The sequence below is a fragment of the Rhyacophila brunnea genome, unplaced genomic scaffold (assembly GCF_057557595.1).
Source record: "Rhyacophila brunnea isolate RB1 unplaced genomic scaffold, BYU_Rbru_1.0 scaffold_16, whole genome shotgun sequence".
NCBI lineage: Eukaryota > Metazoa > Arthropoda > Insecta > Trichoptera > Rhyacophilidae > Rhyacophila > Rhyacophila brunnea.
In genome coordinates this window covers 16,890,922-17,004,082 of record NW_028232816.1, presented here as the reverse complement: position 1 = coordinate 17,004,082, position 113,161 = coordinate 16,890,922, and the positions used below count along the sequence as shown (strand labels likewise).

The following is a 113,161-nucleotide window of genomic DNA, read 5'->3' as shown; positions in this document are numbered from 1 at the left end:
GAGTTTTCTCGCTCTATGAGGCCATGATCGACAGGCCACACACTCTTATTTCTTGAGTTATCTCGTCCGACTTTAAACTCAAATTACTAGCCACTGTCAATTGATTTGCATAATCTAAAAAATTAAACACTGACACTTCAGTTCGAATAGTTATGAAATACTTAGCCACAAATTATCGGTATTACAGCCATTATAATAAAGCTTCGCTCTACATTCAACGTGCGTCATTAAAACTTGCAGCCTATCAGATACTGCCATACATAGTAATATTGTGAGGCATAAAAAATTATATGCTTTTGGTGGGTTTTAGCAATAATAATTATTGATCATTATGTGAAATGACACATAGAATATCTACATACCTGTATTTTGTTAGATTTTCACCTTACCATAATATTATGTGAACTTATTGGTTTTTGGAATTAATTATATCTGAACTTAGTTGCTAGTCTTTTCACATTGCTTATTCATTTTCAGTAAGTTTCACACTTACTCTGAGATTATTTGTCTTGGAGACTAAAATAGGTATTTTATAGAATCATCGATCAGTGATTCCCAAAAATACGATATGCTAGTAGTACTCATTTTGAGACATGGAATTTTACCGGCATACCCAACATCCTACATTAAATTTGATGATGAATATCTTATTTTTTTATGCTATGAGCAGCCTGTTAAAAAGGCTCTTCTCATAGTTAGATTCAAGACCTTTTTACATTTCCTAACGTGCCAATCAAAAAATCTTTTAGATTCAGTTTAGATGCAAGGGATTTATTTTAGGATTACAATAAATACACAATATCATTTGTTTCCAATTAATTTTCTTATTTTCAAAATTATATTATTGGCGACAAAATTATTAAGTGTAAAATACATAAAGGCAAAATTTAAGTACAAATCCAATAATTATAGTTAAGTTGGTAATGATGCAAATCACTGATAAATCAAATATGTGTGGTACGCATATCACAATTTGAGAAGTACCATGTAAAATTGCAAATCGTCCTCCTTAAAAAAAATACCTCCTATGTGGTTTGAGTCATATTCTGAGACAATCGAAAAAAATTGTTTTAAAAAATAGTCATTTTCACCACATAGGATTAATTCTATGTTGTACCGTGTTGAATACGTTGAATGCCATGTTCACATAAGTTTATTAATTTTATACTGACCTATTGCGGCGGACACTCACATAGGATTAATTGGATGCTCTCACATCTTTCTACAAGTGATATAATAATACAGATGGTAAGGAAAAAAAATGCGCATCATGTGGTATGTATCAATAACTCATTTTCGTGAAAATCACCTCATAGAAGGTATTTAATATACAAGGACGAAATAACAGTATGTATGTACTATGGCTGTAAATATGGCTGATGGAGAGCAGTTTGAAACAGTTTCTTCAGAAGTAAAGGTAATGGCTAACTATTATTTAAGTAAGTATTTAAATTTATACAAAAATTATTGAAATAGGGGATGACTTCGAAAACTTTGCTGTACCAACACGAAATAAAAACATTTTCTTGACGAGTGAAGACTGACAGCAGTATAAAATATAGGGGGGGAATATTTTCTTAATAAAAACAACAGCAGTATACGGAATAATATTTATTTCCCCTACACTCGGACATAAGAAGTAGACGAGAACAGATTTATTTGAAGAATTTCAAAATACAGAATGTATAAAAAATTTCAAAGAAATCAGATGATATTCAAATACCAAATTACAATATCATTACATTGGAGGTAATATAGTATGACAAATTGATACACAATATATAGTAGGTCTTGAAATTGTACATAGGTAGATATTATTCTTTTATGCAGGTTATATAATTAACTTTTGCAGATATTGCCAGAATATTAAGATGGCAGCCATAAACAATTTCCCATGTTTCAATTCCAATCTGAAAATTTACAAAACATTACTCGGGTAGGAAGATCCAACCACACTAAATACTTTCCATAAACACCATCAGCGAGGCTATTCTAACGTATCACGTAATACCCAAAAAGTGATGAACTTTATGTACATATTCAGGCGGTTAATTATCACAAGAAGTTAACTGTCAAAAAGTGCTACCTTATAACTCCTCTTTCTCTTGGCTGTGTTAACATTTAGAGGGAGATAGAATATGTCAATTACATATTGAAAATTGAGATACTAGAATGGTATTTTGAAAAATAATCTATGTTACGGGTCACGGGCCGCCGCCTCAATTTATACTTCCCGCGAGCTGTCAAATACTGAGTGGCGAGTAACATTTTATTTAATACATACTGTAATGATTGACATAACTTTTTTTTTTTTTTTTTTTTTTTTTTTTTTCCCGAGATTCGAGTGGAAAAACCATAGATACGCCTGCACGAGCATACCCGAATTTGACCGAGCGTTACAAATAAGAGACATATTTCACATGACAGGCGAACCAACTTAAATTTTCGCCATATTAGGAATTACCAATTATGATAGATGATTGCCTTATTTGTGGAATTGCTTCTGTGTTAATTTGAACCAATAAATGGAAAAGTGTTAACAGTTAAGAATAGCTCTGCAGGTGTTTTAATACTAAATAGGTCTTACATGAAGATAAAACGGTAAGTAACAGGTTTTTGTCTTACAGTTCCCTGAATAAAGGCAATAGGCAATTTATGTTTTTATCGCAAAAATACACAATAAGTGAAATAAAATGACATCTTATGGTTTTATGTAATCTGTCATGATAAAGTTTCCTTTTTCTCCCGTGAAATTTAAACAAAAGAGGCAGTCAATCAAAATCTTTGTGCCCATTTTGGCAGTTGTAGAAATAATAATTAAAATTTTTACTCATTTATTATTTAAATTTACATACCATGTACGTTGGGGAAATATTGTATCATTAACTATTAAGGTTTTCATGATGATACTAATGACCATAATTTCTGCATCTACTATATTGAATATCATTTGTCATTTTTACATTGATTTCTCAATAAATTTTTGAAATCTGACTGAATGTATTTTTTCTTTGAAGAAAAAATTAATAAACATACACCGGTTGATATTCGAGACTATGGCACCGTAATATTAGTATATCTTTAAAATTTAACAAGGTTAAAATCTAGCCATACATACTCATTCTAACATCAATATTGAAATTCATCTGTCTTCTGGTAATGAGTCCCAACACCCTCTATGTAATTAATAATCAATCAAAACACTCATTTTTAATTTACATAGGAACATCTAAGTCTTCTCAATAATAATAATTATTATTTAAATACATCCTATTTTCATAAATATTTCTCGAAACATTCACACGTAAGGTCCCCTTCCGCTACAACGGCTAGACGCATTCACAGATGGCCGAATATCATTGGATGTCGGTGAATATTTGGACATGGATATGCAGAGGTGTCACATGTTGATAAATCCACTAAGTCCAGTCACTTTTCTTTTTATTGTACTGAAGATTGCAAGACACGTCCGCATAGCCGACTGAAATATTCAGTTGGAATGCCATCTCCTGTATTTGCGTCTAGCTGTCGTAATGGGCAGTGGCTAAAACTTAACTATAAAATATGTATATTCACATAGGTAATAAAACCATTTTCAGTCAAAAAAAACATAAATCGAGTCGAATTTATTCCACGCATCCATTGGCAGTGAGTAGTCATACGCAATGAATCATTTTTATTTTCTTAATAGGTACAATAAACCTAACTAAATAAACAACATCCAATCGAAATTAGACATTAAATCAAAGATTTCTTAGACATTACAAATTAATAACTGGTTTAATGCAGTAGAGGGGTATCAGTATCGCACGCACATTGTAATTGTGTAGGTAAAGACCGTGTTTGTTCACTATAACAATATTATCCTGTGTTAACATGGTACATTAACACAGCCATATTTACACAGCAATGCAAAAATGTCGTGTCACTGCTATAACATACATTACATACTAATGTGCAAATGATGACAATTATCATAAATAGAATTACAATAATTTCAACATTTAATAATATTCTAAACAATATTACGTATAAGACTAAATTTGTACGAAATACATAATAATTATTGCGATATATAGATATTTTAACTAGAACCGGATTATAAACTAGGGTGTTTTCTTCAAAAAAAAAAATGCCAAATTATAAAGACAACTGATACTTTAGAAAAAACAAAACAAAGCCAATTCTTCTTTTAATAGTGGCCATAAAGAGGATAAAGCGCAAACCAAATTGAGGTGCATGACGCGGATTAATACGCGACGTCACAGTAAGCTGCCGCTACGGGAAAAAAGTGTGTAGTGTCATTTTCCTTGGTGTTTAAAATGTTATCAGACTGATACTCCCATCCATCCCGTAGCACATTTTGAACCTTTAAACTAACATTATCAGTTACCGAAATCACCAGAACAACAATGAGGTCACCTCACGTTGAACTGCACTGCATCGACACCTGCATGACTCCACGAATGTTTTTATCATCTTCTACATGCCTACACTTTTCGAGTGTCATGTCAAAATTAGGTTTTTTTGTTTTTAGCGGTTGGCACTAAGAATTTTCTATAAGAATGTTGTCTATTATCTATGGTCTGCAGGTAGGGTTCTGTTCAAAATATTATCTATGGATGTCATGTCAGAAGTCATTTTAACGTACGCACATGTAGAAACTGTTAAAATTAATTGAAATTAGCATGAATAATTAATAATAATTCAAATTACTAATACATTATGGTTGGCACTCTTCATCAGTGTCATTCTTCAGTGAATGTACGGAGATGGTACTCGTTCAAAATATTCTACAAAATGACGAAATCATAGACTAAATTTGTCACCATGACGGCGTAATAGTAGGTGACGTGCACCTCAATTTGATTTGTGCTTCAGAGTCAGAAACACCCATTCCCATGCACATATTATCAAAATACACAATAAAACTAATTTATGACAAAATTTAATAATCGTGCTGCACAGAATGATGTAAACCATGTTAAGTGACATGAAGTAAATTTTGAGATATTGACATTTCATCACTGTATTTTAAATACCTTCTATGTGGTCTGAGCTGAGTGTGGTCAGAATATGTTCTGAGTTAAAAAAAATAATCGTAAATTATATTATGGTTCTACATTTTTTGTAGGTCCTAATTATAAATTAAAATTGGATAATCATATTTTTTTATAATACATTTATTGTTTAATGGAAAAATCGTAGCTTTTTCCATGTTTTTATCAGATAGGATTAATTCTATATGCACCATGTTGAATACATTGAATCATGTGTAATCATGCCGTGTTCACATAAGATTATTTTAATACTGATCTATTGCGGCGGACACTCAAATAGGATTAATTACGGTGCATGATTTTGGATGCTTTTACATGGTATTAATTTAACCTTTTTACGCTGCGAATTTTATTGCAAAAATAAAAAAATAAAATCAATTTACTTTTCAAGTGGCAAAAACGAATTCTGTTTCAATTCTGAGTATGTGACGACATTCCCAATATATGCCATTGTGTTGTTCAACATATTTGTATATTTAAAATAATTGATTTACCCCCCCGTTTCCCGTTTAAAGCGGGATGTCCAAAGATGTCATTTTTGTATCAGCGGTGTTCCGTTCACGGAAAATTTTGCATCTTAAGACGTCATTGGCAGCCATCCGGTTAATATCGATTTTATTTAGTGATTTGATTTTTTATTTGATCTTTACACAAGTGATAATATCACCATCAATATGTTATAATACAGAAAAAAATGCGCATCACATGATATATACCACATAGGAGCGACGATTTGAAGATATAAAATCACTTCACATTATTTACTTGAAATATGTCAAAAATATACTTCTAAACTAAACTAAAATCTTCACTATATTTTGATGAGTTGACATCACTATTTTCATAAGAATAATTCCAGAATAATAAAACTGTTATCACTGTCAGAAGATTCTACAGAATTTTTAGAGTTTTCCACAAGTTCTTCCGTTAATTGTGAGACTGACATACATGTTAACTGTAGACATTTCTCGATCATGAAACGATTGACAGATACCATACGTTATGCATTCTAAAAATGCATGTTGGCACAGTGTTACCACAACAAAAAATATACTCAATTAAACATCGGATAAAATGGTAACATATTAACCTTTTGGTTGCCATAAAAAATGGCAGTAGATACCTTTTACGCCGAATATAATTTTCAAAAAAAAATTGTTTCATTTAATTAGGTACATTAAAAATAAATCTAAATTAACTCACCAATTATTATTTGTTGGATGCGAAAAACAGTTTTTCTTGAAAAAATGGATTTAGGATAGATTTAGATAATAACCGGCTGTGTCTTATTTTAAAATTAATTACTAATGAGATATATGATATATCTCATCTCCAGCAGTGATTCGGCATGGTTTACACTTGAGCAACTCGATTGTGGAAAGTTGTGTAATAATAACAACCCTTTTAAAAAAAATGTAAAAATGCATCCACAATATTGAAGTGCAAATTTAATACACTCCCTTAGAAGTGGATGTGGAAAAAATAAATTTAAGGTTTCCATGTACAGCACGTAATCAGGCTATTTTTTTGGTAAAAGCTATCACAAATGAAAATGTACCTATTGAAAGATTATCAATTAACTCACGAGATACTACATTTTATCTCTTCTGAATTCTTAAACATTATTTTTCATTAAATATATAATAACATTATGAATGATTACAATGAGAAAGGTATGGCATCTTAATGACATAATGGTAACATATCGGTCAAAAGATTCCAAATTATTACATATTATTTTACATTTTAATTTCTACTACACAGGTAATGCTCGACTGACCACGACTTACAATGGTAATAACTAAGAAAACAACAGTAAACATTGCAATTTTTTTTCCTACATTTTGATCGAAGTAATAAACTTTTATTAGAATATTTGCAAGATTTTATCCGAGTTTGAAATTCAACCTATGACTAGAATTTAGAAACAATCATTTTAAAATCGAGGACTATCTGTAGGTATATTCAATGATAAAAGACATTGCGTAATAAAATATAATGGCACTTATTAGGTATTTAACCGGTTCTATGCCTTCAGCGAGTTTTCTCACTCTATGAGGCAGTGATCGACAGGCCGCGCATACAAATTTTGTGAGTTATCTTGTCCGACTTTAAACTCAAATTGCTAGCCATTGTCGATTGATTTGCAAAATCTAAAAAATTAAACACAGTGACATCTGTTTGAATAGTTATGAAATACGAAGCCACAAATTATCGGTATTACACCGATTTTAGTAAGAGCTTCGCTCTATATTCAACGTGTGTCGTTAAAAACCTGCGGCCTCTCAGACACTGTCGGTAATATCACGAGGCATAGAAAAGGTTAACATATCAATGACAAAAAAAAAAAATATAATACAAGAATTCAGCATAATCTATGAACACATTGATGAATTGTACATATGCATAAAATGGGCTACATAACTAACAATACATAGTATTTATTGTAATAATTTTCTACTGCATTCTTTTTTGTAATTTTTCCAGCAACAAATCACAATAAGCCCAGTTATAAATTTTAAACAATTTAAATATTACCAACATTATTGTTGGCAGATAAGTAAAATCAGGGAAGTGGCACACAGTGTCATAGAATACCCTTTATGAATGAAGTTAACAAGCAAATACTTATGGAATCCAAATGGAAAATGTAGGTAAGTACACAACTATTTACCAAAATGGCGGAATACGGAGGTTACCAACTTTGAAACTAACAGCCTCACATTTTGTTTGATTGCACACTCTGGTCATGGAATTATTTTAATTGAATTTATGACCACATAATTTAAATCAGCGGATCCCAACATTCACGAAGAACAATTTAGAAACCATTCAAAGAAAACTCTCAATGATGAATGTAATATAGCACAAAATGAATGTATGAAAGATGAGAAAATACTACAGTTAGGAATGAATATTAAATATATTTGGATGCTAGACTTAAAAACATAATTAAATAAGTAAACGCTGAAAACAGCTAATCATATTATTTTTAATACTATTTTAAATTTATTTATGATTCGCCTCGAGGGTTGACTAAGATATTTTTTTTTCACTTGGATATTCCGAAATAAATAAGGCATTACGCGTAAAAATGCATTATTGCATTGTGCAATAATTTAAGTGAGCTATCATCATAATACAGTTTTCATTTTAAATGACTAGATGGACATATTTAGAAAAACTTTCCCAAGATTCAATCCAAAATAACTCTCCAGTATATTACGCTAAACATAATTATGTTCATAATGACAAACAATAAATGAGAATCATACACGTCCGACGACACGTTCAAGCCCAAACCTGAAAAATTAAAACAAACGTTGATTGTTATGAATATAAACAGAATAAAACACAATATTATGTAGTAGGTACTTATACCCCATTTACACATGCATGGATTTACAGTAACTTGGACAGTACGTATTATCGCGGCCATAACAAGAAAATGTACGCGTAAAGATGTATTATCCTGCAGTTGCAAGATTGTATGCATGAATCAAAAAAGTTCGGAAGCTTCTGAATTTTCTTGCGACAGTTGTGAGTTTTTCGATCGGCGCCTGCGCAGTAGAACGATAGTGGCAAACATGCCAGCAAAAAAACGAACTACACTGCAGAGAGACTCTTTTTGAAGTTAATCGATTTTTACAACCTGTCAAATAATACCATTAAATGACAACATCGCGTCTCTTGAACTTTACTCTTGAAGAATGAGATTCGAGAGACAGTCAGTACTTTTACGTGTAAACAATTATTGTCACAATAGTTTAAAATACACACTATTGCAGCCAGTAAATCCATGCAGGTTTACAGGCGTTATTACAGGTACCAGACTTAATATCTCGATCACCGAAATCCCATAAAATATTGTTTTATTTATTTTATCCTCTTTAAATAGATGTGTAGAATGAATTCAATCTCAATGTTAAATTAGGTAGTTGGTTAAATGGTTAAACTAGTTATTTATAGGGACTGAAGGTAACAGTACCCAGTAAAAATTAAATTATTAAAATAAATATTAAAAGATATATTATCAACACTTTCTTCTAACTATACGACACATTTATTGTATTACAAATAAATTAATATACTGTAGAAATTGATTAAATTTAATATTTTGTCAATGTATAATTAATACGGTATCAATTTTATTATTTGATAATATATATTTTAGTATTTTGTTCACGTATCCCTATTATTTTTATGTCAACCCCATCTTTATTGACACCTATAAGACAACCTGTGCCCCACGAATACAGTCCAGCGCCAGCGGTGGTCATTTAAAAGATATATCACAATTTATCATAATCATCATTAGCCTGTATCAATTCGCTGCTGAATGAAGACCTCCCCAAGCTCATTATATTTATCTTGGTCCTAAGAATTACCCTGCTATATTGAACGATCAGCATTTGCAAACTGGCTCCACTAGTAATTATTATATAAATACAGGACAACCTAAATCGAGATAGTGGGACAGTGTTAAAAAATGGGATATGTTTCGTAAATATGTGAAACCTGGCCACGTTAACTGCATAATATTATGTTTTATTTTATTAAACACAGATTTGACAGTTAACACCATTAAAGTAATTATCATAGAAAAACATAATTTTACCTTAAAAACCTTAAAAAAAAACCAATAAAAAAAAAGTTGGTCTGAGTGGGACTGTTTCCAATCGATCCGTCTATAATTCAAGCAAATTATTTGTTATAACCACGTTTTAACTGAGGTACTTAAAAACAGTAGGTAGGTAAAGTAATAATTACAAACAGGTTATAAGTGCAAACAGATCTTTGAAAATATACAATTTTGATCCTCAGAAACAAACAAATTAGAAAAATTCTACAAAAAATTTGGACTCAACCTCACATCTTTTATTATCTAAGTGAGTGCTCTTATTCTTTAAGCAACGGATTCGTCTATGACTCATGCAAATTAATCAACAACTAGATTATTTGAGGGTTCAAGTGTGTACGAGGTGTGTAAGAAATTTTCTGGATCATAATTTGCCATGACTTTTTTTATATATTATTATACTTACTCTTAGAGTGTAATCCCAGCTACCGGTGGAGAGAGCAGTACCATCCGGAGAAACCTGGAGGCAGGATACTCGATTCTCATGTCCATACAGAAGACAAACTCGTGCACATTTCAAAGTGTCCCACACGTTAACCGTGTAATCATTGTAACCAGCAAACAGCAATCTCCCTAAAAAAACAATATAATGATCAAATCGTCCTCAAACTGGGATTCAAAATTGTCGACAATTGGTTCACCCTCTCTAACAACCCCTCTCCGCTTAGTGCTGGAAAAGATCGATGGAAAATACATCATTCTGCCAGTTGACGTATAAAAATGCAGCATAATGCTGAAAGCTTTTTCTGTTTAGCCATTGCAGGCATCTGCCATTAAGAATGTTAATATATTGTGTGCTCACAGATGTCACCGATGTGTATATGATTTTAAATTATAATAATCAATTAAATTGTTTGATTGATTGTACACCTACATTAATGGAAAATATATTTTAAAACAATGCGAAATAATAGACCGCTTACCGCTGACGGAGAAATCAACAGAATTAACACCGAAGATGATACTTTCTTTGCTATACACCGCCACTTCTTTGTCAGCCCTCAGATCAAAGAGACGACACTGAAATCATAAATATTGTGTTTATAAAAAATGTCCACTGTGGAGCAAAAATTAGCATATGTACTTGACTCCTGATTGGTGTGTAGCAATATGTTTAATCTGGTCCAGAGAATGGAGTGAATGGATGCAACCAATCCTCGTAAAATTAGATCTGATACGATATTTCCTGTAGAGGTCCATAGATACTGTTTTTTATACACATAATCAATGAAATGTTTGTAAGAATACATTTTCTTTTTGACGTGCTATCAAACAAAATATGTTAGTGATCAAATCGACACCTCCTACGTATAAGGCCGGAACTGCAAAATGGTACTTTTCAGTAGTACGATTTTAATAAATTTTAATGACACAACAATGTTAATTTTTAATGCTGAAATCGTAAGTATTTAGTTGATTGATATTATATTACATATATTGATTGAATTTTTGTTTTTTTTTTTTCGATTATCATTGTTGCATTATGGCATTATGTGTCTGACGTGGAAACTACGTTGGCACATATGAAATGTATTACAATAAAAATCGAAAAGAGTTTGTATGCCTTTTTACATCATACCTATCATATCCAGAAGCTTGGACTTTATAACTTTGACAACAAAATAAATGCTGTCAGTGAATGTGAGCGTCGTTTCGTTTCTTAACCCCCCCAAGATGTACTATATATTTAAGCATAGGCCTACCTCCACTCCGAAGGCTATTGCCGATTTTTTTCAATACCACAAAAAGGAAAATGCATGTCTTTAACTGCACCTCTAATTTTATTATCACCGGCCGCCACTGCCTACAAGTACATCTCTACCTTTCCCTGGACAATGATTCATGACATTTCTTATTGTGGAAAATGCGGATAAAGTAATTATCCTGCGTGCTATACTAACTATCAATGATAATATTACGCAAGCATCCATGTAACTTTTACTATTTTGCAAGTGAGATAAGATAACAGTGATAAAATTAGTTTTCCATTTTAATCACAAAATGTGATGAAAACTCACCGTGCTATCATCAGATCCAGTGGCGACTGCATCTCCGCTCGGGTGGAATTTGACGCTGTTCACATCCGACTGATGACCTTCAAACGATTGGACAACTTGACCGGTCCGCATGTCCCAAATCAAAACCATTTTGTCGCAACTCTAAGCACAAATAAAATTTTCACTACATAAGATAAGCTTTCCACTACATAATATTATTGGGATAAATAACAGAATTTCCATATCCAGAAATATATGTAACAATTGAAATTAAAGGATGATCGTACCCCAGACACAAATGTGTTTCCTGTTTCCGACGGTGCGAGATCTAAAGCCATAACATCAGCCCCGTGAGCGTGAAAACTTTGGAGCAATTGACCCGATTCCACATCCCATAAAGCACAGGTTGAATCTCCACTGCCTGTTAAAATCTGAAATACCATAATTTAAATAATCATTAATCTCTCTCTTCATCAGCATGCGTCTTGCTTCTCTATTTCTGAAGACACTTATTGAATCAGTTCATAGTTCAATTAATGAGGAGCGTAAGTGCTATCCTATAGTTTTGAGAAGAGCACATAGAAAAGTTTTGATGATGGTATTTTTTTACATATATATTATACAGGTAACACTCGTTCATCGCGTACCCGGTGAGCGGGAATTCAGTATATCAAGGTTGATTTTTAACATAAAAAAATTCCCACACTTATTTTGACATGTGCCACGTGCCATAAATCATCACCCACATACGATCAGATTATTCAACAGTTCTCGAGTTATCTTACATAATGAGTGGAAAACTATAGTGCGAAAACATCTTCTTGGCTACATGTTAAAACTGTGTACTAACATGCTCCGCCCATTTTTAACCGCACTTCCATTATAAACTAACAAGCTCCTCCCATTAAGTAAACAACAGCGCCTATAAGCGTAGCCAAGAAGATGTTTTCGCACAGTACGTATGTACATTCTTTTTAGCAATTAGAAACCAAATGAATGCTATTTCTTAGGTTTATTCCAAAGTTGTATTGCGTTTATTTCATGTACCTATAGCGTTTATTTTGTTTAGTTTATATCAAGCTTTCATATTTTAAATTGTTATGTATTTCAAATCAGCCATTCATCATGAAATTAAACTTATCGCAACCGTGTTCAAAACATATACTCCGCAATCAATTGGGTTACCTATATGTGTGTGTTTAGATTTTGAGCACTTTGTCAGATCGACTTGATTTTTGATCGACTCATCGGACATTGCAATTAAGAAATCAATTTTACAAACACTGTCTTATCTCAGTATAAAAAGTATGAAATGATATTATGTCAAATGTTAGCATATGGTGCCCTCACTCAGCGGATAACTTATACTGGAGGATCTATTACTGCAGACATGAAATATATTATTATTTGAGAATATGGGAACATAGATCAAGTTTATTTACCTGCTGGTCAGAATTGGGGAATGTACAACACGACATGTAGCTGGTGTGCGTACCGACTGTCCGTTTCTTCGCTGAAACATCTTCCTCTAATGATAATGGATACACGGTCACTTTGTTATCTAGACCCCTGGAAATACACCAAAGGATTTCATTACGGAATATTTGTATCATAAAATATCATCAGAATATGAGTAAGTATAACCATATCGTCGTTGAAACTAGAAAATTGTGTAACTCCGTTTTAATCGAAAATTGACTTTGAATGCCATCTAGTGGCCGTTGATAATATCTATCCATCTTGCAAATTTTGTAATTCCAGAAAAATTGTAACATTGTTAAATCATGGATGATTTAGCTCGAAAACCATATATTTGTATAGGAAACCATTATGTTTTTTGTCTCTCCTGTAAAGTAGTGTTTTTGGAGTTACACAATTTTCTAGTTTCAATGACGATATGGCGGTATAAAAAAAAAAGTAAAACATTTTGTTCAAAAAGAAAAACACATTAGAAAACGAAATCACAAAACTAGTCATATAACAAGTCACAGTCGAAGTGACGCATCAATCCACACAATAGCATCTAATTTGGCCCGGTGTATGGGTGAAACTCCTCCGAGTAAAACATACATGTTTATTCTGTTCATTTCATAGAACTACCAGTTAGATGAAAATAAAGCTAAAAAAGCTAAGCACTCTTCATCTAATATAGTGGCAAGATGCCTGTCTCTTGCCTGCCTTTGGAATGTACTTTTTTGATACAGAGCAAGGATCCAATTGATTGATATACCACAGTGGCGAAGACTACATACCAGGCGATTATTTGAAGCCTACCTTCTTAAGAAAAAAAATTTTTAATTGCATATTGACTTATTTATGTAATCACTTGATTATATATTCTATAAAATAATTTATTTTGCCAACGAGAGATGCCGTATGTGTAGGAATGTATTACACAGATAATAACAAAACAATCCGCAAAGGTTTTAAAAAATATACCACAGCGCGCCATCTGTCTTGACGTAAATAAAGGTCAGATTATCTTTCGAATAATTCTCAATTTTTTTCATATGGACTTTACGTTGCGTGAACTAAGGTAAGTTCCAATCACAGAGCCTAAAACTAAATAATTAACAATTGGACAATTTAAAAAATAATTGCTATGGTGTTTAATCGAATATTAATAAATATAGACTGTTTTTAAAAATAAAAAGAACTTTTATCTAATGATTTTTGATGTGTAGGTATGAATGTTTTGAGAAAATACATACTTAATTTAAACTGATCGCTTAATTTTATGTCGTCAGTGAGTTTTTGAAGTTTCATTAAATTAGTGTGTCGTTGTGTGTGTACCTATTCATTAGTAGTAATATCGTATTTCTCGTAAGTATACCTGACAAGTGTGATCTTTTTATCAGATCTCCACAGCCTACCTCTTTCCAAAAGTCACCCTTCGCCACTGATATACCATCATATCAACTACAGGCGGACCTCGACTTACGAACGTTCGACTTTCGCACAATTCGCTATTTCGCACATTTCAAAAAAAATCGTTTTTTTAAAACGTCGCGCTGGCCGTGGGGTTAAGAGGTTAAGATATCCCCTTCTCGCTCGCTCACAGGCAAGTGCATTTCTTGCGTCACTTGCATCCTGCTCGCACCCGTCACTTTGCTTGTGAGCTAGCTAGGATAGGTTTAGTCTTGCGCAGGAGCGCGTGCGGGCGTGTGATGTTGTGCGTTTTGCTAATTTTCTTCATTTGAAATATTTCACCCTAAAAATTTATAAACATGAGTGAGAAACGGAAAAACTGCAGTGTTGATACGAACAAAAAGAAATCAAGGACTTATAAAATTCACATGACGTTCTGATTGCGGTGAATCTTTTGCTTCAATCGGACGTTCGTATGATACAAACAGGTCTACTACGATATGTTCAATTTTGAAAAATAAAAATAAAATTAAGGAATACGTTCAAAATTGTGGTATTATCTTTAAAGGTTGTTTCCAAAGGACACGGCATAGATATGGATGAAATGGAAAAATATTTGTCATCATGGATCGACGACCAACATCAAAAAGATGTCCCTCTGAATAATTCAATTATTCAAGCGAAGGCTCTTAGTTTCTACAAAGATTGGAAGGCCAGAAAAAGAGAATTCTAACACGATTTTTCAAGCAAGTAACGGTTGGTTTATATTAAATTCGCTGGAAAATCGGCTGATGCGGATAAAGAATTTATTTCCTCATTATCCAAAATTATTGAAGATGGAGAATATTCCTCTAGCCAAATATTTAATGTAGATGACACAGGTTTATTTTGGAAAAAAAATGCCTAGTCGTACATTCTTATCTAAGGAAGAATCAGTTGCCCCTGGGCATAAACCTTCTAAAAACCGATTGACATTGCTTCTTGGTGGAAACTTGGCTGGTGATTTAAAATTGATGCCAATGTTAATTTATCAACCAGAAAATCCCCGAGCATTGAAAGGGAAGGATAAAGAATTGCTTCCAGTAATCAAATAAAAAAGCCTGGGTTTACTGCGTTAATATTAAAAGATTGGTTCACTTTACATTTCGTGCCAGCAGTTAAGCAATATTGTAAAGTTAATGATTTACCATTTAAAATATTTTATTTAAAATAAGAAAAAGGAGAGTGGCAAAGAGTTAACTATTGATAACTTTTTAAGGGAAACACCCGCAAACCCCACTTAAACATGTCTCTTAAACATCTTATATTTACTTGATAAATAAATATTTCAAAATACCCACAATTTAATTTTTTTTTACTTCCCTCTACTTTCGAACATTCAACATTCGCGCACCTTTTCAGGAACCAATTATGTGCGAAAGTCGAGGTCCTCCTGTATTACAATTGCATACTTCCGTCAGTAGGATGTAGGAAAGTCAATTAATCATTATTTCTTCAGAATGCACTGAGAAACCGCTGCAGTCTCTCCAGTACAATAATGATAGCATACGAGGCAGACTAACAATAATAAAATCATTACAAACCCGCAAGCCACAAGGTTCCCTGACGGTGCGTAGGCGCACGCCATGACCCATGTTGTCGGCATTGTAACTGCATGCTCCTTATTTGTAGTGAAGGCATCCCAAATGATCATTTTTCCATCCTGCACAAAAATCGTTGAGGAATTTTACCATAGTACAGCCGTTAGTTACTATTTTACCATACCAAGTACATTTGACATGACGAATTGGTAAACTTTTTAGGAAAGATATTTTTGCCATTATGATGCCCTATCCTTTCTCATCATGCAAATCAATATTTAATGTTCATATAAAATAATTATCACCACAAAAGTATTATTTTAAACCTTTGTTCTAAAATTTTGTAAAAATTTTGGCTTCATAAGATATCCATTGATATTGCACTGTTTCGAATTATGTATTGTTTTGTCATTATTTTAACCACATAGATTTAATGTTCACTAAAGACTTTTTAGTAAAATATATTTGTGGAATATTTCCCTAAGCATTTTCATGAGCCCAGTGACAGTGACAATCGCAACCTCTCGAAACATCAAATTTGTCAAAAAAAGTGAAACGTCATTGCGCAAAGATGCCATCAGACGCGAAACAGCGATTATTATGTAGATATTGAACGCAGAAATCTTCTGAAGTGGTCTCTCCTCGTATAATCAATCTCTTGGACAAAGTAAATATTGTTGCACTCGTCATTTTGTAGGAGATACGGCGACCGGTGAGTTTGACTTGATGTTTGAATTAAAATGGCTGATTTGTAGCGGTTTGCGCATGCATAACTGCAACACGAACGACGAGCGACATAGGGCGCATGAAATTTGTTACTAGCGACACCAGATGTTTTTTTCAACCTAAAATATTGCATTCCAGTAGTGTACGGAGCTCCATTTTGTAACGTGTGTTTTGTGAATTACAACTATGTCACATCGACCTAATCAACATGTTGCAGAGGAGACGAGTTTAGATTTGAGAGCCGGTTAAGAGTTTGCATCTAACACGGTAATTTTGAAGAAATTGCAACAATTCTCCATGTAGGTACTATTATCTTAGTGACCATTCTCTGTCAACCAATACATGCTAACATAATGAATAGAGAAATATTAGTTTATATTTCTATGCAGTATTTTAACATTAACGGGTAATGTGGAATAGTGTTAGGCCATGTCCTTCACAGTATCGGTAAATGTGACACTGAGCAATAAGTGTTTACCTGTGATGAAGAAACTATGTGCCGCTTATCGGGTGACCAATCAGAGCACAGAACTTTTGCTTGGTGACCTTTAAGAACTCGTCTTGGTTTAATATTCATATAATTAATTATTTCCAATCGCTCTGCGACAGTTGCCACTGAAAGGAAACATATGAATTAATACATGTAACTTTCCTTCAGCTTTCTTTCAATCACCGCAAAATGGAATCATATAATTCTAATTGATTTAAATTTTGCATTCCGGTAATTACCTTTCGGTATCTTCAGGCACGACGCCACACTCACTAACGGCAAATTTACAACTGATACATATTGCATTACAGCAAAAAACTAATAACCGAGAAGAATTGAAGGGACTACAGGGAGGCCTTCATCCAACAGCGTATCAATATAGTGTAATTCTTACATGTGACATCGTTGAGTTTGAGTCTCTCATCTTCCAGTTTTAATTTAAGTGTTTCAGCCTCCTTTAACAGAGACTCCACCGTGTCTCCAGGACTATTTACAATAACTGCTGTGTCAGCAGCCATTTTCATCTGACACACTTATCCAAATCAGAAAGATACTGAAAAATAGAGAGAAAAACTTAATAAACATATAAGCCATACAAGATGCATAAAACCTACTTCCGCACCATGATACACTTCTCGGATGCAATGCAATACCAGATATACGCAAAACAATAGCCACCAATGTAGAACACAGCACTCAAATGTGTGAAGAAAAACTACCATTGTATGGACAAACATCCTCGCATATCTGGGCAGTCTTCATTCAATGCACAATCACAATAATCGACTCCCATGCGTCAGTGGCTGTTTTTTTTAGGAGGTAACAAAATTTAAACTGCTCTTTCCTTATTGTTAGACACATTGTTAAAGTCAGATATTCAGATATGAGTTCACTTCTGAATGGCCGGCCATTCATCAATTGACACCGTTGAGAAGCAAATGTGATTCTGAAGGGAAAATTAATTGTCAGCTCAGGAGATAGAAAAATGACTATTCACCAAAGAAAATATTCCTAGGAAAACCCAGTAATATATTTGTTGCGCTGCACAAAAACTTTTATACAAAGGGGGCCGTAAAACTAAAATATTTGAAAACTACTGCCCTATGTGGATCGTCCACACATGGAAATGCAGTCTATTTAGCAAAAAAAGTACAACATAAATTGTCGTTGTGACTTCAAAACCAACTTGTCTATAAAACTTTACAGGAGAGGCAATGAATATCACAGATTTTAATGACATTAATGGACATATTATTTTGTTAAAACAATTCCAGAATATCTTTGATCGTGATCCATGATTATTTTCCTTAGTATATTAATTTTCAAAAATGTTGTGTTGTTTAATTTTTATATGCATAACCTAATTTAAGAAAAGATTACACGTAACCGATTTAATATTCCGTTTACATGTGCATGGATTTACTGCTGACAGTACGTATTATCGCAGCCATAACAAAAAAATGCAAGTGTAAACACGTATTATCGTGCAAATTGGAAGATTGGTTCATAAAAAGGTTCTTCATAAAAATGAGAATGGGAAGACAGTCAGCACTTTTACGTGTAAACAGTTATTATAGCGATAATTTAAAATACACACTACTGGTGCAAGTAAATCCATGCACGTGTCGAGGCACTATAAAGGCGCAACGAAAAATGGGCGCACGGACATGCTAGGACTGCAGCCGAAATATAGACCAAACACTATTTTAATTCACAATTTACAAAAGGCTAAGCTACAAGTCACCCTCGTTTATTGTGACATCGGCGAGTGCAAATTTATTATATCACAATCGATTTTCAATATAAAAAATATTGCCCCACTCTTGTTTTGACATGTGCCACGTGCCAGAAATTATCACAAAGAGAGGAATCAATTGACTACAAACAAAAGTAAGCAGATGAGTCACAGACAAACCAAGCAGAGTAAAATAGAATATTATTTTTTCAGTTTATTGCAAAATTATATTACTTTTATTCTATGTATGACGTTAATTTTGTTATTTAGTTCATTAATGAAGTATTTTCATACATTTTTTTAAATCCCCATTGCGAAATTTCATTTATCGCCATCATGTCCAAACCGTATTCCTCCTATCGACCTAGGATTAATTACCCATATACCATGAAGCAATTCACTCGCAAGGGGACTCACCGGTCCTAATTTCGAGGTTTGTCTTTAAAATGGCTAGGTTCCAATAAACAGATTGCTGAGCGATCTGCCAATGACAGAGCCATAACAGTGAAGAAGCATTGGTTTCCAAATATCGAGAGGAACTAAATATTCCAAATACCAACAATAAACAACACTTGATAGTGCTCTTTGATAGACTTAAACCAGTAGGTACCGTGATTTAATCAAATATTTCATATGTGGAAATACAAACTGAAATGTATTTTTGTTCTTAAAAATCACCAAAATGATAAATTTATTAATAATAAGCCTTGTACTGTAATGTATTAACTGTATATAATTATTGTAATGTATATGTGTATTTACTCATACTGAACGTACGTGGTTGATATTGATAATTATTTACTTTTGTTGATATTTTTAATAAAAGGGGAAAATGTTGAAATGATGAAGGTTCTATTGATATTAAATGGATTAAATTAAATGGAACACAGAATCGCACCTACAAAAATATTAAACATATAGTATTATACGATACATTAGAATATTATCGATAATATAATTATCAATTTAAACGTATTTTTACCGTGAAAATTGTTGAAGTGTATTGTAAAATCAAAACATTCAATCAATACTTGAAATTCTATCTGTCAGTCAGGTCAATAGACAACTACCGGAGCAGTGTTGCCAAGTCAAAATTTTTAATTTCAGTAGAATGTGTAAAAAAAATTCAGTAGATTCGACAAAATATCAGTAGATTTCTGTTTTAGGAAAAAAATTTCGCCGCGGGCCGCAGGTTCCCAGATTTTCATAGTCGGCTTGTTTTTTTTAGGAAAATTATTTCGTCGCGGGCCGCAGGTTCCCAGATTTTCATAGTTGGCTTGTTTTTTTTAGGAAAAATATTTCGCCGCGGGCCGCAGGTTCCGTATTTTTCATGGTCGGCTCGTTTTTTTAGGAGAAAAATTTCGAAGTTCCCAAATTTTCAAAGATGGCTAATTTTTTTCCCGGCTGGTGGGAATTTTGTGAAATCGACAAATATCAGTAGATTTCAGAAAATATCAGTAGATTCAGTATATTGCCAAAAATATCAGTAGATCTACTGAAATTTCAGTAGACATGGCAACGCTGTACCGGAGTTACAAGGAGAAGAAGTTGCCTATACAATTAATATGATTATATTTTAATAACCTCCCAAAATGTAATGTTAACGTCCACGGTAGTATAATTATTTAGTGTCCTATCAAAATAAAAAATTAAATAAGACCGCAGTGAAAATATTTTAACGCAATTTCTCATTTAGGTATATTAATTAGTCTTTTTTAATGTTCATCGTGAGACGACTGCAAAAAAAAATTTTTCGTGTCTCGGGACTATTTTTCCATGAAGGCGACGAGATTAGTTCTATAATATGACAAAGGATTTTATTTTAGTAAATTCACTTTAATTTGCATGTTTCTTATCAATTAAATAGGTAATTATTATCATTTATTTGAAATCAATGATAAAGGTCAGTATGGGTAGGTAGGTATAATACCTACCAAAAATTCCATTGATTTTATAATGTTCAAGTGTTTAATCAATGTCCTGAATTTAATATGAGTTATAAACAGTTGTGTGGTTTTGCCTACCTAAACAATAATAAATTTTGTGCAATTAATGTGCAAATGTTGTACGTATATTATAGCGTAACTGCCACGTGAACAGCTGCTTCCGACAGAACAGCCAATCGTTTGCCACTTTCAAAAGTCGCGTATAGATTTGACGTTTGTTCTTTTGGGGTTTCCTCTAGTACTGCATTCGGTTGATTCGGCAATATCAAATTACTCCTAAATAATGTCAGGACAGTGGGAAGTTGTCGCGAGAACCAAGAAGGAAAAACCAGTTCCAAATGGAAAAACTAAGCCTGTCGAAGAAGAAAAGAAAAAGTTTCTTGAAAACAGCCCGAAGCCGCCGGGCAAAAAAGGTATCGTTCGTATTAAAAATATTTTGTAATCATTATCTTTTATACAGCTTGCATTACCGGTGATGTATATTTTGTATTATTGTTTAGGGCCAATCGATGTCGCTCCTAATTTTTACATGAATTTGGATAAAGACGATGATTCCAAAAATAAAGAAACGCAAGCCAAAAAGGCTGCTCAAAAAAAACTTGTGCAAAATAAGAAACCTGTCGAAAAAAAACCCAGCGAAGTAGTGAAAATAAAGAAACCTCATACCTTGGAACAAGCGTTAGCTTCGGTAAGTTTATAATAAAAATCATTTCACACCTAATAAATAGTCACTGACTCTCATATATTTTTTGTAAATAGTTTATGCCGACAACGGTGAAACATAATATACCTAATATTATTTCTTTCAACTTTTTTGTGACTAGGTATGCTGCACAAAATAATACCTACGTTTACATAGGTAACACATCTATGGAAGTATAATTTAATTATTAATACCTATCTATATTTTTAGTGCATAATACAAATGACACTATTTTTGTTGATCCATCATCGACTTCAATATGTTTTCAAAATTGGAACTGAGCAGAAATCCGTGTGCATCAAATTTTTTTCAAAATTTTGAAAATGTAAAATTATATATTTGATGTATTGTGATTGAATTATTAATACAGTCTTTGTGTTTTGTTTTTCTTAATTTAGATTGATTCTGATGAAGTGTGGGCGATCTACAAATCGAATACAAACACCGGAAACGTGTCATGCTTATTAGACATGGCGCGATTCATCAACACTAAAATTACTGTGGACCAAAACGACGAGGTGTACACAGAACTACCCTTAGATTATCCTCTATCCATTGTGCCTTCCAACCTCAAAGATGTGATTGAAAAGGCAATAAAAGAGCATCATCGTAACAATATCAACCTATTTCTAGAATTATGTTTATCCTCCATTGCTAATAATATGAATAAAGGTAAAGAATCTGTCAATTTACTTACTTACTGTACATTACATTGAGTCTTTCATGGAGGTTACTTATTCTGTGAATTGTTCCCAGGCATGCCCGCAACTGGCTACAAGGTGATGTCGCAGTTGATTGCGAATTTGGATGAAAATTATGCCATTCAATGCATACCCAAAGTGGCAAATCTCATGAAGTCGTACCAGAACAGACCCAACATTGGACTGTCTTTGCTTTGGGCAATCGGTCAGGGAGGATTCAAAAACATCAATGCTGGAATCAAAAGTATGTAAACAAATAAATGATGTACCTACATAGAAAACACCTTGGGTAATACTTACCAGAAAAAATCTCTTTTGAAAAAAAAATACGACACTGGTATTGCGCCAATATGCTTTAACTAATTAATCTACGGGCATCCTACTGTTATGCAGATTGGTAAGTGGTATCTGCGGTGTTTTAAAGTTCTGTATGTTCAACGTTTATAAAATGCTACATTCTCAAATCTTGTGAATTATTCGTTGAGTAAAAGAAATGGTTTATTAAATGATAATCATTTTATATAAGTGGTGATTTGACTTATGTGATGATTACATTGCAGGTCGGTACATGCATTTGTTCAAGGCGTTCAGTGCTATTACTGCATTAGTAAAATCACATGATTAAATAATTAAAAAAAAAATAATATCTTATAATAACTCCATCTAGGAGTAGAGGTTGTCATTGATATTTCTCAAGAAATCATGCGAATAAATGATTTTTATTTCTTGAGAAATTGTAATAACCCGAACACATTACCATCACGTCACGTACTGTCATGCTAAGATAGAGATAGAAACGTTGAGATAGAGACATTGAATCACTATCGGTAGATATATTCAAAATGATGTCCCTTGTACGAATGTACAAAAGATAATCTCTTGAATTTTCATGAATCTTGAGAAATCATTTAGTTGATGCCGAATTCTCGATAAATGAAATCTTCATTTGAGACTTTCACGGTTGTTTTTTGTCATAATAGATTATCGGGTTTCCACTGCGTGTACTTCTTCCTTCTTTCCTCGACGTATCTCTGGTCGTAACGATTGACACATTACTCTGAGCAACATTTGCCTTAGCTAATCGGATTCCCTTTTGGCATTCTTAGAGCAGCGGTTGCATTCACACACCTACACCTTCATCATAATATATCTTTTAAAATCGATTATCATATTTTCAGCCATTCTGTTGTTGTTTATATATCATATTAATATCAGCCGCTCAGACCAAGGTCGCTGTAGACAGAAACATAGTTTAGAGAAAATACTCTTATAGAAAGTGTAAGGTAATATAAACAATCCAAATTTTGCCATGTTTGCTCCCCAGTTGGTCACATTCAATTTTTACCCTCATTTAGTACATTTTTTCTAAATCCATCGGCATATTTCACTCGAAAGTACTTTTCCTGCTGATGGTAACTTGTATCTGAATCTATAATGATATTCTAAAGCTCAAATTACATTGGCAGATTGCGTCTGGCCCGATCGTCTGCCACGACTGTCAAACTCTATTCTCTATGGTTTTCAAGGATCGTGAGCGATCGGGACAAAAGTGGAAAATTTTCTATTATTCCATCGTGCAATACATTCATTAGCAAGCGAAGATTGCCGAAAGCGTACGAAAATAGCCGAATACGCACCCGCTCGCGAGCCACGCAAACGGTCGTCAAACACTACGAGATGGCGAAATCTCAAAAAAATGTAAGGACTAGCGCTGAGGACACGGTCCTCGTCGAATTAATACACGCCAGTTGAAATATAGCCAAACTCGCTACAATTGGTCTTAATCGACTGGCTTGGAGATTCAAGCTCGCCCAGTTATTCATAATGTAAATATTAACAAGTATACAAAACTTTCTATAAATGTCAAACGGCCGCGCAAATTTGAACAGATGCTTGCTAGGTTTGACAGCTCAGTTTTTTTGACGTAAAATTGCGCGGGAATACGTTCAGTGTAGCCACCAATCTAAGAAATATCTAGTGTCCGGTCAACCTATATTTTTAATAATAGCAACACTATGTTTATTTTTAAACCAATCAAAAGCAAGGACCAACGCGATTGAATCGTTGCATGTAATTGCAAATAGTGTTAAAACGTTGGCCACGACGGTTGTTGGATCAGGTTGGGTCTGCGCGTCTGCCAATGTAATTAAGCCTTATGGAACATGACAATAATAATTTAAGTTTTTTCTTGTTCACACCGAAGACAATTATTATAAAATTTCTGTCGATTGTCTATATCTATAATAAGGAATATACTGTTTCATTTGTAGTTTGGCGAGAAGCTTTGGTACCAATGATGGACATGAGACATTACGTGAAATACATCATCACCTACTTAATAAATTTGCTCAAACACCACATATCTAGTGACGGCAAGAAGACAGTTTTACGCAAAGCAGAGTTTTTGGACATCTTTGATTTCATTCACTCCAAAAAGAAAGGAGTTCTCAAAGATTTGGAAGTTATTTTAAATAACCAATCCCCAGTTTTGAGAGTAAGTGATTTATAAATTTCTATAAAATAATTTTACCCATTATCATTCAAATTATTAAATCCAATAGTTCAAAAAGATAGATACCACAAGTTTTTCTCGATATTATGTTTATTGAAAAGACACTGAGTTATTTGAGCTTACACCATTTGATGTTTCGGAACCGTCGCAGGATACATGAGGGGTTTACATACAAAAATGGCAGTTTTTCAGAAACTAAACCTATAAGACAGAAATAAAACACTTCAATGGACATGCCAACATTTAAAAAAAATAGAAAGCTCCCGTTTTTGTTTCTAGTTCCTTCACATGATAAAGGGATTGATTTAATATTGCAAATAACATCACTACAAACACTAAATAATTTATTGAATTTCGACATTGTAAAAACATTGATATGCCATGTTGTCTAAAATGATTGTTTGCTTTCTCTTCTCCAAAAACAGAAACTGTATTTCGAAAAAACTGAATCGTGGAAAGACTTTGATTTCGTGGACCAGCTTTTGGAGAGATTCCCGAACACGTACGCCGAAAAGAAACAGCAGTACGACCCCAAGACCAAAGAACTCCTCAACTGCTTCATGGAGGCGCTGAGAAAGAAAGAATCCTCTTACAAAGTGTGGACCGATATCCACGGGAAATATTTGAAGCAAACTTCACACGTACTTGTATTTATAGGTTAGTTCGCACACTTACAACATACATACAGTAAAACCTCGTTACTAAGAACATGGTAAATTCGAAATTCGCCGTAAATAGAAATTTTCGCAATAAAAAACTGCCCTTGAACATTATTTTCATATAAAACCATACCTTTAATCCGAATTTCGTACTACGATTTCAGAGTCCTGGCATATAAAAATATTCAATAAATCGTAATAAAGTACACTATTTCATGAGCCAGTCATTGAAAATTGTGACAGACTTTTTTTTAAATAAAATTGCTTATTTTATGAAGGTAATAAAAATAATGCTGATATTTTATGACCCATTAACATAGTGGACAACTGCACTCCTCTCAAAGGAAAAACAATAACTCACATGTTTCAGGGCTGTAGGTATTTAATTGCTTATTGGATTTTCACATAGTTTTACTAGTGAACCAATTGTGTTGCCAAATTGGAAAAATAAAAAATATTTCGTATTTTTTTATAAGTCTAGCTATCTAGCTCAACACATGGTGGTAAATACATAACTACCTACATTACTTAGTAACTTCAATTAAGGTGATGTCTCTAGGTAAAGTTGTTATCGAAAAATAGCTAGAAAAGTTTATTAATCGGTAAATATATATTCAAAAGTAATGAGAAAAATAAAATAAAAAATTAAGATGTATCGTGGAGTTCTATATACCAAAAATACGTGTCAAATTCGGTACATTTCTATCGGGTGGTAAGAATGAATGACATAAGATTTATTATCAAAATTACGATAAAAATGTACGTAAATCTATTACCTAGGGAAACGCTAAACGTTAATTGGAATTTATTATATCCTTATATATTTTTTTTCAATTTTAAAAAACATCGATTTAGAGGTTAGAAAGCATGCAATTAAAATCGAAACATCTCGGTTCAGACTTAATTTATCGCAAAAAACGCTTAGCGTTTCTATTAAAAATATTATTTAATAATTTTTAGGCTAGTTATTTAAATTTAATCTTGTATTTTTGTATATTAACGAATCGATTGTAAATAAAATGAATATTTGACAAGACTTTATCGACATATGCTGCTAACGCGGAAATAAATCGAACTATTTTTGAAACAGTACTTGCATAGATAAAAAATACATACACACACACATACATTGAAAATAAAGGTTCGCCAGGTACGAAGACAAAAACTGTGTTAATTCTGCTGTCAATAATTTTTGTTTGCGATATTGGAGCATATGTCAATGGACTACATATATCAACCTCCACTTTCTGAAATAGTGTTGTGTAATTATTTCAGATATTTATTACTGTTTTGACGTACCTACCTTTTATAAAGCGATTTTAAAATAAATATAGTTTCATAATAATATAAAGAAAGCATACGAGCGAAAATGCCTAAGATACTTCTGACACACATCAAATTTAATCATTGTCTAGTAACTGTACAATTTATCCATATTTATGTTAAGTGTTTAAAATGTTATAAGTAAAAAAAAATCGTCTATTCACGTGGTAGTCGCGAAAATTATGAACAATATACAATGTTAAAAATAATAAGAATTGTTAAAATTTCTAGTCACAATATTATTCAAAGACAAATTAACCCGATCAAAACAGCCTCGACAAACTTCCACTTCACTAACTTTTGTTCTATATGTTTATCCTGGATACAGCGGCAAACACATTTTGAAAATAGCCGATATACTGGATTATTTGTTGGCCTTAAAATTATTATCTACGTGCCTATATAACTGTATGCCGTCCTGTCAAAAAGTGGAGGTTGATAATTTAGTATGTAGAAAATAGAAGTTATTATTATTCTCCATAAAATATAGGGTAAACAATTCAGTGAATGAACACATAAGAGGTGAATTTGAAAATAAATTAAATTAAAAACGATTAAATGAACTAATAAAATTATAACAATAGGTAGGTACAATAAATTGTGTATAACCGTGGTATTACTAATTTTATGCCGTGATGCTTTGATAGTTGAACTTTTCATAATATTTGGATCACTATTTAGTTGCTCATTTGTCTGCTACATCATAAAGTCGTAAATATTGTTTTTTTATGAAGCAATCATAAATACAAAAAATTAAGATCTACTTTTCAATCATAGTAGATACCTAGGAATATGGTATAGGTGTTGATAATTTTTAATTATTTATTCGAGATCTTCAGGGAATTACAAAAGTCCACACCTAGAAACCACTGGGCCAATAAGGTTTCTTTTTATATCTCCAAATCCATTTCACTTACACATTTATAGGTAAAATAAATAAAACTATCTTTTATTTTATCTTGCACTGTTCTTTAAAATCGACATTAGATTTTTTCAAAGAAATAACGTTCTGTCTTTTTCTTAGAATATTATGTAATCAGTGGTGCACTTACTTCAAATTCTAAATTTTTTTCTTACGTTTTACAATTTTTTTTTTAATTTGTCACTTATTTTGTCCTTGGGTTTGCTTATCAAGATTTGTTCGCATGTTTATTTACATTTTTTCTTACCTCCAACTTCTTTTTTATTCAATTCGTTGCGTGTCTTACTTTATTCTTATCTCAGATATAGTTAGTTAGTTAATACAAATCGTCCACTCTGTGGAGGCCCATATGAACCCATTAGGATCGGACATGGTTGAAACGAAATGAATTGGGATGTCTATATAATATCGACATTGTCATAATTATAACTACAGTCGAACTCGGTTATTACAATCTCGGACATAGCGAGATCTCGGATTTAATGAGGAAACAGTCGTTGACATTTGGTATATGATTTTCTCCGTACATTTTTATTCACTGTTATAACGAGATACTTATCGGATATACCGAGCTAAAATACTGGTAATGTGTTGATCGTTTAAAGACATTTCGACCCTAAGCAATAAAATCCGATCGGACAGGATGCCGCCGGGGACAGATTACGTTTATGACACTAGTTAAGTGTCTAATTGTTGTTTTCGCCGACAATAAAAATACCTATTCTCTGATATAACGAGTACCGCTTATAACGAGCACATTCAGCCGGTCCAACCTTCCTAGTAATAACCAAGTACAACTGTATATTCCTTATTTTGTTTAATAATAATTCGAATGGCATTTGTTTTGCTATTCATTTCATATCATTCTTTTATTCCACCTCTAGTAGAAATTCGATGTAATTGTCAATTGTACAAGATTAAACTCAATCTTATAAACATTTGTACTTAAATGTTCATTTACTACTATAAATGAATTTTACTGTAGAAAAATATTTATATTAATTCGTATTGACAACGTAAAAAAATCTGGTTCATTGACTGGACAGGATACCCTTGTATTGCCACTGTAAAAAAAACTACGGTAAACAAAATGTAAAAATCATAAACACTTTAAATCAAATCAAATAGAATTGTAAATATTTTATGGGGAAAATATTAATTGTAAATATTTTTACATAGGTAAGTAAATATATAATAAATTTAAATGCATTTTTATCAAGCTTATGATTTTTAATATGTGGCGACACACAATATTTTATTTTATATTTTATTGCCATCTGGTTGCGATCGACGAAAGTTTTTAGTAACACATTTTTAGAAATTCATGGTAGATGCCTGTAGATGCCTTTAGATGGCGTTGAAGTCACATTTGATCGTAAATTGAGGCAAAGAATTCGCCTTAATGGATTAATGATGCATGGTATTTGCACAGATTTTAATTTGAAAGAATTGTATCGGAAATTTGGTAGAAACATCTATGATCGTAAATGAAATTAATGAATATCAAATTAAAAAATTTCCCCCCATACATTTCATATTCATATTTTCGGTCCCGTGGAATTCATATTACTATTCATGTTACTTGAAGGGCTCGCAGGAATAAATATTGTCAACTGTCATTTTATTTAGTTAAAATTGAGTTGAGTATGCCATCTATGAGAATCACCTCAAAATTCAGCCGATAACTGTGTTTTCGGACTATGGAATCTTTTTTTAATATATCGATAAATATTTTAAGATGAAATTGTGTCAACCATAAATTGGCGGCAGGTGACACGGAGGCAACCAAATTTGGAGTTATGCAGAAGACTCAAATTTGATTTACATATTTGAATAAGCTTTAGAATATAAGGGTTGACATTTTATCGTTTTATCCTGGGCCCACCATTTATTAGCAGATATTACAGCGTGCTACCCTATAACTTTATTGGTCATACATAATTCGGAAACACCTCTGAAACACACTTATTAGAAAAATAGGTAGAACGCAGGTGACTTAATTGGTAAGCACATTGGACGGAATCCGATGGATGCAGGTCGGCGCCATATTTTTGTTCAAGATTATGTATCTGCGGTGTCTTCAAATTAAATATATTCAATAAAGAATATTGCATTCTCAAATATTGTAAATTATTCATTGAATAATAGAAAACATTTATTTAATTTTATTGATTGGGTAATTGTTCTTTCATTACATGGACATTCAATTTCAGAAAATAACTGGAAGTCACTGAACGCTACTTTGAATAAACGTCACCTGAAGACAACTGTTTCCCACTTCAAAAGCGCATATCAAGATCAATTGAGTTCGAAGAACAAGGAAGAAGGGGTACAAGGAGCGTTACGTACTTCTCAGGTAATTTTTACAGTTTTAAATATCTTTAGCTTTATGAAAACGAGTCCTGCAATCTTGCCGAGCAAAACATATAAATGGAGATTTTTTTTTGCCATGTAAAAAGTGAGTGATGATTTATGAATAACAAATACACACAGAGTTATAATCACTGTTATTTATGGCACTTTATGGCACTACAACAACACAAGATCTCATCGACGTAACGTCGAAAACATTTATTATGTAGAATTTACAATCGCATAAATTTAACTTTGACATCGATTTCCTAAACTTATTCACTGGTACACTTGTATTCATTCCATCAACAGCACCTCAATTTATCATTTGTTGTAAATTATAGTCTTTAAATGCATATAATTATTATCGAAAATGGTCATTGTCGCAACACAAAGCATTTTATGTAACGTAAGTGGCGTACGGTGGTGACTTCTAAGATAAGGTATGCTTTTCAAAATAGATGGGTTAATGAAACCGCTGATAATCCAAGAATTACTTATTAAATATATCTTTTACTTGAATCTGCTATCTGTATACCAGTGGCGAAAATAGTGCACATTAAACTTTGTCAGTCATATGTACAGTGGCGCACCCAGGGGGTGGGCCAAGGGGCCCTGGCACCCCCCAAACATGAAAATTATCAGAATGATTTTAAACATTGAAATTTAAAGCCAATAAACTATACCTTGGGGCCTAAAAACACGGCAAAAAATGATTTGTAATTCTCCAGCACCCCTTTTAGAAAAATTTCTTAGATTTTAATTTCTAACACAACACTAATCTCAGGTTTTTTAAAAACCCAATCCTTAATGGAACTGTCAAAAAATTCTCGGTGTTTACCCGAATTCCGGAGTGGTGTAGGTCATGGCTGGGGAGGGCTGACAAGCCTCTAGCCTGGGGGCCGGGGCTGTGGGGGGCCCGGCGTGTCGGGTTGACGAGATAAGTGAGATAAACACACACCATAAATTAGCTCCATTATACTTCACGGTCATGAACATTTTCAATTACTTATATAATTGTGCAATATATTTTTTGACTATTATGTGTCGATACTCGACAGCTTCATTATTAAAGTAGATGTATTAAAAATCGCCAATAATTCACTGTATAAGTACCCTTAATTTGAACTAAAACACAATTTGAAAAACGTTAATGTAGTGTTTCACACTGCCTTTAATCTTAGCGGTAGGTAGGGGGGCCGCCAATCCTAGTCTGAGGGCCCGTTTCAGGATGTGGGGACCATGGTGTAGGTAATAGACAAAAGACCGATAAACGAGGAGAAGAAAAAGAGCCTATGAGACTAATTTACATTCTCTTCCTTGGGCCCCCCCCAATATTAAATCCTGGGTGCGCCACTGCATATGTATATGTTTTCATTGTAATAAGACTACAATTTTCAGATGGTGTTGGTGAGTTTTTAAAATTCAATGAAACTCTGCGAAAACCAAGCCATAATAAATAATAGTCAAAAAATACCCATATATTATATTTTATTATATAATATCTATTTTATATCTAGGATATTTTATAGATAGAATAATATTTCTTATTATAGTTTGGGTTAGGCAGGGCTTAATGGATTTAAAAAAAATAAACCAACAATATTTGTGTAATATGACGTACATATTCTTAATCCAACGAAAACAAATAAGTATAATTGAAAAAGTGTGCACAACTTTGTCATATCGCCCAAAATGTACCAAAACTATTATGGATTGGTTTAGGTAGGGCTTAATAGATTTTTAAAAACTAACCAACAACATCTGTAAATTGTAGTCTTAGTTCAATAAAAACAAATTCGTATGACTAACAATGTGCACTATTTATGGCGGATCTTAACAGCCTACCTCCACCCTTTGCTACTGATATATACATAACTACTTATGATGAATCTTATGTGTAGAATTGATATTTTATAAAATAATATTAGATACCTATGTGCTTATTATTTAACAAGGCTTAGTTAATTTCGAGAGAGAGAGAGTCGTTTACGTTGATAGCTGTTTCGGACTATAAACCCATTTTCGGAATGGTGTAGTCGACCATGTAAACGCCAGTTCAATTAATGATAATATTATACACAGGTGAAATAAATTTCAAAACAGAATCAATTACTGATTTCCTGTTGGACTAAATAATCATGTGCGCAACAATACGAGCGGCCAAGCAATATCATTATTTGAACATAAATCTTCTCGAAAAGTCACAATCTTTTAACGTATGTAATATTAAAATCAAATTTTTTAAATTATCACTAAACCAATTATATCTTTTACTACCAAATAGCAAATTTAACACCACACCACACACTGGGCTACTAGTATTTCATGGGGTCCGGTGCCTAAAGTTGGTAAGTCAACATTTTAGGTATTTTGAGTCAATGATCAATATTATGTGTATTCAGTTAACTATGTCTGAAAAATAATTGGACGTGATCCGACGATGGGAAGGTATTTTTTTAAATAGTGATATTATTGAAAAAAGAGAGCCATTCCTTTATGTAGAGTCTTTGTGACTCTGTCCATAAAATATGAAGCATTCGCCGCCTACACCACATTTCGAAGGCATCAATTCGCTGACTGTCATTACGGTAGTGGTAGATTCCTACAGGCCTAATGCCGGGTCCACATTGGCAACATGTCGCCGGCAACCTCGTTAAATTTTACGATAAGTATGATAATTATCGTAAAATTTCTTAAGCAATTATGATAATTATCGTAAAATTTAACAAGGTTGCCTGCGACATGTTGCCAGTGTGGACCCAGCATAACGGACCTACGCGACGGAACATGTGATATCTGACGAAGACCAATGCAACATGTTTTTGAAGTGCTGTTATATTATATTGATCACATCATATTAAATCGTTTGTACATATTTTTTTCTTTAGATTATCTATGACCACAGAACAGATTAATAAATAGAATTCCAATAGGCTATATTCCAATACACTACATTTTGACGCAGGTTTTTGAATGTGCGAGTGTCATAAAAATGAACCACGCATTATAAGCCCTGTCCACATATGGGATTTTTTCCGTTCGTCTCACGAATTCATCACAGTGCATGCGTCGTCTACGCATTCCGAGCCTCAAATCGGTTTCAAAATGGCCGTTATTTGTGATGAAAGTACTAGCGCAGGAAGATCCGACCCCTTTGGATTTCTGTTCAACACTTCAGCAACTTCGTATTTTTTCAGGAAGGTTCGGGTAGTTCGTGGAGTTATTAGTTTATGGTTCACAATATTTATTTTAGTCTATAGTAATAGTCAATCAGATTGGATAGTTTCATTATTATTTACGAATTGCGTAGTGAGATTATACAAATATCCCATTGGATTATACAAATAAATTATGCATACGCAGTTTTGACCAAAAAGTAGTATGACATTGCAGTACTAGGCGTAAAAAACAAAATTAAAAGTTTGCTGTCATATTTTTCCAATTAATCAGTATTTATTTTGAGAGATGACGTTTATTAATTCATATAAGAACACGGAATATTTATCATTCGTTAATGCAAAATAGAGTAGGTATACTATTACGCTTTATAACTTTGCACTCCAGTTCTAGGATAAAAATGATATAATGTACATATTCTAAAAATACTTTTTTTTAGATATATTATCTATTTATTTAATTATTATCTTATGCGAGGTAATTAGGTAAGTAGTGTAGTATAAAGTGCAAAGTTTATAAAACGTATACTCTACATTTACATGTATTATCTATGATTTGACCATAGATTAGACCTGACAAAGTGAATGGTTTGATGAACAGATGTAGACAACCAAATGAATGCCTCTCCTTGACGCATGCACAAAACTTCTCGGTGTAAAACCAGAATTTAAAAGTTGAAGTGAAAGTGTGTGTTGCAACCTTCAATATACTCATATTTATTGAGTGTTAATGCATAAACCGAGAGCAGCTGTTGGTATTCGACGTATGACGTATTCTAGACATTTGTTTAAGTTTATCCTGTATTCTTCCACACTCGAGATCGGTTGCTTCTCCACACCCGTTAGGTATTTCGGTTCCCATTATTTCTGAGTTCCCTGTGTATGACATAATATGTATTGTGATCTTAAATTTACTGGCCCAATTAAACGATGTAAATAATTAATCTTAGTTCCTTGAGATTTGGCCCAAATAAATGTCTACCCCAATTAACCGGTGGCCCAATTAATCGGAATCGGCTGTACATCAGAAGTATACATAATATTAGAAAAAATCTTTTAAAAAAATATGCCGCCGTACAGGACTTCAGGAATCAGATTTCAGCCAATGTGCTTTACCAATTTAGCCACCTTACAATTAACTAATAGTCATGTAACTGAAGCGCTTCACAAATTTTGCTAATGCTGGTAACTGGCTTTTGTGGATTAAATCAAGGTACCAATAATAATTACTTACCTTGATTACTAGCCAGGATCAAGATTTCTACAAATTTTAGTCCTGACATACTTACACTTGATAATAATTTAATAAACTATTTTTGTTATTCCACAAAATATTATTCAAGTGAGTCAATATAATGTTACATTCTCATAACTATATTATTATTATTAAGGGCGGACGTGCTCAGCGTGAGTCAACATGGAGCTTTTTTTCTATTTTCAAAGAATGATCCTGGACATACCTTAAACGTTGTAGATAATCTATTTATATAATTTTTAAGCCTTATTATCCTTTATATTTATTTTAAACATTTGATGACTGCATAAAGTATTTTTATTACATAAAATAGTATTCTTTTAAACCTCTCGCTCTAATGTTTTAGAATATAGTCATATTTCAGTACATAGCTGTGCAGTGGTGTTACGATTTTTTACATTTATTAATTTTGAAACGGATTTATAAAACCATCAGTATAATTTATATCGACATTATTATAGTGTAATATTTACGATAAAAAATTATATTGATAATCTCTGTGATCCCAAATTTGACAAGAATTAGGCATTTTATTATTCAAAAAATGGGCAAGATTAACACATTTGAAGATAATTCTAAAGATACTAATTATAAGCTATGTCTTTGAACATTATATCCTATGAATAATGATTGCTTTATAATAATTATTGACCTAAGAATAAGGTAGTGTTTTTTTGAAATATGCCATTTCTTTTGGCATTCCTCAGTGGTTAAGCTACAACATACGGCCGTAGCCATAAATTGACAAACTACAATTGAAGTAGGGAGTAAAATGATGTTAACGCGCGTGTTTGAACATGTACTTAACCGAATTTTTTTTTTTTTTTTAAACGGTAGGTACCTTATTCTTAGGTCAATAATTATTATAAAGCAATCATTATTCGTAGGATGTTTATCACACTTGAATGGTCAAAGACATAGCTTATAATGAGTGTCTTTAGAATTATCTTCAAATGTGTTAATCTTGTCCATTTTTTGAATAATAAAATGCCTAATTCTTGTCATATTTGGGATCACAGAGATTATCAATATAATTTTTTATCGTAAATATTACACTATAATAATGTCGATATAAATTATACTGATGGTTTTATAAATCCGTTTCAAAATTAATAAATGTAAAAAATCGTAACACCGCTGCACATTTATGTACTGAAATATGACTATATTCTAAAACATTAGAGCGAGAGGTTTAAAAGAATAATATTTTATGTAATAAAAATACTTAACGCAGTCATCAAATGTTTAAAATAAATATAAAGGATAATAAGGCTTCAAAATTATATAAATAGATTATCTACAACGTTTAAGGTATGTCCAGGATCATGCTTTGAAAATAGAACAAAAGTTCCATTTTGACCTACGCTGAGCATGTCCCCCCTTAAATAATGCGTTTTTTTACCTGCCCATAATTTTTTGCCAGACCCAGGACCCACGACATTACAGGCCGATATGTTACCGCTCAACCGTCATCTGTCTAGACGTGTGCATGCCTATGAATAAATGCTTTAATATTTTTTTTCTGAAACATTAGTTATGTACTGTAGTATTGTTTATTAGCCCTACTATCTTGTGCGAGTCGGCAGGCCACCTGTTGCTTAGGAGCGACATATTGAAGAAGGAATACGAATAAAACTAATGTGAATTACGTAGAGAAAATAAAATTTTAAAGCACTAATAATCTGTGATGGCTAGTGGTGATGTATATATCAGCATTTTAAAGATTTTCTATGCACGTTTCCATTCAAGATAGCAATGAAGAAACAATAAAAGTGAATGAATGAAGGGTTCTGCCGTTCAACAAAAGTTTGGGAATCACTAATAATTAGATAAGCAAGGTATGGCAGTCAATCCATCTCTATTAGATTCTGCTCTACTTAATGGGTTATTAGTAATCCTTATATTATCGTCGTCATCTTATTGCTTTCGTGAAGCATTTTTATCAACTCGAAATGCTTTATCTCGTCAAATATCTTTTCGTAATCAATTAAGCACCCATATTATTATACTTCTTTTCGTTGGTCTCGACTTTTCTATACAAGTTTATTGCAAGCAGTGCTTCTCAAGCAATATTGGAACCATATTGTGCATTAGGGATAGCCAACTTTTTTGGTGTTGTGATCGACATTCGCATAAAAAATTTATTCACGAGCAACCTGCCAAATCCGGTTAATAAATGAGCAAACATCGCATTAATCTCATCATTCATTCGTTCTCACTGGTAGGTAGGTCTGTGTATTTTTATTATTTTTTATAGCGTCGAGGCGCCAATATGTTTAATTTTACGATTCTGAGATATCCAAGTAGTTAGTATGTAAATTAGCATACATCACAATGATATGATTTTTCACCAGTACGTGTTATGAGAAAATTACAAATTTGTCATGTAATATGTTTTCAATGTATAGATACCACCGGCGAAGGGTGGAGGTAGGCTCTTAAAATCCAACAAAAATAATATACATTAAACTTTATCAGTCATACATATTTGTTTTCATTAAACTAAGAATACAATATGCAGATAGTATTAGTTAGTTTATAAAAGTAATTAAACCCTACGTAAACCAAGCCATTGTTAAATAATAGTCAAAAAATGGTTGTCTATCTATAAAATATCTAAAACTATGCCATGGCCATAGTTCTAGATATTTTATAGATATAAGAATATTTGGTACTGTTCGGTTATCAGGAATACAGCGGAAAACACATTTTGAAAATAGCCGATAAACTGGATTATTTGTTAGGTTAACCTAACCAAACCTAATCCAACCTAAACTAACCCAAACTAACAAATAATCCAGTATATCGGGTATTTCCAAAGTGTGTTTTCCGCTGTATTCCTGATAACCGAACAGTACCGAATATTTTTTATCTCTTATGGTTCGGTTTATGTCATGACAAAAAATCAGATCTTTCTTCCTACTTTAGTGATGAAAAATGGATATGTTTTGCTTCATATTTGGCGAATTAGTAAATGAATTGAATCTTTTTCTTCAGGGAAAAGATATCAACATTTTAATTTTGAATATCAAACTTCAAGCTTTCTAAAAAAAAATTCCTCATGGTCAAAAGGTATTAATCAAGGATGCACTAACACAGTGTTTCCCACGGTGGGGCGTACGCCCCACCGGTGGGGCATGACGCCTCAGAGGTGGGGCACCACGTTTCAGAGGTGAGACACGTCGGCATTTCACATATAAAGGGGAACACTCATCGGTCATACAAAAAAATGCCTGAGATGTACAAAATTGAAATAAACGCAAATTGTACTTAAAATAGAATGAAACCCATTACAATTTCAATAATTATCTAAAAACACAAACTGTGCAGGAGTTTAATTGTATTGTGGTATTTTGTAAGTTTTTTTTTTTTTGCATTTTTAATGCATACATTTTTGCATACTGGCCAGTGTTGCCAACCGTACTATAATTATAGTATTTGTACTATAATTTTGGTCCGCGTACTATGTACGATATAAAATAGGTATAGTACGCCCAAAATACTATAATTTTGAAAATCGTACTATAATTTTATATAAAAGTACTATAATTCTGCATTTGCCATTTCGCAATCAAGTGGTCTTCGAAAATTTGGAAATCTGCGGCCCGCGGCGAAATATTTTTCCCAAAAAAAACAAGCCGACCACGAAAAATCGGGAACCTGCGGCCCGCGACGAAATTTTTTTCCTAAAAACAACAAGCCGACTATGAAAAATCGGGAACCTGCGGCCCGCGACGAAATATTTTTCCTAAAAAAAAACAAGCCGACCATGAAAATTTGGGAACGTGCGGCCCGCGACGAAATATTTTTCCTAAAAAAAACAAGCCGACTATGAAAAATCGGGAAAATTTTCATTTTCAACAGATGACAACGCGTACTATATTTTATCTCCAAATACTATAATTTTGGAGGCTCTGTACTATAATTCCTCTTTCAAAATATGGCAACACTGATACTGGCAATACTGACGTTTGACAGCTACTTCTTAATATTATGGCTACAGGTTTGGCCAAGGCCCTGTATTATTTTAGCAAAATGAGTGAACAACCAAAATCAAAATTTACTCATTAAAAAACGAAATCGATTGGATATAACTAATAGAGGGGACCTAAGACTGAAATTAACTAAGTTATATCCGGACATAAAATTTCTTTGTAGCAATCGTAACTGAATTTCTATGAATTAGGCGTCAAGATATGTGTGTGTGTTTGTTTGTCATTTGTGTTTTATTATGGTTTTAATTTTTATTTTATTCTACTTAATTAAATTTTCAATTTGTGTTTTGAAATAATTTCAGTTATAATATAATATGTATTAGAATAGGTTTTATTTAATTTCATTAGGGGTTCATATGTTTACAAACATATTACAATATGATTTGAAAATTTACCTGCTGTTTTATTAAAAAAAGATGCCGGTGGGGCATTTGACTTTTGAAAAGGCTACGGTGGGGCATGGCATGAAGAAGGCTGGGAAACACTGCACTAACATGTTTTCATGCTTGAATGAGAGTGTCTTACCACCAATGAAATATCACTATCGACTTCAATTAAAAGTGTTATACTTGATCACATTGGCGAATCACAAGGATTTTTCAACATATTGTCGCTTATGAAACAACACCGCGGAAGTCGATTAATTAAAATTTTCAGGGGCAAACAAAAACCGTCTCAAAAAATTGAAAATTGATATCTTTTAACTTATTTTTTTTGTGTTTAGTTAAAAAAAAACATTTTTTGCCTTGGTTTTACACTCACGGTGCGATGTGTTATTGTTGTGCCAAATATTTTTAAAAACAGTCTTCGTTGTGTTTTTCGTTCACCCACTACTCGATAAACAGTTAGTGTACGGCCTGAGTGGACAGCGTTCGGCGGGGCGTTGAGTGGCATGCGCAACTCAAACGTATAACCATGTGTGAAAATGTTTGTAGAGAATGTCTTTTTTTGATTATTCGTTTTTACAGTTATACGTTTGAGTTGTGCACGCCGCTCACCGCCCCGCCGAACGCAATAATCTGTTTATTTAATTATAGAAACAAATTAGATAGTATAGTATTATAAATCAGCTGAATTTTACCTATTTTTCTTAAATAAATAAACAACTTGTTAAATTTAAAAGTTAAATGACTCACCTAATCTAAAAACAAGACTTACCTATTTCTTACCGGTTGATCAGAGTATCTATGGGCAATGTGTACTACAAAATAGAATACACATTATACAATTAATAATCAATATTCCATATTGTATGTTTACATAATAGTATTTATTTATTCACTGACCTTTGGTGATATGTAGGGTACATACTTTGAAACCTAAATTATTGTGGAGAATACATTTTATATGATAAAAGATGTTTACATATTTTTATTTGTCATCTGTACAAAAGGTTATCTGTTAGTTTTATCAATGACATTGAGTAGGTACATCATTGTTGCAGTTCACAGGTGTTGGTAAAGTTATTAAATAAATATTGTTTTAACAAAATACTATTGATTGTATAGATTTAATGTCTTGATAATGATTTTACACAAGTCTTGGTGCATCTCACTATTCATGCAGTACAGGTTTCATGACATGATGTTTTGTTTAAAATTTGAGATACAGTGGAACCACGATTTTATGTGCCCGGTATTTACGTGTAATTTCTTCACTCCTGTTTTATTTTATAATATTTTAGTGCATTTACTAAATTCTTAGTTTTACAATTTTATTTCCCGCAATTTACATCTGAAATACATATTTAAAATTCAGTTTAAATAAAAAAATGAATTCATTTTAACATATTCAATTATGACAATTATGACGCATAAACGCATTTTTTTTACAAATAGTGTGGTTAAATAGGGTGCTGACGCATATGCGAATTCCTTTTTTATAGACACGGTTACAGTGTACAAGACCAAATTTACACAATTATAGGGCGATCTTTTACTTTTTTTACCATAGCCTGGGTGGGCACATGGTGTTTTTTTGCCATTTTCCATTTTGGATAAAATGTTAGCTCTTGCTCATTTAAAAACAATGATGTATTATTATATTCGGTTAGTCATGATTAGTCAAAAATCTGTGACTTGACAAAGATTTAAAAATCGGCTGGTTTTGCTATCGTTCATGCGTTCATATATAAAAACAATCGTAACTACCCAATTATTGATGAGCCAATTAATTAATTGTTCATGCTCGCTTAGCGTTACGGTCACTTGTTGCTGACATTTTTCGTTCTTATTGTTTACATCGTTTTTACGATTTGTTTCTACTTAGTACTTTAAAAATTACACTCTCCGAAAATCAACATTTTAAACATAATCAGTTTCATTTTTTTTTTACCTAATTATGTGAATTGGTTTAAAAACAGTTTTCTTAATAATGAAATAGAAAGAGTTAAAAAGATATTGAAAGACTAGATGAACTATGAAGGAGTTTATTTACAGAAATATTTTAATGGGATTGTGGATTGTGGAGGATTGGTATGGCCTCTTAATCTTCATTGACGTCACCTATGTTTTACCTTGTTTATGTCAAATGTATATAAATTAGTATTTTACACCTTGGTACAATATAATATTATTGTCTTGTCTCTGGTTAGATCGGCTTGCTTTTTAGAATTTGGAGAAAATAGAGTGAAATCTTGCATAATCATTTTGGTCCAAAATATCCATTTTCATTCCTAATTAATGCGTTGATAAAGGTTAGATCCTCAAGTGTCGAGAAAACTGAATTTTTACCATGACAGTTATATTCCAATTATTCTAACATAATTAATATACGCACTCTTCAAACTTGCCCGAACTGTGTCCTCCCAGCATCCTACTGTATATTTGACTGCTTCAAATAATGATTTTCTCAAATATCTACATATTGCACATCATACAATCTATTGTTTTACATTAAAAACTCTACAAAAATCATTCTTATCTTCAAGTAAGTAAATAAAATAAATTTCATCAAAAATCAAATACTTATCTTTCTTAAATTGTTTTTTTTTCCTATTTTGACCATTGAAATACCAGCAAATTAATATAATACTAGCTGAGCCAGCTGGCTCTCGTATAATAAATTTGACAATAATTATTTATTCAGATTGCAAGGTAGGGAAAAAATTGTGCAATATATTGCTACACCTTTTATATTTGTCCGTGAATGGCAACACTGGAAACGCCAGTTATCTACTTTTTACGAGGGGTGCGCGGTGGTGTTGGGAATTTCGCGTCGGTTTTGTGTTTCAAGTATTTGATGTGATAAAACTCTTCAATACGCCCCGCAGATAAACGTATGTCTATTATAAAAAAATATAAGATTTAACCTGAATTACAATGAACATAAAATGGTGAAATGTATTCCATTATCCACCTCTATTTCATATTTGTTTAGGCTCCCGAAAAATATTTGGAATAAGTAATGATGTGTCATGTTTGAATGAAAAAAGGTGTTTAGAAAGTTATGTGAACTCGTTTGAGATATCCCGTTTCTTAATGAAGACGATACAGGCAGCGGTCGTTAGAGAACATCTTCGATCCATTTTGCCGATACTGTGCAAATAATTGTTTTTTTGTCATACCTACTACATTGCTCTGTCAAATCGCTAGGTATTTGAATGCATCGTAATCGCCGCTCATTAAATCTTACTCCTTAATTTATGTGCCGCATTCGAGTGAATATTAAGATCTAAATCAGAATTTTAAACATAACCGTTAATAATTTGGAAGTGGACCGAGAATACAGGTGCTACCGGAATGTCAGTTGCTACGTCCGTACTCGCAGTAGTGAATCGTAAATTATATCCAACAATACGAATAAAAATGCGCACAATTGCAATGTAGAACATGAAATTAGATTTGACGAAAGACAGATTAATATATTTCGTGTTATCGGTCACAGTTCAATTGTAAGCTATTATTCACTTACTGAAGCTTCTCTAGGCAATTAACCATCTACCTACTTGCTTATTTATTCAATAAAAAATAAATTGCATAGATACGATGTACATTTTTTATGAACCTGTATGATAAGTGATGTTTCTAACTAATCCTTAACCGGTGATATTGTAATAGTAAATTATAATAAATAATAAAACCAACGAATCTGATCAATACAATATTATACGAATTTTATATCAACACAATAAATAGCACATTGATTATTAAATTCTATCCTATACATTTTTTTTTAAATACCTATCTATTGTGTCGTTTAAACTATATCTAGTGTCAACCAGTAGGTTTATGAAAACTTAAAAATAATATAGGTAGGTAGTTTCATTTGTTTTTAAATCCCACCATTTTTTTATAGGTATGAAAGCATAAGAAAACGGTATGAAATTATTATCTTTGCTCAAAATTGTATGTGTATAGTTATTATTCTCTCTGAGACTGACAATGAATAGAAGTAAAAGTTTGTTTTCCCCAAAAATATAATTATGTGGTAATTGTGCATGAGCATGAGCTTTTATAATTTTTTTTTACAAAAACAGTTTATTCCATGTAGACAATTATAATAAATACCTTTTTCTGTCGGCGCATAGGCTTTTCGATCCAATAATTGTTAATTTAAAATTTTCATACATTTTGATGCATCATTATCACAAACTAAGATTATATTAGGTAATATTAGGTTGGGGTAGGTTAGGTTTGGTCTAAAAAGAAAGTTATAAAATCTCATGACGGCATCTGCGGCAGATTTATCAATTACGTTTTATTGAAAATAACCAAAATTTACAATATTTTTTCTTGCATAATAAATTGTCCCAGATTGTGCATTATAGTCAAATCTTTATAGCATGTCATTGGCGAATCGAATGTTCTAGGTACCTGCTTCGTGATGAGAAAATCTATAACTAATGAAAAACCTATATTTTTTTTGTCCACCGTGGAGGGAAAGCGACAATGATATTCGTGTTCACGAAGTGACTAGCTAAGCTGTGTGGACTATAACTACTCTCTAGCAAATTATGTATTATAGCGGCTCTCGTGGTGCAGTGGGTAAGGCGCTGGCCTTCCACCCGAGAGTTCTGGGTTCAATTCCCGGTCATGACAAAAACATTTATGTGTTTTTCTCAAAGCCTGGGTGTTTGTGATTGTTCAAAATTACTAACAACCACCTTGTACGAAAAAGCAAGGACATGGTTACTAATAATTCAAAAAAAAAAAAAAAAATTATGTATTATAAATGCCATCTGTTTGTAAAATCGTCAACTTAAATCGAAGCAGTTCGATGGTGCTTTGAAAGAAGTTTGAATCAAGACCTGGTCAATATGTATTTTAAGACATGAAAGCTTGTCTCAGTTTCCAACAATTTGATGAATGAGTAAATGAGCTTCCAACATTTTTTTGTAATAAATAAATGAAAATTTGTAATCATTTCTCAAGCGGTTATTGAATTTTTCTCAAGTCGAAATACAAAACATATCCTCCAATAGTCTCTAATGCCTCTCTCACGAATGGTTAATATTTTCTACATGTATGAACTTTCTTTCTTTCCACAGAATATTCTTAACAAAATGGCTGGTTCAAGAGTGTTCCCGTGGATTGTCGGTTGCTTTGTTCTACTTCCGTTGATCGGAGGATTATTAGTGGTATACGATGTCCAAACATCGGGGACATTTGAAAGTGAGTGAAACCATGCTGAAATCATTATTAACTTTATGTAACACGACTATGACTATTCAATTCCAGATTAAATTATAAATAAAACATTTTTTGATGTCTCACTCACTGTATTTCTACAAAATATTATTATGAATTGTATTTTTTAAATAATTAAGTGCTTGTTTATTAATCTCGTCATGTTTTTCACAGAAAGCAACACGGGTAGATTCCTGAAGGATGTGGGAGCCTTAGAGAGTTGCCAAATGGCGTGGTCGCGCAGCCTGTCCGCGTCAGCCCGAGGGTACAAATGGGCTGAGAAGAATACCCCACATTATTTCTCCGCTGTAGCCGATTTCAGTAAACCTTATGTGGAGCTGACGCGTGACATGGCACTGGTGGTGGGCAACCAGGCCGCCCAGATTTACGGTAATGTTAAAGAATACGCCGTAGAGAAGGGACCGGTGGTCTACTCGACGATAGACTACTACGTGCCGGGTTTGTTGACCACCGTGGAGGGATACTCCGTGACAGCCTGGAAGGCCGTGAAAGAGCTATCCTGTCACTACTACAATGTCACCTTGACATATCTCAAGACAAAAGTATTCATGTGAGTATATTGTTTTGTATCACTATATATCTGCAATTTTCGGTCAATCAATCATAAGTCAAAATAAAATTGATACTTTTAGTTAGAAGGCTTTGAATCTTTCATTTCTGCCTGTCTATTATTCCAATAGTTTAGATGAAAAATAAAACTTTATTAAACCGTACCATTTTTGCACGTAACATAAGTTTACCAAAGATCACAGACACTGTCTAGCTCAGGTCAGTACACTTTCCAATCGATTGGTCCTGGATTTAAATATCTAACGGTCCCCTTGACAATGGTCCAATTCAGACAAATGTTGGCACCCTTTGATGCATGTTAAAATACCGACACTATCAATAGATGGCAAACATTAATGTCGCCCTCTTCACAATGGTGAAAGCCACGTGAACATTTGTCTGACTCGGGCCATTGTGAAGAGCCAACATAACATCTAGAGTACCGGCTAAGAGACAATCCTCATAGGAAGGTCTTTTAAAACATTCGCACCGGTATAAATATGCCTAAAGGACACGCAGTGGCGGGGCTGATTCGCGTGAAACTGATAAGAATTGTAAATCATCATAACTTTTACTCTACTTAGCGGGAAATATTTGTAGAAAATTGGCTCAAATCCTCAATCTAATCAAACAGAGCTTCGTCTTGTGAATAAGGTTATAAATACGGCCATTCTAAATAAATTTAAATGCGAAAATATCCAAGAAGCCGCTGAAACAACTGTTTCTACTCCATCAATTGTTTAAACTGATGATGTAATGATTTTTCTAGCGATTTATTATGTCTCCATTGCAAAATGAGTGGCTATAATTTTTTTTAATGAAAATAATTTAAATAACTCACCCTGGCGGTTGGCATATGTAGTGCGTTACACTATATAGTTTTTTCAAAACATAATTCAAGTTTCCGTCTCAAGTCAAAAAAAACGAAACACAATATTATTTATACACTAAACAAAATGTCTTTTATTAAGTCAGCTAATGCATTGTACATGGTCAATTGGGGACAGACATCCCCCCCTACGTCACTGCTACTATCAGAATCACTGACTTCATTATATCTGTCTTCATAAATTTTATCTATAAACGTACCGTCATCCATATTGAAGGTTTGATTTTTAAAAAGAATAGAATAAATATCTGACCGACCGACCGACAATCATGCGAAAGTAAGTTTCGATGTTCTCGTAATGGTGTTTTCTTCTTTTAATAATAATACTATTATTAATTAAACTATGGCCCACAAATCGAGTCAGGTAATCCCGAATTAAGTATTCTTAAGGGAATACCCAAAGTATTCTTCGATGAATGTCAAATAGTCCAAAATTAATTATTAACTTTCATAGTTGTATTTTATTGATTTCAATTATTAAATTCCAAATGTTTGGGAGTCCTGATTGATTCACCCGGCTTGATTGCTGGATTACAACATACCATTGTGACAGGTTTTATCATTCGTGTTTGCGATACGCCATAAAATATCACATTATTTAAATGGCTTTAATTCATAATTGCAGACATGTCCACCCATAAAAATGAGTACATCATTAACGCATGGCTTGTGAACAATAATTATTGTTAAAACAGTAAAATTAAAATAAAAAAAAACATTCAGAGTTATGACCGATTAATGTCTACTATATCGAATGACGCGGAAAACGCATTGCCCGCCGCAACACAAAAAAACCGACAACGTGGATTCCATGTTCCCTGGAGCCATTGGGTTAAGATACTTCCCTCTTCTACAACTCAATATATTATAATGTTATATTTATTTAGTCGTTTAAAGAAATAGGTATTTGATTTTACCTTGGTTTAGTAATACAATTACTGACCACATAAATATGTATGAATCAACTGCTACTATTATGCATGTTGATATGGACCTTGTTTTTGCTTCTTTTTTTTTATTATTTGACATGGTTTTTATGAAACCTCTTGAATATTTCATAACCGAACAAACGTTTCGAAAGGGGTGCTGTGTTACTGTTATTCACGGAAATATAATACCCAAATATTCATTGTCTCGCTCTATTCATTAGACACAGAAAGTGATCACGAAATACTGCAATTTCTTGCGTTTCATTATGGCGTACTATGAATGGAAATGCTGAAGTTGGCGACTGATAAAAATAATTAATACATATTGTGTGAATTAAAAATCAATAAAATTGTGCTCACGTAAGTTAATACACTTGTTTGTAACTATGTTAATGGATATTTTTCCAATAATTTTAAATAAATATTATTCAACGTTCTTCCATGAACGTGTTGTATCATTTATTCCAATGTCTGAAGTTCACCTTATAACATAATCACTTGTACTGTTATCTCTGCAGTTACCAATTTGTATGATAATATACGAGGGTGGGTCAATAATTCCTTAGAAAAAAGCATTAAAACAGGTTTTATTTTTGTATTTTTTTTTTATTTCTCAACATAATTTCCTTGGAGCTCAATACACTTGGTTAGACGTTTCTCAATTTTTTTTAAACCGTCAGAAAAATAAGTTTTCGGAAGGTCCTCAAAATAAGCATTTGTCCGATCGATGACTTCTTCATTTGAAAAAAAACGTTGTCCACTTAGCCATTTTTTTAAGTTTGGGAAAAGGAAAAAGTCACTGGGGGCTAAATCTGGCGAATACGGTGGGTGGTCGACCAATTCGAACTTCAATTCTTCAATTTTAGCCATTGATCGTAAACATATGTGAACACGGGCATTGTCCTGATGAAAGAGGATTTTTTTCCTGTTTAAATGAGGCCGTTTTTCTTCAATTTTGTTTTTTAGCTGGTCCAATAAAGATGCATAATAATCCCCTGTTATTGTTTTTCCTTTTTCCAAATAGTCAACGAAAATAATTTCACGTGCATCCCAAAATACAGCAGCCATAACCTTACCAGCTGATTTTACGGTTTTCGCCTTCTTTGGACATGGTTTGCCTTCGCAATCCACTGCTTTGACTGTTCTTTCGTCTCGGGAGTATAGTGGTGTATCCATGTTTCATCTACAGTCACAAAGCGACGAAAAAATTCATCCGGATTGCGTTGCATGAGCGACAACAGGGCTTTAGAGGCCACCACCCTACTGCGTTTATTGTCGATTGTGAGCAAACGCGGCACCCATCTTGCAGAAATATTTTTCATGCCCAATTTGTCATGTAAAATAGAAATGACGCTACCTTTTGAGATCCCTGTAACCTCAATTATCTCACTCAACTTTAATCTTCGGTCACTTAACACCATATCGTGGATTTTATTGATCATTTCTGGTGTAGTTACCTCTACAGGACGTCCTGAGCGTGGTTCATCCTTTGTTGATGTACGACCACGTTTAAATTCATTTAACCAGTTATAAATAGTTGCAAGTGAAGGAGCAGATATGCCGTGAACTAAATCCAACTCATTTTTTATTTCCTTTGCTGTTAACCCTTTTATATTAAAATGTTTAATAACAACTCTAAACTCAATTTTCTCCATTTTCCATTTTTCCATTTTCCACAAGCAAATTTTTTTTTTAAATGTACGAGAAACACACAACAACCCGACCAATCTGATTGAAACTTCGCAGCATACTGAATCGGTAGTGCCGCTGCATGAAAACAAACCGCTTGCAGTACTAGTCGCGCCACCTGTCGGCTTTTCTAAGGACTTATTGACCCACCCTCGTAATAATTACTTATTAATGATACTTTATCTGAACTGCATTCTACTATGACAAGTATTTTTAACTTAATGGGTTACAAATAATGCCACCTTATGACAGTGCTTGCCAACCTTTTCCGCACATTGAAGAATACTTCTGTACATTATATTTTTTACCATAGAAACATATCAAAATTGTTGTCGACAGACATGTTTTTTTTTTGTTTTATGTCCGATCCTAGTAAGATCATATGAGATATGGGCCTCGCATAGTGGAGGTTTTGTTTTTACAAGAAATGGATGTTAGCCACTTGCTCTAGCTATTAGGTCCATACTCTGACTCATACACAAATTGAAAAAACAATATGTGTACTCGCCAGATCTGGGATTCGAACCCACTACGTTTTACTACTAGAGATAAAAGAAAAAAAATATAATTTAAATTTGGCAGATATATTTTATTTGATTGCCATCACAAAGTTAAATATCGGGTAATCAATTATTTCTGTAATATTCTTTCAATTGTTTAATTCAAGAGACCACATTGATGCTACTCGTAATAAATTCCTGGCCAAGACATTTTACTAGAACACTAGAGGTGGAAAATAACGCTAAAATGTAATGTAATATCAATGTCGATGTCGGGCTAAATGCAACAACTGACGTTTATAGACATTTGAATTTTACTGAACAGAAACAATGTCCTGCGGCACTCTTTCCTTGTCAGTTGCAGCACATGCGGAAAGCTCCGCCCTGTAGCACCGTCTTTTGTACTCATTGCTAAATCTATGAATAATTAATTGAAATTAATGAATGGTGGTAATTATTAATATAAATGAATCCAAAACAATAATATCATAATTCAGACAATTCTTTTAATCGCTCCACTCTGATGTGATACAATGTCATGCTCCAAGTAAAACTTGATTCAAAATGCCAATATTCAAAAATATACTGTTTATTTACTTTCTGAGATGATGCAAGGCAAATATTTTACTACTTTGCTACTAACACGGGCAGCGCGAAAGCATCTGCTTTTTGTGTATATTGAGAATTGCCATGCTATCCCTTGAGGATTTTTTTGACTTATAAGCAATGTTCCCTGTAAGGTGTGCGCGTACATTAATTATTGTTGATCTGTTGAAAAAATGCTAATTTTGTATGTTAATTACAAAATCAATAAATACTTTAAAAATATAAGTTTTAAAGAAAAATTGTATGTGTGATGCGTTGATGATCCGCACACACAATGAAAAATTAGAGGGAACGTTGCTATAAGTACCAGTACAGTAAAACCTCGTTAATACAAATTCCATGGGACCGAAAATCGAAAAAAAATTCGAATTACAAATTATGAAATTTATGGGGGAAAAATATAAAAATTTTGAAAAAAAAAATTTTTTTTGATTTTCATTAATTTTGTTTCTGAAAATAGATGTGCCTACCAAATTGGGGTCATAAAATGTCAGGATTATTTTTGTTACTATCATAAAATAAGTAATTTTTGATGTTTTAAGGAAAGTCTGTCACAATTTTCAATGACTGGCCCATGAAATAGTGTACTTTATTACGATTTATTGAATATTTTTATATGCCAGGGACTCTGAAATCATTTCGAATTACGAAATTCGAATTAAAGGTATGGTTTTATATGAAAATAATATTCAAGGGACTTTTTTTTTGGAAAAATTTCAAATTACGGCGAATTTCGAATTATCAGTGTCTTACTAAGGAGGTTTTACTGTATTAGGATTCTGACTAATGTATGATTTTTGTTTCCAGTGACAATTGGGCTCCTGAGATAATTCACGCCAAGACGCTGCAAGCTTTGAATACGACACAGATCTACGCCGCCGAATATTACAACTGGTTCCATAAACAAGTTGATGATTATTCAAAAATTCAGTGAATCGAGAATTGTTACAATTTAAGGACATGACATTTTGTGTTGGGTCGAATATCAAAGACATTCCTTCATTTTCCAGTTTACTTTTATTCCTTTATGTGTCTTACGTCTTATGCATTTGAGCAAGTAAAAGTTTTCAAACTCTGAAAATCGTGTGATAATATTAAAACGGATGCTGCGTTGAAACATTGCCGGATTAGATTGCACGCCCTGCCCTGCCAGAACGGGAAGTCTTTAACTTTATTTATTTCATTCCTTCTGTAAATTAACATTAAGTTTTATTTAAGATTTTTGAAAATAGCTGAGACTTTATCTCATAAAATTTATTTTTGAAAAAATCTCAAGTTTATTGTGTCTATTGACAATTATTTTTGAATCACCTATTTTTATATTTTGATAAAGTTTACATGTATAAAATAAATATTTCTATTATTTTGGGAATGTGTTGATTTCTCCAAGGACTGTCTTATATTTCTTTTGTTATTTGTTGTAAATCAGAATAAAAGATGAAATCAATTTTACTCACTTGTTTTATTCAATAATCAAATACATAAATCTCAGTACTATAGCTAATATCATTTATCATTAAAAAATAGCTTATTTGTATTATCCAGTATTGTTTTGCTGAGGTCGGTCGGATCTTCATTTCTTATCGCTGCCAAAACTTCGATTACTTGTCTGAAACAATAAGATTGCACATTAGTTTGACATATTCAAATTTAGTAGAGAACGACAACTAGGGATGCTATATTGTAAGAAAAGATATCTGTACCAAGCGTCAGTATCAAATGATTCTTGCCCGCAAAACTTTTTTTTCCAAAAAATAAAATCTTGACAAATTATCTACACTTTTTAGAGATCCTTACCAACTATAACTTGAGGTGCTAGTATCGTAATGTGAGTATTGCGTATACATTAAATCTGTGAAACTACTGGTTATTTTATGTCTATTTTTTTGCCAGACTCTCGATTCGTACATGACATTATAAGCCGACACGTTGCTCGGCCATCGTGGGGTCGTACACCGAATGAATTATGAAAACCCAGCGAAAGTAGCGATGATATCCAAGCAACACCAAAGAAATTAACTTGACAATACTTACATTATATTGACTGGTTCATTTCTCCCTTTGACCATGCTGTCCTTGGTAAACTTTTCCTTTTTCACTGAAGGAAATTTAGTTTGGATATATTTAGCTCCGGCATGTGTCGGTCTTATTTCACACCATGGACAATCGGTCTCGATCAATAACTTTTCCGCAGGAATCTTAGCTGCAACTTCTAGATTGGCTTCAGTTTTAAGAGAGCTAAATTTGTTGGAATATACAAAGGAGATAGTAAAAAATACATATTGAAATTGGAACAAAATACTGTACCAACACAAAATTATAACATAATTGTATTTCTCCCTGTAGTAATATAGGAAGATGGGATTTATGGAGGAAAAATACACCTTTAATTCCAAAGTAGTGATTTCGGGCTACAGATAAGACAGTATTCAGAAACAGATTAAAATAAAAATCATCAAACCACATGCAAAACTATAAAATACAAATATGTGGTTAAACACAATAATAGTGAGCAATTCATTTATAAAAAGCTTATGGGTATTTATCATACAAAGAATATTGTCGGTGTGGTAAATCACTCGATTACGAATACATATTATATCAACATTAAAATAATAAATACCATAGCCATGTGGGTAATTTACGTAATGTCATCTCATTTAAATGAAAAATTCACATGAATATAACACTCGCAGGGTAACATGAAGAAAAAGATTAAAGTTAATTACTTTTAAAAATACTGGGGGATACGTTTTGGACTCGCAATAAGCAAAATTTCACAATCAACAATTAAAAACAAAAAATGAAAACACTATAAATAAAATAAATGTCACATTAATGAAATATACTGAAAAAACATCATTCATTTTCTTTCCGCATTGCAAAAAAATATTCTGGTTTTAACCTGCTTGCATTTCGGCATTATATTATTACACTAATATTATTATATGGAACGAGCGAGAAAAATCAAACACACGTGATTCCACTCATGACAATTACTGGCATGTGGGAAAAAAATATAAAAAATCGATCGTGATATACCCAACGAATTCGCACTCGCCGGGATCGCAATGAACAAGAGTTACTTGTACCCAAATATGGTTCAAATGACAATAAAAAAATTCATAAATTTATGTTGTCTTATTATGACTAGAAAGGTAAACGACATTGATACCAACCATCCATTTATTCCAATGTGAAAACCCATGTCAATAACTTTGTGCATATTTTCTTCGGAGCCATCAAAAGAATGAACCACTCCTCTGTATTGTGTTTGGCGCTGTGAAACTATATGAAAGAAATCATCCCAAGCCGCACGGCAGTGCAAGAACAAGGGTAAATTCTGTTCTTCACATAATTCCAATTGAACATCAAAAAATCTGAAATGAAAATATAATAAAAATGTTTTTGAACTGCTATTCTTTAATGATCTGTGCCGGGAGGTTTTGTGAGGCTGCGAATTTTTTAGCGAAAATAAAATCTTGTTAATTTTTTTTTTTAATATATTGAAAGTTTATCTTTATAGACTTACCAATCATATGCAAAATGTCTCATTTGGACCAGTATTCTTCCGAAAAAAACACAAGTTTAACTAACGCCTAAGATTGGCATTTTGTCTTCAAAGACAGGCGAATAAGTTCGCATTTTGTGTATGGCCGGCCGTATCTGCGAACATATTCGCTTTGGCATAGAATCGGAACTAAAAAATAAATCAAGAATGGCGACACCTGGGTAGCAAGTAACATAGGTCATACACACAATCTTGACACGACTAACATATTCATAAAACTCATGCAACCTTATGTTACGCACACGGCGTTGATGACAAACTGTTGGTTGGAAAATGCATCTGTTGATAAATATAAGAAATATTGAAACAACTGGGATTGGTATGTAATATTTCCGCTTATTTCTTATTTTCTCAAGTGACAGTAAAAAAACTGCTATTTCTTTGTCTGTTGTATAATGACAGTTATCTGGCTTGGATAGTTAGACAGCTGATTTTTTAATGTTTCGACTATATCGATTCGTGATATTAAACTGTTAAAAAATGTTAGCCGGCTCGCACATCTAAACTCGTCCATCTGCAACATGTCGAATACGTCGGTATGACGTCATCGTTATTCTCAATACACACGTTGCCAAATGGAGCTCCGCAAATTGGTGGAATGGGACTTTTTAGTTTGAAAAAAACATCTAGTGCTGCTAGCAACCAATCGCATGCGTTTCGGGCTGCGAGTCGAAGCCCCCAGTACACATACGCACACGCTACGAATTGGTCATTCCTAAACCGTGTCGCCGCATCTTTTAAATATCCACGCGCGCGCGACTGTCACTACGCGCCTATGTACGCGGTCTTCATATTATGCAACATTAGTGCGACGTTCCTAGAAGGTTTGATTAATGGCTGTGCGGCAGACAAGGCGAGTTTCGATGTGCGAGCTGGCTTAGATATTTTTGGGTGAATCTATATGAACATTTTTATACTGAATCTCAATTGAAACTTATGATCAAGCATAACTGATGCACATTTATCATACAAGCAGTTTAAAAAATCTCACCAACTAAATTTACTTCTCACATTGGTAAAAAAATGAAGGATTAGAAAATATTGCATTCGTCTGTAAATTGAATCTTTATAATAAAAATTAAAAGGTTCAATTAACATGCTACAAGTGGTGAGTCGACCAAATAAGTAAGATAAAAAACACATCACGAATTTTCTCTAATAATAAAAATGCACCGCTATTTTACTGGATTAGTGGTGGTTACATTTTAAAATATGTGGTTGTACGATGCAATTTTGTAATGGTGTGTCATTACTCGATAACTCCGTAATTCAAGTGGATGTAAGTATTAAAAATACACTAAATACCCTTAATTTTACGTGAACACCATTTGAAAAACGCTACTGTAGAGCGTCACACTACCTTTAACCTTGGTGATAGGTATGGGGTCCCACAAAGATCCTAGCCTTGGGGCCCGCTTCAGGATGTGGGGGCCATGGATGTAACTATTAAAAAATAACATTCTTTAACACATGTTTCACATTCTGGATCCAAACACATTGAAAAACATGTGAATTTTGCCTTTTGATTTTGATTCGAACCCAAGACCCACAACTTATAAGCTGACACATTACCGCTCGGCCATCGCAGATGCTTTCATTGTGATACGCAATCAAAATATAAATATATATATAATATTGCATATAAATTTTTAACATTTTCTTGGGTGAACATAGACACCATGATAATATGTGTAACGAACAAGCGTCACAGCTGACTCGAACAACGAAAATAAGACTTCCACCAACCTTTTCGTCTACGATTGATGCTTGATCCACTAGTAAGTCAACGATTTAATTGATTATCACTCACTTTTTTTGTGTTTCCACACTGCAAAACTTCAATCTATCGTAATCTAATCCACACTCCCCTAGAGCGACAATTTTACTGCCGCCTTTTTTAACAAACTCTTTGAGTTTAGATAAATATTCTTCTGGATTTTTTTCAAATTCGTTGCATCTTGTTGGATGGCAGCCAACAGTTGTGTACAATCTTTCTGCAAATTAAGAAAATACGACACTTAATAAATTAGACCACTATGACTGTATTATGATAGTCAGCAATGATAGCTTCACTTTGGGGGCTCAAGGCGTTGGTACCTGGTGATAATTAAATGAAAATGACGAAAGAAAACAAACATTTTGTTTCATTAACATAAGTGGTTTCTTTTAAGTAGAGAGTAATTAAATAAAATGCAGGTAGAATGGTGACAAATTCCTGTGGCAGTACAGGCGACTCATTAGTTGTTGGTATTGTTACTTTCAAATGACACTAACACAATTGCAAAATGATTTCATTATGGCCGCAATTGCAGAAGAATATGTCCTACTGATACACCCCTGTTACAGGCGGGCTTCTCCCGGTGTAAAATAATCATTTAGTAGTCATAAGTCGAAACGTAACCCTGACCTGTAGAAACGGCTTCATAAAACATCCAATCTGATTCCTTCCTCAATTTTTTTTTTATTCATAAGTAAAGGCCTTCGTCCGGTGTGTGAAAATCATATACTGGGCGGAGGTGTAATTAAGATAAATTTAATTTGATTTTAAAAGTATAAATGATGATGGATGAAAGAGATAATTTTAAGACTAAATATAATGTATAAAATATAAGTATTTAAATCTAATAAATTTTGCCGGCAACGTTAAAATCTCCGCGCGCCTGCGCCGAGGTGGTCCTCGTGATTCGTCAAATCAAAAGGATCACGCGATAAAATTTGGCCAATCACGAGAGTCCTTTTTGCTGGTCGGCGTGGGTACGGGGAATTTAAAAAGAAGAAAAAAAAGTTAGTAAGCGTCCCTTTTCCAATATGTACGGACCTGCGACTATAATTGTAAAAACCCAGATATAAATTTGTGAAACTAAAAATAAAAAAAAAATATAAGACAAGACCACGTTACGAACACAAAAGAACTTGTTTTATTTCCACTCCATTTGTTTAACTTTTTTTGTGAATCCGGGGTTCGATCAACGCTTGAGCTAGCCGCTGGAACCCCGAACATCTCACTACCTACTTACCCGAATTCATTTTATATTTTGTTGATTTATAAAAAATAGTAAATCAATTTTATTATATAATATTTTTTAGTATTTCATTGACTCATTCATCCCTATTATATTTGTGTCAATCCCATCTCTTTTGAGACCGATAGGATATGACTTGCACCCCACCGATACAATCAACGGTCAGCGACGGTGATTTCGCCGGCTATTCCAATCTCATATGAATCTGCAGCATTAATGTTTGAATGTAGGTATATGTGAATTCAAGCTTAAAAGCTTCATGTAAATTAAATTGATGTCAAGATGGCTACTTTTCAATAAATCACCATTAGGCCGCCATAGATGTACAGTTTTAGTAACAGGTTGAACATGCCAGTTAATACGTAATGGCGGCCATACAGTTATCTTCGGTAGATAATCTGTTGCGCCCATAGACGGACAGTTTTCGACCTGCCAGATGTCTGCCAGGTTCAAACTGCCAGCGACCCCCCACTCCTGTATTTTTGTAAAACTGTTGGAATTTCGACTCACCGAAAGTTCTCGGGTGACATTAGATGTTGGTAACGTTAAGTAGAATATACCGCGCGATACAGCTGTGGCTGGTGTTGCTTGTTATAAAATACAAATTCATTTATTATTAACAATGTAATAATATTATGTACGCGGAGATCGCAAATATTATATTTTATTTATTTTTACGAGGGTAAAACAAAGTTATAGTTATTTCTTCTTTTGACCATGTCCGATCCTAATAGGATCATATGGGCCTCCACAGAGTGGAGGTTTGTATTGACAGATTTTTTTTTTAAGAGAAATGGATGTCAGCCACTTGCTCAACCTAGTAGGTCCATACTCTGACTCATACACAAATTGAAAAACAATATGTGTACTTGCCAGACCCAGGATTCGAACCTGGGACCCTCGACTCTATAGGCCGGCATTTAAGCCACTCGGCCATCGTGGGTGTAAGTAAGTTAAGTTAAGTGTAAGTTAGTTATGTAAACATATTATTTTATACAATATAATATAAATGGTAAAATTTTAGAGAGCATGATAAATAAAGTTATTGTGAAAATATAGACTAATAACTCAGTATTCAAATTTTATTTATTGTATGTAGTGAATATTACAAATTATTAATTTAAGAGGTTCACAACATAAATTAATATACGAGGGTGGGTAATGTCATTGTCCAGGATCTATCCGATGCTGGGTGAAAGAAAAATAGTCATAAGCAACAAAATTATTTTTAATAAATTCATATTATATTAACTGTTATAGTATTATAGTTACTATGAGGGTGGGTCAATAATTCCTTAGAAAAAAGCATTAAAACAGTTTTTATTTTTGTATTTTTTTTTTATTTCTCAACATAATCTCCTTGGAGCTCAATACACTTGGTTAGACGTTTCTCAATTTTTTTTAAACCGTCAGAAAAATAAGTTTTCGGAAGGTCCTCAAAATAAGCATTTGTCCGATCGATGACTTCTTCATTTGAAAAAAAACGTTGTCCACTTAGCCATTTTTTTAAGTTTGGGAAAAGGAAAAAGTCACTGGGGGATCTGGCGAATACGGTGGGTGGTCGACCAATTCGAACTTGGGCATTGTCCTGATGAAAGAGGATTTTTTTCCTGTTTAAATGAGGCCGTTTTTCTTCAATTTCGTTTTTTAGCTGGTCCAATAAAGATGCATAATAATCCCCCATTATTGTTTTTCCTTTTTCCAAATAGTCAACGAAAATAATTTCACGTGCATCCCAAAATACAGTAGCCATAACCTTACCAGCTGATTTTACGGTTTTCGCCTTCTTTGGACATGGTTTGTCTTCGCAATCCACTGCTTTGACTGTTCTTTCATCTCGGGAGTATAGTGGTGTATCCATGTTTCATCTACAGTCACAAAGCGACGAAAAAATTCATCCGGATTGCGTTGCATGAGCGACAACAGGGCTTTAGAGGCCACCACCCTATTGCGTTTATTGTCGACTGTGAGCAAACGCGGCACCCATCTTGCAGAAATATTTTTCATGCCCAATTTGTCATGTAAAATAGAAATGACGCTACCTTTTGAGATCCCTGTAACCTCAATTATCTCACTCAACTTTAATCTTCGGTCACTTAATACCATATCGTGGATTTTATTGATCATTTCTGGTGTAGTCACCTCTACAGGACGTCCTGAGCGTGGTTCATCCTTTGTTGATGTACGACCACGTTTAAATTCATTTAACCAGTTACAAATAGTTGCAAGTGAAGGAGCAGATATGCCGTGAACTAAATCCAACTCATTTTTTATTTCCTTTGCTGTTAACCCTTTTATATTAAAATGTTTAATAACAGCTCTAAACTCAATTTTCTCCATTTTCCATTTTTCCATTTTCCACAAGCAATTTTTTTTTTTTAATGTACGAGAAACACACAACAACCCGACCAATCTGATTGAAACTTCGCAGCATACTGAATCGGTAGTGCCGCTGCATGAAAACAAACCGCTTACAGTACTAGTCGCGCCACTTGTCGGCTTTTCTAAGGACTTATTGACCCACCCTCGTACTTTAAATAATAACTATACCTAAATGAAGTTAGGTTGGTATTTAGTAGAAACATTAGTTGATAAAAATAATAGGCACCCAATATGTACTTCAAATAGTTACACAATTTAACGGCCTCATTTAAACAGGAAAAAAATCCTCTTTCATCAGGACAATGCCCGTGTTCACACATGTTTACGATCAATGGCTAAAATTGAAGAATTGAAGTTCGAATTGGTCGACCACCCACCGTATTCGCCAGATTTAACCCCCAGTGACTTTTTCCTTTTCCCAAACTTAAAAAAATGGCTAAGTGGACAACGTTTTTTTTCAAATGAAGAAGTCATCGATCGGACAAATGCTTATTTTGAGGAACTTCCGAAAACTTATTTTTCTGACGGTTTAAAAAAAATTGAGAAACGTCTAACCAAGTGTATTGAGCTCCAAGGAAATTATGTTGAGAAATAAAAAAAAAATACAAAAATAAAACCTGTTTTAATGCTTTTTTCTAAGGAATTATTGACCCACCCTCGTAGTAACTATAATACTATAACAGTTATTATAATATGAATTTATTAAAAATAATTTTGTTGCTTATGACTATTTTTCTTTCACCCAGCATCGGATAGATCCTGGACAATGACATTATATAAAATAAATATATATCTAGTTTTTTTGTGTTTATTCAGATGTACTTATAAGAATGTTATGCTATCAATTTTATATTAAATTATGCCCCTTTCTCTTTGCTTATACAATTTTATCGATCCGTAAAGTATAGTTTTACTTATCACAGTAAATGGAATCAGAGAATTATGAAACTTAATTACCACCTTCCAGCAGCGAAGTGTGGAGGTAGGCTGTTAAGACCTGCCATAAATAATCCACATTAAACTTTGTTAGTCACACGTATTTGTTTTTATTGAACCAAGACTACAATTTACAGATGGTGTTGGTAAATTTAAAAAATTTATTAAACCCTGCCTAAACCAAACCAAAATAGTTTTGGTATATTTTGGACGATACGACAAAATTGTGTACACTTTTTCATTCATACTTATTTGTTTTCGTTGGATTCAGAATACATATTACACATACTGTTGGTTAATTGTTAAAATTAATGTTAGTTAAAATTAATGAAGCCCTTCCTAAACCAAATTATAATAGATAAAAAAATATTATTATATCTATAAAATGTTCAAAGTTATGTATGACTTAATTGCATAATTTTAGATATTTTATAGATATACTTACTAGTATTTATTGACTATTATCTATTATGGCTTGGTTTTCGCAGGGTTTAATTGAATTTTAAAAACAAACCAACCAATCTCTAGTCTTATTTCAATGAAAACAAATACGTATGACTGACAAAGTTTAGTGCACACAATTTATGTCGAATCTTACAGCCTACCTCCATCCTTCGATACTGCCACGTACTATATAGAAAATATCAAGATCTACGAGACCTAAAAATAAGTATTCCAGCAAAGACGGATGAAAATTGAGGCGGGAGAATGAACTGAAAAAGGTTGGAAAGTACCTACATAACAATACGTCATAATATATCTCATATCACTAACCATAATAAAGAGTACCATTCCAATTTTTCTCTCTCCGAAAACTCATAATAACGCGCCATGATCATAGCACTCTTCCCAGAACGCTTTAACATTCAATAACAACCTATCTACATACCCATTAAATCTATTAAACAAAAACGTAGAGAAATAGTGGCAACATCGCAAGACGTCCGATTGTTGGGACAATCAAACTAAATATACAAGTGGGACGCACGACATGCTACCCACTATGAAAAAATATATGAAGGACCCCCCAATGTATTAATATGAAAGGAGTTCCGATAAGCGGGTCATTGAAAGGTAGTTTTTTATTTTCGTATATTTTTATATAAACGTTTTTCAAAAATTTAAATACCTCACGGTCGTCAGATGGATGACAAAAAGAATATACTTTGTTCAAATTTACGAAAAATCAAGTCTTTCAGATGGACGCTATACTGTGGGTTCTGTAAAAGGACGCAACAATGATAGCTGGATTTATATATGAGGAAGTGAGATGGAATAAGGAACAGGCAGGGTAGGTTGACTCCAATAATAAGAATGAAATGAACCCTGGTTTTATTATCTCCTTCCAAATAAATATCAATTTAATTATTACAGGTAAGTTTACAGATTATAATTTAGCAGAATTAAAGCACGTGTGTGCGTTATGAGAAATTGCGAAGTCGATCGGGCAAAGCGCAACGATAAACCTTATGGTTAAATCTTTGATAACTGACTGACCTATTGATGTCATGTAATTGAGTGTTTTATACAGATTCGATACAATAGAAAATGCTGCATACACTATTTGGATATTTTTGATAATCACGATTATTGGTAAATTATAAATAATTGAATTTAATTTTTAGTCAATTAAGCAGTTTTAATAATTAGCAAGATTGATTTTCATATAAACAATTTTGTGCATATCATGTGTTTTGTAAATTATAAATAATTATTTAAATATAATTATTTTGCTAAATTAGCTTTCTGTTAAAAATTGGTTTATTCACATAAATCGCTTGTTTTGCTGTTTCACCATATTATGTTACAAGGTACTTGTAATTATAAATTGACTCGTGCAGATGGTAGGGTAATGACCCCTACAGGACCCCCTTTCCAGTAATCCGAGTGGAGGATTGCGATACAGGAAGATGTTGAAGTGGGTGTTGACTGGCTGATGGTGATGGCTTGATGTGAAGATCTGGTCGTGTGTTGTCTTTACTCAGTAGAGCGCTCGCGTTTCGTGGATCAGACTGTACTGACAATGCAGAGTAGTATTTTTGCTGAGAGTGCGTCTCTTGTTCATTGCTTAGCACATTAACATTGCCTGTATGTTAAATTGTGCTTACAATCATAATTTCGAAAATAATATTTGTCATTTGAGATGCTTGATGTAGTTCAGGTTTGAATGTTGTGAAACATGATACTCGCACTGGTTTGATTCAGTTGTTTCGTAACTGTATTTCTTTGCAGGTGTCGAATTGCTTCGTTTTCATGTTTTGAAATTGTAACTCATCAGGCTCGCTTAGATTTTCCTTGATATTTGTGATACCGATGTATGTACTTTTATTGAGATTTGTAAAAGTGATTGACATAACGTAGGTAGTATGAAAATAGCATTAAGTTATAATGCAGAAGCTGGGGTTGTGACTTGAATTATTTGATAGAGTGTCCAATGTAGTTAGACTTGTAAGTTCAACCAAGGTTTTTTGTTTGCTGGCCATCAGAAAACATTAAGTACGAGGGAATATGTCATTCGGCTGCTCGTAAGATGAATTCTTCTGGCGTTTCCGACTTGCAATGTGTGCAGAAGTGTGGAAATGGTAACTTAGCTTGTGAGTGGGTCCACAGGGCTAAGAGAGATATAAGCTGTCGATGGCATTTCGCGTGTGCCTTCGGACGAGCTTAGAAGCTGCCCTGTTAGTACATATAGTCTGTATGTACGTAACAGGGTACAGTGGTAGTTCAAAAGTGCGTTATTGAAACTACGAAGAGTTGAAAAATGGTTGGTTGAGTTTTGAGAAGTCTAAAGTTGGAGTATCAAAGGTGGCCTAAGACAATTACACATAGTCAGGAATCTATCTAGTGTTAAGAATAGATCCTTCGAGTAAGAATGTCTTAGTGACAGAAGTCAAGGGTTTGCTGCTTCTAAGTGTAACTAGAGATGCTAATTTCGTGGTGTGTACCTATATATGAATGTGTGTAGGAAAACCTTGAGCTTGCCTGAGCGGAGTGGAGTTAACGTGTCGTCTGGATGCATCTGGCGGATGACGATGGCCAAAGCGGGTTGCTTGGTGTCCTCCGTCGTGACGCCTGTGATGCACTGGTCAGCTGCTGGCTGCACCGGAACTGCCTCCGCCTGATTTGCTGCGAGGTCGACGGTGCTCCGGTGATTTGGCTGCGCTGGCGGTTGGATGAATGTGGCTGATGAGTGCAAGGATGCGAATCCTTGGTGGGTTGGTGGTCTGCATGGTCCGGTGTCTCGTTCGACGTGTTAGGACTCTGAAGTGGGCAGAATCTGATTGGATTATTGTGGCTGGCCTCTGATGATGAAGACGGACTGTCGAAATCGTGGAAGCTGTCATCGAACCAAGGAATTGGTAGTGCCATTAGCGTGCACTGTAGTAGATCCTGGTGTGTTGTAGTTGTCGATGTCTGTATGTGTCCAGATGATGTGTCTTCTTCCATGGTGAGTTTGGCTGAGGCTGATCTGATGATGATGGCCATTGTCGTGTCAAAGGTTCGCGGAACTGCGTTATAGTTGAACGCGTTGGCTGAGCGCGGGAATGGCGTTATAGTTGAACACGATAAACAGCATGGCCCGACCGACTCGCAAATCGAAGTCGATCGGGCAAAGCGCAACGATAAACCTTATGGTTAAATCTTTGATAACTGACTGACCTATTGATGTCATGTAATTGAGTGTTTTATACAGATTCGATACAATAGAAAATGCTGCATACACTATTTGGATATTTTTGATAATCACGATTATTGGTAAATTATAAATAATTGAATTTAATTTTTAGTCAATTAAGCAGTTTTAATAATTAGCAAGATTGATTTTCATATAAACAATTTTGTGCATATCATGTGTTTTGTAAATTATAAATAATTATTTAAATATAATTATTTTGCTAAATTAGCTTTCTGTTAAAAATTGGTTTATTCACATAAATCGCTTGTTTTGCTGTTTCACCATATTAAGTTACAAGGTACTTGTAATTATAAATTGACTCGTGCAGATGGTAGGGTAATGACCCCTACATATATATATAAATATTACCGTATTCCAAAAATATGACCAAATAGATAATTAATACTGTCCATTAAAGCAGTGGTTTCCAAACTTTACGTTACTACGTCTCCCTTTTAAAACGATCTAATCTTGGCGCCCCCCCCCCCCCCCCCCTTTATTTCATTAAATACATTTTTACACAAAGTACTTTTTTTCTATTAAACGGGCTCGATATATGGACTTCATTGTATCTAATGTAGAAAATTCCGTTTCGCATAAATATGATGTTACGAATGGTAGCAGTACCTACACGCATTACTTTTCTTGACAAAGTATTATATTATTCTTCAGTTCGATTCAACCAAAATTGAACAAAGGTTTTTGTTTTCCTACAAACTGCAAACCTGTGGCGATTATTGTGTTAAACTTTTCGCGCCTCCCCAGGGAGGCGCGCCCCCCAGTTTGGAAATCGCTGCATTAAAGGGAATAATTTATTGAAAAGAAAAGATTATAGTTCATATTTTATATTTACACGAATGTGTATAATATTGTTTCGGTGAATCGATAAAATACACAATCCACTAGCGAAATCATGATTTATTTTACCAACATCATTGGTGTGTATTTTATGTCAATTTGTTTCTAATGAAAACAATTATAATCATAATTAATTCAAAGTAAAATTATTCGTTAGCAATATCGTTCACGTATACCCTACTTAAAACTAATTTAAACACTACCCCTGTGTATTATCTCCGAGAACTTAACCTCCATAGTTTTTGACACTTGCTCTGCCACAGACAATAACTGTACGTATATGGGCACGTCTGTTGACAGTTCGACAGATTTAAATGAGGTAGTTACACTGATCTGTGGTGTGCCCACTAACGTACAGTTTTTGTACAGTTATTGTCTGTGCCAGGTTTAACCTGCTACTAAAACTGTACGTATATGGCCAGCTAATTAGTGTAATAGTGTGAGTATTAATAATGAGAGAACATACCATCACCCTTTTTTGTATTTGCCGATTCACTGTGTCCTATAGGATTGCGTCTAACCAGTGCCATCTTTAGATTAATAAAGCCTGAGCATATCTTTTGGCACAAGCAACGAGTGGTCCACTGTTCAGCTGTCAAAATCAGATCCCAGATTGCTTGAAATATTGATTCGCCCTTTCTCGTTTCAAATTGAATTATAAAAAAACTCAAATCAAATATATGAACTATCAGTGTTATTTATAAATAATATACATCCTGTTATTCATCAGCTGTCAAAGTCAGACTAGTCCTTCACACAAAAACCGGTGGTAATATCGATTTCCAAAAAATATGTAGCATTGATCTATGCATTAGATTTGTAGAAGGTGTGTTAATGCTAGTGTATTATTTATCATGTAACTCATCTATCCAAATAAACCATTCCCTGTGTGAACACGACAGACGCGTCAGTATGAGCACTCTATAGAACAATGACAGGTCATCAACAGACAACAACGGGAGGGGTGGATAAGGTACGACCTCTCGTTGTGAATGTATCGGCTTTCTACTTGAGTCAGCAATGGTCTAACCCAGCCATCAGAAAAGTGCTAGAGCCGCCATTGATTGTCAGTGCCACTTCAAAATGTGTGCTCTAACTGAGACGTTGAAGGTGTACAAATGGTATAGATTCAGTAAGTACATATATTATAATAAAATAGTTCTTTACCATCCAACTCAGTCATTTTCAAAGCAGCTTCAACGTCGGCCAAATTACCAGCTGTAATAATCATTTTATCCATTCCACCGTCCCAGCATCTCTTTAAGACAGACATCAGGTCAGATTCATGCTTTTGAGATCCATTATACAAGCCTTTATACATATCATCAGTAATGTTAGCACCAATATCTGTTATCCGAAATAAAATGTTATCAGTATAGTGTTCACTTATAGAAATATATTAATTTTAGTGTTATTGATTACTTTTTTACCGATAAATCTCATGGTTTTAGCCATTTTTACAAGCTGTTTAACACTCATAAGATGGATTATAACCTATATAGTTGTAAAATCTGAACATGCACTGTATACTGAGAAACGCATTGAAAACAGTTTAAGTTATGGGACAACTTTTGGGTCTTTTTACTGGTTCTCCGCCACCGGCCGCTGTCATCTGTCAGTGAGCGCAGTGTTGCCAACCGAACTATAATTATAGTACATTTTGGTTCGCGTACTATTCAAAAAGGTACATTTTCGTCCGAGTACTATTAAAAAAGTATAGTAGGTACATCAAATATACCACAATTAAATAAATGCTGTCGGCACTTTATGAAAACAGTCTATTTAATTGTGCGAATATTCCCCATTGCTTTTAAAAGTTATCTAGGTATATTGCGATGTTTAAAGTTCCGTAAAATGTTCGTACTTCAATCACAGCAAATGGTAATAACGTGAAGCGAGGGACGGCGTATAATATAAATAATATAAGATCTCAGTGTGCGATATTAGTCTATGGACGTGGTTTTGCGCTTTATACCTACCAGTGTTGCCAACCGTACTATAATTATAGTATTTGTACTATAATTTTGGTCCGCGTACTATGTACGATATAAAATAGGTATAGTACGCCCAAAATACTATAATTTTGAATATCGTACTATAATTTAATATAAAAGTACTATAATTTAGCATTTGCCATTTCGCAATCGAGTGGTCTTCGAAAATTTGGAAATCTGCGGCCCGCGGCGAAATATTTTTCCTAAAAAAAACTAAAAAACGAGCCGACCATGAAAAATTGGGAACCTGCGGCCCGCGGCGAAATACATCTCCTAAAAAAAACAAGCCGACTATGAAAAATTGGGAAAATTTTCATTTTCAACAGATGACAACGCGTACTATATTTTATCCCCAAATACTATAATTTTGGAGGCTCTGTACCACTTTCAAAATATGGCAACACTGATACCTACTTTAACTAACTAAAACTAACGCAGTGTTGCCAAGTCAAAATTTTTAATTTCAGTAGAATGTGTAAAAAAAATTCAGTAGATTCGACAAAATATCAGTAGATTTCTGTTTTAGGAAAAAAATTTCGCCGCGGGCCGCAGATTCCCAAGTTTTCAAAGATGGCTAGTTTTTTTCCCGGCTGGTGGGAATTTTGTGAAATGAAGAAATATCAGTAGATCTACTGAAATTACAGTAGACATTGCAACGCTGAACTAACGTGACAGTTAATGACGGCGGCCGGTGTTAGCATTTTTCGGTCGTAAGAGGTGTTATAATTAAGCAGGCATCGGAATATCTCGAATTCTCCGTTATGTTTATGTGACAAACAAAAAACTTTCATTTTCTACACGTCCTATAATTTTTGCCGAAATACTATAATGGCTTGAACCGCGTGCTATAATTCGATGACAAAAAGATAGCTAAAATTCAAAATGGCGACTGACAGATTACGATGACGGAGAACCAATAAAAAGCATCTAACTTTTTTTCGTATATTTTTATAGTCCCTGTCCATAGATGTTGTCCGACAAGAGAATATCACAGATTTCTTTTTTAGAAATTTTAATTAAGCAATGGAGCTGTCAAAAATGAAAGAAAGACGTCATCTAGTCCAATATACTAATATTCAAATATTGCCTAGATCATAGATAATAAACGTAAATCTAGATATAGTATATTAGTCTATGGTCTAGTCCATAGATAAGAGTCTCAGAGTTTTTTTCCTTGAAAATCAAAGTCGGTATACTTTTAATAGTATGGCATTTTGTACTTTAATTTATACTTTTTGATAATATATATTGTCAAGGTGTCAATAAACCCATAAAACAATAGCTTATAACCCGAAAATTGGTAATTTCATAATTATTATGTTTCAAAAATGATTGCCACCCTAATTATTTATTTTGACGTTTCAAAACCATACTTGCCAAACTTCAAACGTCATTCTACACCACATATTACTATGAACTTAATACCATCTAAAAACAAGCGTACAAAATAGCCAACCACTATCATCTGCTGATAAGGACGACTAAATGTTTTACTTATTATAATCGTCATCGTTCCCTCTAGAACATCTCTGTCAGGTATTTTTATTGAATTTTACGTTATACTTTCCGAAAATAGTTGTTATATTTAAAAAAAAAAAACCTTTCAATGTAATTAAATATATTTTTTTAAATCAATTGACCTAAATTAATACTCATGGTTTCTATTACTAATTAGTATTATTTACAACTCATTGTATTACTTAAGTAGGTATACCTAAGTGTAATGTTGACAAATTCTGACAGGAATATTATGATAAAATCGATATGTATGTAATAAGTATGTACGTAACCCCCTTCATTTTTGCAGCCATATATTTGTGAAGTCCAATATGACGGCAATAGATAACAGCATAGCATCATGCTCTTCTTCATTTCCAACCGAAAGTGTCGTGAGTAAATAAATATTCCTAATTAAAGATCATAGTACCATAATAAGAATGCAGCAAAAAAAACTACAATAATGGTGCATATGCGGGATCAGTTTTGATAATAGGTCACCATTGAATCGCGTGTAGATACCTACTTGATATCTTTTGATTATATTGAATGTTAATTTATCAATGTATGAGTTGCAATGCAGGACAACTTGTAAGTGCGTGTTAACAGTAGCGAGGCCCACAGCGGACTGCCTCTACCGGTGATGTCATACATACCTATATAACTGTTTTTAAGCTTGTAGCAGTAATGCCAGAACTCAGTGAAGCCCTGGCAATTATTTAGGAGCACAAAATATGTGTACGTGTTAACAAATAAATCTGAAATTCTAAAACTAATAATTTGTTCACTAGCCTTATTATACCCGCTTCACTTTCTAATTATTGTCACCTTGGTGGTGAATAGAACTAACTATCCTAGATGAATTTTACTCTTACAGTCATCAAAGTGTGTGAAAAATAAAATGACTACAAAATTTTAGTCCTGATCAAGTTTACCTTGTATATAATTAGGTAATCATAAATAGGTCTTCCAGAATTATTCCATAAATTTTTATTCTTGAAAAACGAAATCTTTCAGCATTGTAATAAGGGTCAATATCCATCCAAACTGCGTTCATTTATATACATCAATTTTATTGTTATAAAAGTACTTTAATTTAAAATTAAAGAAAATAACATGTTTTATAGGATTGCTAAATACATAATATGGTGTGTACTTCTTTAATCTTAACTATATCTACATTAGGCGGCCACAGACGTACAGTTTTCGTAGCAGGTTGAACATGGCACTCACAATAACTGTACGTTACACACCACAGATCAGTTTAACTACCCCATTTAAATCTGTCGAACTGTCAACAGACGTGCCCATAGAGCAAGTGTCAAAAACTATGGAGGTTAGGTTCGCGGAGATATTACACAGGGTGTTTAAATTGGTTTTAGGTAGGGTATACTTGCACGATATTGATACACGAATAATTTTACTTTGAATTTATTATGGTTATAATTATTGTTTTTATTAGAAACAAATTGACATAAAATACACACCTATGACGTTGGTAAAATAAATCATGATTTCGCTAGTGGATTGTGTATTTTATCAATTCACTGAAACAATATTATACACATTCGTGTAAATATAAAATATAATCTTTTCTTTTGAATAAATTATTCCCTTTAATGGACAGTATTAATTATCTATTTGGTCATATTTTTAGAAAACGGTAATATTTATAAAGGTATTGATTTTATATACAATAAATTTAAACATGCCACAAAATTATATTTACATCAATCATCAGTATAATAATTAATTAAGTACTATGATATTATTAAAATATATACATACTTAAATTTTATTTCGATTTACCGACATTGTCATTCACAATTAGGTATATTAATTTATGTTGTGAACGTCTTAAATTAATAATTTGTAATATTCACTACATACAATAAATAAAATTTGAGTACTGAGTTATTAGTCTATATTTTCACAATAACTTAATTAATAATGCTCTCTAAAATTTTAACATTTATATTATATTGTATAAAATAATATGTTTACATAAATAACTATAACTTTGTTTTATTCTCGTAAAAATAAATAAAATATAATATTTGCGATTTCCGCGTACATAATATTATTACATTTTTAATAATAAATGAATTTGTATTTTATAACAAGCAACACCAGCCGCAGTTGTATCGCGCGGTATATTCTACTTTAACACATTGATCGCCAACTAGTTTTACATAAAATAGTTAAAAAATGATTATTTGTCTCTAAGGTTTTATTTGATAGGTAATGAAAGAATATAATGTTTTTTTTCATTTTGATGATTTTTTTACGTAAATATTGGTTTTTATGATGTGCCGGCCACATGTGTCCGTCGCGGCGCCAACAAGTTAATTTATTCTATTGCGCTGGGCCGGCCACTTCGCCGGTCACCTGTCCATATGTGTTGACGAGAGCATGGTGCCATTTCGCGGTCGAATTATATTTAGATTTAGATAGTATAATAAACAGAAAAGGCACAAACACGGAATAAAAGTTTTCAAATTGGGTAGTATAATACCTGGATACACATAAACTGGAAATATACATATAGATACCTTATAATCATTTTTTTATTCTATTTTTTTATTATTTACATATTTTTTATAATCTATTTAATTTTTATTTTTATATCAACAAAAACACATTTACAATTTAAAAGGAAAACTTTTTTTTTCATTATGTACATTCTTTACATTAGTGAGCCTATATTTTGTGACTGGGAAGACATATTTTCAGGCCAAGTGGCAGTAATATACAGAAGGGCCATGCCGGTCACCGCGTATCGAAAAATGCACTGCTCGCGTGCCCGCCGGCGCTGTAGAATAACTCTAAGGCAGGTCTTCTTTGCCAGTCACCGGTGACCCCCATGGCCCCCTGAACGTAATCCAATGCCGGTCACCGGTGACCCCCATGGCGATCAACGTGTTAAGTTACCAACATCTAACGTCACCCGAGAACTTTCGGTGAGTTGAAATTCCAACAGTTTTACAAAAACACGGGAGTGGGGGGTTGCTGGCAGTTTGAACCTGGCACACATCTGGCAGGTCGAAAACTGTCCGTCTATGGACGCAGCAGATTATCTACCGAAGATAACTGTATGGCCGCCATTACGTATTAACTGGCATGTTCAACCTGTTACGAAAACTGTACGTCTGTGGCCGCCTATTGCAAGAAGGATGATTCTTACAGAGTTCTGTCAGATGTCTACATATTATAACTGTTTCTGAAAAATGTATCCATTTTTCTGTTCGACTTTATAATAATGTATGTATATTCTGTAGGTATACTAGATGCCAAATTTTGTAGTGGTTAAAATTAGTGATATTTTGAGGAACATAGTTTTCTTAAAATTTCTAATACAAAAATATGTGTGTTGTAGTAAGGCTTATAATTTTAAAATGCTTATATATCTGAATTTAGCAGATGTGGAATGGGTCTGTTCATGTTATATAAATTCTCTGTATATAAGTAGACAGGTTATTCTTCAACATCTTTGATCTTAATTTTCCTTTTTCACGTGTATTTTTCTTTTTCAGCAAAATACATTCCTTCATAGTATTAATGATCATTTTATGAATGTCATGAAATATGAAAATGCAAGCCTCCAAGCTTCTGCAAAGAAATGCATTCCGTTGACAACACTGCAAGTCAAAGCTATGAATAGAATGAGAGAGGTTCAAGAGCATATCAAAAAGGGTCAGTTGTAATTTATCTTCTCGCTTGGGACTTCTTTTTCAGGTTGACAACACCCATCCTAGATGATACGTCTTCTTAATCCGTGTCCACTTCTTAGGTGGACCACATCTGCTGATCTCCGAGTCAGTCGTCAATTTTATTGTGTCTTCTCAGGTCATGCCAGTATCCTGTAACCCTGCCGTATATTCCCTGTGGATGTTACTTGAAAGCCTTCCGTTTCACGTATCAAAATCAACGCATAGTTGATAGCAATAATTGCACATACAGTAGTGATTTTTTATGTATTTGAAAGGACTGATAAAAAAAGGAATACCTATATTGCAGGTATTTGTACATTTTTAAAAAATCATACAAATTGGTTTGGAGCATATTATATATTATGTCAATGTGTTTTTTCACCTTTTCAAGAATGTTTCTCTTAAACTGACTATGTTTTTCTTTGTTGTAACGGGTGTAAACAACAACAAAAACTTATACAGGAGGACCTCGACTTTCGCACATAATTGGTTCCTGAAAAGGTGTGCGAATGTTGAATGTTCGAAAGTAGAGGGAAGTAAAAAAATTTAATTGTGTGTATTTTGAAATATTTATTTATCAAATAAATATAAGATGTTTAAAAGACATGTTTAAGTGGGGTTTGCGGGTGTTTCCCTTAAAAAGTTATCAAGAGTTAACTCTTTGCCACTCTTCTTTTTCTTATTTTAAATAAAATATTTTAAATGGTAAATCATTAACTTTACAATATTGCTTAACTGCTGGCACGAAATGTAAAGTGAACCAATCTTTTAATATTAACGCAGTAAACCCAGGCTTTTTTATTTGATTACTGTAAGCAATTCTTTATCCTTCCCTTTCAATGCTCTGGGATTTTCTGGTTGATAAATTAACATTGGCATCAATTTTAAATCACCAGCCAAGTTTCCACCAAGAAGCAATGTCAATCGGTTTTTAGAAGGTTTATGCCCTGGGGCAACTGATTCTTCCTTAGATAAGAATGTACGACTAGGCATTTTTTTCCAAAATAAACCTGTGTCATCTACATTAAATATTTGGCTAGAGGAATATTCTCCATCTTCAATAATTTTGGATAATGAGGAAATAAATTCTTTTGCAGCATCTTTATCCGCATCAGCCGATTTTCCAGTGAATTTAATATAAACCAACTGTTACTTGCTTGAAAAATCGTGTTAGAATCTTCTTTTTCTAGCCTTCCAATCTTTGTACAAACTAAGAGCCTTCGCTTGAATAATTGAAATATTCAGAGGGACATCTTTTTGATGTTGGTCGTCGATCCATGATGACAAATATTTTTCCATTTCATCCATAACTATGCCGTGTCCTTTAGAAACAACCTTTAAAGATAATATATTTCCACAATTTTGAACGTATTCCTTAATTTTATTTTTATTTTTCAAAATTGAACATATCGTAGTAGACCTGTTTGTATCATACGAACGTCCGATTGAAGCAAAAGATTCACCGCAATCAGAACGTCATGTGAAGTTTATAAGTCCTTGATTTCTTTTTGTTCGTATCAACACTGCAGTTTTTTCCGTTTCTCACTCGTTTATAAATTTTTAGGGTGAAATATTTCAAATGAAGAAAATTAGCAAAACGCACAACATGACACGCCCGCACGCGCTTCTGCGCAAGCCACCTATCCTAGCTAACTTTACTCACAAGCAAAGTGACGGGTGCGAGCAGGATGCAAGTGACGCAAGAAATGCACTTGCTTGTGAGCGAGCGAGAAGGGGATATCATAACCCCACGGCCAGCGCGACGTTTTAAAAAAAACGATTTTTTTTGAAATGTGCGAAATAGCGAATTGTGCGAAAGTCGAACGTTCGTAAGTCGAGGTCCGCCTGTACATACAATTGCGTTGTGTTACCTTGATCTTGGACACTACAGATATAAATTTTAAAGAATTAACCACTCAATTGCACAATAAATGCATATTACATTGCACTATCGATTATTTTTGGGGCTGTTCCGCATCTGCAGCATCTATGGACCTTCGTCAGTATGCCACAAAAATTTTATAATTTGAAAAGTGTAGCATGACTTTGAAACGGTTGTGAATCGCGACTCTAGCTCAAATACATTTAAAAACATTTTGTGTATATGCCAGATGGAATTTCAATCCGTAACCCATAGCCTCCGAATCAAACATTCTACTACTCATTTATTGATCACTTTATTATAGTATGTAAATTATGACAAACAAATTTAAGAACTTATTTTGATTAGTTGATGCATATCTTTTTAATTTTTTTAATCGATGGGTCTATCCGTGATTCATTCGAAGAAATTTATTTTGAATTCGACTCAAGACAAGCAAAACAACACCCTTGTTCAGGGATTGCGAACCTTTTTACGTACGCGTGCCAAAATTTCCCAAATAATATTTTTCGACTGTCTGACGTGCCAAGCAGTTTTTAATAATTTAATAATAAGTTTTCTAAAAAAACGGTTTTTAAGAAGTCCATTAAAAAAGTTTAAACAGTAGGTACAATTGAGTTCTTGATATTCTACCTTTCACCGTATTTCTAGCCGAATGCATAACTTTTATTATTTGAATATCTTTTCCTTGTTTTCAAAATTCTCAAAGATATCGTGGAAGCATTTAAACCACTCTTCTTTCATATTATATTCTCCACCACTGAACGGTTTTCCATTTTTAGAGATATGTTTGAGGCAAAATAACAAGCAGTTATTATTTGAATGAATGTCGATAATTAATAATTTCATAAGGTTTGTTGATTGAATATTTTTATTTTTAATTGCCGATCCTAGGAACCGACCTATGCAATTGTATACTATTTACAATTTACATTAAACGTAATGATTATTCTTGAACAGGATTTGCCTGCTATTTTTTATACAATGCGATTTGTCATTTATGCATGATTTCGTCGTTTCCGTTTGCGCATCGAAAAACCGAAGAAAATACACATGTCTATGTCGTCATTATTTTTTTTATATATAATATATAGTAATTTCTTTTCTCTTCAAAATGAAACATTCGTGTGCCATGCATAATCATCTCGCGTGCCATAGGCTCACCATCACTGCCCTAATTGTTTGAAAGTGTTTTTTTTTTTTTTTTAAATAAGATTACCAGACTGAAGTCTCATAACATCACTTATGATTATTTTTTTATAATGTTAGTTCTTTATGCATGTATTTTTCTGTATTAGGAAATAAAGACATGAAAGAAATGTGTTTTGACGATGCCGTGCTTATTGAATTACTGGATTGGTTCAAAAACAGTTTCTTCCAATGGGTTGACAACCCTCCATGCAAGACCTGCAATAATTCCACAAATTATTCCCACAATTTGAAAGTGAAAAGCTCCTCGGAAGACAGGATAAGAGTTGAGGTAGGAGAAACATTTTTTTAATCTTATTTTGCTCAGTTAAGTGAGTTTTCTCACAATTCGACAAAATGTTGAAGATTATGAAAATGGAAAGCGAAACGAAAAGATTCACCTTTGTTACGTGTGCTCAATATTAAATTTTTTTTTTATTTATCGCAATAAGTCTTGTTATCTAGCCCTGGTTGTTTTTGGATTGTTTTTAGCCGTACTAGCTCGTTGGCCGGTTTTATTAATTAAGCATCCGTTTGCACAACACAACAATGAAATATGATTATAAATGATAGTAAATATTTCTCTTTCAGTAGACCTAATACAATTACTCATTCGTTTGCAGGTTTTTAAATGTTCTCAGTGCACAGCTGAGACATTATTTCCACGCTACAATGATCCGGGAAAACTTTTGCAAACAAGACGCGGCCGGTGTGGAGAGTGGGCCAATTGTTTCACATTGTTATGCCGTGCACTTAACTATGATGCCCGATTTGTCGTGGATACAACAGATCATGTTTGGACCGAAGTAAATATACACATTTTACTTCAGTATCCATTAAAACTAAATGCAATTGTCTGGTTTTGGAGCTGTGCCCTACTTATTTCCATTTGATGTTTTTAACAAACCCATTTCCTCTCTAAATCCCAAATTTAGGCACCAACCAATTCATTACTGGATCTCAGTGGCAAAGGGTAGAGGTAGACTGAAGATCCGTGAAACGTACTACACACTTTGACAGTCATACACCACTTATTTGTTTTCACTGAACTAAGAATACAAATAATTGTAGATGGTCTTTGTTAATTTTTTAAATTCAATAAACCCTGCCTAAACCAAATCATTATAGATAAAATATCTAAAATTATATATATATACATATTTTCAATGACATTAATATGGACGAAGCATCTAGAAAATAAAATGACACTCACTTTCTGTCGGGTCTGCCGGATGGCGAAATTCATATTTTAATATCGGTATCCTACGCTCAAATGAACATTCTGCTTGCAAGCGGTCTGGCGACACCGCTGGGTCTGCCCATATAAAATTTCTGACTGTCAGGTTTCGACTCCACCGCTATTATTGTGTTACAAAATGCCAATGTGCCTAGTTAAAAATTGTAAAAAAATCTACTAAAACACTCCAAGAAAGATGGGATATCACTTTTCATGTGTTAGTATTATTTATTATTTATAAAATGCCATTTTAAGATAATGTTTATTCAATGCAATTGAATGACAGATACCATTGGACAGTCGCCTGTGATGCGCTGGGCTCACTTGCGTCTAATCTCCGAGAATCTGTTTCTAACGCAATGAGTCATGACACTAATACGCCATTACAATAAAGGTTATATTACTATAAATTCTCTAAGCTTGTATCGCATAATGGAAATGGATACGTCATATGGTCACGTGACATCTACCTATACATCTGTGAATGACTTTCATGCACAATTTCTCGTGCGCGCCGGTATGAAGTGAGTTGTCCATTTAATATGTCATTGCATATTTTAGATATTTTATAGAGAGAAGAATATTTTTAATCTATTATGGTTTGGTCAGGCAGGGTTTAATTGAATTTTAAAAACTAACCAACACAGTCAATGAAAACAAATAAGTATGACTGACAAAGTATATATCTACCATTACTGTCGGATCTTGAGAGCCTACCTCTACCCTTCATCACTGCTAGATCTGATAGGGCACCCACAAATATTACATCTAATACTACATAATAACTATATTGGCTATAACCAATACTGCCACGTTTCAATACAAGTAATGTTGCCTTTTAAAGTATGACCATAAACACCATAAAAGAAAAAATAATGTTATTGTGTTTTGACAGGTTTATTCATTCAGTCTGAAAAAATGGCTGCATTGTGATCCATGTGAAAATATAATCGACTCACCCCTAACTTATGAGACTGGCTGGGGCAAAAAGTTGGAGTATGTCATGGCTTACTCTAAGGATGATGTACAAGATGTAACCTGGAGATACACCAGTGACCATAAATCAATTTTATCTCGAAGAAACAGATGCACGGAAGATGAACTGATTCGCACTGTCTTAAATTTAAGAGAGATAAGATGGGCCACTCTTCCACAAGCTAGGATAAACTATATAAGGAAACGTCTATGCGAAGAATTAGTAGAATTGATGACTGAAAGGTATTTTTATTTAATTTTTAATTCACGGAATCATTAAGACGTAATATTATGAGATTGTATACACCATGATGAGAGCATATAAATAAATTTAAACCATCACGCTTCAGAGGTATATCAATGAACTTTTTGTCGTGTATCTGTTGCAAATCATTTGTTTATCCCCTGTGGATGCTGTCTTCTCATTCAGATAACTATCATCGTCATGAGTTGTTCACAAATGATTAAGTGTAAATTTATAAACACTGCACGTTTATTTTGATAAGCTTTTTTTATTTGCTTGCTGGTTTTAGTTATAATGTAGGATTTGAAATAATCATTTTACTCATTGTCACTATAATATCATATTATAATTATTGATATGATGGCTATAATGAAGGATTTTATAATATGGACACAGGTCATTATTTATAGAAACTTAATTTTGATAGTAAAAATATCTGATCGCAGGGGGACTTTCATGAGAGAAAATAAATTAATTATTCCTTCTGGCCATCAAAAATCATAGAACTTCCAGTGGGCACACAGCGCTGTCTATCTACTATCTTATAAAGCTCATGTCTCAACCCTAATTATTGAGGTTTAGGAATATTCCAAAGAAATGAGAAAAGGAAAATGGAAATCATAAATTTATTAATAAACAAGACAAAAATTAAATTATTATTTCCACTCCAGTGTGGAGATACGATTGGTTGTTAGCCATTCACTCCACTTATTGGGTAGGAGAATATAACACATGTTGATTGAGAAACAGCATGTAAATTTGGCCCAGCCATGGAACTTGAATCCGTGAACCATGAAAGCACACTGAATAATGAAATGAAAACATTCCTTGTTTTTTTAATTTAATTTTTATTTTATGGTTTTGTTTTGTCGTCGTCTTAACAATGACGCTACAACTAGATGTCCTCCGACATTGTTTTTCACCATCTCCCTTCTCATCTGAAGATTCATTTCTACTCCATCCAGTTACTGGAATCAAGATCTCCTGATGTGTCACCATCCCTCTGGTATTGTCGATGTTAAGCCCTTCTATGATGATGTATTGTCCATCCTTTATATATATCCCGATCCAACAGAGTCTATGGACCTTCATAAATTTTTAATTTTTTTAAATTTCTTTTATTTTCTTCAACACTAAAAAGTTTAGGTTGACAAATAAGTGCGGCATTCAGATTGATTAATAATATTGTTCATTTTAGGAAAGCAGGAGATGCAGAAAAATTTGGACGTAAATCTGGATCACTCAACTGGCGACTGAAACGCCACGAAACCGAGGATTGGCAGCCGCATACTTGGACATTCAATGAACATGAAAAGCTATCTATTAGATATAAAACTGCATCGGACGCGTATACAGTAGCTCTTCCCGATGGAAGTATTATTGAAACCAAAAAATCTTGGGAAAACGGAGTATATGAAGTAAAAGATGTAATACGGAAAAATGAGCACGATTGGAAAATGGTTTACTTGGCGAGAGCAGGTTTGTAAGAAACATTTATCATAAGAAAAATAGTAATTACGCAAATTCTATGACATACAGTTAACGGCCCACGTGCTCGTCGTAGGTCAAAATTGAGTTTTTATTGTATTTTCAAACCATGATCCTGGACACTCCTTAAACGTTGTAGATAATCTATTTATATAATTTTGAAGCCTTATTATCCTTTATAGTTATTTTAAACATTTGATGACTGCATAAAGTATTTTTGTTACATAAAATAGTATTCTTTTAAACCTCTCGCTCTAATGTTTTAGAATATAATCATATTTCGGTACATAACTGTGCAGTGGTGTTAAGATTTTTTACATTTATTAATTTTTAAACGCATTTATAAAACCATCAGTATAATTTATTACGAGATAATTTTTGTAAAATATTCACGATAAAAAAATATATTGATAATCTCTGTGGTCCCAAATTTGACAAGAATTAGGCATTTTATTATTCAAAAAATCGGCAAGATTAACACATTTGAAGATGATTCTAAAGATATTTATTATAAGCTATGGGCCGTATGTATGAGATTCCCAAATTCTTTATAAGCTATTTAACCGATTTTCCATCGAATAGCTTATAACACTCTTTGTGACGTAAGCGATCTGACGTCACGCGCCATTAAAAATGGCTGCCTCAGCTGTCACTTTCAAATGTCATTTTAATTTTGCATTCATTGCAACAAACATTTGGTTGAGGCCCTTATTCGTTTTGTAGATTCTGTAAAACATTTGCGAACTTTAAAAACAGTTCCTAGTCGTGCTATTTACAAAATACGTATAATTTTGATCCCTAGTCTATAATCTAGATAGTAGGTAACGATAAAATGCCTCGTACCTATTTCGCTTGCAATATTTCTCATGGAGACATAAGATGGACTTACGTAAGATTACGATAAAATATCTCCGCTAAACCACCGCAAAAATATGTATCTACTGCTGTATCTGGCATTAAAATATACAATTGTAAGCATTCTGCGTTCTTCAAAATATTAAGGTACCACCTACCTACCTAGTTAATTATTGTAAGATAACTGTAATAAACAAGGCACAACTCTCAAATACACTGGAAACATCAATAGTATCATACGGTGATTGGTATAAATGATAATATTATACAGAGATCATTACATATTATTGTCTTAAATCATTTGCATTTTCTGTCATTTATTCTTATTCTCTTTTGACATCTCAATAATTAAAGTGATGTTAGTCATAATTATATTCAGTATTGCCACCAAATGTATTCAGTGTTGCCACCAAATGGAAAAGTTTACTGGCAATACAACCTTTCGTACAGTAGAATAATTATAAAATACATGTGATAAAATAGCTGATAAATTATTTAAAGTTCATAATAATTATTCATGTATAATTATTAAATTTATATGGTACCGTTCGCACCACACTTTCAGACACATTTACAATTTCAAAATTTTGAATTATTTATCGGGGAATGAAATTTTATAATACGAACACCATGACACATGATATGTCACATTCGTTACGTCACTTAACAGCTAATTACGTTTTGTACTCATGCATACAAACGTGCAGTATATAGCCTATAAGGTTTTTGGGAATCTCATGCATACGACAGTATGTCTTTGACCATTCAAGTGTGATAAACATCTTATGAATAATGATTGCTTTATAATAATTATTGACCTAAGAATAAAGTAGTGTTTTTTTGAAATACGCCATTTCTTTTGTCATTCCCCAGTGGTTAACCTACAACATACGGCCGTAACCATAAATTGACAAACTATAATTGAAGTAGGGAGTAAAATGATATTGACGCGCATGTTTGAACATGTACCATTTAAAAAAAAATAAAAAAAAATTCGGTTAGGTACATGTTCAAAACACGCGCGTTAACCCTTTTACTCCCACGGGGCCGATATTTCGGCCCACCATACCTATGCGAAAACTCCATCTGGGCCGATCCATCGGCCGAAAGTTTGGAACCAAATTTACGATTTATTCCAAATTATTTCCCTTCATATTTCGTTCATGTAGACGAAGCATTATATTCACTGTGTGTTGATTGTGAGTAACATTTATTTTAGTGTCGGCATTGTTTATAATTATGCCATACCCTAATAACTCACAAGTCATAATTGCTCTGCTGTCGAACTTGAGACCAAAGAGGGTCATAAAAATAATAAAACATTATTTTTATGACACATTTTAAATTCTGATATTTCTTTTAGTTGTTTTATGATTCATATATCACATTACAAAATGAAATTTGTAATTTTTGAACTAACAATGGATGCCACTGTATTTTTGGTAAGATGGTGAAAAAATACATGAATATAAATATTATTATAAATGATTTAGTGCTTTGAGACTTATTTTTTGAAATTACTTCATTCCATATCAGTTAGTCGTCGATACTGTATCGAATTCTCTTGCGATTTCGTGAATTGAATAATATTCTTGAATACCTTGACACTATACGATTTTTTTTGATTACTTTATAAAAATTCTATTTCATAGAGAAATAATAATATGTTTATTTTTTTTTCTGTTACTACATAAGGATAGATTATATTATAAAATTTGATATATCAATTATAAATAAAAAAATGTTGTCACACTTGTTTTGTTGTTCAAACATAGTTTTATCCGTTCATTTCTAAATAAATATTGATACATTATTTTTTTCTTTTGTTTTATTGATGTAAACTATCAATATTATTACTTATTATTGCTTTATACACCATTGAGAACACACAAAAAAAGTTTCAAATTTTTAAAACATGTGTAGAATTAGTTATTTAAAAAAAACTAAATCGACGATTTGTTGTCAAAAAACGCTTGGGAGTTTTCGCATATGCTAGGCTAAATCAGCTGGGAGTAAAAGAGTTAACATAATTTTACTCCCTACTTTAATTATAGTTTGTCAATTTATGGCTACGGCCGTATGTTGTAGCTTAACCACTAGGGAATGACAAAAGAAATGGCGTATTTCAAAAGAACACTACCTTATTTTTAGGTCAATAATTATTATAAAGCAATCATTATTCATAAGATGTTTATCACACTTGAATGGTCAAAGACATAGCTTATAATAAGTATCTTTAGAATCATCTTCAAATGTGTTAATCTTGCCGATTTTTTGAATAATAAAATGCCTAATTCTTGTCAAATTTGGGATCACAGAGATTATCAATATAATTTTTTATCGTGAATATTTTACAAAAATTATCTCGTAATAAATTATGCTAATGGTTTCATAAATGCGTTTAAAAATTAATAAATGTAAAAAATCTTAACACCACTGCACAGTTATTTACCGAAATATGACTATATTCTAAAACATTAGAGCGAGAGGTTTAAAAGAATACTATTTTATGTAACAAAAATACTTTATGCAGTCATCAAATGTTTAAAATAACTATAAAGGATAATAAGGCTTCAAATTATATAAATAGATTATCTACAACATTTAAGGAGTGTCCAGGATCATGGTTTGAAAATACAATAAAAACTCAATTTTGACCTTCGACGAGCATGTCCCCCCTTAAATATTTCCGTCATCAATCAACCATGCAAAAATATTCAAAACTATACAATAATAATAAATTGTATTCTTACCCAATTTCATTGCACTTGTTTAATTTATAAAGATAGCAATGGCACTAATAGGAAATTGAGTTATTCTTAAAAATATACTAATACAAATGCATAAAATGTACTGCAAATTTCATCATTCAACATTCAACTTGCAAAAATAATTATATTTAATCTCTGTCTTGGTTAGCATAGCCCCCGGTAAATCAAATGTCATCTGTTCTTATTTCCAGGGCTTCCAACTGTATTTTTTTTTCATTCCAGTTCAAGTAAAAAAATATATATCGGCTCTATTCAGGTTTTCGTTCTGAAAAAAATAAGTTTTTCCGATTTTCGGTGTGTAATAGTGAGTGACACAAGAGTCTAATGCTGCGATTACATTACATGCTGGTACGGCGACAAATTTAGTCTATGGTCATTCCGCAGAATATTTTGAATGATCGCTATCTCTATAAATTCCATTATGGAAAGTGCCAACTCTAATATATTAGTATTTTATATTATTATTCATTATTCATGACAATTTCAATTAATTTTGACAGTTTCTACGTGTGCATACGTTAAAATTACTTGCGATATTGCATCCACAGATAATATTCATTGTATCATGCGATTGCCGATGTAGCGCGGAACGCGTGAGGTGACCTCATTGTTGTTCTGGTGATTTCGGCAGACACTGACAATGCTCGTTTAAAGGTTCTAAATGTGCTAGGGGATGGGGTATCAGTCTGATAACATTTTAAATACCTACCAAGAAAAACGAAATTATACACTTTTTTTCTTGTAGCAGCAGCTTACTGTGACAGCACATAATGTGATAATGTATTTAAAACATGACACAAGGGTCCAAGGGCCAAGACCCAAGACATGTTGTGCCTACGACACCTAAAGTGGGGAGTAAGGCGCGTGTTTGAACATGTACCGAGCTGAAACAACTGATATTTTTTTTCGGCCCGGTTCTAGGTTTTTGTTCCGAAAGAATTAGTTTTTCCGATTCTCGGTTTGGTTCCAGTTTATAGCCCTGCTTATTTTTAGCCAGCTTACCCTAGATTTTGTCAGTTGAATAAATTATTTAACTTTTTCATTTACTATTTCTGTATGAATACTTTAAATCATGGGTGGCCAAACCGCGGCCCACTGGGTGTCAACTTGTGGCCCGTGGAGCAGTGAGAAAATAAAAATAATATCAAATGCTGCCGCTAGATGTGCTAATTTCGCAAATTGAGATTCGATATTAGCTCAAGTGCTTTTTGCTGCATTTGCAACGCCATTCTCCATAGACGTGAATTTATTACCGGGAAATTTACAAATGGAACATTGTGAAATATGTTGCGATGAACAGTTAAAGGAGAAATTCCAACAGGTTGGTTTGGAAGAGTTTCACAAAACATATTTGGATAAGGAGAAATTTCCTGCATTTTACAAACATGCTCTAATGATGACTTCGCTTTTTGGAAACACTTACACATGTGAACAGCTTTTTAGTCGGATGAAGCATATCAAATCCCGAGTGAGAACACGAATCACTGATGTGCATTTGGAAAACTGTTTGGTTGCAGAAACAACCTCACTCGATATCGATATTGGCGCACTTAGTTCTGCCACACAAAATCAAACTTCTCACTAAAATTTACTATTTTTATATTATTTAAAAAAAAGTCTAATCTAATAAATATGTTTGATTCTTATTTTTGTTTTTTATAATAAAAAAATCGGTTGTGCGGCCCGGTAGGAAATCTCATTTTTAGAATCTGGCTCGGCTGCTGAAAAGGTTGGCCACCCATGCTTTAAATGAAAGATCTCATCAAAATCTCCTACTACTTACTTTAATGTTGTTTGACGAAGTCCTCCATTTTTTTTGGATTATCAAGACAGATCACATTTTAACGTTTAAAACCATCAAAGTGCTGCGTGTAGTGAGAATGGATGATAACATAGAGGTGTTTGTGAAATGGAGGGGAGATTTTTAGTAAGCAGGGAATAGAGAAATACATGTTATTGATTTATAATATATATTTAAAAAAAAAAACTGAAACAGCTTTCTGCAAACTTAAAAAATTTAAGTAAATGCTCACTAAATTATATGTATCTATGTTCACCATGTTTTATTTATTAAATTATACTGTAATAGGAGTGCAGAATCAATAGAACAGCGATCCAAAGAATCTTTCAGATCTAAAACAAAATATTTTATTATATTTTGACTTAGGTATGTTCTCAAATACAATAAATCTTTTTCATATACATATCACACTAGTGTAAAATTCACTGTGAACCAACCGTGTCGCAGGACATGTTTTAAGCTTTAAAATTAATATTTATATGTATATGGTATGTTTCTAGAAATGACGGAGAATGCAAAAATTACATGGAAGGTCATTGCCGGTGATGGCATGATGGTAGACTCGATCAATATAAACGTTTGCTCTCAAACATATGAAAGCGGCAAAGTGGATTGGGTTTTAGGTCTAGGCAAAGCCCAAGTCACGGTACCAAAAAAATTTGGTAAGCATAATTATTTTATTTCTAAAAAAAAGAAACACATCATAAACTTGAAACTCCTTGATCGTATTCGCGTAATGCTCTATCTGCTAGAAGAATAAAAGGATGAATAAAAATAATGTTCAATAATATGTATTTCAGAACGCAGTTACACTTTGGATCATATTAAAAATGTGAAAGAATTCACCCTGACTGCAAACCTGAGCGGGGGAAATGGAAATGAAGCATGGCAACACTCCCAAATACTTCGCCAGAGTTTAAATGGTAGCGAGTACCCTTTACAAATAAACATTGCATTTACGAGGTGTAGTAAATAATTTGTGAACACTGTTTCCATTGCAACATATTGTATATTTAGTAGATTAATATGCGTCACCCGCCGAAGTTAGTATCTATGATAATCATGTAATTAGTAATAATGTAACTTTTATACGTGTCTAATAATTACTGTATTTAAAAATGTATAGTTAACATTGTCATCGTAGAATGCAATGTCACTTTTAAAACATCACTAATATGTGAAAAATCAGAAACCGAAAATACCCAAAAACCAAATACATATGTTAAACTTTTTCCAGATGAAAGCTTTCTGTGATTTCTTTTAAAAAAGACAATTTCAGTTTCACATTAGTGTCAGTTTGTATGCAAAAAAAAATATAGAACTATTTGATAGTTTGAATGAAAATGAGTGTCATTTTCAACAGCTACATCCCCATACAAGAAGATTCTCTTCAACATTATTGCCAAATACTCATTAAGTTTCAAAAATCAACTGGATAGAGTATTTTTCGTATAAGTTTAAGTGAAAAAGCCCAAAAGAGGCTGCCCAGCAAGGTGTGGAATTCACAAGGCATTGCCTCAGCGCACACCGTTTACTGCACTACCCGTGTAGTGAAATGTTTGTTTTTCATTATCTTGGAAAGTAGATCGAGTGCATATTTTTCTACATTTCTATCTGAAAACCGACCACAAGAAATAGGGAAAATTTTAGATCGATGGGATAAAGCCTCCCCTCCGGCTGGCATAAACTTAAGTGACCCACGTACCCCTCTACAACATTCAGTAATCTCTGTGCTATTAGATCACACTGCATTTAAATTGAGTAGTCTTGCAGCTTGAAAGATTGACAGCGCCACCTTCTGCGGACTTTGCGCACAACTACATCAATACTAATATTTCGAAAAATTCTCACGCTTCGCTAGCAAAATGAAAGCTAGCAGTGTTAATACTTTAATTTAGAAAATAAGATGATTTATTTTATGAATAATGTTCAAAGTAAGTATGTACATAGCTTAATTTGTAAACTGTCATGTCCAGATTGCATCGACATTGAAGTCACACCCGGTATGATTTTGTTTCTGAGGTTGTCTTAAATTATGTGTGATGTATTATAGTGGATTATTCATACAATACATTCATCATTTGATGTGAAGGCTGGCTCATAAAAAGATTTTTTAACAGATTCTTTACAACACAATGTTAGCGACTCGGTCATACTATCGGATCCATGCTGGGTCCAAACACAAAGTGAAAACAATATGTGAAGTTGCCAGACCAGGGATTCAAACCCAAACCCACAATTTCGTAAACTGACACTTTACGACTCGTCCATCGTGGCCACTTATTTCTATGAAAATGAATCACGGTTATAAATTGACCAACTTATTAAAGTATGTAGTGATTTTGCAGACTACGGTGACGATGCAAGAATATATTATATGCCATAGAAATTTATGTTATTGTAATATGTTTTTAATTAAAGGATCTTGGAAATAAAACAGTTTATTAAAAGGTATATTGTATTTTCATTTATAAAATATTACTTGTAAAAATACTATAACTACTCTTAAACATATAAAATCATGTATTGGGCACATTTTTTATTTAACAGGAAAAGGCTTTTTTAATTGTTTTAATCCTTTTAAAATTCGTATATTTTATTTATAAACACTCAATATTGTTTTGGATGTTTTGACGCCATGGGAGCAAGATAATCGCAAGCGCAATCCATAATTAGAAAAACATGTTTTAAAAATATGTAAATGGCGTTTGTGACGTCCTTTACCCTCGACCGACAATAATTGTAGTGCCAAACTCGACCGTCGACAATTTACGATGAGTAGGATGTATAACAATATTGATTTAGTATGGTGGGCAATTATTTTATATAAATAAATATTAAATATCTTGGTGATTTGAAGTTATTCCATTCTTTTACATAATTTACCGTCTGAATCCATAGATAGCAATATAAGTCTTCGATTTTTCATTTTGTTATGATTATCGATAAATTTTTTACGAAGGTGATTCACAGTAACTGCAAAAAAAAATTGATTATTAAAACATGGGTAGGTATACCAATAATATGATTTTAAATACCAAGAAAAATGACATCATACTTTTTTCTCATAGCGGCAGCTTACTGCGACAATACATAACGCTATAATGTATTTGACACATAAGGGTCTAAGGGCCAAGACCCAAGACATAAAACATGTTGTGCCTACAACAACTGGAATGTACCATGCGTTGATTATTAATTTTGACCAAACTTGTGAATCCATTCACTCATGCAATTATTCAGGTACCTACACTCATCTCGCATGATACTGATAGCAAATCACGTGATCTCTCTACAATGAAGGCCATACAGTCATATCAACTTTTGTCCAGATGAGCCGTTATTAGAGAGGTTAGGGTTTCTATTTGTCAGTTTTTTAATTTCAATACACATATTATTAAAAAATTAGTCATTCGCAAGAATGGCGAAAAACACTAAGACTAGGTTAATATGAATTCAATGTCAAAATAAATGCCTACCGTTGAATTCTTTCAATAGGTGTGGAGGGCATTGGTCTCTACAGAAGAAGTAGAAAACATTCCATAAGAAGATACTCGTATAATTCTGAAAATGTGGAACAATCTCCGCCTGCCATCTTACATCCTCCCAGTGTTCATACTTTTTTTCTATTAAGCTGAAAAAAAGTCAATATGATGTTATCAAACAAGGGGATGTGAGACATCTATTTGCAAACCCGATGGTCAAAATCTAACAAAAAATACATTCACATATTATATGTATGTAATCTAACACAATATGTATGATTTATAACTTCCAAAATCAGTCAAAAACGTATTACATACAACTTAAGGGGGGACATGCTCAGCGTACGTCAAAATGGAGCTTTTATGCTATTTTCAAACCATGATCTTGGACATTCCTTAAACGTTGTAGATAATCTATTTACATAATTTTGAAGCCTTATTATCCTATATATTTATTTTAAACATTTGATGACTGCATAAAGTATTTTTATTGCATAAAATAATATTCTTTTAAACCTCTCGCTCTAATGTTTTAGAATATAGTCATATTTTAGTACGTCCATGTGAAGTGGTGTTAAGATTTTTTATATTTATTAATTTTTAAAAGCATATATAAAACCATTAGTAAAATTTATGTCGACATTATTATAGTGAAATATTTACAATAAAAAATTATATTGAAAAAATGGGAAAGATTTACACATTTAAAGATACTGATTATTAGCTATGTCTTTGACCATTCAAATGTGATAAACATTCTACGAATAATGTTTGCTTTATAATAATTATTGACCTAAGAATAAGGTAGTATTTCTATTGGCATTTCCCAGTGGCTAAGCTACAACATACGGCCGTAGTCATAAATTGACAAACGATAAATTAAATAGGGAGTAAGATCATGGTAACGCGCGTGTTTAATAATAAATAAATTTATAAATGAAAAAAAACTGTTTTACTTTCACATTATTATCTATATTACAATATTATTTACCATTAAACCCATGTATTTCCATGATTGAACGTACACACTATTAACATTAAATGTCTTAACTCTTTTACTCCCAGCTGATTTAGCCTAGCATATGCGAAAACTCCCAAGCGTTTTTTGACAACAAATCGTCGATTTAGTTTTTTTTAAATAACTAATTCTACACATGTTTTAAAAATTTGAAACTTTTTTTGTGTTCTCAATGGTGTATAAAGCAATAATAAGTAATAATATTGATAGTTTACATCAATAAAACAAAAGAAAAAAATAATGTATCAATATTTATTTAGAAATGAACGGATAAAACTATGTTTGAACAACAAAACAAGTGTGACAACATTTTTTTATTTATAATTGATATATCAAATTTTATAATATAATCTATTCTTATGTAGTAACAGAAAAAAAAATAAACATATTATTATTTCTCTATGAAATAGAATTTTTATAAAGTAATCAAAAAAAATCGTATAGTGTCAAGGTATTCAAGAATATTATTCAATTCACGAAATCGCAAGAGAATTCGATACAGTATCGACGACTAACTGATATGGAATGAAGTAATTTCAAAAAATAAGTCTCAAAGCACTAAATCATTTATAATATTATTTATATTCATGTATTTTTTCACCATCTTACCAAAAATACAGTGGCATCCATTGTTAGTTCAAAAATTACAAATTTCATTTTGTAATGTGATATATGAATCATAAAACAACTAAAAGAAATATCAGATTTTAAAATGTGTCATAAAAATAATGTTTTATTATTTTTATGACCCTCTTTGGTCTCAAGTTCGACAGCAGAGCAATTATGACTTGTGAGTTATTAGGGTATGGCATAATTATAAACAATGCCGGCACTAAAATAAATGTTAGTCACCACCCAACACACAGTGAATATAATGCTTCGTCTACATGAACGAAATATGACGGGAAAAAATTTGGAATAAATCGTAAATTTGGTTCCAAACTTTCGGCCGATGGATCGGCCCAGATGGAGTTTTCGCATAGGTATGGTGGGCCGAAATATCGGCCCCGTGGGAGTAAAAGGGTTAAATAGTATAAATTATACGAGACATTGTTGACTGATTTTATCAATGCTATTTGTCTAAATAAGAAAAAAAATATTAACTATCAAATTAACGCCAATCCCAGGACCAGTCCTGGGATCCCGGAATCGTCAAATTGTAATCCCAAAATCCCGGGATTGGATTACCTAATCACAAACGATTTAGGTGAATTATTCACATTACTTACATTTCAAGAAGTTTCAATCTGACATTAGACAAGATCACAGGCTCAGTCACGAATAATTGGACATAGAGTTTTTTAAGCCAGTGCACTTTCAACTGTAGCGGCTTCATGTCCATCTCCCGAGAGACTGAGACCCATTCGCTCCAGACAATCCTACGTTTCAACAATAAGTTCACATTCCAACTCTTGTCATCGGGGCGACGAACCAATTTCAATAAACATCTCAGTAATTTCTCAGACAGTTCAATGGTCCAACAAATTTTCTCGGTCTCTATAAGTTTGAAAGAACAGTGATTAACGAGGGTGCAGTTTTAGTTATGGGCTATATAGCATGTCATGGCTACCGGGGTATCATCACCGAGCAAAACCACTATCAGCAGGAATGGTAGTTTTAAATGAAATAAAATAAAGTCAGTCGATTCAGAAAAAAATACTTTTCAATACACTGAATGGAACAAATCAGAGAGCAAACATGCCATAATTTTTCATACTCATAATAAGCTCTCTTTGCGAAGTCGCAGGTATTTAAAGCTGTCGACACCTTGCCCATTGCTAATCAGAGGTCCAAAACGCATCCAACTTGTAAATAGGTATTCGTAAAAATATATTGTTGTTAGGATAAAGGTTAAAGCCTCGTATTCACTAGAAGAAAAATGGAGCAACATGACGTTCGACATCTACGTTGATGACTCGGAACAATGTCGCATACACACCGGGGCTCACATCAGCTGTCGCAGAAATGTCGGCCGAGGAGGTTGTGACTGTCAATGCTGCCCACATATTTATTCTAACGAGTAGTTTATCGAAATGTCAGAGAAAGAGAAGGTGATGGGTGCAGAACTACTTACTACAAAGAGAAAGCAGAGTGGATATATTAAGTGATCTTGTTTCCCCACACTGTAAAGCAACACATTGCGCACCCGTCTACACTCGCCAAGCGAGAGCATGCAACATGTCCCGCGTCACATATAAATAACGCACTATGTTACATGCAACGTTGGGCGACAGTGCACAACATTGCAGCGTCTGGAGTTTGATGTACATTTTGTCCCCTAGTGAATGCGAGGCTTAATAATCCATTTAATGCCATTTTGTAATACCATTGTCGGGTTTTAGGAATATGTGCATGAGGACTCATTCGGCTAGGAGGATGATAGGGACAACGAGGGGTGCATATGAGTAATTTGTTATGTTATCCCATTCTATATCTTCCCGCTTCCTGAAAATGTAATAATAATAATATGCAATGCTGTTTACTTTCCCGATTGCGGATTTGTAAATATCTCCAGACAGACGGAAAATCTCTTCCTAGAGTGGTGGCCAAAAATTGGATTGTGTGCTTATCATTTTTCTTTGAGTTATAAAACAATTCAATCGTTTCCTTCTCATTTTCACTGAATCTGAAAGTAACGTGAAATTGCATGAAAACTTCCATGAATTATTAACCAAAATATTGTACATGTCTTTTGATTGTTTTAACCCTTTGCACTCCTTAAAAAAAACACATTGCACCTACTCCTTAATTAATTTAAAGTATTTAATAAAAATCATTCCTATGTTATTGAATTAAATGGGCAATAAGATGTATATTATAATAATTAATTAAGAACATATTTTATAATTATTTCATGATTGCTTAGTTGTAATGTTTCAAATAAAATAATGTGTACTTATTATTATATTATAAAACATTTCAAATTGTGATATTGACTGACTCATATAATAGAAAACATAGCTTTAAATAATTATTGATAATTAATCAGTTTTATCACTAGTAGATGTTTACTGGAATTGAACACAGATTGGGTGCAACAGCAACTTCAGACTGGGTGTTGTTTACAGATAAAGGGAATCACTGCAAACATAACATATGTGTATAACTCGACATAGGAGTACACGTAAACAATACTATGTCGAGGAGTTGTAAAGGTTAAACAACAAAGAAAGTTATTGATATCTCTAGTCAGTCCTAAAAATTTGAATTTGCATCACTTTTTTGCATTAAGTTACATAACACACACTTTCAGTGAATGATATTTTTTTTGGTGATATGACATATCAATCAAGCAACTTGGCAACCAGTATTATTCAAATTGGCAACACTTTCCATCTTGCAACTTGAAACACCACTCGCACCAATTATATACACCGTTTACTTTGCATGCTTTCATACAAGCACCTTACTTCTCATTTCGATACTTTCTGGACCCAAGAAATACCCCACCCCCCTCCCTCCACCCTCCTGACGCATCGTGATTCAAATTATAATATATAAAGGGCCTATCCATAAATGATATCACACATTTTTGGGGATTATAAAAAATAACCCACCCACATCCACTATTCCTGTCTAAATTACATCAATCACATTTTTAAACGTCCACCTAATTGTTTAAAAACAAATTGTTGAGATAAGTGTATATACCTGGTTAATCCTTTCCACGCGGACGGTACACCTGTTGTACACTAATTAATTGGCCATTAGATATAATTAGCATGTTATTTTCCACGGTCAACAAGTTAATATCCTATTCTCAGAAAAATTCAGATGTCACATTTTGGCAGCATTTTTTTTTGACCATGTCCGATCCTAAGATCATATGGGCCTCCGCAGAGTGGAGGTTTGTTCTAACAGATTTTTATTTTTATGAGAAACGGATGTTGGTCACTTGCTCAACCTGTTAGGTCCATACTCTAACTCCAAACAGAAATTGATTTGCCAGACCCAGGATTCGAACCTAGGACCCACAACATTATAAGCCGATGCTTATGCTGCTCGGCCATCGTGGGATACAATAGTAAGTAGACACCCACCTACAATTTAATCCTCCGAGCACACATTGAAAACAACATGTGTATTTGCCAGACTCTTGATTCCAACTTGGGACCCACGACATTATAAGCCGGCGCGTTAGCCGCTCGGCCATAGTATTTATCATATTATAAACAGATGTAAATGCCGAATGCCAAACTTAGCTAATGATTCGGGACTATTTGCATGAGTTCTAACCTGTGACAATGAAAAAAAAAACCTCAATATGTATTAATTTACCTTCCTTTAACTCTCTTCCCTATAGTGTGCAGAAATCTGAAGTAGACTTGGACCGGTGTTCTATGTGGCAATCCTTGAGAGATGTATAAAACAGCCACCCTGCGAGCCAAGGAAAATTTCGGATTGTTGAAACTCCTCCAATTTCCAAAAATATGTGGAGAATTGGGTAACTTGAATTCCTGCAAAAGGAAATCTTTCATTTAAACTAGCAGACGTATTTATTACTTGATGTTCGCCACATATAAAAATTGCTTTACGAGACATGTTTTGCTCACATAACTTTGTTTAATATAGTGCAATAAAATATGCAGATTTTGCAAATATTACGGGGTTTTTAAACTATGTTTTAAATGGGAAAAATCTCATACCGCACCACATTTCCTCCCGTATGGAGTAGTACCAGACAGCTAATCATCTAAATCTCAAATCTCTCAGATAAGAATATTTTCTTATTTAAACGCCATTATGTTGATTTTTTAACATTTTCACTTTGATTTATGCACTACCATAATTTGAATCAACCAATCTTGAAGAAATTTACATAATCAGAGATGTATATTTTTCAAACTTGAATGAAGGATTGAAATCGACTTCAAAGATAAATATGCGGTTGTAAATTCCACATAACCGATTAAAATATTCTGTAAATGAGTCTCTTTTTCAAATAATTGTTTATCATTATGACATGAAAAACATTGATATTTTTCAGGTTCATTTTTTTTTTTATCTTTTGGAGGAGGACAAGTCATGCTAATACATTTAAATTATGTATGGTCGTTATGACATTATTTTATACACCATGTCTGTGGGATATACTCCAATGTCATATCTTGTCATATAAAATACTTAAATGTTTTTTCAAATACGAGGGTGGGTCAATAAGTCCTTAGAAAAGCCGACAGGTGGCGCGACTAGTACTGTAAGCGGTTTGTTTTCATGCAGCGGCACTACCGATTGAGTATGCTGCGAAGTTTCAATCAGATTGGTCGGGTTGTTGTGTGTTTCTCGTACATTTAAAAAAAAAATTTGCTTGTGGAAAATGGCAAATGGAGAAAATTGAGTTTAGAGCTGTTATTAAACATTTTAATATAAAAGGGTTAACAGCAAAGGAAATAAAAAATGAGTTGGATTTAGTTCACGGCATATCTGCTCCTTCACTTGCAACTATTTATAACTGGTTAAATGAATTTAAACGTGGTCGTACATCAACAAAGGATGAACCACGCTCAGGACGTCCTGTAGAGGTGACTACACCAGAAATGATCAATAAAATCCACGATATGGTGTTAAGTGACCGAAGATTAAGGGGGGACATGCTCGTCGAAGCTCAAAATTGAGTTTTTATTGTATTTTCAAACCATGATCCTGGACACTCCTTAAACGTTGTAGATAATCTATTTATATAATTTTGAAGCCTTATTATCCTTTATAGTTATTTTAAACATTTGATGACTGCATGAAGTATTTTTGTTACATAAAATAGTATTTTTTTAAACCTCTCGCTCTAATGTTTTAGAATATAGTCATATTTCGGTACATAACTGTGCAGTGGTGTTAAGATTTTTTACATTTATTAATTTTTAAACGCATTTATAAAACTATTAGCATAATTTATTACGAGATAATTTTTGTAAAATATTCACGATAAAAAATTATATTGATAATCTCTGTGATCCCAAATTTGACAAGAATTAGGCATTTTATTATTCAAAAAATCGGCAAGATTAACACATTTGAAGATGATTCTAAAGATACTTATTATAAGCTGTGTCTTTGACCATTCAAGTGTGATAAACATCTTATGAATAACGATTGCTTTATAATAATTATTGACTTAAGAATAAGGTAGTGTTTTTTTGAAATACGCCATTTCTTTTGTCATTCCCTAGTAGTTAAGCTACAACATACGGCCGTAGCCATAAATTCACAAACTATAATTGAAGTAGGGAGTAAAATGATATTGACGCGCGTGTTTGAACATGTACCGTTCAAAAAAAAATTAAAAAAAATTCGGTTAGGTACATGTTCAAACACGCGCGTTAACATAATTTTACTCCCTACTTTAATTAGAGTTTGTCAATTTATGGCTACGGCCGTATGTTGTAGCTTAACTACTAGGGAATGACAAAAGAAATGGCGTATTTCAAAAAAACACTACCTTATTCTTAGGTCAAGAATTATTATAAAGCAATCATTATTCATAAAATGTTTATCACACTTGAATGGTCAAAGACATAGCTTATAATAAGTATCTTTAGAATCATCTTCAAATGTGTTAATCTTGCCGATTTTTTGAATAATAAAATGCCTAATTCTTGTCAAATTTGGGATCACAGAGATTATCAATATAATTTTTTATCGTGAATATTTTACAAAAATTATCTCATAATAAATTATGCTAATGGTTTTATAAATGCGTTCAAAAATTAATAAATGTAAAAAATCTTAACACCACTGCACAGTTATGTACCGAAATATGACTATATTCTAAAACATTAGAGCGAGAGGTTTAAAAGAATACTATTTTATGTAACAAAAATACTTCATGCAGTCATCAAATGTTTAAAATAACTATAAAGGATAATAAGGCTTCAAAATTATATAAATAGATTATCTACAACGTTTAAGGAGTGTCCATGATCATGGTTTGAAAATACAATAAAAACTCAATTTTGACCTTCGACGAGCATGTCCCCCCTTAAAGTTGAGTGAGATAATTGAGGTTACAGGGATCTCAAAAGGTAGCATCATTTCTATTTTACATGACAAATTGGGCATGAAAAATATTTCTGCAAGATGGGTGCCGCGTTTGCTCACAGTCGACAATAAACGCAATAGGATGGTGGCCTCTAAAGCCCTGTTGTCGCTCATGCAACGCAATCCGGATGAATTTTTTCGTCGCTTTGTGACTGTAGATGAAACATGGATACACCACTATACTCCCGAGACGAAAGAACAGTCAAAGCAGTGGATTGCGAAGACAAACCATGTCCAAAGAAGGCGAAAACCGTAAAATCAGCTGGTAAGGTTATGGCTACTGTATTTTGGGATGCACGTGAAATTATTTTCGTTGACTATTTGGATAAAGGAAAAACAATAACAAGGGATTATTATGCATCTTTATTGGACCAGCTAAAAAACGAAATTGAAGAAAAACGGCCTCATTTAAACAGGAAAAAAATCCTCTTTCATCAGGACAATGCCCGTGTTCACACATGTTTACGATCAATGGCTAAAATTGAAGAATTGAAGTTCGAATTGGTCGACCACCCACCGTATTCGCCAGATTTAGCCCCCAGTGACTTTTTCCTTTTCCCAAACTTAAAAAAATGGCTAAATGGACAACGTTTTTTTTCAAATGAAGAAGTCATCGATCGGACAAATGCTTATTTTGAGGACCTTCCGAAAACTTATTTTTCTGACGGTTTAAAAAAAATTGAGAAACGTCTAACCAAGTGTATTGAGCTCCAAGGAGATTATGTTGAGAAATAAAAAAAAAATACAAAAATAAAACCTGTTTTAATGCTTTTTTCTAAGGAATTATTGACCCACCCTCGTATCTTACTTGTTTTAATTCTCAGCACCTCGGTTATTTTAATATTACGATTAACAAAATGAAAACTAACCTCACACATTCTATTCCAGTTTTTCTTGATGATTTCATCTTCGTCAGCATTGAAAGAACCTTGGTGATAAGTTAATCCAAGTTTTTTAATTTCATCCCTCACTTCCTGACTGGGGTGGCGTGTCACATGTCGTATTATCTTGTGGAGTTTCGGCAATTTCCATGCCACTGCTATACTGGAATTCTTCAGTTGCTGCAGTGAAGCATCCATACTTATTATAAAGCTGAACATCTTACTATAGTAACATTTCAATTACAAATTCATGTTGTAAAAGTTAACTGCCATATATTTTGGCATTTGTGTACCAGGCTTCACTTTTCTACATCCTCAGTCTTATAAACACACAAATTCACAATAAGTGGTAAACATTTTAACGTAACACCTCATCAGTATAACTGCAATGCGACACCGTGAATGAGCTCAATTTTAAAAGTATGTTTGAAAAATAACAAGACGTATTAAACCTCAAAATTGACCCATCAATACCATGAAGATACAGTGAATACTAAAACCACGTATAACCTATTATATGGAGAACCAAAAAAACCTTTGTCACTACGCGAGTTTGTTGTTACGTAATCTCATATATTATATGGAACTATGTAGGTGAAAGCAAGTCAGCATAGCAAAAAGGTTTATGCCTCTCATGAACTTGATCTAATCAGGTTCATTTGCGGTATATCACTTACACTAACGGTATAGTACACTCGAACTTGGTTATTACGATCACGGAAATAGCGAGATCTCGAATGTAATAAGGAAACATTCGTTGACATTTTAGTTTATGATTTTCTCCATACATTTATTCACTTTTATGAGCTACTTCTCGGGTATACCGAGCAAAACTGTTAATGTGTCGATCGTTTAGAAACAACATTTTCGACCCTAAACAATAAAATCCGACCGGGCAGTTAACTAGACTAATTATGTAAATAATAAAAAAATAGAATTACAAAAATGATTATATTGTATGTATACGTATATTTCCAGTTTATGTGTATCCAGGTATTATACTACCCAATTTGAAAACTTTTATTCCGTATTTGTGCCTTTTCTGTTTATTATACTATCTAAATCTAAATATAATTCGACCTCGAAATGGCACCATGCTCTCATCAACACATATGGACAGGTGACTGGCGAAATGGTCGGCCCGGCGCAATATAATAAGTTAACTTGTTGGCGCCGCGACAGACACATGTGGCCGGCACATCATAAAAACCAATATTTACGTAAAAAAATCATCAAAATGAAAAAAAAACATTATATTCTTTCATAGCCTATCAAATAATACCTTAGAAACCAATAATCATTTTTTAACTATTTTATGTCAAACTAGTTGGTGATCAATGTGTTAAGGAATGTCCAGGATTATGCTCTGAAAATACAATAAAAACTCCATTTTGACCTACGTGGGGCATGTGGGCCCTTAAGGTGTCTAAAGATATGCTAACCCTTTTACTCGGTGAAAATGCTGCTGGGGATTGCAAAACAAACCACTACATCAATCAATAATGTTTTCTTAGACGTATGTACAGTACTCTCTCAGTAATCCGCCACCCCAAAAACCAGACAAGTGTCCAATTAGTGAAAGCGGTGGATTACAGTGCATACATACAAAATTTTTTGTTTTCTTTTTCTTTCGACCATGTCTGATCCTAATAGGATCATATGGACCTCCACAGAGTAGAGGTTTGTATTAACAGATTTTGTTTTTTACGAGAAATGGATGTCAGCCACTTGCTCAACCTATTAGGTCCATACCATGCAGACACAAATTGAAAAACAATATGTGTACTTGCCAGACCCAGGATATATTAATAAAAAGAAATAAAATGGTCAAAATTAAAACAGGTATTTTGTAAAAATAGTTTTTTTGAGAAATTTGCAATAGCAATTTACGGTTTTATTTATAATCAAAATCAAGTATTTACTAAATTATACATACCTAAGTATTTACAAACTAAGTGTATTAACTAAATATTAAACAGTATCACTTGACACAGCCAGTTGTTCAGTGAGGCAGATATTCTTGAATGGCTTAGGATTCCTGGCTTTCCCTATGACCAAAAGCTTCATTTTGTGTGTCCCGGTTGCGTTGGAGCACGGCATAATTGTGATGCGGTCCTTGGGCACTTTCCTCCCTGGTACATTACTTTCTTCGCAATGAACATACGTTTTATGAAGAAGTTTCCAAAATAAACCTGTTTAATCTGCGTTCTATACTTGTACGCGGCGGACTACTGTATTTGACAATCGAATACCGGCGGATTATAGTAATTGTCGGATAATCGAGCGGCGGATTACTGAGAGTGTACTGTACTTATGTAGGTCCATTTTATTTTCACCTATCCTTAACACATATTATTTAAAAAAAATTGCATGATTTTAAATTTTATTCGACTTTCATGATTTTTCGACTTACATGAAAATCTTCAGAGTGAATTAATCATGTAAGTCGAGAAGTATATACAAATATAAAGAACTGTCTACCTGAAAGAATTGTTCATTCGCATCGTATATATCGCACATATCGTCTGAATCTTCCGAATCACTAATATTCATATATTTCTTACTATGTCCGGTTTTAAGGTCATCATCATCTGAAGAATTTTCATCGATATCTTCATTAGATTTACATTTATTTCCAAGTATTCGCGATACTGATGATTTATGTTTTGTTGGTGAATTAATATCCAAAGAACTATTCAGATCATTTATTGAATCGTCGACATAAGGTAAAACTTCTATTTCACTATCGGAATCATTATTTTGACAGTGTTTAAGATCGTCACTTTTACTCCGAACTTTTTCTTCAAGGAACAACTCACTTGTAGTAGATTTTTTGCGTCCCTCCTTTTTATCAACACCATTTACTGATTGTGTCATTTCATCCTCACTCTCAATAATTCTCATCTCCTCTTCAATAGCATATTTCTTCCGTTTTATTTTCTTGCGTTTTTTCGCTGTATTTGAGTCATTATCGTGAAGCTCAAATTCAACCTCATGGCAAGGTCCTATCTTATTCTTGGTCATATTTTGTTTTGTTATCAATGTCCACGTGTTTTAATATGTGAAATAGACGAGTTACCTACTCTTCTCCCGCAGAGTGAAGATACATTACACAAGTATCAAGTAAAACGGATATTAAAATCCCTTCATTCACATAACCAAAAAAGATGTCTTTAACTGTTAACTGTCAAACAGTGTTGCCAAGTCAAAATTTAAAATTTCAGTAGATTTTGACAACAAATTCAGTAGATTTCATAAAATATCAGTAGATTTTGAAAAATGTGGTTTATTAGATATGATTTAAAACTAATAAGAATAACAATAACTAATAATATTAATTTATTGTAAACAATGATGATATTAATGGGTAAAATGGCGCTATTGGGTAGAGTTACAATGCTTTTTATGTAAATTTAGAAGTGTATAACATCAAAAAAGGTCATGCGTAAATCATTTCAAGTTTATTATTAAAAGAATCATCAGTTAATTTACAATTATGGAGAAACACAAATATCAGTAGATTTCTTGAATTTCGAAAAAAAATCAAAAATTCAGTATATTGGCAAAAAATATCAGTTGATCTACTGAAATTTCAGTAGACATGGCAACACTGCTGTCAAATAATATCAAAACATCAATGACATTAATATGGACGAAGCATCTAGAAAATAAAATGACACTCACTTTGTGTCGGGTCTGCCGGATGGCGAAATTCATATTTTAATATCGGTATCCTACGCTCAAATGAACATTCTGCTTGCAAGCGGTCTGGCGACACCGCTGGGTCTGCCCATACAAAATTTCTGACTGTCAGGTTTCGACTCCACCGTTATTATTGTGTTACAAAATGCCAATGTGCCTAGTTAAAAATTGTAAAAAAAATCTACTAAACACTCCAAGAAAGATGGGATATCACTTTTCATGTGTTAGTATTATTTATTATTTATAAAATGCCATTTTAAGATAATGTTTATTCAATGCAATTGAATGACAGAAACCATTGGACAGTCGCCTGTGATGCGCTGGCTCACTTGCGTCTAATCTCCGAGAAGTCGTAAGTAACCGAGAATCTGTTTCTAACGCAATGAGTCATGACACTAATACGCCATCACAATAAAGGTTATATTACTATAAATTCTCGAAGCTTGTATCGCATAATGGAAATGGATACGTCATATGGTCACGTGACATCTACCTATACATCTGTGAATGACTTTCATGCACAATTTCTCGTGCGCGCCGGGTATGAAGTGAGTCGTCCATTTAATATGTCACTGCAAAACATAGATAAATAGATAAATTCGGATTTCAACACGGGTGTCTCAAACCATAGACATCATAGCGTACTCTTCTGCCAGCGCTGCATTCGCGAGGTCCATTTACCTGGATCACCCAATATTAAAACTCCATCTTTTTTTGGGTGCGTTTGTTTGTGCACGATTTTTTTTTCGTTTGTGCACGTATAATAACCGAAAAATTCCAATTTCAAATTGAGTGTTCCAGCTAAACGTTGGGTCACCCAATGTTGAAATTTCAACTTTTTTGAGTGCGAGGATTACTCTACCTGTTTCATTGTCCATTTCCATGCAAGGTCGTCGTTTTACAGAGCCGGTTGTCGTCCGAGGCTGCTGTGTAGGTGTTGTTTTAATCTGTTTCGTTTAAGGAGGCAAGGTGATTAGCCCAGCGCTCCTCAATTTTATATATAAAATATTGTTATCTATAACGTTATTTTGAAAAATGTTCCTTATTTTCGCATACCTACCTACCTATTTAGAGCGTTTTTATACGAAGGTTTAAGTGCTCGGCCGTGGTGGTTTGGCGGGCGCGGTGCGGCGGCGTCTTGCGCAACTCAAACGTATAACCGTGTGTATTATGCTCCAAAAAAGACACTGTCTACGATCATTTTACACACGGTTATACGTTTGAGTTTGGCAAGACGCCGCCGCGCCGCCCCCACGTGACCACTACGTTCTTGCACTAAGGCTCGCCCAAACCAACGCGAATATTCACCAAGTACCCCGTCAAAATATACCGAAAAAAGCACCCGCTATCGGTACGGAAGGTCCGGTCAAAAGAGTTTTAAAATAAGCCAATGCCGCTGTAATGCTCCCTACTTACCTGTTGGTAATATATTTGGCTATTTTTGAGACTCTTTTGAGCGAATTTTATTAATTTAAAATGTTTGAATTTTATACATTGTAAATGATTTTTATATTTGTACTTATTGTCTACGCTTATAATAGCGTTTTTGCCATATATTAGCGGTTTTTTCCATGATTGTCTATGCTCAAAAAATCTCGCTTAGATGCTTTCAAGTATTGAAATAAGAAATCTGACTTTTATCCAGGGTGTAGTGTCGTAATATAGAGCCCTTTTTCCTTATGAAACTAACATTGATCCATTCAAAATCATAAATAAAAAGACAAATGTTAAGTTTTATAATGAATGTTTTTGTAATTTTGACACTTTTGTGTAATCAAAATATTAATTTTTAAGTAATCTATTATAAATAGTTTTGGCTATTTTGCGAGACTCTTTTGACTGGACCTTCCAATCGCATGCGGTAGTTTTTGTTCGGGATATTTTGACGGGGTACTTAGTGAAAATGGAAAAATGCGAATTTTTCTTGTAATTTAAATGGAAAAACAATAAAAAATACATGAAAAAGCATGTAAATAAAATACTCAAAGGTGTGCATTTAAAAAATGTGGAAAAAAGATGTTTATTGTTAAAACTTTACGGCCACTCAAAATTAAATTTCTAGCTTAATATAAGAGATAAATATTGAAAAAACATGTTAAAAGTTTAAATAAATATATGTAATCGTATGCGCGTAACAAAACAATTTTAAGGCAAATTTAATGGTTCAAGTATTTAGTTACTAAATTTAAAAAAATAATATCTCGAAAACAAAAAAAGCACGTGTAAGCCAATAATAGACAAATTGATGACTTAATAAAAAGTTTAAAAAGTTCTTTGGGTGATTCTACTTAACGTTCATCAAATATTTCATATCGAATAATTCACGCACTATAAGAGAAAAAAAATAAAAAAGTATGCAGAGTTGCGCACTAGCTATGCAACAAGAGATTTCACTACAAAATATTTTTTAAACCCACCCAGTCAGGTTTTGCATACAAACTTTAAAATTAAATAGCGCGCTGAATATAAGTGAAAAAGCAAAACAAAATCGTGCACTAACGTTCACTACCAACGCACAAGTGTTAAAAATTTAAATTTAAGATAAAACCCAAGTTTAGTGGCACAAGTATCCAGCATTTAGCTGGGTCACCCAAATTGAAATTTGAATAACCCCCTTAATGTGCGTGCACAAACGAAAAAACGCGTGCACAAACGTGCAAGAACGATGCACAAACGAATGCACTAAAAAAAGTTGAAATTTCAACATTGGCTGATCCAACGTTTAGCTGGAACACTCAATTTGAAATTGGAATTTATCGGTTATTATAAGTGCACAAACGTGCACTAACGATGCACAAACAAATGCACCAAAAAAAAGTTGGATTTTTAACATTGGGTGATCCAGGTAAATGGACCTAAACAATCGCAGCGCTCCATATTGAACTTTGTAATATTTGATATTTATATTTGATCATAGACACTAAAACGCTCTTAGCATATATGTGCCCTATCGTCATATAGTCTATTTCCCTTCCGAAATCTGTGCGTCGCGAATAATTTATATTAATATTATATTTAAAATAATGTATTATTTTTATATATTAAACCATCGATATTCTGGTACCCAGGCACAGATACCTCGTACCTATATTTAGAAATAAAATAATAATTAGTTAACGTCTGATGATTAAGTATAGACACTCAATTTAATAGATAATTAATATGCGTAACGTTGGCAGTAATGGCAATTTAAAAAATTCAAACGTGAGTTCGTTCGTAAACGAATAAAAGAAGCTCGCATCTTGCGAAATGTCAATGTCATTATTGTCATTCTTTGGGAAAAAATTGGATTTATTTCCATACATTCAGTTGTTGTTATTTATAAAGTTGCATTTTACGAATAATTGCAGTAATATAATTGAACTTCGTGCTGATAGTATCTTAAAATGCCGAGTTCAATGAATGTTCGGGTAGCTAAAAACTTATCTGTTACTCCTCAGAGAGCATCTATCCCAAACGTCGTAAACAGTACACCGGTGAACAGTGAAATCTCAAAAAACAAGTCGATAGAACCCACACAATCCCCAATTGAGAAGTCTTTCAATTATAAAAGTGTATTAACGAGATCACACAGCCGTAGCAAAACAATTTATGGCCAAGATCAGAGTAATTGTGAATCAAGGTCATTCGCTTGCACTCCCAAGTGTAGTAAGATAAAGCCGAGTTCTGTTTTCAAACAACTTAATAGTAAGTCGATTATTTTGAAACGTATTCTGTATCAGTATCTACCAACTTGTTAAATATTTGCTGATGTAACTACCTACAGCTACAAAGCGCATATTGTACAATATGATGACAGGGTTATACAGTTTAACTTGTCGTTTTCTGTGAACGAAATAGTTTGTCTTTATTGTTAGCAACCAAAACCTAATTATGTTCAGATTAATGATGGGTCGTGTTAGGTTTTTGGTTTATGTTTATGTCTCAAATGACCACAACCACAAAACCAATATTAGCTTGTAGGTAGAGGAAAGCTGTTCAAAAATGCAACATTCAAATGGAAATTTTCTATCAATAATTCATATTTGAGATTATGTTCTTCATAAATGTCAACTAGGTATTTGATCGGGTCTTTTTACTGGTTCTCCGCCACCGGCCGCTGTCATCTGTCAGTGAGCGCAGTGTTGCCAACCGAACTATAATTATAGTACATTTTGATTCGCGTACTATTCGAAAAGTTACATTTTCGCCCGCGTACTATAAAAAAAGTATAGTACGTCAAAAATACCACAATTAAAAAAATGCTATTTTTTATAGTACTTATTCCACTTTAATTAATATATTAGGACCGGTTTCGTCCGCCTCAGTGGGACATTTTCAACGTTGAAAATGTCCCACTGAGGCGGACGAAACCGGTCCTAATATATTAATTAAAGTGGAAAAAGTACTATAAAAAATAGCATAAATAAGATCTCAGTGTGCGATTTTAGTCAATGGACATGGTTTTGCGTTGTATACCTACTCTCAAAAACTAACGTGACAGTTAATGACGGCGGCCGGTGTTAGCATTTTTCGGTCGTAAGAGGTGTTATAATTAAGTAGGACATCGGAATTTCTCGAATTCTCCGTTATGTTTGTGACAAACAAAAAACTTTCATTTTCTCTACACGTACTATAATTTTTGCCGAAATACTATAATGGCTTGGACCGCGTACTATAATTCGATGACAAAAAGATAGCTAAAATTCAAAATGGCGATTGACAGATTACGATGACGGAGAACCAGTAAAAAGCACCATTTGTTCTATAATTTTGATTTTTGCTGTTTTCCAGCTGTTGAAAAAGACTGCCGAGGAAATCTGTCAAACGGCCGTCTCCCAAATGGACCTGTTGAGGAAAAACGTACAACCTGTATAATGCAGCCTAAGCTTCGAAGGTCTAAATCCAACTTGTCCCCGAATACAAAAAAATTACACCATCAAATGAGCAAACTTTCATGTTCCTTTAATCATCCCATCGGCTTGAATGACTCCGATTTAACCAGTGAACAAATTCTTTCAAACCGCTTAACTAGAAGCTTAACAAAATCACATTCGGACTTGGGGGCGAGCACCGTTGATTTAGAGAAAGGTACCGATCCGTCCCCGGTGCCGGCTATTTCTAACAATGGTAAAAAAAAAACAATTAACAAAAAACAGAAAAATTCTGCACCTATGGAGATGTCTCAAAATACAGTGGCGCATCCTGTTGCGAAGTTTACTAAACCTGGAAACAATGTATGTAAAAAAAAAACTGTCGTTACGAAAGCCTATGATGGTACGGTGACCTCAAAAAAAACTTCACAAACTCAAGTAGCAAAGGATAATAAATCATTGAATTGTTCAGATCAAAATCAGAACGCGAGTGAGTCGTGTGATTCGTCTAGTAAAAGAAACTCTGACAACTTTTACTCCCAGTCCTTATCCAAGCCTTCTTTTATACGTCGAAAACTGTATTCGCAGATATCAGATTTCACCGATAATGATACTGTTAAAGTGTTCGATGCTTCATTTTTAGAAAAAGACGATGTAAAAAATGTTTACGCTGTAAAGAAAAAGATATCTATCAACAACCAAAAACGTCAGAGTGCCAATATTAACGGCGATCCGAACCGATCGACTCACAGTGAACCCTTGAGAAAGTCAGTCAATACCTTGAGGACTTATTGCCTTAGGAAGAATCAAAGACATTTGAATTCGGGGGACCCCGATAAGGGCGTTCATTCAGATGGTGCCGTAAACAATGGGAAAGAAAACACTTGCCAGTTTATAGCGGGACTGCTTAAAGACATCAACCCCAAAACCGTGCCGCAAGTCGTCCTCGGTAATATCCAGACCGGCGACAGGAATGATAGGGATCAGCGAACAGACACCATTAAAGACACTGATGAAAACTTTGATCTTTTCACTCAGGATACGACAAAAACTGTTTGTAAAAAACGAAAGCCTATTAAAAAACCTACTACAGTGAAAACTAAACAAGCAAAGCTCAATCGAAAATCTAATAAAAAGGTAAACAGTAAAATAATGATTCAACCTAAAGAAACAGTGTCTCGATGCATTTCAAGCTCAGACTCTGATTTGACAAAAGACGAGTGTGCTCTCAGTAAATCTAACGTCAAAAGGAAGCGAAATGTTAAAAAAATTCCGGTCAGAAATGCCAAGTTGGCGGCCAATGAAAAGATCAAAGATTTTGCAAAAGAACTCGAAGGCAGTGGGCACACAGTCGGTGATTATTCCGCGGAAGAAAATTCTGACGAATCACCATTCCACACTAACCTGAGAAACAGGTATTCTGAGGTGTATACTACTGAAGAATATGACTCTCCCGTTCCGATAACGAAGAGTAAAAAGATTAACCCTCTAATTCTTCCGAAGTGTCTGCCGGGTAGACCTGCTATAATGTCGCCGATGAATGAAATTCGAAAATACACGCTCGATCCGAAATTGCCGTCAAAAAATTACTATTCTGGTGGTAGAGGCTTCAATGAGTTATCGGTTCAAAATCGTCACAATGATAATTTCTCCAACTCTTCCAAAACTCTACAAAGAAAGACCAAAAGGATAGGAGGCTATCTTGCATCTCCTATAGTCCATTCCGAAAAAGAAAAAAGTGTGTTGGGGAAAATGAGGGAAGGAAGATTCAATATTAAAGAAGATTTTTCATTCGAATATAGCAGGAATGTTTTCGATTCTGATGAAAAGATTTCTTTCAAAAGTCAGAGTAAATCCCGTATATATGAGTTGGGAAGAGTGAATAGTTATTTCTATTCAGATTCCACCAAAGCAAAGGTTGGACAAAAATGGAATGGGAATAGTAATCATTGTCCCCGACGAGATGACACTTTTGCTTTCAATAAAAAACCGTCAGCCATTGACGGCATCGAATCTTCACGAGATATGATGCAGAACAACGAAAGTGTTGGACATATTAAAGACTTACACTGTAACATAGAAGAATTTGAATTGCCAATGGAAATCTTAAACCCATCCAGACGACTCGAAAATTTTAATACAATGCATCGGGAGCAGCGACAGATTAATAGAAGTGAAGTATTGACAGGTAATGAATCTGAAGGGACAATGCGTGTCGCGCCATATAAATTAAATGGCGGATTGAGCGCTTCGATGTTGCGCGGTGGACGGTCCGAAACTTTTTCAGAGATGCTGCAACGGAAAGATTTAAAGCTCAGTTCTGATTCTAGCGATAAATTGTTCAGACAAAATTTATTTAGGTACGCTTATTCGGAACGCCTGAATGAAAGCCGCGTGAATAAAATAAAAACCCGGCCCGAAGTGTCCTTTATGACCTACAGCCAAAAAGATATATCTTATTTGAAAAGAACTTCCACACAATTGGCAAATGACACTCGACAGCTCATGTGTTCGCAAATGTACCGACAGTATCCTGAAATACCTCTCAGTAAACTTACTCATCCGAGTAATTGTACATTCGGTAGCAAAAATTATTTGAAAACAGATTTCAGCAATTCATACGCGATGGGTTATAAGAAATACGATCACCAAGAAAGTTTGAAGATGAATACTTTTGGTAGTAAAGATTCTCGGAGAAATTACGCTGATAATTCATTGCATTTGAGTAATCATCAAAGAGGTCAATTCAGCATGGATAAAAATAACGAGAGATGCCATGATGCGATGATGGATGTGTCCCGATCGTACCCAACAATTACTGCACCACACGCATCAAACACCGAGTATTCGAGAGGACGAGATTCCACTACTGTCAGAAATCAACCCAAATATATTAACATTAAATCTTTTTTAACCGCGACAGAACGCACTAATGATTTATCTAATCGAAACCAAACATACCAGGGATCGGTTTCATTGAGTAGCAAAATATGGAAACCGAGTGATGAAATAAATAAGCCATTTGAAAGCGTCAGCGGGGTGGATGCTGTATTCAAAATGCCTCAAAAGCTGTCCAAAAAACGGATGATAGTGGATGTCGATGATGAAGACAGAGGTCGTGCTAAAATTGCACGCAACAATGGTAAGTGATAATCATCCGATAATAATTATTAATGCAACATTTTCTCAAGGTCTCTTGAATGATATCTCATAATATATAAAATACATTACAGTATTGTATTATTTAAATGCAATTCAATTCCTGGAAATTCACAAACACATTTTTGCTAAAAATAACCCTGTAAAAAAATAGTCTGCCACTCATCATGTCAGCTACACCTGACCACAAATTGCATGGAGTAGCAGACTGGGACGGTTTGGACATGGGGATAAAGACTCCCATCCAATAAATACATAATATATCATGGCAAATACAGAATGCAGTGATGCAATTTCTCTGAAATTACGAGCCAGTTACAAACTCCATTGAGAAATTTAATATATTTTATAATTAATATGGTATGTTAACTTAGATGAAAATTGAAGATATGTTTGCATGTGGTGATAAAATAATATTTTGAAATGGTGCGGTACTATCACGGACATCTGAAGTACCTACTAAATTCTAAAATGTGAATGTACAAGGTTTCATAATGACATATACTTACATACTTCCTACAAAGTCCATATTATTCAGAATGAGCTCTCAAAAATACTCAGAATTCCTTATTTTTGACCTTCACACCACACCCAGTCCCTTAATTATTTATTTTTGTAATCTGAACAATACCAGTTTGTGCGTATAGCATGTATAGCAGAATCGATGTTTATTTATTATCATTGAAGCGCTTACTTTCAAAAGCGGCCTTCATAATCCACGATTTTGTGATAATCGCAACAAACCGTCGAGCACATTTAGGATTGCAAATAGAATATTTTCTTTTCACAAACATGTCAGTTAATAATTATTACGAAAAGCGAATAGCGAAATAGAATATCCTTAACATCATTAAAATTAATAAAAAATCATATAAAATATAGAAAAATGCCAGTAGATGAATATAAACGATTTTGCAATCAATCTCCGGTTAAATTCTATTAAACTAACAAACGTAGCTGGATTTGATATGGTGAATCAGAATCAAGAAAAATATCAAAACAAGTAAAAATGGAGGTTACTGACTTTGAAACTAATATGCTATACTCAGAGTAATGATATATAGAGTGGGCCTATTTTTCGGCAAAATGAAGCCGTGCTTCTAACATATAACGCCCAGTAGAACGATTTTATTATTATCAACTTAACTATGAAACGTTATACCATCGTGCTGCTTCTCAGTACGACTACCAAATTTAAAAACAACACAGTTAACCGTATTATGTTCTATTGAAATAACTAAAAATAATTACCACTTACTTTATATTTAACACAACAACAATATATCTCAGCAACACATGCTCGCAGTTTTTGAATGCATGTAATGTTCGTTTTTGTTCAGGCCTTGGCTATACTGAATTTCATAGAAGTTGCTTAACCACATTCTGTTTAATGAGAATATGTAATAATTACTTACGTATGTTCATCTAAGAAGTCAAATGTATTTTTGATAATTGTATGTTTTATCAAACCAGGAAATTTTGTAAATGTGAAGAAACTTTATATTTTAATAGTATATTTTTATAATTATAACACATACCAATGCATACCGACGATGAAAGCTTTTTTCGTATTTTCCAGATTCTATATTGTCATCAATCAGCACTGCAAATACGACACATGCATCCCTATCGCATAAAGAAAAAGAAAATTGTCTTCAAGACGGTAGCTATGTGATAAGTGGCGCTTCCGGTATAAAGAAGAACTGCCTATTTCAAAAGAAATCGCTTCTGTCCGGTCCCATCGGTAATAGCACATTCCTAGGGATGACAGCGAGGCCTGCAGATGATCTATTATCAATAAAAAACTATGCCAATAAACAAATGTCATTCGTAAAGTCAATCTCCCAAAATGATACTAATGCTATTGAAAGCAGTGATAATTTAAAGACATCTGCCATCAACGGTTTGAATATTGACAATAACTTTCTGGAAAGTTCTAGATTAGTTCAAAACTCGCATCTCACCAGTAAATGTGGATGGGATAAATTGATGTTAACTAATAATTACAGGCCGCTTCAGTCGTCGTCGCACAAATCTGGCAAATCTTTTATAGTGAAAATGCAACCTGGCATCTCGAGGGTCACAAATAATGTCACATCCCTAAAAGACTGTGCAGAATCGGTGTACTGTTCAATAGCGCCGCAATTGAAACGGCTCACTCCCGAGAGATCTCCAGCGCCCAAGCCGAACAATACCAGTCGATCAGCGAATTACTCTCCGTGGAGGTTTACGGTTCTCAAATGAAGCATTCAATAGGATCTCTATGGGTCATGTAACAGAGTCATGATGATCAATTGTAAATTGTTGGAATAATGAAAAATTCCATATAACAGAATTCCAACATTAGATAGGTAAACGCGCACCGCCTACCGATTCGTGGGATGTTGTTTGTCGATATGCGGAGCACTCTCGTCAGATAAGCGTACAAATCAATGCATCGCCATGAGGCATAAGTCAGAACATTTCAATTACAAAATGCCTCATTGATGTTTATCCGTAGACTGAATGATTTTAAAGGAATGTGCCAATGTTCACATGATGATACCTTATTGATAATTTGTATATTTTTCAAATGCAATGTATAGTCTCTTCAATCACTTCACATTTGAATCAAATTGTTTTTTAATCACAAATTAGTTGTGTATTTCCATCTTTTCAAAAATTTTACAAAATTTGTTTTTTATCGAATGAGCACTGACGATTTCAGACAGTCAAAATCTCAAAACTTGTTTTAACATTTTTCATGGAAGTTTTTCTGGTTATTCTGCTGTTCTTTTTTATTTTTAATTGAGAATAGTTTAAAAAAAGATATATGAATCAGTAAATATTGAAATTATGAGGAACGTTTCTTTTTTTAATATCCACATTTTTGTTCTGATGAAAAATGATACCTGTTTTTACATTTCAGCATCTTTAGAAGTTTAGAAGCTCGAAGTAAGAGCCGATGACATCAATAATTTTTGCTAATCCAATTTTTCTAATGCGTACTTTATGTCACAGAATAATTATATAATATTTTGATACAACTTATGATAATAGTAATTTGAAAAAAGTGTTTATAATAATATATAAAATGAGTGTTACAGTGAACTTTACAATAATATAGCATAATATTGTAGTGTGTAAGGGTGGAAGTCGGGATTGGTGGCTTAAAGATGTATCTACACGAAAGAGTGGAGAGGAGATTTTTACTTGATTAGATGACTGTTCCGACACATCAAGTCACTATATCTATAGTAATTAATACTTAATGGAAGATAAGTCTCATCGTACTTGGGTCCCAGGTTCGAATCCCGGGTCTGGCAAGTACACATATTGTTTTTCAATTTGTGTATGAGTATGGACCTAATAGGTTGAGCAAGTGGCTGACATCCATTTCTTGTAAAAACAAAATCTGTTAATACAAACCTCTACTCTGTGGAGGTCCATATGATCATGTTAGGATCGGACATGGTTGGAATGAATGAAATATTACGGATAGGAGTGTTTTACTTTTGGTCAACGAATGGTGTAATCCTGGAATTAAAATATAACTTCTTGTTGGTGAACCAGTTACAGATTACGGTTCTTTTTATTTTATACTACAGGGGGTTCTCATTATCTGGGTCCCCGCAGTTACGAATTTGCAGGGAAATGCATAAAAAAAATCACAAGCGCACAGTCATCAACTGTCACTTTCAATCTCACTCCAGCACTATTTCTCTCTTACTTATGTGTCTTTTTCTTTTCTAAATGTGTCCCAATTAAACCCATTTACTAGTTAGTTTTGGTCCCCGTTTTATGCGGATTTGCTTTAAGAGGTATTTTTTCAGTCCCAATTACCCTCGGATGACGAGGATCCCCTCTATATTCTTGTCTCTTTATTGCACCAGTACATGACAAAAATAATAATAAATTTCATTGTTATTGAACCATACCACTATTCTTATATAATATAATAGCCCTGACAGGAAACCCGTTAATACGATGTTCTTCAATCTCTTTGTGAATTGTGATATGCTGCACAATATAAGAGGAAATGTGGTTATCTCTGTCAACCATTCGGCCGAGATTTATTGTTTATTCAATAACTGAATATAAACACGATTTAAGAATGTTACTTAATTCCTGTTAAAAATACATAATTTTGGACAGAGCAGTCACCCTAACAGTGAACAGATGTGAGGTCCGAGTTCCACTTGGTTTACCCTTTTTCTATTACATAAATTTAATATGTTTTGTGAGTTATTTCAAAATTATGTATATTCAACTAGTAATTAAAACATCTGTGCAACATGCATGCATCAAGTAGAAATTTCACATTGATTTTCAATTATACCTATAATTTTTTGTCCATTCATTTCTTTTAAGTCTATATTTATTGTTTATACAAGAAAATGAATGTTGAACTCCAGGTTAAACACACATTGAAAAAACAACATGTGAATTTTCTAGACCTGGAATGCAAACCCGAGATCCACGACTTTATAAGCTGACACACAACCGTTGATATACAGAACTGTAAAAATGGATCATTTAATTATGATCCTGATATCTGACACTTTTTTTTTCAGCCTACACAAAATATGTGGTCAAGTTGTGAGTCACAATTTGTTTATAGGGAGCGTCATCTAATTAATATTATGTCAATGGTAGTTTGGCAGAGTCAAGTGTGCTGCTTTAGTGGAAAAGTTGAGAAACACTGGACTAGTACATCTGTCACTGTAAATGCAGTCTGCAAATTTGAGGTCCCTGGCTCAACAGTAACGGCCCGTTTACACGGCGACGATTCGTCTTTTTTCCAGTATCGTGATTTATTAAGTATCGTTTTTTTATTTAAGTAGCTTAAGAACTTCTATGAACAAGTTATCGAATCGTGACAAATCCATCTGAACGCGAAATACGGTTTTGTCAACAAATCCGTCGTTGAAAATATATGGATATATGTTTGAGTTCACACTATTCGTTCTTTTATAATCCACGATCCGGTTTAAAATGAAACGCCGTGTGAACATCATATTCGCTATTGACGAATCGTGATTAATTACGATTCGTCAAAACGGACCGCCGTCTGAACCTGGGGTAACATATCATGGACAGTTTTATTTACGAATCTCGTTCTATTTGTTATATCAAATAGAGCATTTTGTCAAGCGATTACTTTTGTTTTTAAGCAAATTGTACAGGCATTTGTGTGATTAATGAACGCTGCACTGTTTGAATACTGGTTATGAAAAAAGTTTTTTAATTCTACAATTTTAAAGTTGTTTTGGATGGAAGTTTTTACGAACTAGATATTAAATGGTATTCAAGACTCTTTGAATTAATAGATAAATAACTAATACAAGAAATCACAGGGCACCCCGAATGGCGCTTCAATTCAATAGGTTGGATTTTTCAGTGCCGGTAACGACTTTTCTAAACTTATATTTTAAAATATCAAAATAATTCAATGTGGAATCACCGCGCGGTAGCTGACATGGCAAAAACATTCTCATACGGGCGGTCC

The 113,161-nt window shown here is 33.4% G+C and overlaps 6 protein-coding genes across 10 annotated transcripts; 3 read left to right on the top strand and 3 right to left on the bottom strand.

Moving 5' to 3' along the window:
• Window positions 1-6,896: 6,896 nt before the first annotated feature.
• Window positions 6,897-20,147, bottom strand: Gbeta5 (guanine nucleotide-binding protein subunit beta-5). Its single transcript, XM_085943573.1, has 10 exons — window positions 20,078-20,147; window positions 17,755-17,913; window positions 17,349-17,485; window positions 16,148-16,266; window positions 13,139-13,265; window positions 11,984-12,127; window positions 11,718-11,858; window positions 10,623-10,719; window positions 10,106-10,272; window positions 6,897-8,363 (listed from the first exon to the last, which is right to left on the bottom strand). The coding sequence occupies exons 2-10, from the start codon at window positions 17,882-17,884 to the stop codon at window positions 8,352-8,354; spliced, it is 1,074 nt and encodes a 357-aa protein (XP_085799699.1). The 5' UTR covers window positions 17,885-17,913; window positions 20,078-20,147; the 3' UTR covers window positions 6,897-8,351.
• A 1,079-nt stretch (window positions 20,148-21,226) lies between these two features.
• Tmem214 (Transmembrane protein 214) lies at window positions 21,227-50,904 on the top strand. Its single transcript, XM_085943402.1, has 10 exons — window positions 21,227-21,454; window positions 21,542-21,729; window positions 22,143-22,416; window positions 22,501-22,689; window positions 24,716-24,939; window positions 25,383-25,614; window positions 30,075-30,217; window positions 44,131-44,254; window positions 44,444-44,840; window positions 50,260-50,904. Exons 1-10 carry the CDS (start codon window positions 21,325-21,327, stop codon window positions 50,384-50,386), a joined length of 2,028 nt encoding a protein of 675 aa, XP_085799528.1. The 5' UTR covers window positions 21,227-21,324; the 3' UTR covers window positions 50,387-50,904.
• Window positions 50,896-65,508, bottom strand: LOC147074480 (deoxyribonuclease TATDN1). Of its 2 annotated transcripts, none has more exons than XM_085943413.1 (6): window positions 65,321-65,508; window positions 65,066-65,245; window positions 54,834-55,017; window positions 52,632-52,832; window positions 51,487-51,690; window positions 50,896-51,061 (listed from the first exon to the last, which is right to left on the bottom strand). In XM_085943413.1, exons 2-6 carry the CDS (start codon window positions 65,217-65,219, stop codon window positions 50,959-50,961), a joined length of 846 nt encoding a protein of 281 aa, XP_085799539.1. In that variant the 5' UTR covers window positions 65,220-65,245; window positions 65,321-65,508; the 3' UTR covers window positions 50,896-50,958. The 2 variants fall into 2 exon arrangements, with proteins under 2 accessions (XP_085799539.1, XP_085799538.1); XM_085943412.1 differs by having other exon boundaries at window positions 65,329-65,508.
• Pngl (N-glycanase Pngl) lies at window positions 65,010-85,994 on the top strand. Of its 2 annotated transcripts, none has more exons than XM_085943411.1 (9): window positions 65,010-65,030; window positions 67,700-67,781; window positions 70,923-71,082; window positions 74,280-74,461; window positions 74,793-74,975; window positions 76,302-76,624; window positions 77,824-78,104; window positions 84,041-84,202; window positions 84,341-85,994. In XM_085943411.1, the coding sequence occupies exons 2-9, from the start codon at window positions 67,722-67,724 to the stop codon at window positions 84,514-84,516; spliced, it is 1,527 nt and encodes a 508-aa protein (XP_085799537.1). In that variant the 5' UTR covers window positions 65,010-65,030; window positions 67,700-67,721; the 3' UTR covers window positions 84,517-85,994. The 2 variants fall into 2 exon arrangements, with proteins under 2 accessions (XP_085799537.1, XP_085799536.1); XM_085943410.1 differs by lacking the exon at window positions 65,010-65,030 and adding an exon at window positions 67,054-67,428.
• On the bottom strand, window positions 85,986-99,595 carry LOC147074478 (uncharacterized). 3 transcript variants are annotated; one of them, XM_085943407.1, is made up of 8 exons: window positions 99,571-99,595; window positions 98,441-99,143; window positions 95,948-96,139; window positions 92,322-92,500; window positions 90,527-90,669; window positions 89,273-89,540; window positions 87,020-87,174; window positions 85,986-86,516 (listed from the first exon to the last, which is right to left on the bottom strand). In XM_085943407.1, exons 2-8 carry the CDS (start codon window positions 98,981-98,983, stop codon window positions 86,401-86,403), a joined length of 1,596 nt encoding a protein of 531 aa, XP_085799533.1. In that variant the 5' UTR covers window positions 98,984-99,143; window positions 99,571-99,595; the 3' UTR covers window positions 85,986-86,400. The 3 variants fall into 3 exon arrangements, with proteins under 3 accessions (XP_085799533.1, XP_085799532.1, XP_085799535.1); XM_085943406.1 differs by lacking the exon at window positions 99,571-99,595 and having other exon boundaries at window positions 98,441-99,151; XM_085943409.1 differs by lacking the exon at window positions 99,571-99,595 and having other exon boundaries at window positions 98,779-98,950.
• Window positions 99,596-102,867: 3,272 nt separating this feature from the next.
• Window positions 102,868-110,713, top strand: LOC147074477 (uncharacterized). The gene is made up of 3 exons (XM_085943400.1): window positions 102,868-103,348; window positions 104,435-107,656; window positions 109,253-110,713. The coding sequence occupies exons 1-3, from the start codon at window positions 103,048-103,050 to the stop codon at window positions 109,915-109,917; spliced, it is 4,188 nt and encodes a 1,395-aa protein (XP_085799526.1). The 5' UTR covers window positions 102,868-103,047; the 3' UTR covers window positions 109,918-110,713.
• The last annotated feature ends 2,448 nt before the right edge of the window (window positions 110,714-113,161 follow it).

Excerpts from the sequence above, each read along its gene's own strand:
- LOC147074478 (XM_085943407.1), bottom strand. The coding sequence starts at position 98,983 with ATGACCAAGAATAAGATAGGACCTTGCCATGAGGTTGAATTTGAGCTT. Across the intron at positions 90,670-92,321 it reads GGGAAGAGAGTTAAAGGAAG|ATTCAGTGAAAATGAGAAGG; the intron begins GTAAATTAATAC and ends CGTTACTTTCAG. Across the intron at positions 89,541-90,526 it reads ACAAATCCGCAATCGGGAAA|AGACCGAGAAAATTTGTTGG; the intron begins GTAAACAGCATT and ends TCAAACTTATAG.
- Tmem214 (XM_085943402.1), top strand. The coding sequence starts at position 21,325 with ATGTCAGGACAGTGGGAAGTTGTCGCGAGAACCAAGAAGGAAAAACCA. Across the intron at positions 21,455-21,541 it reads GAAGCCGCCGGGCAAAAAAG|GGCCAATCGATGTCGCTCCT; the intron begins GTATCGTTCGTA and ends ATTATTGTTTAG. Across the intron at positions 44,841-50,259 it reads CTCAAGACAAAAGTATTCAT|TGACAATTGGGCTCCTGAGA; the intron begins GTGAGTATATTG and ends TTTTGTTTCCAG.
- LOC147074477 (XM_085943400.1), top strand. The coding sequence starts at position 103,048 with ATGCCGAGTTCAATGAATGTTCGGGTAGCTAAAAACTTATCTGTTACT. Across the intron at positions 103,349-104,434 it reads TGTTTTCAAACAACTTAATA|CTGTTGAAAAAGACTGCCGA; the intron begins GTAAGTCGATTA and ends GCTGTTTTCCAG. Across the intron at positions 107,657-109,252 it reads TAAAATTGCACGCAACAATG|ATTCTATATTGTCATCAATC; the intron begins GTAAGTGATAAT and ends CGTATTTTCCAG.
- LOC147074480 (XM_085943412.1), bottom strand. The coding sequence starts at position 65,377 with ATGAGTGTTAAACAGCTTGTAAAAATGGCTAAAACCATGAGATTTATC. Across the intron at positions 65,246-65,328 it reads TAAAACCATGAGATTTATCG|ATATTGGTGCTAACATTACT; the intron begins GTAAAAAAGTAA and ends TTCGGATAACAG. Across the intron at positions 55,018-65,065 it reads GAAAATGACTGAGTTGGATG|AAAGATTGTACACAACTGTT; the intron begins GTAAAGAACTAT and ends CTTAATTTGCAG.
- Gbeta5 (XM_085943573.1), bottom strand. The coding sequence starts at position 17,884 with ATGAAAATGGCTGCTGACACAGCAGTTATTGTAAATAGTCCTGGAGAC. Across the intron at positions 13,266-16,147 it reads GGGAACCTTGTGGCTTGCGG|GGGTCTAGATAACAAAGTGA; the intron begins GTTTGTAATGAT and ends GTGTATTTCCAG. Across the intron at positions 12,128-13,138 it reads TCCCCAATTCTGACCAGCAG|ATTTTAACAGGCAGTGGAGA; the intron begins GTAAATAAACTT and ends ATGGTATTTCAG.
- Pngl (XM_085943411.1), top strand. The coding sequence starts at position 67,722 with ATGACGGCAATAGATAACAGCATAGCATCATGCTCTTCTTCATTTCCA. Across the intron at positions 76,625-77,823 it reads GTAGAATTGATGACTGAAAG|GAAAGCAGGAGATGCAGAAA; the intron begins GTATTTTTATTT and ends TGTTCATTTTAG. Across the intron at positions 84,203-84,340 it reads CACGGTACCAAAAAAATTTG|AACGCAGTTACACTTTGGAT; the intron begins GTAAGCATAATT and ends TATGTATTTCAG.